The sequence below is a fragment of the Agelaius tricolor genome, unplaced genomic scaffold, assembly GCF_023055355.1.
Source record: "Agelaius tricolor isolate 1412-34295 unplaced genomic scaffold, bAgeTri1.0.p SCAF_2, whole genome shotgun sequence".
Taxonomy (NCBI): Eukaryota; Metazoa; Chordata; class Aves; order Passeriformes; family Icteridae; genus Agelaius; species Agelaius tricolor.
The window spans coordinates 974,034-1,118,212 of record NW_027269262.1 but is presented as its reverse complement, the minus strand read 5'-3'; the positions used below and the strand labels follow the sequence as shown (position 1 = coordinate 1,118,212).

General features: G+C 38.8%; 1 protein-coding gene across 1 annotated transcript; it reads left to right on the top strand.

Moving 5' to 3' along the window:
• Positions 1 to 32,470: 32,470 nt before the first annotated feature.
• TPPP (tubulin polymerization promoting protein) lies at positions 32,471 to 100,265 on the top strand. The gene is made up of 4 exons (XM_071450171.1): positions 32,471 to 32,620; positions 47,774 to 48,025; positions 79,516 to 79,669; positions 91,527 to 100,265. Exons 2-4 carry the CDS (start codon positions 47,778 to 47,780, stop codon positions 91,719 to 91,721), a joined length of 597 nt encoding a protein of 198 aa, XP_071306272.1. The 5' UTR covers positions 32,471 to 32,620; positions 47,774 to 47,777; the 3' UTR covers positions 91,722 to 100,265.
• The last annotated feature ends 43,914 nt before the right edge of the window (positions 100,266 to 144,179 follow it).

The window sequence follows — 144,179 nt, the reverse complement described above, 5'->3', positions numbered from 1 at the left end:
AAAACTTTGTCTTTTCCCTGGTCCTCCTAGTCCTGCAAGTGGGAAGAGGCTTTGTATTTCTATCTAGCAAGTGTTCACATTTACCCTGCTAAGCAGAGCCCAGTGCCTTGTGAAGACACATGGACTAGCACAAACTCCGCTGCATTTGTGCTCCAGGAGGTCACAGTCATCCTACCCCAGTTCTCAACAGTGTGGTTAAGTCACAGTGGTGTGAAATATATCAACTAGGCATATGTTGGGTTGTACCTCCTTCACTCACTCAGCATTTTTCCTGCACTATACAATATTTGTTCTGTCTCATTTTCTCAAACATATATGGAAGTATTTTTGAAGAAATAATAATAATAATAATAATAATAATAATAATAATAATAATAATAATAATAATAATAATAACACTCCTCAAGCCATGCAAATCTTCAAGTATAATCTTTTTACTTGCCTTTCAATCCTGCCTTTAGCACGGTTGCAGAAGAAATGTGACTTTTGAACTTCTAAGGTTAGGTTAGCTGAGTGTTGAATGCATGTAAAGTAACAAAACTAAAACTGACCGCCTGTAACTTCATGTATACATTTGGTTTATATAGAGGAAACTGGAAAATCATCTGTATTCTACACTGATTATATGCATGGTATTTGATCTAAAAATTTCTGCTTACAGGACTCATTCTTTAAAATATGAATCTGATTAAAATATCTGTTATATATCTTATGCAAATTTTTTTGGAAGAGCCATATTTGTCTTTTTTCCCACTCCACTGAAGGATGCTAATCTAATACAGAAAAAATATAATATTCTGTGAAATGTCCACAGGCAAGATTTTTACAAACAGTAAAACAGTTGAAATGCTATCTTTTGTATTCTGTACCTTGTTAGATCTTTTTTCTGTAACAACATGGTGGACAAAATCTTGATCACAGTGAAGATGATTTGACTTAAGTGCAGGCAAAATTTGCTGCAGATATCTAGAATGTTCTATCTATTGCCAAACTATGAACAGTATGAGGAAGCTGCTCAGAAGAATTTGAAAATATCTACGAGAAAGATAAAGATGCTGTATTAGGAACCTCTGATATGGAAAACAGGGCAGGATATGCCTTGGTCTTCTCTTCAGAAGAGTCTGAGTCATTTTTCTTGTGAACAACCAGATGGTGTTTCTCTCTCGCTGCCCATCCTCCATCTAAGCCCAGCAGCAGTTGCCTAAAGTAAGAAAAATCTCTAGGTTGGCCATTATTTAAAGGATTGGTATTTGAAAAAGAGTACTCTCAAACAAAGAGTAAAACCAGAAAGCAATTCATGCTGTTATAAAAAAAAATGTAGGAAGGAGGGAGAGAGAAAAGAGTAAGTATTTGGTAAAATAACAGTAAACAGTCACCCTTTTCTGCCATGTTGTGCAAAGGCAGAACTGAAGTTATTTTATTGGAATTTGCATTTCGACACCTGGAAGGGAAATGATAACTCCTCAAATTTGTTTGAGATCATGTGAATTTGTATATTTCCTTGGCCATGTTTGGACCTCTGCCCTTCGAGTGTGTGCTTTTTGCTGCATATATACATTTAGCCAAGCTGAGTGGGGACGACTAAGGGTAGAGAAAGCTGGTTCCAGGTCACCTGTTTATTTGTCAGTTTGGTCAATCCAGGTAAATAACCCCAAAGTTAAACATCCACACCCTTAATTGGGAATATGTACAGTTGCATTTTTAAATCTCTGAACAAAAAACACTGCACTCAGTTTATCAGGGAGAAAGAAGTTCTACCTTTTGAAAGTAGTGGCAGATCTTACAAACAATACTTTCCCATTCATTATATACTAAATGAAGCTCTAACAAAGGTTCTTTTGTGCTTTGAGAAAAATCCGTTTGAAGATTTTAATATTTTTGAAGGTTTTGGGGTTGTTCTTTTCCATTTTCTTGTTCTTTTACTGCTGCATCAGAGCCAGAGTTCTGAGTGTTTTGTTCTCATCTCCTGGTCATTAAGCTACAATGTGAGACCTGTCCCACTGAGCTCACACAATACAGGTCAAACTGCTTCTGATGTAAGACATACAGCAAACTTGTAACACCATTTCTGATGGATGAAATTACTGATTAACTTTGGGAGAACTAGCATTTCATTTTTACCTTTAAAACAAAGTCAAAATCCTCTGGGTGATGACAAAGAATGAATGACAGTTTATGTATGCACAACCTTTCTTTAGCAGTAACGTGGAGTTTCTATTTCAAATTATTTGTATCTCTAGGTCCTCTGTTTTAAGGTGCTTCTTTTGTCTTAGGGCTTGGCCAATGTTAATAAAATATAAATATTTATACTGGCCTTTGGATTGTTAACTGACTCAAGCAATAGCTTAGCAACTGAGATAACAGAGGAGGTTATCTCTAGCATTTTGTTCTTACCACACTATTTTGCTGCCAGAAGTGCTATGAAAGGCTTCAGAAAAAATCGTTTCATGGCCAATGGTGCACAGGGATTACAACACTTTTAAAGTTGACTACTAAACAAACTGGCTTGCAGTGACTTGTAGTGCTGTGCAGTAGTATTCCTGTTGTGATTCAGGATAACTTGATTTAAGAATGAAACAAACTGATGAAGCTATAACACTGTGGGTGTGATGAGCACAGAAAGGCTTGTTGATGTTTGCACTAAACCATAAAGCTGCAGACATAATTTTCTTGCAAACTGAGTTAGTGGATCTTCAAGCTTTAAATGAAACCCTGCAATGTACGTGTGTGCGTGCCAGTATATATGTCAGTATAGGTGTGTGGACTTCAGGCAAAGAATAATGCAAATGATTCTCCATTTTAAAGTGCTTCTTTTGCTGCTCTTCTTTGTGTTTTGTGTATTGGAGGGGGTTGTATGTTTTTGTTTCGTTCATTTTTTTGGGGCTTGGGCTTTTTTGGGTTTTTGTTTGTTTGGTTTTTTTTAAGAAATTAGATATGTCTATAATTTCATAGAATTCTAGAATACTAGAAAGGCTTGGCTTGGAAAAGACTTTAAAAATAATCTCATTCCAAACCCCCTGCCATGGGCAGAGACACCTCCCACTAGACCAGGTTGCTCAGAGCTCCATCTAACCTGGCCTTGAACACTTGCTAGGGATGGGGCATCCACATCTTCTCTGAGCAACCTGTTCCAATGCCTCACCACCCCCACAGTAAAGAATCTAATCCTACTCGCTTTCACTTTGAAGCCATTCCCCCTTTCCCATCAGTCCCTGGCCTTGTAAGAAGTCTCTCTCCACCTTTCTTGCAGGCTCCCTTTAGGTACCAGAAAGCCCCAGTGAGGTGTCCCTGTAGCCTTCTTCAGGCTGGACAATCCGAACTCTCTCAGCCTTTCCTCATAGGAGGGGTGCTCCATCCCTCTGGTCATCTTAGTGGCCTCCTCTGGATTCACCCCAACAGCTCCATGTCCTTCCCATGCTGAGGAAGGGAAAATGGTATCTTATGTATTCTGGATGTAGTGCACGAGATGGAGTCTCATGAGAGAGGAGTAAAGGTGTATTCCATTAATGCTTTTTTAATTGATAGAAAAATATAGCCATACTTTCTTTTTTATGGATTACAGATAAATCAGAGAAACACATTCTGTTTTCTAATTAAAAGCTCACAAGTTTGGGGTTTTTTTTGACCCTTATGCCTAGGAGGTAGGTATTAGTATCTCAGTAAACTTGGGTTGTGTTTTGTAGAGTATTAGCTGTGAATCCTCTTTAAAAATTAAACACCACCTGCACTTATTTAAAATTGTTTTGCACTGTTACACAATCAAGCAATATCTAGTGCACTAAAAAACCCTACAACTTCTAGCAGTTGTGAAAAAATAAATTACTGTGTTTAGCTGGAGATTCATTTCATTTACAGTATCCAGTTCTGAAGGATAATTTGCGACACCTCTTTTTTTCTGAATGATATGATGGGTTTAGTTTGCTGCTAAAGATTTCCTAGGATAATTCTCAGAGGAAGACAGCACAACAATGTGCTTGCAGAATAGTAAGTAAGCAAATTACAAGCAAGGTAGAGTTTGATTAATACTACTCTAGAATGAAAGCTTTTTTCTTTATTCCTCTCTAGAAGTGGGTTGGCACTTCTGTAGTCAGACTGTAGCATGATTAAGTTGACTGCTCTATCCATTTATAAAGTGAAGGAAAGGAAGGGAATAGTAATAACACGAGCCTCCTAGTGTTGGACCTTTTTACACCTCATAATACTTAATTATTGTCTGTTTACTTCAGGTACTTCTGGATGCCCAGCTGCTTTGGTCTTTGCAAATTGCCAAGCAGCCTCAGTTACTGCCCTTGGTTGTTACTATTGGTACTCTGAATATCTGAAAATAAACAAGAACTATTCCAGTTTCTGAACTAGATTTCAGTTTATCCTTTGCAGCTCCAATTTAGGAACTCTATCAGTGTTCTGGTAAATATAACAGGTTTTTTCCTCATGTTGCCATATTTAATGTTTTCTGGCCCTGCAAATTTTATCATTTAGTGTCTCTTATTCTTATGTCTATTTGCTCCTTCTGTTGTTTGGCACATGTGGAATGTGTTATGGAGATTATTTACAAAAAGGGATCTGTTAATTGGACTCTGGTGATGGTTGTTTTGATTGATTGACCAATTAGGTCAAAGCTGGGTCATGACTCTGATGAGGGTCACAGGTTTCTCTTCAGTATGATATAGTTTAGTATAGAATAGTATGCAATGTAATATAGTACAGCTTAATGAAGCAATTGTTCAGCCTTCTGAATCATGAACTCAGAGCATGTTATTTCCTTGGCTGGGGGCACCCCGCATCGGTATTCTACCTGCAGACTAGAGTAGAGCCCCTAAAATCATCACGAAAAAATCAAGAAAGGCTGTTGTGTCCTTCAAAGGCATTTACTCACTTTTGGGCTGTGACATGTCATAAATTAATTGCCTGTACAAATAGTGTATTTATTACTATACTGGGACCGCTCCTCACTCAAAAAATAATACTACTATGGTGCTTTCTATGCAAAAATATTTTACACCTAGAAATGCAATCTTGTAGCCTGAAGCAGAAAGCTGAGGGAAATCAATGTGCCATTAGGGGTGTTGTATGAAATCAGGCTGAAATGAAATGTTTCTTGAAAATTTCTTATGTTTAAAGATCGAGCCAGTTCCAAATAAAAGATCATTGTCAGCTGTACCAAAATTTCAGAAATGTCATTGCTTGCTTTACCGGTTTCTCTCCAAGTTCTCAGGTTGTTCACTCAGTAATATTTATATGTAAGGTTGCTGAATTTTATTAAAAATGTCTTATGAGATGAAACTGAAGTTCTTCAGCTCTGAGTTTTATTAAGCTGAGAACAAGCCTGCACTACAAGTGAATTTTTGGCTTTCGATTAAAATTGCCAGCAAGATCCTGAAGGGCTAGAACCATGCACAGGGCTGTAGTCAGTGGCACAAAGTCCAGCTGGAGGCATGCTGTCAGTGGTGCACCCCAGGGATCAATATTGGGTCCAGTCCTGCTTAGTATCTCCATTAAAGGTCTGGATGCTGGGACAGAGAGAAGCTCAGCAGTGTTGCAGATGATACATATCTCTGAGGAGTGGATTATGTACCAGACAGATGTGCTGCAAATCAGATGGATCCTGGCAGGCAGGAGAACTGGGCAGAGAGGAACCTCATGAGGTTCACCAAGGGGAAATGCAAAATTCTGCAAACTGGGAAGGAATGACCCCATGCACCAGTACCGTGCTGGAAGCCCACTGGATGAAAAACAGCTCTGCAGAGAGGGACACTGGCATCCTTGGTCTACAAGTTGCCCATAAACCAGCCATCATCCTCACGTCTAAATCAGCCATCTGTGTTCTGGACTGCACAAAACATCTTTGTCAGTACTGGGGAAACATATCTGGAATGCCATGTCCAGTTCTGGTCTCCCCATGTACAAGTGAGATGTGGACTTCCAGGAGCAATCCTAGCACAGGCTGACAAGGATGGTGAGGGGATAGGAACACCTCTCATATAAGAAGAGGTTGGAAGAGATGGGACTCTTTGGTCTGGAGAAGTCTCATCAATGTGTGCAAATATCTGACAGGAGGCAGATAAGAAGAGGGACCCCGATTCTTCCCACCCTACTGGCAGGACAAGAGAAAATGGGCACAAATTAAAATGTGTTTTATCACTTGCTTGGGTTTTATACTTCCTGTTGGGTTGAACCATGTACCCACTTCCCTAGTGCTGGTCTGGCTGCCACAGAATGCTTTTCTCTCCACTAGTCATCTCAAGGCATATAACCCAGTGACCCACTCATGTGTCCACAGAAAGAATATCTTTTAGTGCCCTTTGTGCTGAGATAAGCCTTTTTTTTTTTTTTTTCAATAATTGGCAATCATTATTTATATACTCCCTGAGATAATTATTCTTTTGGTCATCTCCTCTGATCCTTCTTCTGTTGCCAGAGGGTTTGAGTCAGTTAAAGTGGTTGAAGGTCAGAGAAGCTAAACAGCAAGGAAGAATAGTTGGTCACTGAGTAAAATGTCAGGGCTTGAAGACAGATAAAATAATTTTCATTAATATTCAAGTTAAGTAAAATGCTTAAACCTGCAGATAGATATGTATATTGAAAGCTGCAGCTGCAGACTGTCATATATTGCTCACCTTTCCTGTGTCATTTTGCTACTTTACTACCAGATTTCTTTTGCCATATTCTGAGTAATTTACTCTCCTCAGTAGTTTATTTTAAATTTTTATCCTAATTTATTAACTTCTAAGATGTCTTAATGAACTCTGTATTTTTATGGTCTTGAATAGTCCAAATTGGGAAAAGTATTTTATTTGAAAATATGCAAAATATGTATTTTAGACACAGGATATGGAGATGTTTGAAACTAACTAAGCACTGCTAATATTTTCCCCAAATGGATAGATTCACTGGCTGACTATTGGATCACATAAGTTGATATCAATTTCCATTTTAGAGCAAACAGAATCAAATTAATTTAATTTGTTCAATTCCTGATCTATCAACATGAAGAAAGAAGTTTCAGTTTAGACAGTGCTTATTTTTTAAGGAAGTCGGGTGGTAGTGAGGTGTAGGTTGTGGCAAGAGAGTAAGAAGAAGATATAAATTGAATTATTTAACATGAAGTTTAGATATGTCCCACATACTTGTATGAAAACTCAGCAGAAAGCAAGACTTCTTTTTTATATTTCTAAAACAAATCAGAACTAAAATGAACTTTTTGTAGTAAAGTGTTCAGTTGAGGACATGAAGAAAACAAACCATGAAACCGTAAAGGTATGATTTTTTAACTATAAGAACTTGTTTTCCAAGTTTAACTTATTAATATTAAATTATCTTTTTTAACCTAATTGTTATGACCTTTCACCATGTTTCGAGGATTTCATGTCATCAGTTCAAGATTATTTTGTCATTAAGTAATAATTTTAAAAATCCCTTGTCATTTTGCATTTCCTTCTAGAAATCAGTTTTAGAGCTCCTGACTGCTGATACGTCCTAATTTTGTTGATTTTGAGATACAGGAGCATTGGAGGCTCTTTAAGGCTTCCTTGCTGAACTGCTACCTAAATCTGGGGCTGGTATGACAAATTTTCAGGAAAATCTTCAGCTGCAGTATGGCAAAACACTAAAACTCAACACTCAAACTTGGTAGGAAATGTCAAGATGTAAGCTAAGAATTCTATATAAATGTGTGGCTAAAACAGCATATACATGTGTATTTTAAAATATAATTTTAAAATTAAAAAATATATATAAGAAAATATATTAACAAAATATTATTTTTAAACTTATTAGTGTTTCATTGATCTTCATTAATTAGAAGAAGGAGAATTTTTGAAATTTCAAACTGAAAAGGAATGGGGTTTAGGGCATTTTTATTTAATTTTTTATAGGAAGAGGAAAAAGCAAGATCTTAGATTAACTGTAAATTGACATTGGTATGTTATTTGATGCAAACAAAAAATATTTACTTTTCAGTTAGATAACATCAAGGTTTGATGTTGATATTTAAATAGAAACGTTAATTTAAAGCAAAGTTCCAGTTGTATGAATTGATCTGGTACTCTCTTTTCCATTAAATAGAATGAATGAAATTTCACTCTTAAAAGTAAATATACTCCTTTACATGTCTTTCAATTTTCTGTTTTCCAAAGATTTAACTTCGTTAAAACCTGAAGGCAAAGATAGGGAAAATATTGCTTTTCTTGATAGGGATGGTAGAATTTTTTTGTAAGTTGTGACTTTTAATTTCCAGAGTCTAGCACTCTGTTTTTGTAAATACAGTTTACAGTGGGCTTGAGGAAGAAATTAACTATTTTCAACACTTGACAAAATTATGAAGCTCAGCTTTTTTTTGCTCTCAACTATGTGCTACAGGAAAACTTTACACGGCATAGAGAAATAACAAATCTGTATTTTCTTCCCTTAAACTGATGCAGCATTTTGAAATGAAACTAGTAGGAAACGTGCATGATCTCATTATAACTTCATGATCATTCCACAAAACAATAACACAATGAATATTTTTAATAAGACCAGAAACCTTAATTGCTTTAAGGTTTTATTTCTGTTGCTATAGTGATTCTGAGAAAACTCTAATGCAACAACTGAATCAACTTCCTGCCATGGAAGCAATCCAAAAATCAGAACAAAAGCCTTCTACAGACTGGACATGATGTCCTGGATTGTTATCATTCAGCAAGCATGTCTTAGTAAACTAGCAGCCTTGCCTAGTTCTAGTCCTAGAATGCTGCAGCTTCTTGTCTAGGGGAGAGAGACCAGGTAAATGTACTCTGGAGGGAAAGTGTCCAGATCTTGCATTGAAACTTATATTTACAACAGATTTGGTGGGCAACTGGTTTTGACAAAAGGGCAATACACTCTTCTTCAACAGTTTAATCTTAAAGAAAAATGCAGTGAACCTCTTTTCTTGTAATGAACATTACTGACCTTATTTCCATTCTTTCTCTCTTCTGGTCTTTGGGGATATGTCCTTTGGCTGCTGCTGAGAGAACAGCTGAGATGAGTGGCACAGGAATACAACATGGCAAGGAAAGGGTAAGGAAAAAGCAAGTTGTTGCCAGCTGTCCTAGTATCCTTGTTCCCCAAGCAGCAGCAGGAAAACTGAGCCAAGCGTCCCAGGTCTTAGCCACATGTTTGCCCCATATTGCACCATCTCCTTTTGCTGTTTATGGGAGCAATTTAGATCCATTCTGCTCATCCTTACAACAGCTGCCTTCAATCTTGCCTGGGACATTGAGAAATCTCCAGCCAGTTTGGAGGCAATTTAACGAGGACACAGCAATAGAATTGAAATAATGGATAGGCAGTTTTTACGTTACTGGTTCTCTGGTAAACTGAGAATTATTTAATTTTTATGAGAGACATACCCATACTTCGGTGAAAAGAACAGATTTGCTTTTCAAAAGGTTAGGTGTTGTCTGAAAAATAATTTCTAGAGGTTTACAGCTACAAAGGAAAACTGCAGACAAAATGTCTAGTCATTTTCTGTGCTAAAAAAAACAGGTTTGAAGCTGTCAAACTGTACTCATATCTTCAATTAAATACCCTCGGTAAAGGGTAAGAGAAACATGGAAAATCACCTGGGTATTAACAGAAGTGTTTAAAAGGTGTTGAATCCATCTTCAGAGAACTTGAAGCTAAACATATCAGTCACAAAATTAAGTGACATAAGTCTGCTGGGGCTTTTTGCTCCTGTACCTACACTACCAAGATGGTTTGACACAGGCATAAATATTCTTCTTGGCTGCCTTGATGCTGAACACTGGCCTTGTGGGTGGCAATACTTAGAAAGATGCTTGTCCCAGTAACTGCAGTGCAGGAGGAAGAGGGAAAAATGTGAAAGCATTCTTGCATCCTGGCAAAAGAGAATGGGCACAAAATTCAGAAAGTGTGTTCAAAATTTAAATTAAGTTTCATATTATCCTTACTAGAAAAAAATAGTAGCAGCGCTGCAGGGGAAATAACGTGTATTTTGTGGTGTTACAGAAAAGATTTAGACAATCCTTGAGTTCAGTACAGCCTGGAAACACTTTTTTAGCCTATGCAAGAGATTTCAGTGGGCCTCTCAGCCTAAAGGAATCACTTCATTCCACAGAAAGTGAAAGACATTGATAAACTCTGGCAATCAACTTAACTAGCGGTATTTTCCAAAACACTGTTCTTAGATCTGTTGTGACTGTTTCATGACAAAGGTATTCCAACAAAACAAAATCTTTCTAATCTCAGATTATCCATTTTTGTTTGTTAGTTCTTTATTTTCCTCCTGGTTACTGGCAAGTGTTTGAAATTTCCTTTGTTAAATTGAAGGAATATTTCACAATTTTTTTTTTCAGAAAGAGAAATTGTATGTTTTATATCAATTTTTTCCTACCTTGCCTAGTCCAAGACATACCAAATTGAACAATTACTTTAAAATGAGAAGTAAACAACCACAAAGGTTTCCATGTAAAGAGTGGCAAAACACTGAGCTCTCTGCTTTCATGTCAGCATTTAAAAAAACATATTTTAAATCTGTGGAACTATAATAGGTTCTGCATATTCTTCCTACAAGGCACCAAGTGAACTTTCTTCTTTCCAGATCTTTGATTCAAGATTAAAATCTTATTGTGGGAAAAAGTCTTCATTCTGGAGACCCACATAAAGTTTTGTAAATGTCCTTTGAATCTAGACCATGTTATTTTAACTTTGAAGCTGCAGTAAGTGCTTGCATAGGTATTTTGTTGTAGTGCAAACAGAATTCTAAGAGGAAAAGGTTCCTTTTGTAGTCTGCAATCTGGTTCAGTGTTGTTTTGTTCACCTATAAATTCCATGTGGCTTGTAGTGAGTGGGGCATTGTTCCCCCAGGAGAATACCAAAGTCTGTGTAAAGTGGCCAAACTTGTGTCTTGTCACCTGGGTTGCTGCAAAAGATAAGAACTGTCTTGTCTGTCTCAAATTTTGCCTGAAGGGTGTTGAGATACACTGTGGGTGTGCTCATGCACACTCACCTAAACTGAGTGTATTTTGGCCCACGCTGAAATGAAAGTGAACTTTGATGATTGATATTCCTAATAAGTAAGTAATTTGAGCAGGTACAAATGCACTTTAAAATTAGTGCACTTCATTAATTAAGAAGTTGAATAGTAAAAAGGCTGGCTAGGGAGCAACTGGTCCACTTACCTGAGCCTTGATTTGGGCTGCTACAGCCTGTTTTGCTGTAGATCAGGAACCACATGCTTTGCTGGTTTTCAGTTCACAGTCTTGAGTATAAATTAAGAGTTAATCAGAGTAAGTGTAAACTACTTTAGAAGAGTGTTTGTCAAAGCACTGAGACTTGCAATTACAAAATTATTATGGAGCCATCAGGCACCTTTGAGAGTATCCTGTAATTCAGTCTGCCTTTTTCCTGCTACTTGTTATACTCCACATATGTATGGTGATGGAACCAAGGGGAGCAATTTTCTATGTTATGAGGATACATACTGGGTTTCTCTGCTTGACTTTAAGTACCAGAACAGCCATTTTAGCCTCTCCTGAGTCTCATTAAAACCTCATGTTAAACAGAGAGGGTGATCATGTAGCCATACAAACTTTGTTGCCTTAATAAGTGACACTCTTTCCATGATGAAAAATTGGTGGGACCAGAAGTAGACATTTCTGTTTGCTTTTTCTTAACGAGGGACCCATGTGTGCTCTGTTCCAGTATCTATAACTTGGGAAGTAACTGCTGTGGGAATGAAAGAACAGATTTGCACATCTTTCTCTCACATTAAAGGTTGCTGTCTGCAGCCAGACCACCACCAAATGGATAGCAGAGTTTGCTGTGTTAAATATGCCTAAAATATGGGGAGTTGTTAGTGGTCAGTGTGTGAGGAGTACATTTAGTGCTCATGTAAGAAGTACAGCTCCGAGTGCAGCTGCAGCTGGAGCTGCAGGTTGGGCTCTGGGTGTGGGAGCCCAAGCCCCAGGCAAGAGGCCATGACCTGCCCAGGGACCTATGGCCCAGCCAGGGCACTGGACACTCAGAGACACTTCAGGAGCTGATGACTCCAGACTTCCCATGCTTAGACTGTGAGGGTGTAAAAGCCCAGGGGTTCCTTCTTTCAGGGTCCCTCCCTGGAGGCACTCAGCTTGAGCTGTTATTTTGTTATTGCTCCAAGACTTAATTATTTTAAGGATCTGGACATCAGAGACTCTGATAAGGGAAACCTAGGTTGAGCCCATAAGGAATCCTGATCTGACTGGGAGTATGGGAGGTGTAACTGCAAAGGGGCCTTGGTCCTAGCTTTGGTGATGTCAGAGTGGCTCCTGGATGGTCAGACAGGGAAGTCTCTTTAACAATTGTCCTCCTTTGACCATCCAACTGTTGCCTGAAACTATCTTATAGCATCAAAAGTTTTAGTGGGTTCTGCAACACTTTACCTGTCATCAGTCACATTTGCCACATACATGGGCAAGAACTGCTGTCTGAGTGGAATGGGGTGGAGCAAGTGGATATTTCAGTGAGAAAGATCTGGAGGTATCAAACTAAGAGTAACGTAGTAACAGGTTACTTTGCAGGGTCTTTACGTTTAATTCCTTGATGTTCTACTGCCTTTCCAAAACTGGTAAGATCAGCAAGTCCTAATTAACTCCGGTTTAATGCTATTTTGAGGAACAAACAGTGCGGAAGTCACTTGCACATTTTGTGCTAGTGAACTGCACAGAATTTGTCAGCAGGTTACACACTGCTTTGAGTATTCTCAGTTCAAGCCACTTTGATTGGATAAGGGTCTGGAGTTTAATTAATTTTGTCACAATTTTGATGTCTTTTTATATATTTACACTGTTACTATATGATTAAGATCATGTAACAGCCATAGTAATGTAAGCAAAAACTGTATTTTCTGTGTTGCCCTGTTTTTTGTAGCCTTTGTATCTGCTTTGACAGGGCTTTCTGCCAAGCTCTAAGTGGTTGGAACATTCACTGAACTGAAAACTGCTGTCAATGTTTGTTTAAATATGTAAGTATTTGTTGTAAACATCTGTGATGATTGGTTAACTGTAGCACTTCATGCAGGATCTGCTAAGATTAAGGACACATTTTACACTGGAAAGAACTTCTTAAAAAAATTAACAACAACAACAGAACAACCATGTAACTTCATTTTCTAATGTCTTTCTAATGTTTTTTCCTTTAATTGCTTTCATAGAAATTACTAATGTGTTTGATTTCAACATCTAAAATGAAATTTTATTTGATAATTTTTTTCATGCATTCTTTTATTTTTATTCCTCCCCCCCCCCCCCCCCCCCCCCAACCCTTCTGTACTGTGTGAGTGAGATCTGTTAGTGCAAAGTGTGGATTTCTGGCAGTATCTCAAATAAATACATCATGGAATCATATGTTTGTTGTTCAACTGATAGCACTCATATTTTCTATGACCCAATAAATAAATGAATACCTTTAATACCTTTAGAGAATTTTGGTGAAAAATTCTGGTTTTATAGGCTATTTTTTAGTTGTAGCTGGTTCACAGACTTCTTGTCATAGTATTCTCATGCTTCAGAAATATTGCCTGAAAACTAGATAGAAGCAGAACAGCTTGTAAAGAAACATGGAAGTACTGAAGTGTAGATTTTATCATTCCAGAATGAGTTTAAACCACAGCTACCAGCAACCAGCTGAATTAAGGTGTGTTCAGCAGTTTGAAGCTATGTGTCATATAGATGTCAAAACATCTTTGTGTGGCAACTGTTAGAGGTTGTTTTTTCTTTATAAGGAAAGGCACCTGGCAAGCGCAGTACTGAACAATTTAATTGAAAAAGCCCTTAAAGAAGATAGATAAATCTGAAAATGAATATGTGTTCTTTTCGGTTGTGACATTTATTAATACTTGTTTTAATAGAGACTCGTGAAGTTTTTCTTATGAATAGTTATCATAGCCTTCAGATGTAACCCGTAATCAGAGCAGTAATGAGGAGCCCGGACATCTTTCTTAGCATTGTTCTTAAAAGTAGCCTTTGCCCTGTTCCCTCTAGGACCATATGTAATTTTAATGTGCATAGAAGGAAGAATTATTTATCAAGAGCATGAAGTAAAATTTGCAAGCCAACAAATTTTTCACAAATTTTTCAAGGGAGACCTGAAAACAAACAAATAATTGCTTTCAGTTTTGTTGGATTTTTTAATGAACTGTTTATTGGTGCATTGTATTGTGACCTATTTAGCTCGTAGTATGTTTCTACATAGCTGCCCTTTACTGGTTCAGTAGAAATGCTAATTTTCTCTTGTGTATGCACATATTGGCTCTCATTAAATGCTGCTGGGGATATTATTCTTCCAAGAGACCATTTTGACAGTCTTTTCAACTGAGTGGTTGGGGTTTTCTACTGAGCAGTGTCTGGAACTGGACTGCTGCGGAATATATGCAAAGATAATGTCAATTTCTCTATAATAATTAATAAAGAGTCCAGCTTAGCATCTGCTCCTGCTTTGTGTGTTCCTGATACAAATAAATGAAGAATTCTTTAAAAGGCCTTGTAAAAGCACTAGCCTCTCTTCTGCATCAGTCCCTGATGGCTTACCCTTCACTTACTCAATTGTTTGGGTTATGTTTACTGGTCATTATTGACCTCTTTGTTAACATAGCTACTGTTGACCTCACTCCCTATCCAAGAGAGATAAGGCCTTGTGTTCTGTTGCATCGTTACAGGGCAGCTGTCCAAGTGCAAATTGTTCATCTATATTTTAAATATTTGTCTTCTGGGCTTTGTAATGAGACTTGTTTACATGGGGGAGGGGAGGAGAAAAATCCTTCTAAATGAACGCAGTAGTCTTGATATAAAACCCCACAATAATTCAGTGAAATAGCAAGGAAAATGTGTTTTCCAGCTGCTGTTTGTAGATCCCTGTTGCTAGGGTGCTTGATATCACAGAGTATAACCCTGTCCCATAGTTACGCTCTGCCTATCTTTGCTTTCCTTGACAACAAGGTTAAAGACTTTACCCTCAGTACTTATCTGATTAGAACCAGCTCAGAAAATTAATGCTCAGAGAAAAAAATCTTATGAAGCTCATGTAATCATCAGGATGCTGGATTTCATTAATGAACTGCTAAACCCATTAATGACTCATTGGAGAGGTAGACATGAAAACCTGCCTTGCTTGCATTGATTTTATTGACTTTAATTAGGGGAAACATGTCCTTCGGTGTGATAACTTGCTGCTGTAAGACCAATGTCTTTACAGAAAAGGGAAGCTTTTGCTCTTTAGCACAAGGCTGGTTGCTGTGTCTTGCATTAAAAGCATGGGCCATTTAACCATGTAGTCACTGGGCACCTGAATGATACATCTCATTGCCCTTATCTATGCTACTACGTTGTAGAAAACTGCTCCTTCTCAGTTCACTCAAACATCTCCTTGGTACTGATTAACCAGTGTCAAAATATTTAATAGGAACTGCAGAAAGTAGGAAAGCAAGAGTTTTTCCTGCAAAAATCCCGATGCTTTTTGCTCTAAACAAATAAAACAACAAAAAGGAAGAAAGTAACACACTAACACCTGTGTCCAGAAGAAAAGAAAGCAGAGGCTGGAGAAAATATCACAAGTTTATTCACAAGTTACCAAAATACTCCTTTGGGCTTCTAGTTTTCTCTACTTGGCAATTATGTCCCATTGTCTTCAATGGTAAACCTTGTTTACAATTCATGAGCTGAATCAATCCTTCCCTGACCTCATTAGTGCAGCTGTTGGCTGTATTCTAAGCTATGTGGCTGCCTAGTTGCATCTGACATGTTATTCTTTCTTTTTCTACCACCAGTCAGGACCAGAACAGCTCAAAGGGCTTTAAACTCCTGAAGAAATCCCACTGCTGTTAGTCTGGCCTGTAAATCCCCTGCTTGTTATAATCACTCAGTGCAGTGACATGCACAGTACTTGAAACTTTGAAGCAACAAGACTGGGGCTATTATAAAGCTGAGAAATACACATGCAATCAGCCTTTTTAAGATGGGATTTTTTGATTAAAAATGCTTTAATGAGTCTCTCAAGTTTTCATTGCATTGATGCCTTGCCATAAAAAATTTTCATCAACAAATTACCTTTCTTTGAAAGATATTGTCTTAAAAGGAGATTTTCAAAAACATCCAATTACCTTGCTATGGCTCCTCTGTTCTGGGAGCACACTGGCCACAAATTAATTATTTGTGACAAGACAATCTCCGGGTTATTCTTGTGTTTTTACATGAGTAGTAAATGTTCTAGAAATGGCTGTTAAGAATGTTTTATTTATTATGCCTCTTTGGCTGTACTTTCTCTTTTTTCTGCTTATGTCCAAGCATGGGGGCAGGAATGAAAAACTAAGATGCAGCTGTCATCTGCTGGTCACCTTCCAAGAAGCGACTCTCTTCACTTCAGTTAGGGTGGTTTATCACCTGCATACAATCACTTTAAAGGATAGATAATATCAGACTGTTATTAAGTTTGTAGTTGTGTATCCGCCATACTGGGCGCATTTTGGTTAGAGGGCACATTGATCCTTTTGATTTTCCATTTGTTTGGGCAACTAAAACCTATTTGAAGGGATGAATAACAGGCTACAGTCATAGTGTGACCTACATATGAATGACCAAACAGCATGGTCCAAATTGCAGTGGGGACTTGAAAGAAAAACACCTTTAATGGATAAGTACAGGGTCCAACTTCCACCACTATCAGTGACTTATCAATCTCCTGTTTTAGATAAACATAAAATGCCTGTAAATGAGCTTCACACATTCTCTTAGCTGTATGTATACAATATAAAGGTAAATTTAAAATTTAAGTGACCAGCAGTCGTGGGCTTTGAAAAAATATTCCTCTGAAAAAGTAGAGTTGGAAGAACAACCATCAAAAAGTAAGCAGTTCTGCAAGAAGGTTACTGAAGTTTTAAGTTCCTATAATTGCCTTAAAATCCTTTAATGCTTTAAAATGGTCCAGTTGCTTAAAACCAATCCTGTGTCAAATCATATGGTAACATAGGAGTTAAATTACCAAATTAAATTCCAAAAGAGTTCCTGTTTGGACAGATGTGGCTAAAAATAGCCAACATTACCAGTTCTTAGTCTTATCGGAATTGTTTGTCAAACTAAACAAGCAAGCTTGTTCTGATATTTTTCCTCACATCCAGCACAAAAATGATAAAGCAGGATCTGTGTAATTAATCTTGGAACAAGTTCACAGCTCTGAAAAAGCAAGACATCTTTCTTCAAATGATGTCTAAAACTTTAGCTATCCATATTTTAAAGGGGAAGAAATGGGTCCCATCACACACCAATATTTATCCAACTAAACAAGGTGAGAATTTGTACCAGATTGAAAAGTTAACATACCACATTATTTTTGCTAATTTCTTATGGTGAAAATCCAGCAATCCTGAAAATGGTAATTTACTTTCTTTTCTCCTGCCCTCCACACCTACTGACTTTTTTTGTCCCAAGATTTTCCAGACAAATTCAAGGGCATCCCTCTAGGATTAGTTGGAAAGACTTCCATAAGAACATTCTTATAATAATGTCCACTGATAAAGGGTTGTTCTACAAAGAACTGTATAAATCATGTACAAGAGTCTAAAGCCCTCAAGTGGGTTTAACTGAAGAGATATTGTTGTGGTAAAGCACATTCTATTTTTTTTTCCATGTGACATACTTCTTCACTTTCCAGCTCCACTTTTTACTTAAAACTTTTGTTCATATTACCTTCGACAAAATTATTATGATTTGGGTGCCACTGTGTGTTCTTTGTTCCTAGAAATGACAGAAAAACTTTGTTGAGCTCTGTCAAACCCCCTTCAAGTCAATGTGTGAGAGAAAAATCCTGATTTCTCTTTGCAGTCAGTGTTGTCTTTGTGGGTTTAATGGGTGTTTTTTAATGAGTTCTGTGGGGAAGTAATAAGCATGGGTTTGTATGTTTATTTTATTACTGAACATTAGTATGCTGAGGGCGTGATGAAGCAGATGATATTCTCTGCTTTGTTGCCTTTGGGAAGGACTCAGACTGTCACAGACTGGCAGCCAGTTTGTTGGAACAGCAGCTTTAGAGAATGACATAATGTGCTTTCAAATCACTTCTGAGTTGGGCCAAAGGAAAAAAAAACCTGAAGGATTGACCACAAATACAGGATTTGCCTGCTGTCAGGTTGCTGAGGGTCTCTGACCTACATATAAGTGGGACTGTGGCTTTTTCTTTCCAGTAATACAAAAACATCTAAAGAGGGGATTCCATTTCCAGTTTAAAGTGCACTTTGGCACTAGTTCTAGAACAGGCTCCATAACCCTGTCTGTTCTCACCTAAAACTTCATTTTACTCTATTTTTAAGCTTTGTATTGTGAATATTTTTAGTGTGAGAGAGCAACTGAGAAACTCTACTAGAAATTACATAATTCCTCTGCAAATAATGCAGCAACTATTAACAATATGTCTGTAAATTAATTTCTTGTGACTTTTAAAGAGAAACAGTTGTGGAAATCAAGCTCCTGTGGGAAATGCTGAGGTGGTGCTTCGTATTTCTCAGATTATTCTGTAAAACAGCTTTCAACTTCATTGCTAAGATTTTACTATATCATAGGTTTTTATTAGCATAATTATGCTAAATAATTAGCATAATTAGCTAAATAGCTAAGTATACCAGGAGTTGAACTCCATGACCCTTGTGTGTCCCTTTCAACTCAGCATATTCTCTGATATAGTTTCCTAGAAGAAAGTAGCACAGATTTTTCTAACAGCAGATAATATGGCACTGGGAGGAAGTGTTTTCAAGAATAGAGCTTTTAGCCATTCTGTGTTCTCACATGAAGCTAAAATGATCTTCTAAAAGTGCTAATTTCCATGCCATTTTTCATTCTCATTCAGGCCAGGATTTCTGATACTCTATTGCCTTGGTGTGCTGATTGCAGCTTTGCTTTCCCTCCAAAATTCAGTTTAGAGCTTTGATACTCCTTTGTACCCTATTGTATTCCCATTTGATCCAAAGGAATGAACTGTTTGGAGGTGATGCGGAAGCTGACCAGTATATTAGGAATGAAATTCAGCATAAATTAAATGAGAGAATGAATTTGGGATTGCATCCCAGGCAGAATCCATCCTCTTGTAAATGCAGCTTTCCCTTGTTGCTATCAAGGGGTTTTTATGAATTTAAAAGAGAAGTAAATTTGAAATTTCTTGAGGTATTTATATTTCTTGTTCAAGCAGATCTGTGTAGAAATGGTGGCTGGTATCATTCAATAACTGCCTGGGATTTCCAATGTATTCCTGTTCACTAGAATGGCCAGGCACGCTTCTGGCCAGCAGAGAATGGTGTAGCAGTTATTGCTGTATTTTGGTCCATGACTTGAAACTTGTTTGTTTTTTTCTAATTGTGACACTCCCTCATGTATAGCACAGTTAGATCTATTGTCTTTTCCTATCTCCATGGCTGGAGGTATGTGCTACTTTTTCATTATATCCAGTTATGTCTCAATTGGCAAATTTCAATGGGGGACCAGTTAATGTGATATATAATGTAAGAAAACTCTGTGTGCAACCATACAGAATGGGATGGTGATTTTTATTTTAAAGCTCATCTCACTTAGATCACTCACTTATATTTCACACATTCTGTGTGAAAGAAGAACCAAGCTGTGTATATTCAAGTGGTGTGGCCAGGGTTACTTCTGGCAACATATCCTGGTTTCTGCTGAGATATAGTTAATTCTTTTCCTAGTAGCTGGTACAGTGCTGTGTTTTGAATTCAGTGGGAGACTGATGTTGATAACACACTGATGGCTCAGTCACTGCTCAGCAGTGCTTACCCTGAACCAAGGACTTTTCAGGTTCCTGTGCTCTGCCAGTGAGGAGCTACACAAGGACCTGGGAGGGAGCATGGCCAGGACAGCTGACCCAAACTGGGCAAAGGGATATTCCAAACCACAGAATGTCATGTGCAGTATTTAAACTGGGGGAGTTGGCTGGGAGGGGCTGATCACAGCTGGGAGATGGGCTGGGCATCAGTCAGTGGGTGGAGAGGAATGGTACCATGCATCACTTGTTTCTCTTGTTTCTTCTCTCTCTTTTGGTTATCTCACTTTTCATTATTATTATTAATTACTATTACATTTAAATTTATTTTGATTATTAAACTGTTCTTACCCCATGGGTTTCATCAGTTTTTGATTCTCCTCCCCATCATGGTGTGGGGGTGAGGGGAAGGGGAGTGAGTGATTGGCTGCTTGGTGCTCAGTTGCCAGCTGGGATTAAACCACAACATAGCAGAAAAAGGGGCACTGCTTACTAAGTCCTCAGCACACATTTTGTGTGGTCCTGGATTATTCATTATCAGTAATTATATCCTGGTTCTCCTGAACATACTTTTTGTTCACAGTGATTGTTATCATTCATTTTTTTCATCATGTCTTACCTCTGAGTGTTATTAGCATTACAATTTTATTAATTATCCTTTTGCCTCCTTTTCTAACAATAGTCTGTTCTTTGTTTGCCTAATTAGATATCTTGATAAGCTGCATGCTTATGTGCTGAGGCTGTGATGACCTGCTGTTCTGCACTAAGGTCTGAAGTGTGGATGAGGTTAGAAAGAAGGTGCAGGGCACCTTCTTCAGCTCAGTATGAAAGACCTGACAACAAATGAAATAAATAGCTTAATAAATAAAGCAGCTTAATAAAACAGCTGCTTTAAGAAGACAGGATAAATAAGATAGAATAAAACCAGAAATATAAGTAGGGAGTAAACCTTTTGTCCCTTCAGATGCTGAGAAGAACACATGCACACAGTGTCAGGTGGACCCTGGGCAGACATAGCCACAGCATGCTGTGCAGATACTGTCTGTGGACAGAAGTTCCTCCTCTTTGTTCCTTCAAGGTAGTTCATAATGTTCTTACAAGTAAACAACTCTACTCCTGAAGGTTATTGAGCTGAGAACTTCTGGCTGCACTGTTGGACATGGGCAAAGGTGTACAGGTGGAGCAGGAGCTGTCTGCAGGCTCCTCTGCTGCAGCCAGCTGCTGAAGTGACCCTGCAGGGATGGGGACACAAACACATAGAACAGCACAGCCTGGGGGCCACACTGGTGTCACAGTACAGCACAGCACAGCTCAGCACAGCCTGAAGGCCGTGCTTGGGTGAGCAGCACAGCACAGTGCAGCTCTGTGTCTGCTCATGCAAGCTAAGATGTGGATCACCAGGTCCTCTATCTAAAGAAAGTGGCTTCCCAGGCAGGATAAATACACCCACTGATCTAGGTGTTACCAGCACTCATTGTTTGTTTTTTCTTCTCTGTGTTCAGTTATGTATTTGCATTCATACTTGATTCATACCAGTCCCAATATTTCTGTTTCTCTTCATTGCTACTTTTGTATGTTGCTCCTGGAAGCATAGTGGAAAATTCTGTCTCTTTCTCTCAGTGCTTTCTTCCCCTCTTTGACTCAAACAAGGTAAGAGAAGGGTTTTACTTTAAAAAACTTCTTGCTATCAGAGGAAGCACAAGACTGGGTTATCAGACTGATGGCCATCAAACACAGTGCTCTGATTTATTTTGTAAAGTACTATTCTGGACATGAACTGACAGAGGTGTTCTGAGACAGTCATTACATAACCTGAGATTTTTTTTAGTTGCTTCTGGCTGTAGTTCAATATATGAAGAATGGCAGGGCAAAATTTAGTGGCTTTATTGAAGACTTATCTTGCTGGGGAAAAAAGGTAGACCATGTTGCATACTGTAAACCTTTGCCAAATAATTTTCACAGAGATTTCTCTCTATCATGCATGATGCTTTTTTTTTACCTTTGTATGTAATTTTGGTTTTTTTGCTTAGCACTTTTCTGTTTTACCCAACCGGTAGACCAATATTGCTTTGAAAAAACATTTTCCATCTATACTTAATAAAACAAATCAATATTATTTTAAGCCAATTATTTATGAATCATTAGCTGTAACAATTCACAAAACCAGAGCTTTGGAAACTGAGCTATAGAGCTCTGTTGAGATGGTAGCTGCTAAATCACAGCTTTGAGTACATTATAGTTAACTGCCTTAGGGACTTTGATATCCTTAAAAACCTGAAGAAGCTGCCCTTTTAATTCCAGTTATTTTCACATCTCTTTGCCATATGAGAGAAATTAATTATTCTGGCTCGTATTAGAAGTTCTTCTACTGTAACAGAAGAGTGTAGGACCATTGAATGAATTTCCAATGTTGAAAGGCTTTTTGTTTGATAATTTAGTACTAATGGATGGGTTTCTGTTGATGTTTGTGGGGTTTTTCCCTAATGGTATATTAGGCACTTTCGTTCTGCATCATTGTATTGTAATCAAAGAACTAGTTACTGTTCTTCTACTAAATAGGATATACATCCAATATAAAAGTACAAAGCTGACAAAATACATCATGTTTGCTCTGAGTAACTCAACTGACATGATTTTAGTGATCATTGAACCATGAGCATTTAAATGTGATCTGAGACTATTCTAGGAGAAGCCTGATCCCCAGTGTAGTTTTGTTTTTTGTCTGACATGACTTGTATGGCTGCTCCATGTGCACACACACAAAACACAAACAAAACCACAGCAGCCTCCCCCCACCACCAAAAAAAAGCAAGGACTATACCACAGCATTTGAGGCTTTGAATGTCCTATAGCAATGCATGCCTGATTTAACCCCATTTTAATGCCCGAGTTCTTTTCCTCCTTATACTAACTTGTTCTTGTTCACTGCAAGAGTTTTACATTCCTAAAGCAGAAGTAGCAGAGTGTATTTTCCTATCTCAGGTATTCTCATTCATAGCCTGACACAAAATCATCTACCTGTAGCAGTACTTTGACACATCAGAGTATAAAATTTGCTGTTTGACATGTGGACAAATACTCTACTCAGACATCCTGTTACAGTGATGATAGAAGTGGAAGAAGTCTAATCTAAACACCTGAATACAAGAATAACTTGATGAGCTTCAGCAAAGTTTACAGAGCACGTGCCTGTGTCTTTTAGTGTGGAAAGAACAGCCTCCAAATCTACTGATTATTAGAATACATTGTATTAATCATAATTATTGACCAGAAGATACTCTGATTTTACTCTAATTGACTGTTTACTTCATATTTTCTAGTTCCTTGGTGTTTATTTGCAATAGATGAAGATCTAAATTAAGAGAGGGATGCAGCTATTCAGACACTTCTGGCAAATAAGCACCAAGTGGCCAAATATGAAGTTAGACCTAAATCAAAAACAGCTCAGAATTTGAGAACCGTTTTTGCATTTGACCCTTTGCCTCATGTTGAACCACAGTCTTAAGCAGTACTGAAAAGATTATGTTTTGATGTGTTTTGGTTTGGTTTCATTTATTCGGGCTTTAATCTGAGTTTTCTGATTTCTTTTAAGTAACAGTAACTAACAAGTAAGGGAATTGCAAATCAAATTCTACCTCCTTTTATGTTAATGATAAAGGTCTTAAATTTAATGAGGCTAGAACTTCACTTGTTGATTTTAGGTTGAACTTCAATAAATCCATCTATGGTGCCAGTACATTTTCACACTGATCAGATGAGCTCTGACAAAGATCTGTTTGTCTTAACACCAGTAGAAAAAAAAGTATCACAAGTAAGTTTGTTGGATAGGCTCATGTTATTTTCTCTAGACAAGAAATAAGATTACATGTGGTAGCTGCTTGGATAACAATTACTTAGTTTTAACACAAATCTACATCTCTTATCAATTCATTTTCTAATCAATGAACACTTGGTAACGGTTGTCTGTTAAAAAATGTCACAGTAAAAGAATTCTAACTTTCACACAAACAAAATACTTGTGAAATCTAGTGCCATCAGTCAGCAGGATTTGATATGAACAAATAGTGACTTTGAGCAATGCTTCATATATTTTGTTATTTGTTGACACAAAGCAATTAAAGCTAAACTCAACAAAAAAATAGCGTCTCAGATTCCAGCAGCTAACTGCTGCAAGTAGCTCTTCAGAAAGCTTCTGCTCTGTGGTAAGTCTTGCAAAAGTTTTCCTCTTTCATTTTGACTTTCCCAGCTCCTCCTGAAGCATTTGAAAATGTAGGTCATGTAAGGCAAAGCAGTGCTGAAAAAGCCTTGCACTACAGAAACAGCATGGCATGGCCATTTCCATATAAATTCCATCAAGCTTTTTTACCATCTTAACTGCAATGCTGAATCTTAGGTATTAGGCTTTACTGAAGTTTACCCTCTCAGCAGTTCCACTTCCTGGCCATTTCCCCTCCTGTCAAAAAGAGAAGTGTGATTTATATGCCTTCCTAAGAGTATTTTAGGGCTTTGAAAAGAGTATACAATGTTAAAGATAGAGTGAAAAGGGGACTATACATGATAAATTGAATAAACCACCAAAAAGGGACAACAAAATGTTTTTCAATGATTAACTGAGGAAGAAAGAAATCAGAATTACTAAGGCTTCAGCAAGTACTTCAGTCTTTGCCATTGTATGAAATTATATGGAATATAGATATTTAGAAATGGCTCAGTGGTATTGGCTTTTGAATGTGTTGTCTTTAACTACAAAGTCAGTGGCTTTAACTACAGTGTCACTTCATGTAGAGTTGATATTCAGTGGATGAAGGACCTGTCTTGTCATTACAACCTCTAACCCTTACATCCCTGAATGCTTCCCTAATAAGATTTTTTTTCCTTTAAGTAATGACTTTGTGCTACAATATTCTATGTTGCTCAGATTCCTTACTGTAAAATGGACTATCTCCAATTTATGTGAGCAAAACAGGTGCAGAGGGAAACTGAGAATGTTGATAGCTTCTTAATGGAAAGCTTGTACAAAATGCACTACTGGAATTCATGCTTCTTAAATCATGATCCAAAGCATTGGATGTACTGCAAAGTTTATCCTTTCCTACAACTGCTCTTCATTGTCCTACTTTCTGTTAATTTTTAACTTTTTGGAAGGGCATTGGGGAAGTAAATATAAGAGAAGTTGGAACAGCATTCCATCTGAGAGAAAGATCATGTGATGGATGAGTTCTCCCAAAAGGGGTTTATGTGCAACAGAGAAGACTAAGTGAGAAAGGGTGTTTCTTTCAGAAAGCTTCTTTCAGAAAGCTCTGATTACAACTTAACTTTTCATTACAATTTTTGATGGAAGGCTTGGCAATGAAAATATTATCATGGTCAGTCATTTGTAGGACTATGCTCTGTACTGTTAGAGTGATCAAGTTACTTGATTAATACATGTACACATCTCCTGCAGTCTAGCTTCCATATCTGCATGATTTTATCAATAATTTATATTTCAGTAAAAGTGATGAGCAGTCCTGACTCCTTAAATATAATCAGATTAGCTTCTATACAAAGTTACAGGACTGCATATAGCAAAATACAGAATGTCCTAAATCAAACTTTCTGTGTATGAGAATGGCTCTTTATGCTTGGCTACAAATTTGAACTTCTAACACACTCTTCATGCAATTAAATATTCTTTGAAATGTCATATATTTAGAAATACACTTGCACTGCTGGTGAGTATCTGGCAGGCAGCTAGTTTTGCCCTCCTGTAAAGTGGCTATGACAATACACGTAGTTGTACATAAATTGACTATGTGTAACATAGTATGACATATTGACAATATGTATGTTGCACTTAGATATACAAATGGCATTATTTATGACTATTGGTATAACTTGGAAAGCTGTACATAATACTCACAAGATGAGTAGGCTTGATGGATTTTCAGTTTCTGTAACTATTCCAAGAAGTGGAAAAAAGGAAACAAGGAGAAATCTGAACAACATCTATTTTTCTCAATGAACTGACTACTAGGCATTTCAGAATTATTCCATAATTTTGATGGAAGTTTCAACCAAATTACTGGTCTTTGATTCACACAGATTTTTGATTAAAACTTATCATACTTGAAATTTACAAGTGAACTAAAGTGATCTTTAATAATAATTATGTGATCTTGGTGATACATTTCCCTACCCAGGCCTGATGGCTCAAGAAATCCTTTATTTACTCTTTACCAGTTCTGGCTCAAGACAGGATGTGTCTTCTGATTCACTGAGTAACATAAGATTTATGTAATCTAACATTTTGTCACCATTACATCACATGTCTCTCAATCTGGGAACTAATGTTGCCCACAAAGTTTTCCAGCTCTGGTGGAACTGGCTTAATGTATAGCAAAGAAGCTGTCTAAGCAGGAAAGAATTCTGTGTCTTGTGGAGAACCAGGCAAGGAAAGAAGAAATAGCAAAAAAAAATTAAAATAATAAAACCTTTGAACAGAATTCATATGAGGCTAGACACAGAAGTAACAGAAATGGGCAGTAAGTATAGAAGCTTGAAAAGAAGCTGTGTCAAATGCAGGAAAGAGATCTACATCCCTCCCAGAAGACTTTGTCTTGAAACGGAAGAAGTGGCATGGTAGTTGATGGAGAGAATGAAGTAGGGAAATATGTACAGTTTTATTTTTAATAGATTTGTGTTCTTCTTGCAGTGTTAATTAAAATCAGTAATATTCTTGAATTCAACATGAAATCTGGTTGTGCTTTATTGTGTAGCTCTGGAAAGGGAAAAGGTAGAGCAAGTTTTCTACTCTCTGTAGAAAGATGTCTGTTGCCACCAGACCAGAGGCAAGAAAGTTCATCATTAAACAGTAGCTTGTAGGAATTTTGTACTCTGAAAGTCCCAGAGGGACCCAGATTATAGGCAGTGCCTGTCCTCTGTTCCATTCCTGGGTTCTAAGGATATCTACTCCTGCTGCAGTAGCTTGGGAGTATTTAACGAAAGTATGTCAGAGACAATGACATTTGATCAGTCATTTAGTCTGTTTGGAAGAGCAAAAGAGAATTTAAATGCTAGGTCACACTGAAAAATCATCAGGTCTGGTCTCATGGGACCGCACACAATTGGCTTGTGCTGAGAAGAAAAGATGGTATCCTTCATCCTCAGCAACAGCCTACAAACACAGCTGTACTGTGTACTAGCCTCCTGGGGAAATGCAGCTAATCTTAGGATAAGACAGTGAGATCTCCAGGTTGTGGTCAAGGGTCTTTTCTCTTGTGAGAGAATAGACTTCCTGAGGAGACTGAGATATTTAAGGGTTGGACTATTCTCCAGATTTCCTGCAAGGCCCTGTTCTGTGGCAGAGCACTACTGTCTCATCAGTGTACAACTGAATAGATTCTTCTCTGAGAAAAATCACTCTTTGTGCAAGGATGAGAGAGGGCTTCTGGGAACTCTAAGGAATTATTTGTAACAGTGCAATTGTATTACATAATGTAAGTGTACTGAGTGCTGTGGGAATCCACAACGTACATGGTGGCGTTCACATTATTTCATTTTCTGAAAAATGTCCAAGGCACACACATAGGACCCAATGACAGCATTATCATGATAAAAATTAAAATGAATGCAGTCAAAGAAGAAGCACCAAATTTGCTTTAAAATATGGAAGAAGTTAATTTCCATACAGGATTAAGATGAACCCAAAGTTACCTTACTTTATTAAGATAGTATGAAAATATGTTTGGTTGACCTTGGCTAGCCTGCAAGGCACTCACCAATCCCTCTATCACTTCCCTGCCTCAACAGGAGATGTGACAGAAGGCTTGTGGTTCAAGATAAGGGTAAGGATATGACTCAGTAATAACTGTCTTGGGCCAAACAGACTCAGTGCGGGTAAATTAATTTAATTTATTGCAAATCAAAAGTAGGACAATATGAAATAAAAACAAAATCTTAAAACACATTCCTCCCACTGGTCCTTACTTCAGCTTCACTCTTGACTTCTTTACTTCCTCCTCCTGAACAGTGGATGGAGAATAGGGGTTCAGGTCAGTTATTAATGCTTTCTCTCTTCCTCCTCATGCTCTTCCCCCAGCATAGGGTGCCTCCCATGGGAGACAGTCTTTCACAAAATTATACAACACAGATCCTTCCCGTGGGCTGCAGTTGTTCATTAACTGCTCCAGTGTGGGTCTTTTCCACAGGGTGCAGTCCTTCAGGAACAGACTGCTGCAGTGTGGGTTCCCAGATGGAGTCACAGGTCCTGCCAGAAAACCTGCTTCATCATGAGCTCCTCTTCATGGGGTCACAGGTGCTGTCAGAGGCCATCTCAAGGATGGGCTTTTTCTTCTTTGGTTCACAGGTTCCTTCAGGGAGCATCCACCTGCTTGGACATAGGATCCTCCACAGGCTGCACGGTGAATGTCTGCTCCGTAGGCTGCAGGGGCACAGCTGCCTTACCAGGGGCTGCACCACAGGCTGCAAGAGAATCTCTCCTCCAGTGCCTGGAGCACCTCCTCCTCTTCCTTCTTCCCCTCCAGACCTTAGGGTCTGAAGAGTTGTCTGTACCATTCTCTCACCCATTGGCTGCTGTTCTGCAACACTTTTTCCCCCTTGTTAAATACACTGTCACTGTGTGCTGCCACCAGTAGCTCAGCTTTGGCCAGCAGCGGGTCCGTCAGTGCCAGCTGGAGCTGACTCCTTCTGGCACAGGGGCAGCTTCTGGTATCTTCTCACAGAAGCCACCCCTGCAGCCTGCTTGCTACCAAAACCTTGGCATGTAACCCAAATATGGATAATCCAAAAATGGGCTTTTATGATTTTATACTTGAATTTTCTAAAACATAGTTTGGGAGGTGTAAAAGACAAGCATCTTGAATAACAAAGACCAGTTGAAAGAATGAAACAAAGGCTCCAACATTTTGTCTCATCTCTATCCTGGCCACTCGAGAGAGAGCTACTTGGTAGACTGTGAACTGAAGGGTGGAAAGGAGGACAGTGTGGATTAGGTTGGCATCACATATATGCCCTGAGGTATCACTGATTTATTTCTGTGACTCATTTGTCTTTGCCAAAACTTCATGATGCCACATTTTCAATAGCATTTCAATTGCCGCATATATAGTATGACTACAGGACCAGGAACTAAATTACTAAATTCCATTAAATTAAATTGCTAAATTAAATCTCTAAAATCTTCTCCATCTGAGAATATAGGGTCTTCAAAGTGTGACCAGAATTAAGTGTTGGTAGGTTATTTGATAAAAAGCTCATGTCCACACTTGGCGCAGAAGAACAATATCAAAGAGAGGAACCTTCATCTTTATGGGGAGCTCAGAAAAAAGATTCCTTGTCCCAATCTCAGGAGTGTCACAAAAGAGAACTGATGGTCATCATCCAGGTCTGAAACACACCAGATGAGTCTGGATAGGCCTTCCAGTCAAACTTAGGGGTTGAAGTCAGGGATACAATTGATGGCATTTGAGTTTTGCCTTTTTTTATTTTACATGTTGTCTGTATTCTTCACACATATATTTGTAACTATGCCACCTATTGTATTAGTACCTAACTTTCCCAGTGATTTTCCATGGCTTTTCCCTAAGCAGAAAGACAAAACAACTTCCAGAGCTCCAAGCCCTGAGGGGTACAAGGATCCATGCTATCTTGGTTCTTCCTGGGAACCAAGGGTCAGAACCACTCTTCCAGATATATTTCATGGACAAAGTACAATTAGTGCTGAAGGGGGGCTCCAGAGAAGGGGCTTGGCCTGAAGGGGGGGGGGGGGGGGGGAATTGCATCACCACTTGTCCTCCTAATTGGTGTTTTTTATCCATTATACTAACCTATAAAAATGTACTTACCCCTGGGAGAGGGTGGGTGGGCTTTTGTGGACATCTTTCCATAGATGCCTCTGAAGGCCTTCAAATAAATTTCCCCTTTTATAATACCTCCTTACTAAAATTATCTCGAGTTTCATTTCCAGGTTGGGCAAAAGGCAACACTATCTAGAGGGTATAACACACACTGTGGATGCAAAGGAATAGAATAGAATAGAATAGAATAGAATAGAATAGAATAGAATAGAAGTTCATCAAGTCCAACTGCCTGATTGTGACAGGGCTGATTCAAAGTTAAAGCTGTTTTTAGGGACATTTTCCAAATGCCTCACACACTGACAGCACAGGGCATCAGTAACCTCCACAGAAGACCTGTTCCAGGGAATGATCATCCTCTTGGTAAAGAAATGTTTCCAAGTATCAAGTCTGAACCTCCCCTGACTCCTAAGATTCAGGGAATCTTAGGATTACACAAGATATCTTTTGGCTGGTGTAGGGGACAAAACTAAAGACAGGAAGGGAGGGCTTATCTTGGCTTGGAGAAAATGGGTCATAGAGGGCTAGGAGGACAAAAGCAGTTGCCCATGTGTAAACAGGTTGCTGGGCAGTATGCTTGTCTGGCCATGACCCTCACCCAATGATCACCCGTTGTTCTGCATTCTTCCTAAATTCCATTTCTAGCTATTATCCTAAATAAGTGGACTCTGTTCTGTGTGGATGTGATTGTATGGATGTCTAAGAGTCAGCAACTGAAATCAGACAAGGGATTATAGGGCTTGCAAATCAGCAGAGTCATCAACTGAAGAGACTGGAGCGAGTAAAAACAAGCACCAATAACTCCACTGCAGATAAGGGATTATATGTGTCTGGTGCAAGCAATTGGACCAAGTGAGAGTGCAAATATCGAGCCAAACTAGGTGGAGAAGAGATTAAGAGGCTTGGGAAGGAAGTATGTCTCTAGAAGTGAGGCAATTGGAGAAGGTAACTTCCAAAGGGACCAAGAAGTCCAGGCCAACTGATAGAGAGGATGTAAAATCTGTAGGTCAGCTGAGAGACTGCATGTGTCTCTGTGTGTGTGTGTACATGTGTGGGAAGTAGCTGGGGACAACAGTGATCCAGGCTGGAAGGAGGGCCTGTCTAAGGAACTGGGTGGTATTTGCTCAGGAGAGATCAGCAGTGTGCATGTTTATGTGCTGCTGCATGCAAGGAAATCTGTACAGCAGCTGGAGTGGGACTGTGGGGTGTGGAGAATAGTGTGTCCAGATGCCAGTAACTGGGTGACCTGGGATCCACAGCCAGTTACTGGGTGGATGGCATGTCTAAGCCCAGCTACTGAGAGAACTGTGGTGCATGTGAGTGAGGAGGGCTGCACCAGCCCTTGGAGAGGTGCTCATTTGTGAAGGTACAGCAGCTGATCAGAGATCAGATGTCCAGCTTTCAGCAGATCATGGTGTGTGTCTGTGGGTGACGAGTGAAGAGCAACTACAGTGGGACTGCAAGTCTTAGGAGCTCGTATGTCCAGGGTACAACAGTGGGGCACATGGTGGATCCAGGGGTAGACTGAGTATCTAAGGTCAGCTACTGGAGGAATCCACATTATACATAGCATATATTTCCTGATAATACACTTTCATCCTGATTAGCCACAGGGCAGCAAGATGAGGCCATTGATGCTGTTCGTGCTTGTGTGAGTGCTGAGTGTTTCTGGCTGTATTGATCTGTGTAGCTGTCCATGGGTGTATGCACGCAGAAATGAGTTTGTATGTCTGTGCCTACCAAGAATGCGTTTAGTTTCACTACTGAATACCAATACAGGCTAGGGGATGAAGGGATTTTGAGCAGCCCTGGGGAGAAGGACTTGGAGGTTGATTTGCAGACATTGATTTTGCTCTTATGAGAGAACATAATTTCATTTGCCCTACACTACCACAAAACCTTCACTCATACTACAGCCAAACTCAACCCTAACATGAAGGGTCCTTTCAAGTCAATTTATGACATTCTCGGTCATTTCAATAATTGCCTTGAGTTACTGAAATCAGAGTTTATAAGCTAATTTTACAATAGTTTGTAAACTATTCTGTATCCTGAGGCAAGCATAGGTATATAACCAATCAAAAAATTAGCCATCGATATCTCCTGCATTTGAAAAATTGAGAATCCATTGCACATTAGCATTTTGCTGTCCTCCCTCAGAACTGTGGGTAGATTGTTTTAACTTCATTCCAGCACAGCAGAAATCAAGTTAAAATCCACCAAGGATGCTCTGCAGGGTCATTGGACTCTGGTTATAAATTCACAGATGAGGGTGCATAACGGCTGACTAGATTCCTGCTGACTCCTTGGACGGTGTCTGTGCTCCAGGGTTTCGGATGGGGTTGCTCTAGAGTAGGTTTGTGGCTGCGCCTCTCCGCTGTGAGGCCTCGGGCTGCTCCCAGGCGAGAGGCAAGCTGAGGGAAGGTGAGGCTTTTACTGAACGCCCGCTGCACCACACAGCCCAGTCTTTCACACGGTGTTCATTTACATCGACGATCCCAGCTCCAAGCACAGCCGAGCGGCCACCCAGAACCAAACCTGCCAGGGCGCGGCAGAACACAGAGGACATTGGCACCTCTGGGTGCATCAGCAGCGGGAGGCACAGGATGCGCGAACAGGGCGAGGCTCCGCCCGACGCAGCGCACCTGCCAGCGCGTTTCGGGGGACGGGGCAAACGGGGATAGCAGGAATAACGGGGAAAACGGAGCGGGCGGGAGCGCGGCCGCGCCAGCGGGCCATGTAAGGCAGCGCCGGCCGCGCAGTCCCTCAGCCGCCCCGCGAGGCCGGGCGCGGCCCCGGCCGGCCGGCGCGCGCCGCCTATGGGCGCTCGCGGCGGGCGGGCGGTGCCGCGCGCCCGCCAATGCCCGCGCGGGGGGGGCGGTGCTGCTGCAACGGCCGCGCCGGCTGCGGACACCCGCGGCTGCCGCCAAGCGCGCCGCACGGAGCCCGGCCAGCGCCGCCAGACCTGCAGCCCTCCGCAGCCGGCGGTGAGTGTGCGGGTGCCTCTCCTGGGCTGGCCGAGCACCGCTCCGCCGGGGGTGGGGGGGTGGGGTGCGTGTCGTGTGCCGTGCCCACTCCCTCTTTCCCATCGCGTCGCTAATCGATCGCAGCTCGGCTGCTGATAGCGCGAGGGAGGGGGCGGTGGAGGCACTGCCGGGGGTCTGGCGGCTCCGGTGCCTCCCTCCCGGTGCCAGCCCCCACCGGAGGGGCTCCCGAGCCCAACCCGGCGCGGCCGCCGCCGTCGTTATGTAACGCCCGCGGGGGGCTGCGGGCGGCGGCGCCGCGTCCCTCCTTGGGATTCACCTCCGTGCTGTCCCCGCGATTGTTCTGCGCTCCCCTCCAGGAACCGGGGACCAGGAGCTGGCGGGGAGCAGGGCTTGGCGAGGAAGTGCGCGCCTTTCCCTGCCATGGGGATGGGCTCCGCCAGCCGCATCCCCCGATCGCCATCGAGGAGGTACGCGCGGCCGCAGCCAGCATGGAACCCGGGCGGCTTCCCGGCTCCCGGCGGCAGCAGGTCCGTGGCTGGGCGATGCTGGAGGCTGGCTGCGGGCAGCCGGCGAGCCCCGCGCTGCGCCCGGGGGCGGCTCCAGGAGAAGCCGGGAAGGAGCCACCTTGCGCGCACACGCCAAATGCTCCGCAGTCAACAACAAAGCTTCGACCGACGGCGATGCTGCTGCTGCTTCATGAGCTCGTTTAGAAGCACCGGCCCCCTTTTATGGAGACCGATGCGGAGAGACTATTTGCCGTTTCTTTTCTTTCTTTATTTTTTTTTTTCCTTGAAATCCCCAAGTGGTAGCTGGAGGGGCTTCGTCTTCAAGAGTCGCTGCTGTATAGCGTCCTCCACAAAACCAGCATCAGGTGTGGGAGACCATTTAGCGCCTGCGGGGTAATGCCCGTAGGTATACAGCCATGTACTCAGGGGTGGAAAACGAGGACGAGACAAAATCCTGTGTTTTTATCTGTAAATTCGGCTAGCTTGTTTGAAAATAAATACAGCCTCTCATCTGCCAGATCACATTCGGTTGCAAATATTTCTCCAGTCCTGGGTAAAAGCTCTTGTACATTGGTGAAATTATTCCAAGGGGAAGTTGGATGTATGCTACAAGGTGCTGAATGCACATGTGAATAGCATCTTAAACACTGACAGCTTCGAATCATGTAGGAGATGCTGCTGACAACCCGTTTCCCTGTTAATGTTTTGCCGGCTCTACACAGGGCAGGTTTGGGAGGGGACGATTTTTTTTTTGGTTTTACAGAGGGTTGCATAACCCCTCATGTTTATTGAAGAAAAGAAAGAGGAGGAGCAAACCAAAGCTCCAGCTTGAAATGAAACACATGATGTGAGACTGTCTTTTACTGAGCCGTCCTGCTGTTTTCTCTGCTAGCATCATTAAATAGTATCCTTTAGGTAGGTTGGAAAGGGTTAGCATGACAGTAAAACATTAAGGTATGGATTTTTTTCCCCTCTAGTTTTTTAGGGTTAGCATGACAGTAAAACATTAAGGTATGGATTTTTTTCCCCTCTAGTTTTTTAGGGTTAGCATGATAGTAAAACATTAAGGTATGGGTTTTTTTCCCCTATACACTTTCATAGTCTTAGGCTTAAAATAGCATCACTGTTTATCGAACCTATACAACATTTTTTTAAAATAGCAATGGCCATTTTTTTAATCCTTTAGTGATGAGCCACTTCTTTATGTTTTTAGAGACCCCTATCCCAATTTGACCTTTCATCTCCCCAGTCCAAAGTAAAATGGTATTTTGAATGCCTTTGTACATTTCTGGGTCACAGTTATATGCTTTTAAATAGTGCATCATTTGTAACTGCTGAAGTGTATGTCCAGTATTAAATTATAGTACAGTGTAATGCTTAGACAGCATGCCATGCAAGGATCAAATTGCAGATAAAGTTCACATAGGAATCTCCTGCAATGCTTGCACTTGACCCTTGTAAATCTAAGAAAAGATATTTATAAATGGAAATATACATCCAGCAAGTAGTTCTTTCTGTGTCATATTTAATCTGTGGCTTGACTGTGGTGATAAAACATGCAGCTGTGATTGTAGTGGTTTTAATATTTGGCATTTTTATATTAACTTGGTATTTGGTAGTGGGATTGGTCTTTTTGGTAGAGCTATTTTTGCTTCTTGTATCTTGAGCTTAATTTGAAAAAATAAAACAAGGGTCTTTCAAGGAGTGAGGCAGTCAGTTATGTCAATTTATGTTAAGGTAAGTATTCTCATTATAGATAAAAGCAATTAATTGTACTCAATATATCTCATAGCACTTCAGAGAATAAGCCATGCGATGTTTAACCTTGATAACTTGCTTTCAGGTGATAAGCTAAAATACAAAATAAAATCAGATGTTTTTCTTGCTTTACACACTTTAATTATGTAAGTCTCCAGTGTGAGGATGTGACCATACTCACAAGCAGCTATCTCTCTCTATGTTTACATATTACTGTATATATTTCATATATTACAAGAACAGTCATTCTGTGGCATAGTCAGTCATTCAATGGTGTAATGTCCTTTTTTATTTGCACATGCGTAGTGATTGTAGGCTTGGATAAATGGAATGGATTCTCTTCAGCAAGCAGCAAAGTTTGTTTTTGTCTCCGCCCTGAAACCCATTTTTATGCTGTGCCTAACTGAAATTAAATGCAGGTATATAATTTCCACCTACTGTTTCTCTGCTGCACTGGCATGACTACTGTGGGCATAAGTACTTCTAGAAGTCTCTGCCAGTTAGTTGAAAGGAAATATTTTGCTTACTGTTTGTATTGCCATAGTGTGTGGAAGCTGTGGTCGGGGACCTTTACTAATGTGTTATGTCCAGTATAATGGAACAATAACTTGGGTATGGCCCCCTAAATATTCTGATCTAAAATAAAGAACATTTTCTTTCTAAAGAAAATAAAGAACTGTGAGTGGTGCAAAAGAGAAATCAAGCTGATGTTAAGAAGGATACATTGATATGTGTGTGCCTTATTCAGCTGTGTACTTTCTCATTCTCATGTAAGAGCAATGGGAATTGTAGAACTTAATGTAAGACTGCCACTGTTCTCTGAGGGTTATCCTTGGGACATGAGAATGGCTTGGGTTTGGGGGATTTTGAAATGCATCTAACTTGACTAAATGCTGAAAACTAAGGTAAACAATCTACATCAACCTAATATGAAACATTTTCTCTTCAGACCATCTAATTTTTACAGTTTTTTTTAAATCTATGGTAATATTTTAAAGTTTTGAAGTGGAGTTTTCATTTCAAATTCCAGTTGTACAGGAAAACAAATGTTTTTCCTGATTTCCCATTGTTTTCCCTTTTCCTGAGTGTTTTCTGTAAGCTGTTCTAGCTCTTTCTTCATCTCATCCCCCTCATGTGCCTAACCCCCCTCAGAAATACATAATAATAACTATACCTTCAGCCAGCTAAAAGACATTTCTGAGTGAATGCATCACTTTGCCCACCCCAAATTGCCCATACATGGAAGTATTGCAAGAATTTCCCATTCCATTGTAGGCTGTTTTTTGGGATACTTTGGAATAGTGATGAAAAGATCTGTACAGTGAAAGGATGTTACTGGTAAAATACCCTTATAAAAATATGGTCTTTAAGTACCCAGGGACTGTACATGTGTTACAGGACAAGTATGCATATCCTGCTCAGGTTTCAGGACACTCTTCCTGAGTGGGTGTTTATCTCAAGTGCTGACAGAGCAGAACAGACTGATTCTGTGCTACTCAGTTTTCTTGGCTCACAGTGGTATGTCCATCAAAACAGTTGGGAAGTTTTTCTTTGTTGTTAGTTGTTATATGTGGTGGGTGGGCAATTCACTTTGCTGCTGCTGCTAAGAGGGATTCTTAACTCTGTCAGGACTCTGAGGCAGCTGTGGAGAAGCTTAGGCTCTTACCCTTGCTAGTTGTCTTAAGGTTCCCTCTTTCTTTTCCTCCTGAAACTTCTCCTGCCTCATAGTGTCCTGCATTTGTGGTATGAGTTTACCTTGTCCTGGATGAAAACCCAAAAGGTGGCAACCAAGAGTTTACAGCTCAAAGGTTCAATGCATTATACAGCTTATGAAATGATAAAAATGAATCTGCAGTGTTACTGTTTAAAATAATCAAGTTAATTTTTGCTCAGTTTGGCTAATCTCAGGAATATGCATCTGTGTCAGTGTTCATATATTGGGAGCATTTGACAAAATGAGCACAAAGAAACTTGAAATTAAAAAAATCAACGAGATAACAGTTTTTGCTTGAGTCTCTGAGGGTTGCAGTCCTAGTTCAAATTCTTAAATGGATCAATGCTAAGAAAATTCTTGCAGTAGTAGTGAAAATGCTAAGATGTCTTGCTCACAATTTTTTTTCCATTGTTGATGACACTGTTTAATTTACAAACCTGTTTTGGGCTGTCTCTTCTGATTTGAGTATTGGAAGGAGTAGTACCCAAATATTTCATCTTAGAAGCATGTATAGATGTGAAAGAACTTACTGATTTAGCAAAGTATTTCCCTTCTTATTTTGGACCAGGCTGTGGGTGGTTGCAAAAAATCTGTACTTAATGGTTAGTTTATTTTTGTGGATTCAGACAAAAGTGAAGTAGCAGATTTTAAGAACATAAGGGATCTTTAGACAGTCTAACTTGATTCATGTATTGGTTATATTGAGTTAGTTATCCAAGAGCAATAACCTAGATTTGGTAAAAGTCTGTCTTTCAGAGATACGTGACTAAATAGATCTTCTGTATTAAAGGCAGTCTAATGTGTGGACATGAGGATCTGAAGTATTTGCAGCTGTTCTTGGGAGTTACCTTCAGTCCCTGATGTGGTTGATTGTCTCTTCATAAAGAAGTCATATTTCTAATTTGCACTGACGTAGCCTGAATTTTCAACTGTTGAGTTTTTTGATATCTTTGGTAGTAAAGAGCCATTTAGTAGGTGATTGAGTTTCTCTGCAGGGGTATTTGGATCTCTCAAGAATTCCACCAATGTAATTTGTAAAGTATCTTATGGTAAAACATCGTCTCATGATTTTGCATCTCTTGTATCATCTTCCTTTCTTTGATCAGAGGTGCTTTGTGACTACTAAATCTTACAGTGCTTTCCAGTCTTTGTTAGCTCAGTTTTTCTTAGATTTAATTCTGTCCCTGTCAATAGTTGATTCTCTAGATACTTTTACTTATGGGTGCTACTCTAAGTCCCCCATCTTAATGGAGTTTGAAGTGATCTTTCTGTACAATCTTTGATCCACTTTCATGGAGTGGATCTTCATTACTCATGGCTTTTCCAGAAATATTTTGTATGGGTTCTGTGGAAGTTCCAAGTAAAGTCTGGTCTGGGTGGGTGTGGTGGGAGGATACAATGTACAGTGTATGAAGAAGTGAGGCGAAGCAAGCTCTACAATTGTAGTGGAACCTGTATTCAGCTAATCCTAAAGTGATGACAGGCCTAGCATGTTATTTGGAGCTGTAAATTAATTGTATGACTACTGTGGAAAGCAGCTGTTGTCTTCCACTCTTTCCAGATCTGTGATTTGAAGTCTTTTTTTGATACATGCAAAATATGAAAAAATACCTCATCTAAACACTTGAGTCTCCTCTTTTGTTGTTCTTTAATTGGTGTCATTCAGTTTCTCCTGTGAAGGCAGTTCTAGACACTGGCTTGTATCCTTGCTTGTGTATGAAACTACAGAATGTTTGTGTCCAGATTAGTCATCTACCAGTGACAGCAGCCTGGCAGAGCTTAGGATGAGTACTTAGAAAGTTAAACTCTCAAATGGAGTAGTGGCATAATGAAAAAAAAGCATAATAAGAGTTTACCAGTACATGTCTATGTTGTGGATGCCTTATTTATGCTTTTACCTTCATAGTTAAAACCTTGTGTAAGTGACATGGTGGTTTTACAGGATATTGTGGAGCTAGTTAAGAGTTAGCTAGATAGAGAATTTTTGTCTACTTTTAAGTGTTGTCAGGTGAACATGTTTTTTGAAAGAAATAAGTTGCAATGGATCTGTTACTGATAAAGGTTTGTGTGTCTGTGTACAAATGCTTAGTTTATATAAAGAGGTGATATTTATGAAGTGGTCCTTTGAAATGAAGGAGTGTAATTTACTAAGAACTAAACTTAGTTTTGTATCTCAAGCAACATTGTAGAAGTAAGTAGCTGAATAGCAATAGTTTTTAGAAATACAACAGTAACAATAATTTATCAGCAGTCAAAATAACCTCTGTGCTCGAAAATATGTTTCTAAGTTAGATCCTTCAATGGCATATGTGATGGCATATGTTCACAGTCTGAAATACTGTTTTGCTGAGGAGAAACATTGGACAGGTTAAGTAGGTACCTTTTCTGTTACTCTGTGTGTGTCCTGCTGAAGGTCTAAATGTATCTGTATGATCTGGCCAGCCTTGCCCTTGTCCATAGTGCTAAATTCACATATATTGTTAAGAGAGCTTGAGGTTCAGCCATGCAGTTCCTCATAAAGCCTGCAAAAGGATTTAATTTTCTTTTGGTAAAGATGGGTTTAACTTTAGATAGAGTTGTTAGCTTTGCTTGTTTTGCAGTGGTCTCTGCTCATTTGCCTTCTATGTTGTATGCTAGGGAAAATGGGTGGCTGTCATTCACTTCAGCATCACATGTAGAGAAATATAACCAGAGCAGATCTCTGAAGAGAAATGCTTTAACTCTGGCTCCTGCAGGTAGCTGTGAAGGAAGCTTAAGGGAAGCTTTAAGAGCGGTTAAAGCATTGCTTTTTATTAGGAGGATGTTGCATTTCTCCTTCTGCTTGTCCTTCCCTAAGCCTGAATGTTTATGCAAAAATGTGGGAAAAAGATTCCATCTGCTGTGCATTGTCTCTGCTGTTTTTATTTGGCATAAATAATTACAGAGAGAAAATAAATGAGAATTCGCTTTCATTGCAATTTTGTTAAGTTTTTATAACAAGGGGAAGATGGATCAAGTACTAAAATAAGCCAGATACAGTCAGACAAATTCAAATGCCTTGCACAGTTTCATAATTCATTATGCACTCAATTAACTCATAAAAATAACACCTCCTGTGCTCGTTGAAAAGTTGCTTTCTTGTTTACTTGGATTGGCTAGAAGGTCTTAAGAAATTCTGGATGACAACTACTTGTGGTGCATTGGATGAGTTTTTCCAACAGTGCAGTAACAGATTCCGATGGAAATTGTGCCCTAAGCACCTGCATGCTTGCCAAAACTTGGTGGGCAGGAAAAATGAGCAGGAGAATGGAAGGTAAAACCAGGTAACACTGAACATATGAAACTAGTTGCCTGGGGTGTATGGTAGAAAGGATTAAGAAATGAGGGAGGTATCAGGGCTAAGACTGAGACCTTGAAGAGATAGTGCATTTTAGGTTGTAGGAGCCTGAGGAATTTACAGTGCAGACTTTGGTTGCTAGCTAGGTGATGGCCTTGATGCTCAGTGTAAACATAACTTTGTGTTGTCGTGTTGCGGGTATTACACCTGAGAAATAAGGCTAGCCTGGGCAAAGGTGGGTGTTACAGGAAAAAGGAGATGCTGGCAGTACCATTATTGCATTGCAGCTGGGCCATTGTGCTGTCGGATTCTGAAAATTCATCAGTCTTAGCAGTCAGAGGTCTGCTTGACTCTTGAATGATTTCTGCTGTTTAAAAGTGTGAATTGGAAGTTTTCCTTAATTTGCGCTGGACTTTTGACCTCATTTTAGCAAATTCTTGGTTGATAAATATTGTAAAGCATGAACAGTTTTAAAATACACTGCCTTTTCCATTAGCATGAATGCATCTGAGGCTGTAATAATGTTGTAATATTCTAGTCTGTTGCTCTGTCTTCGACAGTTACACTCATATTTGTTTCCATGGCAGTTGATGTTGTGAGATGACTTCATTAAAACTGTTTTTTAACACTGTTTAAAACTTCCTGCAAATGAAAGCTATTAGAGGTAAGCTAGACAAAGCAGATGAAAAAGTACATGGTAAAGCACCAAAAAAAATAGGAATTTTGTATCCTGCTGATATGTGTATCAGTCTTGAACTGAGCCAAGGGAAATATAGGTTGGATATTAGGAAAAAGTTTTTCATGGAAAGAGTGATAAAGTACTGGAACAGTCTGCCCAGGGAGGTGGTGGAGTCACCATCCCTGGATGTGTTTAAGAAAAGACTGGATGTGGCACATGGTGCCATGGTTTAGTTGAGGTGTTAGGGCATGGGTTGGACTTGATGATCTTGAAGGTCTCTTCCAACCTAGTCATTCTGTGACATGTATGTGTGTGTATATTTTTTTTTTTTAATTTTTTTTAGTAAACAATTTTTTTGATGTGAACTTCCTAAAAGGGTTTAATAGATTTGCAGCTAGTAAGAATGTATTTTTATTTCCTTTATCAAGTCAGAGAATGTTGGCTCTTAGAGTAGTCATTGCACTCATGTATCTGCTTTATGTGACCTTAATAATTAAAGTAGTGTAGAATATGGGTCCCGGGGTCCTCATGATGTTCTGAATACTGCAGAACAGAACAGACATGTTTCTTCATCCCTCTCCTTTCGTTTCTCTATCCATGCCATGGCAGTGATGATAATTTGCATTAAAAATACTAAGCTTTCTGCTGAGCAAATAAGCCATGAATTAGTTGTCAGGGATGGGGCAGTGAAGGTGCTGTGGTGAATTCTGACCTGTTAGGACATATGCATATTCAGAGTTGCATAAGCTTCTGAAATTGTTGGAAAAAATACTCTGGGACTTAGTAAGTCTTCCTTACTAAGAGGCAGATTACTTGTAAGAGCAATTCCCACAAATTTAAATGAAAGCTATACCATAATTCCTGCAGTTTCTTGACATTTGGAGAGGGTGGGAAAGAGTGTAAATTAATATAAGTCCTTCAGTAGAGTTGGCAGTTGGTTAGTACTGAGGCTTTGGGTATTCACACAGCTCTAGAAATTGACAACTGAAATTCACAGAAACATTCACTTCACATCTTTTATGGAAGAATCCAGGTTAATAAGTGACTTTATCTAGTGGAGGTCTTTCAGCTGTCTGTCTGCAGATGAATATATATTCTAGTCTCTGGCTAAAAAGAAGTTTGATGATATTAGAAAACTTTTTCTAATTGCTTAGGCACATGCTGAGAACACAGATCTGCACTTTCAGTCTATATAGCACAAGACAGTGGCTGGCATCAGTTAACATGGGTTAGTTTGATCCCTGGCTTAATCTCCATATAATGTGCTGTATTATTTACCTATTGCAGAGTGAGGGAAGGGACAAGAACTGGTTTTTTGTGTTACTAAAGGACACAGACTATAGCAGTTCATAACGCAGTACCTAACTGTCTAAGTATTCTGTGGGTTTCTGAAACTCCATTTTTTTGGAGGATGGTTGTTCTTTCGCAAACCTCCAAAACTCTAGCATCTGCTTGTACCTCTTTCTTATCTGGCTGCTTTTGGTGACGTGGACCTGCTTGGTTGGAGCATGCAGTATTTGGAGAGGATTGTATTGGTGGCTACTCCCACCTTCTTTCTGCTGACTCTGGAACTTGTTATTGTCTAATTTTATACATACTAGACCTTTTGGATGGTGATGAAAGGCATTTCTTTGGTTAGCTGTAGTTGTTGTAGTCAGCATCTACACAGCTCATGCTTTTGAACAGTGGTTTAATTTTGTTTTACTGTATTTTATATTTGGTATTCAAGAGTAATCACTTTCTTTCATCTTTAACTTATCGTCTTACTGTGGCCCTGCCCCAACTTACTCATAATCTTTACTTCTAGCAGAATCTACCAAGCACCTTTTGATTCCTTTGTCCAGGGGAAAAGAATAAGGAAGACTCAGAACAGCATTTGATCTTGAATTTTTGTCAAATAGATTATTCTTTATTTCTGTTTGAGAGATCGTTTCTTTAACATGACATGATCTCCTTCCTTATCTCTAATCACTAAAAAAAATTAAAGGAGCTGGCCCCATTCAAAGTCTAATTTAATATCCTGTGTTGTGCAGTTCTTTACCTTCTAATTATGTTAACCAACACTTCACACTGTGTTGTTTGTAGAGTTAAGAAAGAAAAGTTTCAATTGAGACTAGATAATTTTTTCATCAATCCAGGTAGCTTTTTTTTTATATATTTCATGCTATTACATAGGATTTTAACAAGTAAACTGTAATTGTGATTTGACAAGGAGTGTCCATAACAATATTTGGCAACCACTGCAGAGCCCTGGTTTTAATCTCCCCTTGACTTTCTGCTTTAGATGGTGAGGATTTAATTGAAATGAGTTTGTTCTGCATACCAGATTTCACCATTCAAAACTAAAGCCTTTTCTGTCTGTTATGCCTGATCCAGAACTACGCAAAAAACCCCAATACAAAGTTCATTTATTAATGAGTGAGAGAAGTTAGTATGGAACGATCTTTCTGAAGGCTAAATATGTTCGTGAGCATTTTTCCTATAGCAAGTTTATAAAGTTTAAATATATTAGCTACTGAAAGTAAGTAAAAAATTCTTTCAGTTGCTACACAGAATCACAGAATTTCTAGGTTGGAAGAGACCTTTAAGATCATCGAGTCCAACCCATGTTCTAACACCTCAACTAGATCATGGCGCCAAGTGCCACATCCAGTCTTTTTTTAAACACATCGAGGGATGGTGACTCCACCACCTCCCTGGGTAGATGATTCCAGTATTTGACCACTCTTTCTGTGAAAAACCTCCTCCTTAATTCTAGCCTGTATCTCCCTTGGCGCAGCTTGAGAATGTGTCCTCTTGTTCTATCTGTTGTTGCCCTGAGAAAGAGACCGACCCCCAGCTCACCACAGTCACCCTTCAGGAAGCTGAAGAGAGTGATAAGGTCACCTCTGAGTCTCCTTTTCTCCAGGCTGAACAACCCCAGCTCCCTTAGTCGTTCTTCATACGGCTTGTGTTCCAAGCCCCTCACCAGTCTCGTTGCTCTCCTTTGGACATGCTCAAGCATCTCAACGTCCCTCCTTAACTGAGGGGCCCAGAACTGGACGCAATACTCAAGGTGTGACCTCACCAGTGCCGAGTACAGGGGAAGAATTACCTCCCTGCTCCTGCTGGCCGCACTATTCCTGATACTAGCCAGGATGCCATTGGCCTTCTTGGCCACCAGGGCACACTGCTGGCTCATGTTCAGCTGACTGTCAACAACACGCCCAGGTCCCTTTCCTCCTGAGCACTGTCCAGCCACACCATCCCCAGCCTATAACGTTGCAGGGGGTTATTGTGGCCAAAGTGCAGGACTCGGCACTTGGACTTATTCAACTTCATCCCATTAGATTCTGCCCATCCATCCAACTGTTCCAAGTCCCTCTGCAAAGCCCTCCGTCCCTCTAACAGATCGACACACACTCCCAGCTTAGTGTCATCTGCAAATTTGCTAATGAAAGACTCTAAACCCTCATCCATGTCATCAATAAAAATATTAAATAGAACTGGCCCCAGCACATACCCCTGAGGGACACCACTGGTGACTGGCCGCCGGCTGGATGCAGCACCATTCACCACCACTCTCTGGGCCTGGCCATACAGCCAGTTCCTAACCCAACAAAGAGTGCTCCTGTCCAAGCCATGGGCTGCCAGCTTGTGTAGGAGTATGCTCTGGGAGACAGTGTCAAAGGCCTTGCTGAAATCCAAATAAACAACATCTACAGCCTTCCCTGTATCCACTAGGCGGGTTACCTGGTCATAAAAGGTGACCAGGTTGGTCAAACATGACCTACCCCTCCTAAACCCATGCTGACTGGGTCTGATACCTTGGCCATCCTGTAAGTTCTGTGTGATGGCACTTAATATAAACTGTTCCATTATCTTGCCAGGTACTGAGGTCAGGCTGACTGGTCTATAATTACCAGGATCTTCCTTTGCACCCTTTTTGTGAATGGGTATCACGTTGGCCAGCTTTCAGTCATCCGGAACCTCACCAGTGAGCCAGGACTGATGGTAAATGATGGAGAGTGGCTTTGCAAGCTCATCTGCCAGCTCTCTCTTTACCCTGGGGTGGATCCCGTCTGGTCCCATAGATTTATGAACATCCAAGCATTTCAGTAGTTCTTTGACTGCCTCCTCTTGGATAATGGGGGGACCGTTCTGCTCCCTGACACCATCAACCATTCCAGGCGAGCAGGTGTCTTGAAGGCAAGTCATCTTCCCACTAAAAACTGAAGCAAAGTAGGCATTAAGCACTTCTGCCTTCTCCTCATCTGCAGATGCTGAGTTCCCTCCCTTGTCCAATAAAGAACAAAGGCTGGTCTTACCCTTCCTTCTAGCATTAAGGTATTTGTAAAAACATTTTTTATTATCCTTTACAGAAGTCACCATTCTAAGTTCAAAATGAGCTTTGGCCTCCCTAATTTTTTTTTCTGCATGCTCAAGCAGCCTTCTTGTATACTCCCTTAGAGACCTGACCCTCCTTCCAACGCTGATACATCCTCTTTTTATTCCTAAGTACCTCCAAAACCTCCTTGCCCAGCCAGGCTGGACGTTTACCCCATTGACTGATCTTTTGGCACACAGGGACAGTTTGTTCCTGCTATCATATTAAGGACTGTATAAGATAGTAAAGCATGATTCTGCTGTGCTGTGCTGTACAAAGTTGATTCATGGTTATACACAACAAAGCATAATTGGCCAGCAAGGCACTGACACTGGCTAAGGAAAGATTTTGTTCAGGAGATACTTAAAAATGTAGGCATGTGGTTATATTTTCCAATGTCAGATGAGACAGAGTGATGCAGATGTTTTCTTGTTTATAGCTTGTCAACTGTGCTATTATTGTATCTCTTAAAGATACTCACTATGAGTATAGCTTCTTAAGAGAATTGCTAAGAGCAAGCAGGAGCTATCCCTGAAAATTTCCTGGAAAGTTTATTTGCCACAAGATAAAATTACAAACTGTTGCAAACCATACATACCTTACCATTGCAAATTTCCACCTTTTCATGTCCTGTTTCTTGCATACAAAAGTAACTTTGGTTTTTAATATCCTACACAGACGTGGTTTTTGCTGATCTGTACTCTCTTTCTCTAGCCAGTTAGTATTAGCTTGGAAAATTTCTGGCTCTGTATTTCAGCTCCAGTTGATTTAAAATGCTACAAGCTTGGAAGAGACTTCTGCTTTTGGAAGTCAAGCTTCCTTGAATATAGAGGTACATCATAGATCTTCATGATCTGATTTTTAATGAAATACTCTGTTGTATGCATTATGTCAATAGTTTTTGGGTTTTTTTTAATATTTTACTACTGTTTTGGTGGCAAAAGAATATAGCCTGATGAAGCAGAAGATTTGATCTAGACACATTTTGGTAAAAGTATGTGTGTCTTAATGTGTGTAGTAGCTTTCAATTTACTGTGCATGTTTTTTGTTTTAGTGTTTCAGTGTTGGGATGCTTTCAGATAAGGTTTTTGAGGTAAAATTCCTCTTTGGACAGTAGGCACAATGCAAAGGAAGTAGAAATGGGAATTGGTTACTTTTTAAACGTTTTTATGAACTTGACATTTTCAAACTCTTTTTCCCCCTCTGTTCTTCACTTTTTATTTCATAGGTGCACATACAATTCTCAGGCTACAGTTAGTAAATTTTTGTCATAATAATTTTAATTTAGCATTTTGGTTTGTTGGCCAAAACTTGTGCTGTCTGTGTAAACAAAACAGAAGGATCCCCCGGCTTAAGATATAGCAAGGGATTTAAGCATTTAGGTGTTTTCAAAAAAGGCAGTAGTGCTTTGGCCATGCTATGTTTGCTCAAGTGTGAAGGACAGAGGTCCTTTTAGTATGTTTTTAATTAAAAGATTCTTTCTAATCAAAAGCTTCAACAATAACTGCTGCATAGCAAGTAGCTATGGTTACAGTGTGCAGGGAAGGGTATGTCATCATTGTTTGAGTGTCAGAGTTTAAACAATATAGGAAGAGATAGAATTTTAGAACCCTTTCCCTTGCTGAGGCATTTGTACTGATGTACAGTATATAAACCAAAAGGACTTCCTATCTGATAAAAAATAAAACCTTAACTAGAAGTACCTACCCATCTCTGTATTTGTTAATCACATCTCACATACAGCTGCGGCTTTAGAAGAAAGGCTGGGTAAGTATGATGGGCTTTCCAGCCCTTATCTAGCATTTGCCAGATTTCTGATACTTTAACCATCTCTTTATGGGTTAAAAATTTGTAGCAGTGCCACCAACGTGATGGTGGTGACAGTCTGTGTGCAGCTTGTTGGGGCAGGCAGGCAGTGTGCCCTGTGCCTAGCTTCTTAGTCCCTAGTTTAGTGCCTCTTACTTCTGCCATGCCAAGAGTACATGGGCAGAAGATGTTTCTGGCGCTTCCGGGTGTGGTTTTTTTGTGAAGACACCTAAAAATAGTATTCTATTGCACAGTTTAAGGTTTCATGTAAAAAACAAACCTATACTATATGTACTTGGAGTAGTCTTAAAGTTCTTGTCTGAAGTAATGACATCCCTTCTCAGTATGCCTCCATCATGGATGTGTTCATTCCAAATGAATTCCACAGCTACAGTTCTTTGGGCATAGACTTGAGAAATAAATGGTCTGGATAACAGGAGAGACTTGTCTTGTACTTGTTAGCCCTTACATAATGTAACATAAGGGTTCTAAAATTAATATTTTTGTTGCATTTCAAAAATACGTAATTTTTCAGTAAAAAATAAAATTAAAAGTTGAAGTCCAGAAAATAAAGGGATGTCTATTTTTCCTTCAGAAATAGGAGTACAAGTAATGCCTACAGTGTAAAGGGCATACTTCTATTCAAATCAACAGAGTGACTGTGATGATTGTCATTTAAGAAAAAAAAAAAAAAGGAACAAATATTAAGTGTTCTTTTGGTGGCTGATGTAATGATGGTGCAACTGGTTTTGTGCCCCTAGTTTCTTTCTGTACCTTTCTTTTTTTTTAATGTACTAGAATTTTTTTTCCCAGATGGGCAGAGAGTTTTACAATTCTCTGTTTAGACTGATGTTTGATGGTGGAGGGGAGTGAGTTCTTTCTAACTTTATAGACCATCTATTCTTCATATGGACTTCATATGTTGTGACATGAACTCTAGTGTGTAGATTGACAGAAAGTAATCTAGTGCAAATTAATACATTAAGTTTACCCTCCTTTTCCTTGTAGCACAATGGCTGAAAAATCAGCAAAACCAGCAAAACGGTTATCCTCAGACTCAAACTCTCATGAGGGAGCTGCAGCAGGAGAAATAAGTGCTCTGGAAGAGGCCTTTAGAAAATTTGCTGTCCATGGTGATACAAGAGCCACAGGAAAAGAAATGCATGGGAAGAACTGGTCAAAGCTATGTAAGGACTGCAATATCATAGATGGGAAGAATGTGACAACCACAGATGTTGACATCGTCTTCAGTAAAATCAAGTAAGTTCATTTCAGCCATAATTTCATTATCTTCTCTCTCCCCACTCTCCCCCCCATGTTAGTTAGAAACCATCTAAATTTACCTTCTGTTACTTCTGATGTTGTGAGATACTGTTTGACAAAATCAATCTCTTTCTTGTTCCTTTAAAAAATTTTCTTGTTTTGTCTGAAGATACAGCTTTCAGCTTCTGACCTACTATATTAAATTGACTTCAATTTCACAGCTGTTGCATTATTCAAAGACCATGATGTGATCAGAATAAATGTAGGCTATTCCAATAAACTGGTCTGCAGTAAGTGCTGTCACTATTTCTTGAAAGATATCTGAATGAAATCAGGATGTCAGGATGATCTTTCCAAAGCTTGGCCTCAGAAGACGGAGGCTAAGGTGGGATATGTACTAAAAGTCAGTATTCTAACAGCAGTCATGATGTCCAGCACAACACCAGCTCAAGTATAGGGCCATGCCAGACTTAGGGTGACCCTTGGCTATGATGAATTAGGATTGTCTTGTCATCTGATCTTATTTTTGTGACTGGAGCTTTAGTGAAACTTTCTCCCCAGTTGAAAATCTAGGCAGGCTTAGTCAGAAACTTGTCAAACCTAAGAGAAGATATTAAAGGAAATATGTTAACAAGGGATTAATCTGTTATGGCATGTTCTGTATGAAGTCCCAAATAATTCTTTTGCTTTTGCTTTATGTATAGAATTGAATTATTTTTACCTTTCATATTCCCCTGGCATCTGATATGATAATCTTGTCTTTTCTGCTTTTTATTACCACACTGTTTAAATTGTCTCACACATCATTGTGTTGAGGGATATACTTTTTAAATAGGTCTCTTAATTGTACTTGTAGCCTGTAGGAACACTTATTTGGCTTGTGCACTCAAATGTTGTGGTGTAATGCTGGGAAAACATGCAAACTGCATTGCTTACAAGGTAGCTGGAAAATCTTGCTACAAGCACTGACCATTTAGACTGCATCAAACTGGAGAAAGGCAGAGAAGAAAAGACCTTTAATCTTGAAAGTTGTCCGTTGTGGTGGTTTGACAGGAAATATGTTTTCTGGGACGCTGTGGTCAGGCCAATGGAAGTTCAGATTTTAATATTGGCACCTAATGTGGCCATTGGGACATTGGATCCGCCTCTGAGAACACGGGGCTAAAAGCAGGGCTTGCGGCCTGGGAGGTTCTCTTGGGTTTCCAGCGGGAAAGAGTTCGGGTCTCTCCCCCGGCCCAGCTGCTGGCTGGGCGGGGGGAAGGGGAAAAGCCATGTGGCCGGGAGAGGTATGCCTGAGCCCGGGGGTGGAAGGGTGGAAGAGAGAGAGAAACCAGGAGCCATCAGGCGCCTCCCCCCGGGAGACAGAGAGAGAGAGAGAGAGCTGGTGCCTGAGACTGTTACCTTGAAACTTGATAAAATATGTGCCTGTGCCAGCAGCACGGCTGTGAATGAGAGAAGGGGGGGTGGGGGTGCAGCCAGCTGCTTGTAGGAGCTCTTAACCCCTTTTCGGACAATGAAAACTTTACAGAACATTAACCTTTCCTAGAAGAGAGATAGAGTGGAAGATGAAGGAAATGGGCAAGTGTGAGAGAGCTTTGGGCAAGTGAGACGTTGGAAGAATAGAGAAGAATCTTAGTGGGAAGAGATGATGGAGTAGCTTTTGCTGGACTCTTTTTGTATAGCCATGGACAGAACCATGTTCCTTGTGATACAGGGACTGCATTCTAGGGGGAGGCAATGCCTCAGAACCAAGAGGGTTCGGTGTGGGTACCCCTTGGCCCCAGGGGGTGAAAAATATGGGGGGGGGGCAGGTGTCCCAAAGTTGAGACTGTGCCTTTTTGGAGTGGGAAGAAGCATCCTTAAAAGTCGACCCTAGAAGCAGCTCTGGTCGGTGTTCAGTGGTGAGAGCGCTGGACATGAAAGGAAGAGGTCACCATTGGCACAAGAAGGACTCCTTCTCCTCTTGATGAACTGAGGATTGAGTATTCTGAAGGGTGGTGCCGGACTGAGAGTCGATGATTTGGGGGATGTATTGTATTAGGAATTTGGTGGGGATGGAGGAGGAGATGTATTTGTGAAGTTTTCATTTTCCTTGTGTGTTACTTTTTTTTCCCTTTCCCTTGTAGTTTAGTTAATAAATTTTTTTTTCCCTAAGTGGGAGCCGGTTTTGCTTATTCCTGGTCACATCTCACAGCAGAAAGCAGGGAGAGAGTATTCTCATGGAGGCACTGGCATTGTGCCAGTGTCAAACCATGACATTTGTGTAACATATATAGTTAGAATAACCTTATTTATTTGATTGATTTCTTTTTTGTTCCTTTTCTCCTTGGGGTTCTTACCTAGATAAATGTAAACACTACATATGCACACTCCCACCCTCTTGTCCTTGTATCAATCCCTACTTGAATGGAGTTAGGTATACCATCAGAGAGCTGGCTTATTTGAAATGGATGTTTAGGTTGTAGGGTTTTGTTTCTTTTTTGATCTATGATATTTTCAATTTTTTTTTTTACTTTCATCAGCTTAGAATTTTGTTGTATTATTTCCTGTAGATAAATATAATCTTATTGCTGCTTTCTCATATCAGTTTCTGGGCTCTTTAGTGACAGGATAACCCCGTGATATGGCATAAACAGATGTGCAGCATTAGCAGATATAAAGAAGTAACAGGTTTGGTGACTGGGGCAGAAGGAATCCCGTCGTGTTGCGCAGGAGTGAGTTGTAAGATGGCAGGTACCTGAGCCTCCTGGGAAATGTTAGCAAATCCCCTTGCTGCTGTTGAACGCTCCCACCTCAGCTTGAAGGTTTTTGTCTTTGTCTCTTGAGGGGGAGGGTTAGCTCAGCAGTTTCTCAGACCTTGCTCCTGTGACCGCTGTTAAGTGTTGTCATTTCTCTTGGAAGAGGCATACCATCTTTTCCTCTATCCAGTTGTCCTGGTTTAACTTCAGCCAGTGGCCAAGCCCCATGCAGCTGCTTGCTTACTCCCCCAACAGCAGCACTGGGGAGACTATTTAGAGTAAAAGCTGGAAAACTCATAGATGAGATAAAGACAGTTTATAGGAAAAGCAAAAGAAAACAAGAAATTAATTCAGTGCTTCCCTTGGGCAGCCAGATGTTCTGCCATGCCCAGGAGACCAGGGCCCCATCACATGTAACACGTTAGGAATACAAACACCATCACTCCAAATGTCCCTTCTCTTCCTCCTTCCACTATATTTACTGACCATGTTGTTGTGGGGTCTGGACTATCCCCCTGGTCAGTTGGGGTCATTTCATCTGTCCTGGCTGTGTCTTCTCCCAAGCACCCCCCCATTCATTGCCAGCATGGCAGTATGGAAAGCAGAAAAGGCCTTGGCTCTGTGCAAGTCCTGCTCAGCAATAACAAAAATATCACTAAATTATCAACCCTGTGCTCAGCACAAATCCAAAATACCGCCACTGTGAAGAAAATGAACTCTACCCTAGCCAAAACCAGCACTCCAGTATTTAATAGCTTAGTAGATAACTGCATCAAATGCAAAAGTATCTTAGTTTTAATTGTTTAATGTTTTGTTCATTACTCAACCTGTACATGTACTTATAACATATATTTTATATATTCTTCTCTTTTTAAGTGATTTTATTTTTAAATTATATTGCTTAAGTCGCATATGGGAGCTGAGATTTGCTCTCCTTATTAGAAAGGTCTGTATTTTTTGAATGTATGCTTTCAGTAGGTATACTTCCACATTTTCTTAACTGTTGGGGTTTTGTGGGTTTTTTTACATTTTTATTCTTGAGTGCATGTGTCAGCAATTCTTTTTAGTCTAGATCACATTTATTTCACATATAATATTTTAAGTTTTACAAAGGGAAGATCTAATGGTTGTAGGAACTCAAGTGTCAGTAATATGCTTTAACTTAGGAGGGTTAAGCATAAGCTGGGTATACAGGATTTCTTGAGCATGTTCAGACAACTATTTTTCCTTGCTTTCTCTTTTACTTCACATTTAACCCTAAGCTCAAGGATATGATAGATTTGGTAATGCTTCAAAGCAGGCATACTCACATAATAAACTCACATTCATTTTTATTTTACAAGCAGCTTTTTCCCAGCAGAGCTTTATGGTTTTTTGATAAACCAAAATTTTCCCCGTCTGTGTTAAATGTAAAACCTTAACCACTATAGAATAATCTCCAACTCCCTCCAAAAGTGCAAAGTGCAGCTTCCATGCTTCAATAAGAATTCTCCTTATGGTTACCAGAAGGCTTTGTGCATCACTCTTGGTTTTGGACTCTTAAGCTAAAGTGTGTCTCAAAAGATTAGCCTCAGCCTGGGATTGTTATGATCAGTCAAAGTGATGGTTCAGTGGGATGGGGCTGGTGGATTTTAGCAGTTGTAGGGAACACAACAAACATTTAAAAAACATGTTTGCCATACCCAACTACGGTTGCCATCTGCATTGTGTTAGACCTTCCAAATGTATTTTTTGCTGGTTCTGTTACTGGGAAGCCACTGTACCTGTACCTAGCAGGGTTGTTTTCTAGCAAGCTACACTTAGACTTTATGACAATGGCCATGTTGTTCAGACACTAGAAAATAATTAATCAAATAGAAATGTTCTTTGGATTTATGAGTTACTATGTATAAAGCCCACATTTGTTGTCTTGATAAATTTCCCAGGCTTTATTTATTATTCTAGTAGATACTGGCAAAATAGGTAGGAAATACCTATTCTAGGATCCTACCTATGATAGGATAAAGTAACAAGGAAAATTAATAAGAGAGATGTTTACCTAAGAGCTACTGAAAGATAATGTTTTATTCATCAATTGGCAACTTGCTCTGCTCCAGGAGAGATTTTACCTCTGAAATTATTGAACATTTTTGTGGACTTAACACACCTTCTCCACCTCTGTCAAACCAAGTGAACAAAACTTCTGAGAGTTTTAAATGGTCTGTAATACTTCTTGAAAGCTGGGACCTATGTGTCTGTCTTTCAGAGATTAGTTCATTTGAAGTTAAGTTTACTGTTGTTATAAAGGTTGAAGAAATTCATTGAACCTTTGTTACAAATAAGAAAATAAGTATAGAATGCATGAGAATGTCAGGTCAGACTGAAATGTAGTTTGTTTATCTTGCATAGAAGGTCTATGAAGGCCTTCATGTGAGCACAACATTTATATGTATTTGAGGATAAGAAGAAGGAATAGTCTAAAGCAAAGAATCCACAGTAGTAGACATGAAAGAATTATTGATAGAATTGCATTCTTTGGTAAGAAAATATGTAAATCAGGTGATCTCTCCCCTGCTCCCCCCAAATATTTTTGTGTAGCAGTAATTTGTAGGGTCCCACAAGTCCTTCCAACTTGGTGGATTGTAATACAAATTTATGTTTGTTAAAATTTTTAGCTCAGAAAATTCAAGAAATGAAAAAGAATTTTGCAATGGAATTAGTTGAAAGGAAAAGCTGAAGCCTGCCTATGAGAATAGCCATATGTATGAATATTTATTATTTGCTTCCTTAGAGAGCAGAGTTAAAACACCTATGTTTATGCCAAATATTTGGATTGCATCAATGCAGTTGGAATAGTCTGCAGTTTCTGTAATGAATAGAAGAGTAAACTTTTCTTATTTTTTTAGGTTATAAAGCATACAATAAAGCTATCTCTTATAATATCATTAACTTTCCATTAATCCTATACTTGGAAGAGTAAAAGGCATTGTGAAGAGTGAATGACAAAAGTTCTACCATATCTTATGGGATGAAATCTGTTAAAAAATGCACCAAAGCCAACAGAAGTTTACATAACTGTAAATGTAATTATGAATTATGCAGTGAGCTTTCTTTTTGTAGTTTCATGGTCAACACTTGAGATGTTGTACTCCTTTCTTCAAAGCTAGCCTAAAGTTACTTGCTTAAAGTTATGTAAAAGTCCCTTCTGCTAATTGGTACCAGGAAAACATTTTCTCTGTAAATGGCAAAGGAAGCAACCTCTTCTCAGAAAAAATGGCTTATGGGATTATTAAAAAAAAAGCCTGAAAATACTTTCTAGGAAGTGATTTTTTTAACTGGTCCGTAAATTCACTGCCATACTTGAAGACAAAGAATAAGTCACAGTCATATTCTGTGGGAAAGGTAGTTTTCGTAAATTACTGCAGCTGAAGTGTTTGTGATAGGACCAAAACTAGTACTCCCGACTTATTTTGTTATGATAATATATTCAATTTCCTGTAGCTCAGGTTTCTGCTAAAATGTAGGACTTTAGTATAAATATCTTAGTAATTTTTAGATCATTCAAAGCATTAATTTTTCACATACTATGTGAACCTTATTTAGACATCTTTCTTTTATATTTTTTTTAGTGAAAAGCAATAATGCAATCAGGGCCCACTGAATTTAGAGACATACAATATGCAGGCATGCAATAGTCTTTGAATGAAGATGTTTTTCATGGCAGTGGGAATTCCATGGGCATCTTTTCAGTCACTGAAACACTTGCCTGCTTTCTTGGAAAATTTCTTCATTAAATGTTTCTTTTCTGGTACTCTTCTGGAGTTCCAAAAGTTTGTGGGCTCTGTGTCTTGTATTTTGCTTGCAGAGTGCAAGTATGGATTTAGTGAATCTTGTTGCCTTGGAGAAAGCAAGGTCGTTGGTGACAGAGGAGAAGGGCACTGAAGAGTTCTGTGTTTGGTATGAAAAGCAACATGTGGCTGCATTCTTCTTATTCCAGCAAGATGGTGAGACACAACAGTCTAAGAACTTCAGGATTTTTGTATTAAGGAAAGCAGAATACCCAAGAATAATAGATGATACTGAGCTCTTACCAGCATTCCAGCATGTTGCCTTAGGAACTTAAATTTCTTTGTTTATTGAGGGTCAACAACTGCTCTGGGAAACTTGATATGTTAGCTATGCTGTACACGTAGTACACTTGTTGTATGTAGTTAACATGGTCATAGTAATAGCCCCTATATAAATATCTCTGCTCTTATTTTAGAAGTGTTACCGCTCAGCACTGCAAGAATATGCTTTAAGCACTGCCATAAAACTGCTAATTCTATGACATTATTAGATAGAAAAATAAAAATATTTCTGTTTACACCAGCATGTTACTATGGTTGCAGGCAGGCTTGGGTGACATCAGCCGTTGGAACCATTGTGAGCATTTATTTAGGTAGCCATCTCCATGGAAACATTTGTTTGTTTTGATGTTACTATGTGTTAAATTTTAAACAAATTTTTGTGATTCTATACTGGATTGTTATTGAAGATTAATTAAGCTACAGAAGCTTTGTAAATATACCTTACTCCTGCCCTCTAAAATATTCTTGGTAAAAGATCAAGTGGAAGCATAATTGTCTTCTGAAATTCCATTAGTAGCTCCTGATGTTGCTTTGACATGTTTTCTTGTTGCTGAGGAAGCCACGTATTCTAAAGCCCAGAAAACTCTCCTCCATCTTTTTGAGAAAAGGTTTTGTTCCCATGGAGAATCTTCGCAACACACTTTATTGTGCCCTGACTTTTGAGTAGACCCACCCGTGCACTGTCCTCACTGTCTTGCACACTTGGCTGTTTAGCCTAATTCCCACAGCCTGGATCAGTCAGGTCTCTGCAGGAGCACTTCGACCTGAGAACAGCTGGGCCTTAATGCAGCAATAGTTCACTGTGGCTGCAAGACTTGGGTAATGGGTAGTGTTTGCTCTGAAAAGCTGGCAAGAAAACTCTTGGCAAGAATGAGTATTTGTCCCCATTTTTCAGCTGTAATATAATTGTTGTCTTTTCTTTGTATTGAATAAGTATGATGCTTCTTGCTTGCTTTTTGTATTTGAAAAGACTAGTACTTTGACACCTGAGCTCATTCAAAACAAATATCTGTCCATGAGGTTTCTCTGAAGTAAATAGTCTTTAATGGAGATTTTTACTGAAGTCTCTCTTAAATTTTTCAAGTATTTAAATAGGTATGAAGTGGTCTTTATATATAAATGAAGTACCTAGATATTGCAAGCTATGTTTTACATCCCTGTTGGAGACATTCTTTTGATAGTGACATAGAAAAGGATTTTTGTAATCCTACTTCGTGCATGAAGTAGGCATAACAGCTAACTTTGGTACTTCAGCATGCCTGCATCAGGAAATAAGTTTTAAGTTTATAGAACAATATGTAGAGCAAAATCTTATCTGGTAAGTCTCAGGCAAGTTGTGAAGCTGTGCATTTTTAGGTAGAAATGTAGCTAAGTATCAACAGAAAGTGTTCTTTTTTGCCACATCTATATTTTAATTGAAATTAAGAGCCTATTGCCTTTTTTGCCTAAAAAGCCAAATGTAATGTTGCCATTTGCACTTTATCCTTCAAAAGCTTTTTATTTAAAAAAAACAAAGCAGGTTTTCTTCTTCTGCCAAGAGGCATAAATTCTAAAAGTAAAACAGTGATAGCATATGAGAAGGAAGATGGTTTTAAATTCACTTGCTGTAACACAGGCTTGCTTTATGCATGTATAATGGGTAAATTTTATACCTGTAATGATGTTTGCTGATTAGGATTTTAAAAACACCATTTTGCAGGACATCACATGAAAACCTATAGATAAGATGGTGAGTGACTCATTTCCCAGCTGATACGGAATGCTGCATGATGTCATACACAGTACTATATATAGCAGCTTGCTTGGTATTTGCCACACTTTTGGCCTATTCCACATGTGGGCTATTCCACATGTGTGCTACACAAACTTTTACTGGCATAGAGTAGAAGTCAGTTGTTGTTTTAGTTTTTGGGTTTTTTTGCAGGTCAGCCTATTGCACCATAATTTAAAACTACATGCTTTTCACTTATAAAAGCAGCTATGTGAAATCTGCCTTAATTTTACTGACTAAATAAACTAAGTAACAGGCAAGTATTTTCCAGATGGTTAAATATCAGTTTTGATTTCCTGGATTGAAGTAGCAGATGATTAAGATGCAGAGGACAAGGCAGCCTTGTCTGCAGCAACAAGATGATTGTAAAGTTTAAGATCCTGAGAGGATGATCAAGATTAACAACAGAATTACAAAGCTGAACTTCAGAAGGGCAGATCTTGGCCTCTGTATTTTCTCTCTGGAAGCTGCCCTGGAGAGATGTCCAGGACAGCTGGTTGGTCTTCAAGGCAGCTTCATCAGAGCACAAGAACGTTTCATTCCCCTGTGCAGGAAGTCAGGAAGCATGGCAACGGGCTAGCAAGAGTAAGCACTGAGCTTCTGACTAGGCTGGACCATGAGAAGGAGGTATGCAAGAGATGGAAGCAGGGACAGGCTTTCTGGGAGGAATAAAGCCCATGCATGAAGAAACAGAGTGAGCAAAGTTGAAGTTCAGGCCAATCAGCATAACCTCAGTCCCTGGGGAGGTTATGAAGTAAATCCTTTTGGAAGTCCTTTTTTAAAACACAAAGGACAAGAACATGATTTGGAGCAACCAGCATGGATTTGCCAAGAACCAGTTATGCCTGATTGATTTCATTGCTTTCTCTGATGAAATGACTGACTCTATAGGTAAAGGGGTGTAGTTAGTATACATTGATTAAGGCACGAACTTGGCTCCAGTCACATTGTCACAAAATTGGTGAGGCATGGGCTGGAGAGTGGGCCGTGCAATCTAGAGGGCAGCTCTAGAGGTGGTGATGGTGTCAGTGTTGTAGTTTAATAACCCCAGCTGGAAAATAAGCCCCATGTAGCCACTCTGTTTCTTCTACCAGTGGGATGGGGAAGAGAATCAGAAGGATAAGAGTGAGGAAACTCGTGGGTTGAGTAAAAATAGTTCAATAAGAAAAGCAAAAATTGCTCACACAAGCAAAGCAAACTAAGGAAGTCATTTACCCCATTCCATGGGTAGGCAGGTGTTCAGCCATCCCCAAAAAAGTATAAGAATAATGACTTTTAAAAAGTATAAAAGAATAATGACTTTTAAAATATGATCACTCTGAATATCCCCCACTTCCTCCTTCCCAACATTTGTATGCTGAGCATGGTGTCATATGATATGGAATATACCATGGGTCAGTTGGGGTCAGCTGTCCTGACTGTATCCCTTCCCAGCTCCTTGCATACCCCCAGCCTTCTCGCTGAAGGAGCAGCAGGAAAAGCAGAAAAGGCCCTGAAGCTGTTTCAGTGCTGCTCAGCAATAACAAAAACATCTCTATGTTATCAAGACTGTTTTTAGCACAAATCCAACATACCACTTCATACTAGTCACTGTGAAGAAAATTAACTCTATTCCAGCCAAAACCAGCACAGATGAGAAGTTTCTGAAGGTGAGGTGACAGCAGTCCTTGCAGTGAGTGTGAGTTGTGGCAGCAAGGAAGGGTAGCTACATCCTGGGCTGCATGAATCAGTGTGTGGTCAGCAGGTCTGGGGAGGTGATCCTTCCATGCTGCTTGGACTTGTAAGACTGTATTGGGAGTGTTGTGCCCAGTCTGGGGCTCCCCTGTGTAGGAAATAGATTGACACAGTGGAAAAGGCCTGGTGCAGGGCCACCAAGATGGTCAGGGGGCTGGTTGTGGTACATAGTGACATGTGGAATAAATATAAGTTTCTTTGTGCTCCAGTATAGGCAGTAGAAATTAACTTCTTGTTATGAAGTTAGAGTAATAGAAATTTTATAGGGAAAAAAATGTGTGTGTATGGATGCTATTTACTCCTAAAAGTAGACGTGAGCTAGAAATCCTTCATCTCAGAAAGAGGATTAATATACTATATATGTTACAATTAGATATATTTAATCTACCTATGTGTGTAAAACTACTTACACAATTTAGATGTAGTCTGCTTGGATTCTGATGTTTGTGAATAGAGGTGTGCTCCATCTGATGTGGTGTTTATCATTCTTCAACCTTTTTGTTTTTTGTTTGTCTTTCCTTTAAAAAACAACAGTGGCTTGACTTGAATAGCCTAATTGATGTATTCTTTCCATTTTCAAGATGTTTAGGAGGACTTTTTTGCAACTGAATTGGAGCAAGTCTCTAAAAGACTGGAAATGAAATCCTCACCAGGATTTGTTAAAATGATGCTACTTTCCGGCATTATTGAAGTGGAGTTGCTTATCATTTACTTTTCTATGGGTGTGTGTCCGTGCATGTGCTAAAGCAAAGGAACGTGAATGAAATCCAAATTTTATTTGAAGCTTGATCTCTGTTTCTGACTTTCTGCAGACTTCTAATGCATGTGCATGTATTCCCATGAATTTAAAAACAAAGTAAATACAGTTTTGGTGTGGAGTTCTGGTACAATGCCCCCCACACCCCCAAAAAGGGCAGACTTCCTCTTTGAAATTATTTTTCCATGTTGCAGTCATTTTTTGTTTCCTATTTTTACAAAGGTTGTGGATATTACCAGCAGACTGATAATTTTCAAAACCTTGCTGAGACTATGAATGTTGGTGCTGATTCTGCAGGCTCCCAGAACATTTTAGTTGCATGAAGAAATCTCCATGGCAACTTTTTCTAGGAGGATGTGCTGTTAGATAGTGAAGTTTTATGGTTGAAGGAGCAGATGTTGGAAAGCATTCAGTTTCAGCGAGGAAGGCTGACTGCAGCTGACAGTGTGGCCAGGAGTACTGTGGCTAAGGTTTTGCACCCTTGTGGTGAGGAGTAAGAGGAGCAGCTCACCTCCTGTCTGTCACCAGTGTTTTTGGCAGTGCAGACAACTCCCAGCACTGATTGCTGAAGAGACTCAGTCAGTCCCTCAGGCAGGCAGGGACTGTTTCTGTACTATCTGGACATTTGTAATTCAGGAAGGAAAACCAAGCAGAAAACCCAACTGCAGGGTTTTGCATCATTAAGTTTCTGCCTAAGCTGTGGAGCCGCTTTAAGTGAAGCCTGAATCTTTGTCAGCGATGGCAAGCGGTGGAAAATACCTTGAGGCAAACTTGTTTGAGGGGAACCAAGAGTTCATTGTGGAAGCCAAGGCACTCGGTGTTTGTTTGGAAGGTGTGATATTCCTGAAGTCCAGTAGGTTTTCTCAGTGCTTTTCCTTCCCAGGAAGTGGTTGTGGAGAGCCTTTTGGGAATGGTGCCATGCTGTGTGCAGAGCTGCCCAGCACAGAGTTGCCGCAAGCTTGCCAGGGGCTGTGGTGCTGCAGGAGTAAGCCCTGTGCAGCTGCAGGAGTGTGGGCTGCACTGCCCTGCTCGTGGGGCCCTTTGCACTGTGCTGGGTGCAAAGCTTTTGTGACATTTGCTTGGGTTTTGAACTGTGAGCTTTGAGGAAGGGATGGTAATGTGTGCTGACAGAAAATGAGGAAGGTTACCTTGGCAGCCCTGATTTGTCTTTCCTCTTCTTTGCCTCAGCTTTGTTCTGGAGGGAAAAGAGTTGAAAGTGTGGGAAATCTTCCAGTCTCACACTGTTACCTTATTTTCATGATTGTGGCTTCACTATGTGATGTGGCATCACATCATGTGATGCTTCTAGCCTTTTGACACAAGAGTTAATTTTATGGCATCTTTTGAGGCCATAAAATTCATAGTTTTCCTGCTGCAAACAAGCCAAGCCAGTGCAGCTGCAGAACTTTCAGTTCATATATTTTTCTTTGGCAAACTGCTATATACTTCTGTTACCTTATTCTCATTATTTTGTCACTACAAGGCTCAGAACAGTTAAAAGTTTTCTACAGTGCTCTTCTTCTAGACAGAAACATAGAAGACTCTGAGGAAAAGGATGAGCCACCACCATCATCTGGTGAGCAGGAGCCAGCACATCTGTTTGTCCAAGCTGATACAGGAGAGCATTGTACCACTTAGTGCCATTTGTGATCATGGGCATAAACAGCTGCAGAACACTGCTGATCTTTGGCACCAGGCTGTGACTCTCATGACACATGACAGCACTTGCTTCATTGCCCAGATGTCTTGGATCTTTATTATATGCTCTTCAGTTGCAAATATTGTTTAAAAATTAAAATAAGCTAACAAATAGTTATTGTACTATCAGTATGATGTTTTTAATGGTATGTAAAAGATTAAACTGATAGCTTTTATTTCATTATAATTTTGTACAGAGAAGTTGTTTTTCTTGCAGTTAACAACAGATAATACAGTGATACTGTAACACAATAATAGTTCATTGCAGGACAACTGAAAAATTTGTATGAGAAAACAAAATGGGTCTGTGCCTGTTGTCTGGAATCTATCTCAGCTATACAGAATCTCCAGATATCCTCATTACAATTCCCAGTGCAATACCAATTCACCCTGGATTTAGCTGCTTTTTGATTTTCGAGGGGTTTGTTACTCTCTCTGGGGTGGTGTTTGTTAAACTTCTGAATGGAACCAACAGTGCTGAGACTGGAGGGTCTATTTGACACAGACCAGTGTGAGAGTAATACAAGAAGCTACTGACGAGAGGATCATAGAGTAGAGGGTGAGCAGTTCTTACTCATCATCATATGCAGTCTGTATTTCACAAAAAGGTATAAGGTGTTTGCTTCTGCTAGAACAAGCCTCTGTGGTACGTGCAGCTTAAAAAGTGAGGACTGCAGTATTTACCATCAGCTCTCCCATCACTTTCTGTGCTCAGCAGCTACTGCTGCTGCACACTTAAGATAGTTTGTGTTACTAGGGGAACACAAGGAGTCCTATTTTGATACTCCTTTATGGGCTATCTTCCTGTGTTGCAATTTGAAACAGGTAGTAAGTAACTTTTCTTCCAAATTTAGGCTGTTTACATTTTCTGCCTGTCATGGATGCTGTATGGAAATAGATGCCTGGGGCATTTGTAATCCAAGTGGAGATCAGCATGTGTCAAACTGTTTGCATTTGGCATGGTGCCAACAGAAGGTTTTGTAGGTTTCTAAGTAGTATGTATTGATTAATGTTTTCAGCTCTACAAGAGGGTTTCTAGGGAGGATGTTTTATTTGATTTTTTTGGCACCTTTTTAATTTTCAGCAAAAAATTTAACTGGTGAGCTGGTATTCTTCAAAGAACCTATAAATAGGAAAAATAAGAAAAACTGAGTAATTTGGCATTTCTAGGTTCTGTCTTTTTTTAGTCTAAAGAGCTTTGTAGGTTTAAAGCTAGGTTTCAAGTCTAACAGAACAATATAAGAAGGTACAGAAAGGTAGTAAAAGAAAATATGTATCTCATACAGTAGCCACTCTATTAGGTGATTGTCCTGTGTATATCCAGAAATAAAGAATTTTAATTCTAGATCTCAGATGAAGATGGTGGTTAACTGTCCGAGATTTCAGTTCAGGACATTTTTAATGCTAATTATTAGAGATAATGGAGTGGTGTGAATGCAAATCTAAAATTAATGACTATAATATGATTAAATAATTTTTGTTCCCAGCAAGTCCTGGTACTAGTTTAAAAAGAACAGTGAAGAATATTCAGTTTAGTAGATCCTTTAGAGAGCTCCAGTGCATTTGCCATGTGTTTCAGCAATTTATCCTTTATTAAAAAAACATAAATAGCATGATTTTTTTCCAAGACCTTGTAGTAAAATCAAATAGAAATTATTTCCTTACTTTTATAGAAAAGGTAAGGAGCTGTTCTGTGCTCTTTCAGGTAGGTTTCTGTGGGATCTCAGCACATCGTTCCCGATGTCCAGAGATGCCAGGAGAACCCTTGGGGGTCTCGAAAACCCTGGAATGTTGCCAAGAGTGTTTGGTGGCTTGATTTTGATCCATCCACAGAAGTAACAAGAGTCTGAGGACAAGAGAATCACTTTAGAGTACAAGGTGTAAAAGAGACACATTTAGAGGGTGAGATATAGACTTTAAGGTTTTTGGTACAGGGGGGTTATGGAGACAAGATGGAGGGACCAGGGCGTGTCTTGTCCTTCTTCTTTCTTCTTCTTGTCCTCCATCTCCTGTGATGATGTTGGCACTTAGAGATTGGTTTATGGTGAAGGTGCACTTGCTAACATGGGCGAAAAGCATTGGGAAATAAAGGTAAATATTGTATACGTAGGTTTTAGTATAAAAAGACATGACCGCCCCGTGGGTGGTCAGAGAGTGCCTGTGACTGCTTGCAGATCAGACCTCTGTTGGGCAGACAGAAAAATTTTGTAGATAAGAAATAATAAACAACCTGAAGACCGAAAAACTGAAGAGTCCAGACTCGTCCTTTGCATCGCGTGCCACCCAAAGAACCACTCTACCCGTGTCGGGGCAGAGACAGACAGCCGGACCCGACAGGTTTCTTTTCTTTCATCATTTCACCTCAGCTGAGAGTAATGGGAGAGCTTTACATTATGCTGAAGTGGACATCGTAGCTGGGAAATCTGTTGAACTAAAATACACAGAACTAGCTTGATACTTTTTTTTTCAAGACAACAGACTGTTGCCTATTGGGACTCCACTAACCAGATGGAGAAAGCTATAGAGAGGGTACTAGGCAGTTAAATATGCTGCTTAGTTTTCCTGCTTCCATACCAAATAGGATGAACTTAGTGTGCTGATTTAACATTCTAGTTTTGAGTCTGACTTGCAAATCCATCTGACTGCAGCTTCAGTCAACATTGGCCATTCTGAATAATTTTGATAATTCCTTTCCTGATGTAGTTTTGTGTTCTTTGCCCAACAATACACTATCTCATGCATGCTTAGAAGATTGTTCCTTTTATTTCCCTTTTAGATGCTACACTGTGTCACCCAGTCATTGGCTTCCTTGTCTTTGAGTACTAATTTGTGAAAGCCATAGTCCAGGTGGACAGTGAAGTGGTGGTAACCTGAGATAAACAGAAGAGGTATATAAGAGCAATCAGACTTAAGGACTACCCATGGAGAGCTGGACTTCTTTAATGTTAGGGGCATTGACTTGATATTATTTGACATGACATTTGGTATTTTTGGAAGTTTTTTGACTCCACTTGTCAAAGCTTTGAGATAAAAAAGATGACAAGACATATTTTCTGGAGACAGTTACCCAAATAACTTAGGCCAAATGTTGATTAGATTTCTATATGTGCTTGCCCCAGGTGTGATCTCTTAATCTTGGAAGAAGTAATTTGCTGAAGAGCACAGCCTCTGCAACATACATAGTAATTTTTAAAGAGCTTGCAGTATTGACTAACCTCTCAACAGCATTGTAAATTGTCATATGCTGCTGTTTTTAGAAAATTAAGCATACAGAGTGTACCTGGTTTGCATGTATGCAGAAGATTTCTGGCCAGAATTTCTGCTTTTCATCCTTATTGAGCTCCATTTGAAAATCTGGAGGTTTTTTTGAGCTTTGAAGTGTGAGAGTATTTGGCTTCTAATGCCTCTAAAGGGGTGGACACTATAAGTGCTGCAGGTTAGAAAGACATGAAGACTTAGTAGTTTTTGTAGCTGTGGTCTCAGAGCTTTGTTTGTGTAGGTATACGGTACTCTGTAGGTATAGGATAAGATGCTCAGGAGTGCATAAAACTTTCTTTGATTGTCAAACTGTCAAACTTTAGTAATTGAAGAAGAGCATCTTCCTGAAACATTTGCTGTTGAATTCCTGCTGGTTTTGCTGTCCTTACTGTGAGACATTAAATAACCATAAATGCATCCATCAAGAACTTAAGCTGGTTTAAATTGACTAATTGAATAAATATTCCTAGTGTAGAGGTTTTGTAGTAAAAAAAACCAACATGTAAACCTGCAAAGGTGTTTGTCATTTGTGTATTTTGGGAGGTTTCAGAGTAGACCTGCACAGGCTGGTACATGCAACAGAAAACACAGAGCTGAACTGTATATATATACATTGTGTTAATCTATTGGTTTTGTACCATCCTATTTTCTTGCAAGAGCCAGTTTGCTTTGTGCTTTATAGGTTGTGAGGATATACTTGACTTGCTTACGAACAGTATCTACCCTATTGGCAGTGCTGATGGAGGGTGACACCCCTATATGTTGAGTTAGATCCCATGGAAATTCATCAGTGGCCTTCAATCGGAAGATTTTGTACCACAAATAAGTTAGTATATTCCTGGAAAGTAAGACAGTTTTCTGACATGCTGTCCTGGGTTGACTATATGATGCTTTTATCCCCAGTCGTCTCGTTCTGTTATGCTGAATAATAAGTTTTGCACCTTTAAGACTTGTTGCAGAGAGTGAAGGGGGAAGAGAAGAAGTGCACAGTTTTTTTCAGACACTGCTCTCACTTCTCCACATTCCTGCTCCTGGACTGTGTTGTCTGCAGGTGGACAGACAGGAGGACAGACCTCTTTTTTTGTCTTAGGTTAGTTTAGCTAGCTGAGGCAAAGAAGTTCCCTGGACTGTGGTTCTTTCCCTTTTCTTTGGACCTCTTGAAACCTGCTCTGGACTGAACACCCAGAGGAGCACCGGCAGCTGCATCTGTGGCCCACTGGGCCGGGTCTGGGCCGCGACATTTCCAGCACTGGAGGGACTGATCAGAGACTGAGTGAGCTGAGCCGCAACCCGGGGATGGAGTTTTCTCAATTTGTCATCTCTTTTGGAGCAGCAAGGGGTTTTATTGTGTAATGTTGTTTAGGTTTTATTGTTTAATAAACAGGTTTTTTCCACTTTTCTCCAAGGAGGTATTTTCTCCTGGACCAGGAGCCGCTTTGGGGATTCTCTCCCAAATTTGCTCTAAACCAGGACACATGCATTGGGATAAGAGCACAGAAGTCTAATACTAATTGCATCATTAACTGTGCACTATTTAGAAAACTTGTCCTTCTATACAAAACATTGTGGGAATAGATACATTGAATATTCTTGCACCAGCATGTCAGTGGGTGACAGTTTGGAGCAATACTTTGAGGCTTCTGCTGGTGAAATCATAGGCTTTGAAGAAACAGTTTTCAGAATTGAGATAGTAATCCGAGAAAAATGAACATGAAGCTTCATTTTCTGAATGTAAGTAACTGAGAGCTGCTGGAGATTGCTAGTGTAAGAATGTACTAATTTGTGTTTGTAGATGAACGTATCCTTTTGTACAAAGCAAAAATAAAGAGGGCAGCAAATCTTACCCAGCACTGGCTCAATACCTTTGTTCCATAGGTATTGGTCTAAATAAGTCACAGATTTCCAAAAGAGTGTATGCTTGCTCTTTTATAGTCTCCTCTCTGCTTTCACAATTCATTCCAGCATCTTGGAGTCTTCCCAATTGTTCCTTATCATTTGGGTTTGTGATGAAGATGTCTGCAACTAGGTAGGTAAACCTCCATTTATTGTAAACTTTTGCATGTTTTGAATAGGGAAGTGTGACATAAATGAGAGAATGTCTGTATTGGTATCAACTGTCATAATTTTCTGCCTTTCTTTTGGATTGGTTTCAGATGCACATGAGTCAGCACTGTAAAGACTGATATACAGATCTTTAATCCAGGGGAAGTGATAGATCCCCATAGAGAATTGGGTCACTCTCTGTTTATAGCTTTCACAAAGTGCCAAGACATTATTGGCATGGACTGTTCTGCAGATTCTGTGGCACAACTGAGAGTTCCATTTGAAAAATGTGTTCCCCGCTCTGGACACAGAGAGAGAGGATTAGTCTCTCTCACCCAACGATTCAAAGTGGCTTCTTTTTAAAGCTGGAGGTAGCTTTATTGTAACTACTTGTTTGGCAGGCTTTCTCTTTCTCTAGAGTTGGGGTTTTTTTGTGAGGAGATGAATAAAACTCTGTGCTTTGTCTATGTTCAATTATTTTGGTCTCTAAGCTCACAGGCATGCCCTAATTACTTGTGAGGTATGCTGGGGCTTCGTACAGTTGTTCTTGGTTATGATTAGTAGGGGATCTTCATTCAGATTGAGGGTTGCATTGTCAATTGCAACAACCTTGTGCTGAGATGAAAAGTGCCTAGAGATTGCTCTTGAGGTATATGAAGTAAGTGGTCAGATGCATTAGCTATTTTTTCCCTAAGCTGTGCAAAGGTAGGTACCCATCTCCACAAGTTATGATAAGGATAAAGGCATAGCAGAAGTGATGAAGGCATGGCAGAAGAACTTATTAAAGAATATTCTCTGCACTGGCAATAGCAGATGTATGGATTTGGCTTTTGGATCTGTAGTGGAAACGAGGTGCTCTCATGTATAAGTGTTACAGGGGTTTTGCTGTTCTATAATTTAGCCTTAACATTTCCCATCTGCACGTTTTAAAAATAGTGTTGTTCTCTTCAAGTGGATACCTCTTCAAATGCTCTCCTACTCTCATTTGTAAACTGTTTGAGAGACTGTTTTGGCCACAGTCTACCTATTCTTCTGTCTTATTTCTTGTTTTGTAAAATGAGAATGCTGCCAATGCAGACAGTTGCATCTCTAATTGCTGCTTTCATAAGACGTGAAGATAAGGAGGACATGGGGAGCAGAACATCATTGTGGATGTTGTTGTTTTAACATAGAGTGAAATCTCCTTTGCAAGAAACAGACATAGAATGGGAAATTCTCCAAGGTTGGAGGAGGATTGTATATTTAGAAGTTTGCTGTCACCATCCAATTTTCCCTTTCATATGGAAGGCAATCTTCCAGCTGTGAGAAATATGCAGTTTCTTAATTATTTCTATTATACTTCTTGTTTTCTTTGAAAGAGAAAATGTTTGGTTTCTGCTCTGTGCATAACTGCAGTCTGGATTCTCCTTTCTTAAATGTCGTGATTTGGTCCTTGGCTGTTGGTTATGGCAAATATTTTTGTGGCTTTCTTTGCATGTGACCTATGGATATGGACTAACACTGTAGTTTGTCTCTCTTTTTTCACTTGGTGTGTCATTCTTGATTTCACACCTTTCTATCTCCAACCATGGTCAATGACTCTTACACACTGAGATCGTGCTGGCGTCAGTTAACACCAGCTGTCTATTTTTAATACTGCCACCTTCTCATATTGCCAGCAAAAAATGTTAGCAGATATACATACATCTGTGTTTTCTCTCTGTCATCAGGATCACTGAAACAACCTCTCCCACAAGCACATACTTTTTTACTTAGAGAGCTCCCTATCATTGAGCTATCACTAGATTCAGAAATTGCTTTTGTGGTTAGATGTGATTTGACATGGAAAACTATCCATCTCCATGAAATCCTTTGAAAAACTGGAATGATGCTGTTGTAAAACCATCTGACAATGATATTTTCTTAGTGAGACAATCTGATAAAACTCTTGGTTTTAAATTCTGTGTAATTAAACTCTAAAGGAAAATTCTACCTTGGATTAGAGGACTGCTGCTCTGGCTTCCATAGTTCCATTTTAGTCAGCAATGAGTTGCTTACTGCTGAGCTTGTCTGCTGAGCTGGCTGCAGCTCCCAAATACATGAAGCTGTGTTGCTTTGTTTAAATTATGTTTCAGAAATAACAGTGCAAAACTTTTTTTGAAAAATATGTACCATATTTCTATGTATAATATTAAATGGTATTGTACCTTTCTCACAAAAAACTCACTGAAAACCAGTCTGCAACTGGAAATATTTACTTGGAGGGTAGGGAGAAATCTCCTGGAGCTGGTTACCTCAGCTATCAGACAGCGCTTTCTGAATTTCTTGGCCAAGAAATTCAAGTAAACTTGCTGTATCCTGGTGTAGTGTGGTGATTAACAAACAGCTGCCATGCCTGAACAGTGGAGTGAATATGCTCTATATGAATTCAAGGTTGTGTTACTCATCCCTTTTCCTTCATTTTTCTTGTCATCAGCCAGGGACTTCTTTTCTTTATATTGACCAGTGTAATTTCTGAATTAGGATGGGAGTTTTGTTTGAGGCCTCACTGAAACAGTGATCCAGACACCTTTCTCCAAAGGAACAAGCAATAAAATGTTCAAGTTGTACTTGTGGTTTTACTTGAGCTTCATAGTAATTTAAAAACATGTCCCCACAAAACTCCCCCTTTGCCTTGCCACCATTTTGCATTGTACTTTGTGTGTTGCTCTGATCTGGATTGGATCCATGTAGGAAAAATGGCTAAAAAATTTGGTAGTTATTAAATTCCTGCCTGGGAATTAAAAATCCCTCATTAATATTAGACATTGTAAGGATACACAGCTAGAGTTTTTGCTGAGACATCACAGTGTCTTGAGGAGGAAAATAAGAAAGAAATTCCAGGAAAGTCAGTAGCACATAAAATTAGGGGGTTTGTTTTAATTTAATTTTAAGGAAAAACTGAGAGGAGAAAAAATTTTGAGTAATGTGTTGTGAGATAAAAGCTTGGATGCTCACTGTTGTCCCATAATAAAGAATTAGATTCAGTTATTATTCTGTCCCTTGTGCAATGGTTTACTTTCAAAGTCCAGTTCAGTTCTCAATGAAAGCATAATTTAAGCTCTAATATCTTGAGACGTAAGGAGTTAAGATCTTACTATGTCCAGTCCTATTTAATAATGCCATTGTTCTTTGTCCCCTTGAGTCTGAATTTTCTCTAAATCAAGTAAGATGTCATACCAGATAACCATTCAATATCTAGTTCTTAGATATGAAGCTTTTCTGTTCTGGGTCTCATTATTAAAAACAGCACTGTCTTATGTAACTCTGTTTTCTATTGTAAAAATTCCACTTTTTATTCCCTTGTCAAATGTCATGTCCTGTTCTTGGTTAACTGGTCTCATCAGAAAAGGTAATGTCTTTCCTGTATGTCAACTCAATCAAAACACTGATACTGTATGTAGAGAGAAAGCAATAAGGAAGGCTACTGGTTACCAAAAGCCTGGGGGTGCTAATATGAAAATTCATTAGGTTGTGTCTCTTTTCCTATCTCTGAGTGCCACGTATTTATTTAAATTCAGGTTAGTAATATAAATGAAGTCCCGAAAAATAGCTAGTAATCTTAAAGCTGACCTTGAGAATATTTTTTAGTCATACTTATGAACAATTTTGTATAGTTTCTAACTGCTTGGGATAAAATGCATTCACTTCTGCTTAGAAGATGTTTGGCCATGCAGCGTTGACCTTACTCGTGGTCACGGTTTGTTGCAATGTTCTAGAACAGTGTTTCTGTTGGATGTCATTTCTTTATACTTTGATTTGTCTCATTTTTAATCAAATGTTTTCACATGAGGTGTGATATCAAGAGAGAAAATCAAAATAAACTGAAATGCTGGTTTGTTTGTTTGTGTGTTTTTGTTCTGGGATGTGAATGAGACGTGTCAGCTCACGTGGGATTGCTGGTGAGCTGTAGAAGGATGCCTTGTCTGTGTATCCTACTTTTCTTTCCCTGGGTTATCAGGCAGTGTGTTCATGTGCACTGCTTTAGCTGGTGGAGAAAGTACAGGTGATGTTGGTTCTTTGTCCTGTTGTCTCAGTTGTAAAGCCTTTGCCCTAAGCCCCTGCACTTCAACAGCAAGAAAGAGCTTTTGGGACTGCAGTGGTTGTATCAGCTTTTTCAGCCCTCTCAAGATAAAATGGGAAGCATTATTATATGAAAAATCTTCTTACCGCTAGTTTGTGTGGCAAGCTCAGCCTGGGGAAGACAGATAGATGAAGTGATTAGCTATTAAGAATGCTTAGTAAATCTTCAACTATTCTTAACTGCTTTAATTTATTTATTTGAAGCTTACTTAATGAGCACTATGACCTATAAATCCTCTTGGATTTTTGCATTTTGGATGTGCTTAGCCCTGTCTCTGGCAGCTGGGCACAGTATTGGGTTGTTACACTGTGGTTAGTGTCTGCTCCCTTCCCCTGTGGTCTATATGTATGCCTAGCCTTGTGCATATCCTTAAGATGACAAGAACCAAAGAAAATGGCAAACAAATTGAGCCTGCTAGAGAAGAAACAAGCATATATGCCAGAAGCCTGATTTTGAGGCATTGTCTTTCTGCTTCAGCACTAGTTTGTACCCTACCATTTGTATCTAAGACCTGTCTGCAGCCTCTTTTTTGAATTGCTTCTAATTTCTCTACTTTGGCCAATATGCCTGCTAGTTTCACTCACCCCTGCCATGTCCTTTAATGTCTTAACTTCCACCCAAATTGTGCTGTCAAATCCTTCATACACCCAAGGGATGGATTTCTGTGTTACTGAACATTATCTGCAAGTTGTATGTCATTTATTGAATTCTTTCACAGGAGTAGACAGCATTCTAAGGAGTGATAAAATTATCTTCTATCTTGTTGTGTGTGTAATTTGGGCAGAGTCCACAGGATTGGCAACCAGAAGATGGATATCTCTCTTCTATAACAAGGAAAAGCTGAAGTACTCCCAGACTACTTTGTAGCACATGTTTCTATCTTTTCCCAAACTCTGGTCCATGCCTCTCATGCCAAATACACTTGCAAACTCTTTTAATGTAAGTTGGGGCATATGCTTTCTTCAGGCTTCACAGAGTTTTCCTAATACTTCTTATCAGTAGCTAACCATTACATAATCTTCGTTATTAAATGTTCAAATGTAACATTATTTTTGTTCTCTTAAACTGAAGAAAACCTCAAACAAATGTGAAATATTGGATTCTGCTAGACTGTTTAGCTAATTTAATCTATTCCTCTAAGCTGTATTTAGCTATCAGACCTACTGTCTCTTTGGACTTTCTCTTTTCCTCGTCCTCTGTAAATCCCATTAAATCTCTTTAACCCCTTTAACTCATTCTGGGATTTGCTTTCTTTTGGAAGCTTTTACTTAGTAATGTTTTTGCCAAGTCATATTCGTTCTCCAGTCCCCCTTTGTTCCCTTCCCAATACTATTTTATCTGATAGGCTTATAGCTGTTGGATTTCTCTTTTTTTGATTTTCAGATTTTATTTTAAAGGAAACAAATTTTCACCGTGAGTGAAGCACATAGGAAGCACACATGGTAGGAAAAAAAGTCAAGAAGAGAGACATGTTAACTCAAGGATCAGAAAACAGAGTTTTCATAAGAGAGGCCTAAAATATTTAAGTTGCAATGAAGTCCAATCAACTGCTGGTTTAGTGAGCTGTTGATGTCCTCTTGCTTCGGATTTTCATTGCTTTCTACTTTTCTTGCTTAGCAAACTCTGCTTTACCCTTGCTTATTAGTGAGACAAAAAGCAACAGGAGGGAAAACTGATCATTCCAGATTCAGTTCCTGAGTAAATGATCTGAGGTGTTCTGCCCTTGTGGCCCACTCCCAGAGAGGTTTCTGTAAGTGAAGACTATTTGCAGTGATATAGTGAGAGAATTTTGTACTGCATTTTGCATTGCGCTTGTCTTGTTTTTCTGTCCTAGAAAACTGATAATGGAATTCATTTGTCATCATGGGGTATATGAAGCCATCTAGTCCAGCTGCTGTACTGTGACTTGGCCAACATGCCATCTGTCTTAGAAAAAGTAATTGTAAAGGTCATCTGGATGTCTTCATTGTCAGTTGCACTCTTCCCGCCAAAAGAATCCACTCGTAGTAAATAGCCATGCATTCAAAAGTGCCTGTGTTCCAGAAGTGACCACTACTTTAGCTGAAGATCTCTGTTGTAGCTTCTAACTAGGATCACTTTTTTGAAAATATTGTCAATGCCTCTTTCCTCACAATTTGCCAAATTACTCCTGCTTGCATCAACATATGGATGTCTAATTTCAGTATTCCAGTTTTACCCATTAATTGGGCAGAAGTCTGATGCAAAGTGATATTTGAAGTTTTGTTACCTTAATTTTGGGTTTTTTAACCATATCTCTTTAGAGTTGTTAGTAATTGCAGGGCAAATACCCTGATAGTATTAAAGTAGCTTTCTTTGCTTGCTCATCTATCCTCAGCTCTATTTTTAAAATTTATACACAAGCCTGTGCTTTGGGTTAATTGCACATTGTTCAGTTTTATCCAAGAAAATCTTCTCTTTAAATTTTTTTAGGGTTTCTTTTGCACTATATATCTAAGAAGTTTTTTGTTCTGTTCTTGACTGATATATAGTGAAAACGAGACCTTCACAGGATATCTTTAATACTCCATTAGATTGCAAGGTTCTACCAGCCTGGTTAGCTGCCTAGGGACCTACCTTTAGTTTGGGACTTCTTGGCTATGAATTGTTGTGCTGATAGCCTGCAGAAATTCTGAGCTGTGTAAGAGAGGAGAAAGGGAAAATTGTAAACTACAAAAAAAAAAAAAAAAAGAAAAAAGAAAAAAAAGAAAGAAATTAACCACCAGCTCTGCAGCATAATCTGCTTCTTGGTTACACAACCTTGGACTTTGTGGTGATAGCATTACAGTAGACATTCTTGGAAAAAAAATACATCTGTTAGATGAGTGTTGTGTTTTGCAGAGACGGGTAAATCCTATTTTGCTTCAAGGAATTTGAATTTGTATGTGATACTACCTTATGTTTGTCGAGGCGTGCAGTACAAATAACACTAGCAATTGTTACCGATATACATTTTGTTTATAGACCACATCATGAAGACTTGGTGTTTTTACAAGTAGCATGGAAGAGAAAGTGTCTCTTCTACTAAACAAAGAGGGGCTGTAACAGCAATAATAATAAAGTTGCTGCTGTAAAGTGGAAAGTAAGAAAAATCTTTGTATGAAAATCAGTAAGTTTCAGCTGTAGTGACTTTTTGGTGTGGCATGTTAAGATAAAAGACAAACAGATAAAGTATGAAGTAAGGGCTGAATGTCGTTAGGAAATATGCCTTTAGTTAGTCCTTAGGGAAGAACACCTGACTAATAGTCTTGTTCTCAGTGATGATGCCTTTATGTGATTAATTTGAATGATTTTCAGTGTTTACTTCTGATAATTAAGAAGTGCTTCAGTATTAGTTAGCAGTTGCCTATGTAGATGTGGGAGCAATAGTGGCAAATCAGAAATAGCCTGATCAGGCTTATTGTGCCAGTAAGTCACAAACTGTCACAAATAAGCTGTTCATGCATTCTCTTGCCACCTTGGTCCTTCATTCTGTTTTCTGAATGAATGAGACTGCCTTAGGAATAAATATAGGAAGTACCCGAAGTCCTGTTCTAATTTACAAGAAGAGATGCTGTTAAGTTTTACTTGACTGCTCAGTTGATCAGACACCCAAGTCCCTAGTGAATTTAGAATTACAAACAAAACTCCTTCTGTTAGAGTTTATGCAAAAGCATTTGTTGGGTTCCCACTTCTAGTTATAGTGTTTTTAGACCGTTGTCAGACCTGCTATACTCCTTAGACCGTAGATGACAATTTCCACAGCAGAACAGTCCTGGTTATTGTATCCTGCCATAATCCTGTCTGACATACTAACAAAAATAGAAGCTTCTCTCTGTAATTCTACATTTTCTTTCTTATCTTCAGTGTAAGAAAATAGAAAAGTATCCTATTGTGATGGGCATTTGGGATGTCTTTTGGTAGATTGGAGATTACAGCAGGATCTATTAAGTTGTGGACTTTGTTTTATTAACATTGAGCTGTTTTAGTGCTCTGGAGATAAAGATCTCTAATACCAGTCAAGGATTTTGTGTATCAGGTATATGGAGTGTAATTGTGTAGCTTTTCAGCTGAAATTGTGGACAACTGTTAATCCAAATAGTATTCAACTCCATGGTATCAATTTGCAGCAGTACACTTTCACATTTAAGAATTCAGGGCACTGTTAGTAGTAATATCTGCAAATGGAAGCTGCATTGCTTGCTGTTCCAATCTACTTTGGGCCAATGATTGATACTTTGCACTTTATTTACTGTGCTGGTGTCCAGACACAGAACTGATGCTTTTATATAGGTGAACTTGGGCTCCCAAGAGCAAACTGAGGATTTCAAACTTCAGTTCATAATCTCCTATTACGGAGTAGCCACATGTGGAGACACTTATCAAGGAAGGGGAAGTGGTGGGAAGCTTCCTAAAATTCTTCTGAGTATGTTCATTCTGTTCCCAAATGTAGGCATAGATACAGGAGGCTGTCATTATTGTTCCATGAACACGGTTTCCGCCACTGAAGGATGATGCATTACAGTAATTCTGTTTGTTGTAAGAAGCAGAGCTTAAAATAGAATGGTATGTAAGAATGTATCCTTTCTAAACATAAAGGTTTCTTTGTGTCATAATGAAGTATAAGGCTTTAAAACTTTTTATTATTCATGTCCCTCATATATTTTGTTCTTTTCATTGAAGTGGCCAACTTTATGACACCTAGTTTTGTAAAAACCTTTTTTCCCTCCTACCTTCCCTTGCTTGTTGCTATTTTCCATTTTGTCTTATTTTCTCATCAGTTTTAATTTTCATTCTGATGCCTTGATTTAGAAAAAATTTTTTTCAACATGCAGTTTTTAATCTTTCTATGCTAACTCTCTGGAATGCTAAATCTAAGAGATGAGTCTTAAGAGCTGAGTGATCACCCTTGGCATACTTAATGGTAGACAAGTTGTTTGAACTTGTAACACTTGGAAAATGAAAGTGAATATATTTGTTTTGTTATTCCCATGGAAATGAGATATTTATAATGAGCTTCTAAAAACAAGTTACAAATATACACAAAGAAGCTGATTCTTTGTAGCAGTTGCTTAATAAAAAGGAATTAGTTTATTTGGGGGGTTATGGGTTGGGTTTTTTTTCTTAATTTCATGAAGTCTGAAAATCTGGTACAAGGAAGGGATTTCCTGAATGTGAACAAGACATAAAAATGGTGAAAATAAACTGGGGGTATGACAGCCTGTGTTCATAGTATTATAATTTTTCATAAATTACTTTGAGTTGGAGGGAGCCTTTTACATGTCATCTAAGTAAACACCACCACCTCGCCCTTCTCCCAGTGAGCAGGAGCATATTGCATGAGACCAGGTTGCTCATAGTCCCATCCAACCTGACCAGGGATGGGCCATCTATCATTTCTCTGGACAGCCTCTTGCAGTGTTTCACCACCCTCCTAAAAATGTCTTCCTTATGTCTAGTCTGAATCTACCCTATTTTAGTTTGCAGCCATTACCTTGTCCTATCACAACAGCTCTGCAAAAAAGCCTGCCCCCATCCTTCCTTGTAAGCCCCCTAAAAGCTGCAGTAGGGTCTCCGGGAGCCATGTCTCCACCAGATTGAAGAACCCCAACTCTCCCAAACTTGTCTTTATGGCAGGGCTCTTTCTTCTCTCTGATCAACTCTGTGGTCCTCCTCTGGACTTGCTCCAACAGGGGCCCCAGAGCTGGATGCAGTGCTCCAAGTGGCCTCTCAGCACAGCAGAGTAGAATCCTCTCCCACACCCTTCTCTCATGCTGCTTTTGGTGCAGCCTCGGATACAGGTGTTGGCTTTCTGGGCTGGGAGTGCATGTTGCTGGCTCATGTCCAATTTTCCATCCAATAGTGCTCGCAAGTCATTATCCCTAGGGTAGTTTTGTGGATCTGGATTGGAGAGAGTGTGTAAATCAAGGTTTGTTGAAAGACTTTTCCTCTGTCATTTCTACCTACTCAGTCAGTGGTCTCCTGTGCATTCAACCCATGTCTGTACAGACAGAGGAGAGGGGAGCATGCTGTTCTAGTTAGTAATCATGATGACAGCAACTGCTCAGAGCTCTTCAAGACCTCTCTCTAGAGAGAGGAGGTGTATAGGATTGCTGCTTGATAATTTAGATGCTGGTAAATGGCATACATGTACCATACCTCACATACCAAAAGTGCAAGAACGTGTCGTGTTCCTAGGGTTTTCCACAAGACTTGGCATATGTTGCAGCTGTAGAGTTTTGGAATTAATTATGATGCTTTACAAGTGGATTTGATAATCTTGTAATACATGGCGGAGCAAGAGGGGATATTTTTGGAGTGTAGAAAAAGATAACAAATTTCAAAATTAAAGCTGTTTTATTTAGGAAACTTGGGATATAGTTGCAGAAATTCCTTCACTCCCAATCCTATTTTAAACATGGCTCCAATTAATGTTGCTGTCTGGTAAAGAATATCAGCTATGATGCACATTTGTTTCTCTTTCGGGGTTCAGCTGCAATAATAGTACATTGGTCATATATGTGTCCAATTTGTGATTTTACCTTAAGCTGAAGAGGAAAAATCCACTCATTTCCTTGCCCCTTGTAAGTGACAGGGAAGAGATGAAATGCAATCGTAGGTAGACCTGTGGACCTGTGTCTTATACCAAATGTTCTTTGTTCATCTTGGCAGCCATATTTATGTATTTTTCCTTTTAATTCATACAAAAAAGTTATGCTCTTCTATTTAATAAGTGTGCAAGCAGAAATTCTCCATGTGTTAATAAAACCCTGAGATCAGTTCATTTGTTTAGAGCGTGGCACTAATAGGTCATGGGTTAGATCAGTTAAGGGTTGAACTTGATCATCCTTGTGGGTCCCTTCCAGCTCAGAAGATTCTGTGAAAAATAAACAAGTCAACATGAATTTTTCCTGGTTTTGCTGAAAGTGATCATTCTCTTTCCCACTGCAATGATCCTGACTGATGATCAAAGATAAACCTATGTGCTACAGAAAACTGCCTTTGGCAAGGCCTGAATGCTAGGCTTGGCTAGCCTAGCAATGAGTCTGTAGAGAATTTAGGGTCTTAGGGTGTTGTTATGCTGGAGCATAACAACAGTGCAGTGATTGCAGCGATTGACAGTGCTTTCTTTTTCTAAATGAGAGGCAAAACAAAATGAAGTCTTGACCTCTTTGTGCTACTTAAAAGTTCTTGGATGTGTTTCATCAAAAGAGGGATGTTAATCCTATTAATGAGAATCCTGGAGAAATTCCAGGTAGTTAATTGCAGTTTATTCCACTTGTCTTTCTGATTAATGAAATGCTGGATTATATTCTTTATTTCTACTGTCATGATGTTCTTTTACCAGCTAACTCTGAGATACTCCAGCACATGCTCTACCTACAGACAAGTAGTTGCAAACAGCAATGTTTGGTCAAGAAATACATAAAGTTTATTTTGTGGCTGCATTGAAAATAAAGAATGCTAGTAATGAACAATTATGTAAAGGGTTCCCTTAGTGCTGAATTTTTTTGTGAATAACCAATTTCTCTTTGTTTTAAAAGCCTGGTATAAAATTTCATTTTTGTTTAGTTAATTGAAGCAGGAGTCACTTTCTAAGTGTTGGTTGGTAAACCAGAAATGGCATTTCCCCTTTTCATTAGTGGAGGCATCCCCCAGCCGAGAGGAATTTGACCATTGAAGGTATTTAAAAGAAGATCAAAGATAAATCCATGACGTATAGCTGAATTGCTCTTCACAATGGTCTTTTTGACACTTGAATTAAAATTAGATCTCTGTGTACTGCTTTTCTAGCCCAAGATTTCTGTTGCTGGTGCACACTTTCTCTATCCTAGCATCTATTGTTTATTCCTATATAAACAGCTGTCCCTGTTGAAAGGACTGGTCTGGGTTATGTGGTGGTGCTTGGTTATTTTTTTCCCCTGATTTGCTTGAAATGTTCTCTAAATTGGCATAAAAATAAATGCTCAAGTAGCAAACAAAACTTGTGTAGTAGCATGTTTCCCAGCAACATGGACTCTCAAATGTTATTTTAACTTTGAGAGTTTTGTAATCTAAACATGTTCTGCTTTTTAAGATGGTACTGTTTAAGATTATATCAGCATAAGTATCAAAACATCTTTTTGAAAATGGTTCTATTTGATCTGCTAAACTTTAGTTCAAAATATATGGCTACATTTTAGGGTGTAAATTCTTATTCTAAAGATCAGAGAATCTGTAGTTTACTAATAGAGGAAAAGATGTGGTTTGTCTCTTCTGTAATTCATAACAACTAAAAATAGTTGGTTTTTCTTTAATGTGAGTAAACTCACTGATGCTGTTGCTTTGTACCTGAATTTTAAAATGAGGAACACTAAAACTAGGTTAATATTAGGGAATTGAGTGGAACTGTGCTTACTCTGTAACGTTATCTCTTGCCTAAACTGAATATTTTAAAATGCTAGAAAACAGACATGCATTAACCTTCTTTGGTTAAACATATCACTATAGTGAATGCTTTGTAAGAGTTCTATCAACTGAAACCTTTGGTGTGATGGACCAAAAAAGATCTGCAGGAATGACAGTATAAACTGGTGTTTGTAAAGTGTGAATTTCCCATTATCAGAATTTGCACCACACACTTTTACAGCAAAATCTATGAGCTTACCAGGCTACTATATTGTGTTTTCTGCATACCTTTAAATGTTTTTTGAAGATGATGGTCTACAAAAGAAAACAGGTATTGAATTTAAATGTATCATTTAAAAACTTGTCAGTATTCAATTGAAAAGGAATTTCAAGTTTTTAAATACATTTCAGTGGTTTGCTTTGCACAATAGCAGAATAATTCTTAATTTATTTATGAATACATGAATAGTGACTTATAAATAATATGATAACAAGTTATTCAAAGAGGAATAAAAAGTAGTAAATAAAAAGACTCGCCTAAGATGCTTCAGATCTTGTCTTATAAATGCAGGCATTATAAGTGATCAACCAAATGAGACTGTATTTAATTTGTGAGCTGCAGGCATTTTGACGGTAGACCCAGTCACTTTATTTCATCTTTATTTCTGAACATTCATCAAGGGAAGTCTGTGAAGTGCTATCCTGCTGATGTATATATAAAGTGATATTCCTGGAATATGTTTTATTTGACACCAAAAATGGGGTGCATGGGCTTTCCTGTTCTGTTACAGTTTTCTGTTGTTCACTGTGGTAAACTGAAACCATTCTGCTATTCTCGAAATGCTTTTTGTGCTCTCTTGTAATTTCTTTCAATTGCTGTGTGTTTCAACAGGGGAAAGTCTGTAAGAACTATTACTTTTGAGCAGTTTAAGGAAGCTCTTCAAGAACTCTCCAAGAAGCGATTTAAAGGCAAAAGTGATGAGGAAGCACTTCAAGAAATGTATAAACTAATTGAAGGAAAAGGCCCAGGTTTAACTGGAGTAACGGTATGTTACTGCTCTCATGGACAGATTGTTTCTACCTGTCCTTTGTTCTATTGCAGTGTTGTTATGTTTACCACTTCCCTCCACAATCCACAAATCCAATTTCTCTGTGAGCCTGAAGGCAGCAATTGCAAAGCAGAATTGGAGCAAACAGTGTGCGACAACTGAGTATTGTGCTACTGTGTGTTCCTATGTGGTACTGTCATTGCTTCTTCTAGGAATTGTACTATTACATAGTAGCACGTCAAGAATATCCTGAGCTTGTGTATGCTTAGAACAATGAAATGTTGTTGAAGAGTGGTATATCCAAATCAAAAGGAGTATAATGACATTAGAGCCTCAATAAAAAGTTTTAAGATGTTTTGTGAAATACCAAAAAATGAAGGCATCTTAAAATACATTTAATTACACCATGTGAATCCCAGAACACTGAAAATCTGGGAATAATTATCATGTGGTCTGGTCTTTGTTTCTTGTTTGTTCCAAGTCTGTCAGAGCTATAATGTTCTGTCTTTTTAATTTTAAAATACTGGTGTTGAGCTTTGTATGTGAAAAGGGAGCTATAAAGCATACTGTACATTAGCTTGGTTGTCCTTTTAGATGCCCAGGCTAGGCAAACTTTTATCCAGTATTTTAGGAGATACTGGAGAGTGTACCATCAGGTTGAATAGTTCTGTCAGTTTAGTTCATCTGCTTAAAATTTGTGATCCTCCTGAATTTTGCCTGAATTTGCCTAAAGCTGTGAATGAAAATGTAATCTTTTCAGAAACTGGTTCTCTATAAATGATTAGTGTAAACATCAAGTGGAAATAATTCTTTTGAGTTCTAAAATAAGTTAGCTTTTTGCAAGTTTTTATTTTATTGCTCTTCTACTCTCATTTAAAACAAGTGGTAATTTCGATACAGACTTAAAACTTGAACCTTCCTTTTTGTTCTTCACTTGCCTTGATAGATTTGAATAACTTCTTCATCTGTTCAGGGATTCTTCTCTCAAATTGTGTACATCCTTCTACACCTCACTCCTGATTCCATTTTGAGTATTTTAGGAGGCAGACATTGAAATGAGCAGTGTCTGCTACTAAAGGAATAGTCTCTTTCTTTGTGGGGTGCATGGATGAGAGAGCTTTGCAGATGCAAAGTAGTATCATATAGGCTCAGCAGAGGTATATAAGTGAGCAGGAGGGGAAGAAAGAGTGGAGGGGAATATGAGCCAGAGATGTGAGGCTTGACTGTTCAATATGTGCCCTTCTGGGGAGAGTTGAGAAGTTAAGAAAAAGGGATCACAATATCTTGTTCTGCTAGCTGGAAAAGTAAGGGGTAGGAGGCAGAGCTTAAAAAGGGGGGAGATTGCAGACTGGGAGTGTGTGCATGTGTGTATGTAAAACCAAATTTCATGTTTCTTTTCTCATGCTAATTTAGTTCCTGGATGGTAAAAAAGACCCACAAACTTGGCAATTAAAGACATTAAAATAAATAAATGAATACAAGGCCACTCTCCTCCTGCAGCCCAGGAGCATAGATATGAATTCTCTATACAAGCTTTTAATGCTTAGTTTACTTTGGGAAGTCAATATTGTGGAAATTTCAAATTGTGCTGCTTTCTGTACGGTTAGATAAAGTTGCATTAAGCTTTTCTTAAAAGTTCTAAGGTAAGTCAGTCATGCCTTGTAGTGTGTGCCCTGCTCTGTAAAACTCTGCTATAGGTCATGTAGATTTGGTTCAGGTCTCAGACAGAAAACTTTTTGTGACTACTGACACGTTACTCTAAACATATTAGGGAAGGAGTTGAAAGTATGATTAAGTAAAGCTTGTGGATAAGAATACTTCAGCAGCACGTGGGGAACTTTGTGTCTTGGCTCCTTCTCATGTTCTGCACTGGGTGTTCTGGGGAGGTAGGTGGCAGGGGCAGTATGTGTGGACTAAATGGCAGCCTGTGGAAAGAACTCCTTCAGCAGGACAGTTGGAAAGTTTACCTTCACATCAGACAATGAGGATTTTAGTGCATGTTGGGATAGAAGTGATAGAAGATCTTTTATCTTCTTCTGTTTATTTTTTTCTTCTCCTTCAGAATGTCATAGAATTACAAAAATCCCTGCTTGTTGTTGATGTGGTTGAGAAGGCTCAACAGCCAGACATTGAAACCAAGTGAATTTTAGGCTACTTTCTAATCTAAGAACAGAACATATATTATTGATTTTGTCACAGAGGAAGAAAAACACAGGAAAGTGATACAGGTTAATGAAGTCAGTGGCTTTATTAGCTCACTTGGTGGGAATCTCTCAATAGAATATACGGTGCAGGTCATGTAACTTTGGCGGCTTGTAAACAGACATGTAAATGAAGTCTAGGGCCTTTTAATTGTCCTCATTCCTACACAAAGGTTACAAAGAGCAAAACTGAGGTTCTTTCTTTTCCTGTACCAAGAGCTGTATGCCATAACCATTCTGAATGCATTTTTGCACCTCCTGGGAAACAGATCCTTACTTTGGTTATTGTTTGCTGTTAAAATAAAACCAGTTGAACTGCAGTGTATATTGATCAGGGTCCTTGACATAGAAATGCAGAACAATTTCAAGTGCAAGGAATCTGGGACGATCTCGTTCAAACCTTTTGTTCACAAGAGGGTAACTTAAAGCCAGATCAGGTTGCTCAGGGTGCAGTCCAGTGAGATTCATGGTGAGAGGAGTATGGGTGGCAGGGCAGTACAGCAGCAACAGCACTTTAAAAGCTGGATGATGGGTGCTCAGGGGGATGTTGATGGGGGCAAGATCATATTATCACCAAAACATTAGGTGATAATGGGCAAGAGCAAGGAAACCAGAGTGCATCCCACAGAGTGTGGTAAATGAGACAAAACAGTTGTTGCAGCAGAAGTGCAAAGAGGCCTAGGAGTTCCACTTAAGACTATGTGGATCTGCTTGAAGACTGTACAGTGGTAGTCTGAAAAAGCTGCAGGAGATACTGTCCAGCACATGGACTTCCATTAAGATGTAGAAGTCTGCAGAACTGAGAGTCCTTGGCTCTCTTAGGAAGAAGTCCTATATCCACCTTGAATGCTTCAGAGAGCTTCTGTGTCTTCCTGGAGGTCAGGGCAGTGGTGGCCACTCTTGTGGGAGATGTGCTGTAGTCATGGTCCTGAGATTCCATGGTGGGAGAAGATGAAGGGGAGACTGACATGGTATTTGTGGAAAACCCAAGCTACACAAGGTGCGGAAGCAGTGACAGCTGAAGACCAAGTGGACAGAGACCATTGAAATAGAAAAGGCTGAAAGGTTGTGGCTTCTGGCAACAAAAGATCACAGATCTGCTCAACCTGCAGTTGTTCAATTTCAGAATACATATAGTATCCTAAGCACTGGTGAGGATCAACAAGGCCCATCAGAGTCAGCTGAACCTGAATTTAGTGTTCACACAAAAAGGGGAGAATGAATGATAATGTTGAGCAGCACTATCTCACACTGTGGGGACAGACAGGTTCTTTTAAGAATCCTTGCTTGAACGAATCCTTAGCTGGCCACAGATTTGTAGTTATATTAGGCCTTAGCATGAGCTGTGTGTTAGTGAAAATCTGGAAAGGAGTTGAGTGAACAGTCACAGAAGATTTTGCCATCCCAAATATCTCATGTGCTATTACACTTCCCTGTTCCATAACGGGTGACACTATACTCTGGCAATAGTGCTGTACCATGAGTCAGGAGTAATGGGTACTAGTCACAGAAAATTACTGGAGATTCTTCTTGTGGATGATCAAGGCATGTATCTTCTGATCTCACCTGATGTCTCAGGAGTTTTATTGCTTGGTAGGTGCCACGATCTGGGATTGTTGCAGATGCACAGCCAAGATTTGTCCAACCTCCTCACATGGACCTCTTCTTCCTCTTTCTCTTCCTTGTGGGTACCCAGAGTACTGCTCTGGAGGTAACCTGCTGCATATAAAGAGGAACTACAGAGGTTTAGGGATGAGGGTGATAGGTAAGGAGCTGAGATCTTGCCTTGCCAGTTCTGGGAGGAGGAAAGATTGGGTAGAAGTGCACTGTATGGCTTCTCTTGAAGATGGGGCTTTGGCTTCTAGGACTAGAGAAATGAGGGCTACTCAGCAGGGATGGAATAAATCTAACAAAGTAGAACAAGAGTATCTTTACAAACTAAGCCAACTGATCTGCTGAGGAGACTGTTAGACTGGGTATGGAAGGTTGCCATGACCTGAAGATGAAAGATCATAAGGGGCAGAGCAGATATGTTTGGGAGACAAGCCTGACAAGGGAGGTTTTTATCCTTCTATAAATGCAGCAGGACATGGGGTGTGTCTCTAACGCCTGCTCACAAAAGCATATAGTATGGGGAAAGCAGGGCAAATTACTTGCAGAGATGTGATTCACTGGGATTGTGCAGATGTGTTAACAAAACTCTTCTAAGTGGAGTGCTGCACAGGATGAATAGAGGCTCTTCAGAAAATGCATTTAAAAAATGAGGAAGAGGGATGGTAGTGTATGTAAAGGCTTATGTTGACAGCATCTAGCTTTGGACCAAGTCTCATTAAAGACTGGTTGTAACATTAAATTGAAGAAGGATTCAACAACACCCTCACTGGAAAAAAAAAAAAGGCTTTATAATATATTTCCCTTTCTGTTTTGTCTTCACCACCAACAAGAATGAAAAACTCCTCAGAGAAGTGTTGGCACACTGTTTTTGAGGGAGATCATGTAAATCAGGCTGGTAGATCCCTGAGCTGAGATCATGCAGTGACTTGGACTGTTGAAGTGCTGGAGAACTGGAGTTAAGGGGCTAATCTTAGAGAGGAGGAAAGGAAGGGGTCTCTTATAGCTGCCAAATAACACCTGCCAGCTGGACTTTACATGGTCTTCTCTTGATGGAGCTAGACCTGGGTAAGGCACATTTATGTGAATGCTTATGCTATAAGGGGTGTCACATATAAGGAACCTTTTTGATGTCTTTTCTCTATCTCTGGCTGGACTCCTAGTAAGTGAGAAGGTTTAGGTATGTATATAGAATTAGGACTTGCAGTGCTATATCATCTGAGTGGCATTACTGGGAACCATTCCATTGAAAGTTCTCACCAGGATTTGTTAAAATGATGCTACTTTCCGGCATTATTGAAGTGGAGTTGCTTATCATTTACTTTTCTATGGGTGTGTGTCCGTGCATGTGCTAAAGCAAAGGAACGTGAATGAAATCCAAATTTTATTTGAAGCTTGATCTCTGTTTCTGACTTTCTGCAGACTTCTAATGCATGTGCATGTATTCCCATGAATTTAAAAACAAAGTAAATACAGTTTTGGTGTGGAGTTCTGGTACAATGCCCCCCACACCCCCAAAAAGGGCAGACTTCCTCTTTGAAATTATTTTTCCATGTTGCAGTCATTTTTTGTTTCCTATTTTTACAAAGGTTGTGGATATTACCAGCAGACTGATAATTTTCAAAACCTTGCTGAGACTATGAATGTTGGTGCTGATTCTGCAGGCTCCCAGAACATTTTAGTTGCATGAAGAAATCTCCATGGCAACTTTTTCTAGGAGGATGTGCTGTTAGATAGTGAAGTTTTATGGTTGAAGGAGCAGATGTTGGAAAGCATTCAGTTTCAGCGAGGAAGGCTGACTGCAGCTGACAGTGTGGCCAGGAGTACTGTGGCTAAGGTTTTGCACCCTTGTGGTGAGGAGTAAGAGGAGCAGCTCACCTCCTGTCTGTCACCAGTGTTTTTGGCAGTGCAGACAACTCCCAGCACTGATTGCTGAAGAGACTCAGTCAGTCCCTCAGGCAGGCAGGGACTGTTTCTGTACTATCTGGACATTTGTAATTCAGGAAGGAAAACCAAGCAGAAAACCCAACTGCAGGGTTTTGCATCATTAAGTTTCTGCCTAAGCTGTGGAGCCGCTTTAAGTGAAGCCTGAATCTTTGTCAGCGATGGCAAGCGGTGGAAAATACCTTGAGGCAAACTTGTTTGAGGGGAACCAAGAGTTCATTGTGGAAGCCAGGGCACTCGGTGTTTGTTTGGAAGGTGTGATATTCCTGAAGTCCAGTAGGTTTTCTCAGTGCTTTTCCTTCCCAGGAAGTGGTTGTGGAGAGCCTTTTGGGAATGGTGCCATGCTGTGTGCAGAGCTGCCCAGCACAGAGTTGCCGCAAGCTTGCCAGGGGCTGTGGTGCTGCAGGAGTAAGCCCTGTGCAGCTGCAGGAGTGTGGGCTGCACTGCCCTGCTCGTGGGGCCCTTTGCACTGTGCTGGGTGCAAAGCTTTTGTGACATTTGCTTGGGTTTTGAACTGTGAGCTTTGAGGAAGGGATGGTAATGTGTGCTGACAGAAAATGAGGAAGGTTACCTTGGCAGCCCTGATTTGTCTTTCCTCTTCTTTGCCTCAGCTTTGTTCTGGAGGGAAAAGAGTTGAAAGTGTGGGAAATCTTCCAGTCTCACACTGTTACCTTATTTTCATGATTGTGGCTTCACTATGTGATGTGGCATCACATCATGTGATGCTTCTAGCCTTTTGACACAAGAGTTAATTTTATGGCATCTTTTGAGGCCATAAAATTCATAGTTTTCCTGCTGCAAACAAGCCAAGCCAGTGCAGCTGCAGAACTTTCAGTTCATATATTTTTCTTTGGCAAACTATTATATACTTCTACTTCTACTAGATTAGAGAACATTAATGTTGTTGACTTCTGTGCTCTCATTTCCTTTTTACAGTAGTTCATTTCTGTTTCCTAAGGGCTGATAATGCATTTCTGGAACTAATTCAAATTCTTGTATATAATTAAATGGATTGTGTTGCTTGCTCTGTAAACTGGCCCTTGATTCATTAGTTATCTTGAGGTAGCAGGCAAAATCTGTGTAAGTTTGCAGAGTTGTCTTTCTCAAGAGAGGGAGAGGGAGAAATGTGGCATTTGTTAAGGTTTTCAGAGTTTAAAGACAGCAGCTTTCACTTCCTGTCTTTGGTATGAGGGCTACTTCAGACAGAAGTTGCCCTACTGGTAATAGGGAATTTGGTTGAGCTGTTGGATTGTTTTGATTTTTTTACTTACCTGCAGTGTGGTCAGACCCTGGAACAAGTTGCCCATGGAGGCTGCCCATGCTTTGCAGGTGTTCAGGACTTGACTGGAGAAGTTTCTATGTAAGCCTGTTGGAGCCTTGCTGTGAGCAGGACCCTATGCTAGATAAAGACTCATACGCAAAGGTTCTTTCCAACCTAAATTGTTCTGTGACTTAGTCATTTTAAGTTTTGATAATCCTCAGGAACAGAGAATCCCCCCCTCTTTCCAGGCTTGACCAACCACAGGGGTGAAAAATTCTCATGTGTCTAGTTGGAATTTCATATCTTCCAAATCATGTCCATTATTGTTTACTTCCAAACTGTCTCTGTTTCTAATATAACCACTCTGTTGAGGACAGGAATACGATTTGTCTCTCCCTTTTTAATTCTGAGTCTTTATAAACACATTCCCATCATCTTTTCCATGTATGTCACATGCTCTAAGCCTCTTGCTATCTTAGCAGCACTTCTTTGTAGACACTAACACAAAGTGAGGAAAAATACTGAATTTCTAAGAAAAAAAATGCACAAAAAATTAATAAACTCAATTTGGAGCACTAAATGATTATGTTTGATTCTGTTGTGCTAAGTAAAACTTTCTTCTTAGACAAAGTTTTTTAAAATAAATTGAAGTTCATGGGCACTTTCTGTGATATGCAAACTTTGTGGTTGACTGTATGTGCAAATATGAGATGGAAAATGAAGGCTTCTATGGTCTCAGAGAAAAAAAAAAAGAGGAGGTTGGCCCCAAGGAATTTATTTCCTTCACCATAATGTAACTAGAGAGATTATATAACTTACTCTAGATAGTAAATAGTTCAAGCAGAATTGCTATATGACAAGGCAGAATCATTTGTATGTGATTCATTGTGAAAAAGAAGGGAGGGTAGAGTAGTAACGTGCTGTTGTGGAAATTGTTCTCCTCCAGCCCTTTGTGCTCTTCACTATGTTTCTTCCTACATTTTTCTTTACTTAAGAAGGATGATCAGCTTTCTCCCTCCACCCCCCACTTTTTTTATTTGCCTCCCCATACCATTGTGCAATAATGAGCAGATGGGTTGTAGAGAATGAGCTCATGGTCACCCTTTCAATTGGTTTTGCCTTTTGCTTAGTACCCAGTTTAATCTGAAAGTTGGTTTTTTTCAGAAACAGAAAAAAAAAAAAATTATAAGAACAGTTGCTTGCACATTCAGTTTATAAAGGCTGTTCACTAAAAATAAGTCATCAGCTTATAGAGGAATCTTTATGGATAAACTTTTCATGTTAAGACACTGAAAGTAATGGTACAGCTAGTCCTAGAAATCATATCCAGGCACATGAATTAGAGGAAAGTCATCAGGAGTAATCAGCATGGTTGATCACCAAGGGAGAGTTGTGCTTGACTGACCTGTAGACTTCTACTATTAAATGACTGCCCAAGTAGACCGGGCAAGAAGGGAGTAATACAGTGTCTATCCAGGCTTCAGTAAGGCCTTTAATGTCATCTCTTACAAGAGTCTCACAGCCCCCAAGTTGGTGCTGTAGTGGCTGGATGGGCAGACACTGAAGTGGATTGAAAACAGGCTGAATGGTTAGGCCCCGAAGGTATTGATGAACAGTGTGAAGTCTAGTTGGAGGTTGGAAAACAGTGGTATGCCCCAGGGATCCATACTGAGTCGAGTCCTGTTCAGCATCTTCATTAATCATCTTCATGATAGCGTGTGGTACACTTTCAGTGAGTTTGTGATGACACAGAGGTGGGAGGAGTGGCTCCAGATGGGATGGTTGCCATCCAGAGGGACCTCACAGGCTGGAGATCTGGGCTGGCAGGAACTTCAGCAAGCTCAGCAAGCAATGCAAAGTCCTGCAACTGGTGAGGAAGAGCCCCATTCACCAGTATGTGCAGGGGGCCATGCAGATGAAAGGGAAATCGGTTGAAATGGACCTGGGAATGTTCATGGACACCAAGCTGAACATGAACCGGTGAGCTGGTATCTCAGCTGCACTAGAAGTATTGCCAAGCAAACAGGGTGTTCCTTCCCCTCTGCTCAGCACTGGTGAAATCTCATCTGAAGTCCTGCATTCAGTTCTAGGCTCCCTGGAGAAGACTGATAATCTACTGAAGAGAGTCCAGAAAAGGACCATAAAGATGATGGAGGGACTGGAGCATATCTCCTATAATGAAAGGCTGAGGGAGCTGGGACTGTGTAACCTGGAGAAGAGAAGGCTCAAGGGTGAATCCCATATCAATGCATATAAATACCTGAAGGGAGGGTGCAAAGATGATGGTGCGAGGCTTTTTTTCAGTAGTGCTCAGTCACAGGACTTTTCTATGATTCTGTGATATATAGTACCACTAGCTGCTTCTGGTTGAGGAGCCCAGGTTGGGTGTGAAGTTGTTGTGTATTCTACTCTGTATTTACAAAGACTTTTTTGAATGAAAGCATCTTAGCACAACCTTAAAAATGTTCACCTCACCTTAAAAAGAAATGAGTATTTTCTTTTTAATGTATGCATGTTCATCATAACAATGATGGAAAAGAAGGGACAGGAGAAATGCGGTGTTCTGCATAGCCTTGTAGTGGCATCTCATCTCTGATCTTTTATATAGATACATCAGTTCAGGGAGTGAGAGCATAATGTGCAAGGAATTAACATTGCTTGGATTTTGTATTGTTGGAAACAAGGTGAGCCTCTCATTTTATAAGAATTTTGCCAACAGCAAATCAACAGTATTTCAATTGTAATAATCTGCCATATGTAGGAAGGGGCACATCAGTGACTTGATGTACAACTTAGGAAAAGGCTGTATTTCTTACTCAGTAAAAAGCAATTCAGAGAAAGAATGTTTGCTACTGCCTTTAATGTTCATTTCACATATTATGACTCCTGTGATGCAGGAAGCATTCTGATCCATCTTGGGCTGAAAGATCACATTATGTGGGATCACTGTTGCTCTTGCTCTGGATTTGTGCTGTTCCTTGTGCTGCAGTTTTAGGTTTTGCTTAATTGCTTTTTGGGACAAAAATATTATATTTTTTAACCTGCCAAGCTGTTGCCCATCCTCAGTTTTCTTTGTTGGTTTGAAATGTGTCTACATATTAATAAGAAAAGGAAGGGCTTGTGTGGCATGCTGTTGTCTTGTTGTAAAGATACACATTATGAGGCATGTGTGTCAAGGTCTTATCAGAATGCAGGTGTCTTGATATAAACACCACTTTTCTCAAGTTTACCACTGGGAATAGTTTTCTGGGAACATCCTTCATTATTGACATCAGCCATTCTATTAATCCTCGTTTTACTGTTTCTTCTTGCATATTAATATGTGTGCATTTCCATCCAGTCACACAAGTTTTAGTATGTATGTTACTAAATATGTTGCTGTACAAAAATTCTCATATGTTTTTATTGTAGTTTGTGTATTGAGGAAAACTTCATACATTTCATGCTGCACCTTTGAAACAGAGGAGCAGAAGCTGTAGTCTTTCTTTTTCAGATAGTGATTAAGTTTACCATTACAAATTCTCAGAATAGCAGTCTGTCCTGAGAATGAATTAGGTAAAGGAAAGGGCAGTCAACTGGAGTTTCTGAGACTTCTCTGTGGATGTGATGGTAGAGAGTGTATGCACGTGTAGACAAAACTGATATTCTGTAAAGTATTGTTTTTTAAATACAAAGAAAGCAAATATGATTTAAGTTTAATTAACTCCATATTGAATATATTGCTCTTGTCTTTCATTTGGAGTTTTCCTTGTTAAAAGGTGCTACCAGGTCAATGTGAACAAGTAAACAGTATATATTAGACCAATACTTCTTCCTAAGCATTGTCTTGATACCTATTTTTTCAGTATAGGAAAATAAACACCTCTGCAAATAGTACACTTAAGACTGCAAGAGAGAAATCCGTGAAGGTCATTTAGCAATGCTGTTTTGAGCAAAGACTGCTCCAGTGGTCATTTTCTTTCAGATAGTGACAGGTGGCACACATTAAAAAATGCCCATATTTTAGCACTCTTTGTTAAAAGACAAAAAGTCTTGTGTGTTTTTTCTTCACATGATTTTAAATAAATAAATAAAATTAAAATATAATTTAATTAATTAATATAAATAAATAAAATTATATATAAATTTAAGGATCAAAGAGGCTGCTCCTAGTCCAGGCACAGAGGTTATCATGCTTCTATATTGTTATGTACAGTAATTTTTTTTCTGTTTCTGTAGTCAAATATTTTTTGTCTCGATGACAACAAAACTGATTTTTGAGCCTGATATGACTCAGTGGAAGAAAAGTCTTTGCTCAGTGCCATTTCATAGACTGCTAATTTTCTAATATTAGAAATTACTTTCAGTCCTTCCAGTTTGTTATTTCTCTCATGAAACCTAGAGTTTAGAATGAAATTGTCTTTTCAAGCAGTGAATTCTAGTTGTATTGGAATACCTTTTCTATATTTGTGGAGCCATGCTTTTATACTTTCATGTTGACATAATGGATTTTGAGCATGGTTCAAAATGTGAAATCAAGATGAAACTTGTTCGTATCGTTGGTGCTTAGAACTTGATTATTAATCAAAAGTATCTTATACTGAAAGTCTCTTCTTATGTCAAAAAAGTTTTGACATAATTTTTGCTATTTCCTTTTCTGTTATATTATTATTGTCATTGTATGTAATGGCAAGAAACAAACATCTTTTGTATCCTATTGCTGGGAAGGAGTAGGTATTTGCCTAGTCTTTGTCATTAGAAAGATTTAAATCTTGGTGGCATGTAAAAATACCTGCATTAAGAATAGCTGATTTCTGATGTGTCTTTTTTGTTTTGTTTCTTTTTTTTCTTCCAATAGAAAACCGTTGCATCTCCAACTGTTTCACGCCTTACAGATACTTCAAAATTCACGGGTTCTCACAAAGAGAGGTTTGATGCCAGTGGGAAAGGAAAAGGCAGAGCTGGCCGAGAAGATCTGGTGGATAACTCAGGATATGTATCTGGTTATAAGCATGCAGGCACATACGATCATAAAGTACAAGGAAACAAGTAAGGCTGAGGGTTTACAACACAGAGGGGAATAGAGTATATATTTGTAAGGATGATGTTATGAATCCCACATGTTTCAGTTATTGTGAATGTTGAGACTATGTTGTCAAGAAGTTGTCTTCAGGAACTGGAACTGATTTAACATCTGCTGAGCTACTTGCAGCACAATGCCACTTCATTACATTCCTCATGCATATATTTGCAAAAATAAATTAATATGTAGGTATAAAAAATACATTATTTTGTTGAGCTTTAGGAAAAAAACCCAAATCAACAAACAACAAAGCCAAAGTCAAGAGCAGTTATACCACACTTTGTCAATTCAAGCAAAATAACTCAAACATTCCTTGGTGTTCAGTTGCCCTGATGATGTCAGAGAACCTCTTGAAAAGAGGATCTTTCATACCAGTCTTTCTGAAGAATATCCCATTACTTATGCAGTTTCATTTGTCTATTATTTTAGGGGTTTTTTTTAATGTCTTATATGGGATCTAGCACTTTTCTTAAATAAACTATGGGGAAGTAAGTGGTAGTAATATACTAGGTTCTAGCCTGTGATTGTCATATACCACTCATTGAAAAACTGAAAAAAAAAGCTATTTCTAAGACAATATAGGCTCTAAAGTATTTTATGTCAGCAGAAAGAGCTGGAAAATACCAGCCCTTACTTTCCTCCTGTCTATACTTTGTGCTTGTTCTTGTGTCTACTGTAGCATGGTTCTGACTGGCTGGATTTGGATGGAGCTATTGTACTAACCTGAGAGGTGAGGAACATGACATTACTAAGAAAGTATAGTTAAGGATTTTCACAGTCTGTTTTCAAGTTTGCACTGCCTCACATTGGAAGAGAAAGGGGCATTAAGCTAATAATACTTTAAAATATTGTTTATGACTTAGCACTGCCAATCAGATTCCTATTAAATGAATGTTGTTTTGCACATATGTTGGCACATAGTCCCTTTAAGCTCTAACATATGTAAGGAAAGCTTATGGCCTCTTGGAGTAAGGACATTTACAATTAATATCTATGTAATCAGGTGCAATTTTCCCACAAAAAAAAGCCCCAAATCATTATAACTGGGCTACATTTTATGGTTGATTCGTTTGAATCCAAGGGATTTGATTCTCTGTTCACTTTTGCTACCAGACTTGGGGGCAATAGTATTGCTGGGAATGGCTTTCCAATGTTACCAGGAGAGCCAGTCCCACAGGGTTAAGGTACAGGCAGCTGAGTGTGACCTAGCTGGGGTCCACAATGCTGAAAGAAATTAATTGGAATAAAAATAACTTTTTTTAATATTGGTTGAAAATGAGAGAAAAGGCCATTCCATTTTTCTGCAAGAGCTCAACAAGTACATTGATGTATTACTCTGTTTCTCTAAAGTTATGAAAGATAGGATGTTCAAAATTCAAAACCAGCTCTTTGCAGTTCTGCCTTGCTTTCTTTCAAAAAGAGCTTGTGCCCTGATTTTCATGTTCAGCTCTTAATAAAGGTTAATAGATGTATTGCTCTCCCTCCACCCGTACCAGCATCCCACTGAGAGTACATAAACGTGGGTGAGCAGTATGTGCTGTCATGTGCCATGCAGGTGAACAGTCTGTATTTGGCCAATGTATGGAAAGAGAGCTCTGGTTTTCAGCCCTTAAACTGTTCATGTTTTATTCTGCTGACATTGTGTGGTAGCCTGTCCTATAATTTTGTCCTCAGTGACCCTTTGAGCCCATACATCAGCCTAAAACCAAAACAATAGCAAACAAAAGGCAAGGACTTCCTTGTGGACTTGGAAATCCTTTTGTTTGTTTATAATTCATTTTGATGTTTGTTTTTAAGCGGGAGAGAAGTTTGCCAAAACACAGCACATGCTCCTGAAGATTTAAATTGCTTTTCCCACAGATGGTTACCTGTGAAAAGTTTAGGTGTATGTAAAGATGCTCAGGATGCAAAGTGTTCAGCTTTGTGAACCCTTTCCAAGAATTACCCAGTGTTCTGGAAGAGTGAAAGGTTATCCACTACTGTATGGCACTGGGGACCTGTCATACTCCAAAGCAGAAAATAGGATACTTGATACCAATAGTGGCTAAGTTATTCTGGCATGGTAGTAAACTATCTAAATGTAAAGAGCCTTCTTTGTCACTGGTGCCTGTGCACCTGAAGATGGCTCCAGGGTAGTCCTGGTTCTTCTAATGAATAAAAAGGCTGAGCCTACAACCCTTGATGAATTCTTCAGCTGAGTTATATGCAAAATCAGTGTCCCTGTTTTTCCTTTTGATTTTAAGACTTGACTAATAACTCATGGTAACTGAAAAGTTCTAGACCCAGCCTCACTAAAGGGTGACGTCCAGCCTACTGCAGAGTCCAAGAGCACAATGTTGACCTGGGTGTTTGTTCCTAGCTATTGTCTGGCACATTGGGTGACACTTTGCTTTTAGGTACACAAAAGACAGGCTTTCTCAGGTGCCCAAATACAGAGTCTGTAATGCCAGAATGTTTCCATACAGGAGAAGTGATTGGTTAGGAAGATTTTAAGATATAATTAGGTTTTAAACTGTTGGTTCAAAGTGAGAGAGAGATAGCACACGAAGGCATGCAAGGGAATTGAGAGTGCAAACGGATCCAAGCTGACACTGTCCAGAAATTGAGCTGTAAGAGGCTGATGGAACAAGCAGAGGTTCTGCCAGAGTTTACTTTGCATTGCTTGTGCAGTATAAAATCCCTGCCATAAACCAAAAGCACTTTATTTGTTCCTGATGCAAAATTTGAAATTCTTTCAATGCCATAGTAAGCTTGGGATCAGAACCTGGGAAGATGGTTCAGATAGCAGTATTTTATTTTGAGGAACACGCTTCTTTTTTCTACTTTGTTTCTACAGTATGATAGTTTTAAACCTCAAAGTGTTACATGAAAAGAAGTCATTCGGATGTAACAGTTACAAAGGAGAGTTGTTACTTGGAAGATAGTACAGGTTTTTCTCTTTTACTATGCTTGGTGTGAAAGATAATAGCTATGAATAAAAGCATCTTATGCAGCTGTGTATTAGGGGTTCACCACCTACTTAAGGTCTTACTATTCCACTAATATTGATAGGAAATTAAAAGCCTAAATACTTGCTTGATTATTAGCTTTTAAGTTCCAGGCCTGCTTGGGAATGAGGAAAGTACATTTTCTTATTCATCTGCTATTCCCTCAATTCGCAGGACAGTAAGTACAGCTTATACCTCAATAATGACAGGAAAGGATAGCTGAGGAGGTGCTCCATTTTCAGTCCTTACAGTGTTGTTGAGCATATTCTCTTCTGATGCACCATGCTGCAGACTGTAACTAAACATCGTGTCTGAAATAAGGACATGGGAACCTAATAAGATTTACTGTCCTCTCTCTTTTGGGGGCATCTCAATTGATTCCATCTAAATTTCCAGCTTGATTTTCAGCATCTTCCACTATGTAGCACTGTCTTATGTGACATCTTCTATAAAACCCTATTGTTCCTAGTTATATTTGTTTTCATTACTACAGTAGATGCTACCAAAAGAAATATGATCAGAAAGTCAGATAGCTCTTAGAAATAACTGCCTTAAAGAATAGACTCAAATTTCATTTAAATACTGTGGCAGTACACAATCCTTACCTGTGTGTCTACTGAAGCTTAACCTGACCATCAAAACCTGAGAAGACTGAGGGCAAGAAACTAAAATCCTTACTGAGGCAAATGAATAGTCATTACAAATAAGTTTCTAAAAATAATGTTGTTTTTAAGTAAAATATGCAGCAGTCAAAAGGGATTTTCTTATTAGGGCTTGCTTACTAATTCTGTTTAGTCACTCCATGAGCTTTAGTTCAGAGTTTCGCTGGGAGTTTTGCAACTATGGAAGTATCAAAACCAAAAATGATTGTCCTGCTCTTTGTGGTTGTCAAAGCTATCACAATAGCATTACTGAGAAGCAGACATTAAAAAACACACATAATTTCATGGGTCTTATATGAACAGTTGTAATTAATTGTAGTCAAATATTTGGAATCCCAAGGGAAATGTTGAATATTAGACTATAGACAAAATTTAGTCCCTATTTTTTAAAACTATAATACTTCTTACCTCCTTTTTATTTAGGGAAGGGAAAGGGATATTTGAAAACTACATACATGTCACAGCTTGTGTTTTTCATCAGCATAGAGATAGTCTTTCAAAGATATTTTGAATTGAAGTATGTATTTTACTGACCTTTCCTAAACTAAAAATTCTGACAATTAAATTTAAAAGTCTGACAATTTTTTAGCATTTTACAAAGCTTTGTTCACAAAGTACCATTTCAGTCATCCTTTTTTTGCCCTCTATTGGCTCAATTAATATTTTTATAGTAGCTAGAATTAGGCAGAACAAAAAGGCAAATGACTACTATGGGTTTGACTTACAAGTGATAGACATCCCAGCCATCTGTAACCATCTGTAGAGAAAATCCTCATGTATATTCCTCCAAAACCAAAACTTTAAAGTTGTAATTGATAGGTTTTTTCCTTAAGACTTTTCATAGTTATGAAATAAATTTTAATTCTTTGTGCCTGCATGTATGATAGTCAAAACATAACCCTGCCTTCAGGAATGCATGTATTCTGGGGGCATGTGCCTGTCATCTGTGACTAAGAATTCTCTGTTTGCACTGGCCAAGAGCAAACCTTTTACCTTCATGATAGAGCAAATGTTATGTTGCACTGGTACGTGCCCTCTTAACTGACTGTCAGCCTTGCGTGTGTGCCAAAATAACTACACTTTTGTGTATGTTGTTTGTAGTGTGAATATTATGTTCTTGGCTTGTCACTTCGTTGGTATTAAGTAATGTAATGCACAAGACTTGTGTAGGTTTGTGTGTGTACACATGCTCTTTGGATACAGCTTAAGTAATTAAACTGTGTAAATGTTGATGAAAAACTAAAATCTTATTAGGTCCAAGCTCTAGTCCTGCAGTCAATGCTGTTCAGCTTGACTGGTTGGGGGTGTTGTTATTCTCCCTTCATACCATAAAGGTGAAGATCTAAGGAGGCTCTTATGGTTTTACCTGTCCACCCTGTTCTGAGAGAAATCACTCTTCAGCAATTCTAACATAGACTTAGTGTGACAAGTGGAGTTTCTCCATGGTGAGGAAGTAGGAGAGAGAGAAAGAGTGAAATCAAGCTTTCCTCAGAGTGCTTTTAAGAAACCATTTAAAACTATGCTCTGCATTTGCCCTAGCTTTGTGAAGCAAGGTGACACTGTGTAAACACAGAGTTGTTCATCATCTGTCAGTAAGTATAAAGCTGTGGTACAGTGAGATGGGAACAGGAAACAGGAGTGTCATACATTGCCTATGGACTCAAGTCTTGCTTAAACCTTTATACAATTAAATACCAGAAGCATAATGGCAGCTCTTAAACTTGGGTGAAATTCCTAAAGTCTGGAGTACCTCCAATTAATGCATGTGTACCTCCTGTATTTGAAGGGTTTGCCCATAAAATATCATTTAACAATCAGCTCCTCATTTTGTGCAACCCCAAAGTGCCCATTTGGCTTACTTAATATTACAGTCAGGATTGTTCTTTTAAAGTCTTCAGAATCCTAGAAGTTCTAAGAAACCTGTAGTTGCTTTCATGCTGGCACATTAAACTCAAAACCAATGCTTTGGATGATGTCCCAGCTAAGAATAATGCTTCTAGAAGTAAAAGAATATTGCAGATAGAACCTCCATGTCTTAATTGTCCAAGTAATTTATTCTTGCAGGGAAAAATATCTGTTAATATATTTGGAGGTTTTTTTCATGTTTTTCAGTAAATTAGACTTGGTATATTGCTTTAAAAACCCTATGGAGAAGGTGGATTTCAGAACAAGTTTAAGATACAACTCTTGACTTTGTTGTCAGAAAACACCTGAATTGGCTTATTTCATTCAAACTACTTGATCATCCACTCAAGGTAGACTTTGGCAAGAATAAGCCTGATCATAAACAAAAGGGGGGGAAATCCAGCCTCTTGGCTGAGCATTCTTGACACATTTGCAGTTCTGGTAGTCTGAAACAATTTTTTTAAAAAGAAGTTATCTTTTCTGTTCATGCACATGCGCACTGTCACTATCTGGGAACATGGATATACATGAGGGCAAAACTACAGAAGAACTACAGAAGAGACTTCTTCTTTCTCTTTAAATCTTGCATTTAGAAATGGGCATTGAAATGCCCAACTGACTAACCTGATTTGGAAAAATGATAAGCTACTATCATATTCCATTGCAGCTAAATAGCCAATGAATTAATTTTCAAATACAGATATACAGCATCTCTTTTTTGTGAGTTACTGTAAAGCTTATGGCACTGTACAAAGTGAGTTTTGATGTAAACATTTGCAAAGACCTCAAAGATAATGCTCATAATTTGTCCTTACCTCCAGTTATCTTTATGCAAGGTTTTTCTAAAACTTTGCACATTTTTCAGGAAAAATCAGAAATATGAGTAAAGCTATACTCAACTAAATTAAAAATGTGGCCCTAAAGATACACTCAGTTCATCCATTTTGATCTTTGCATTTTGATCAGGAGCTACATTATAGATGAACAACAAAATAAGAAAAAATTATGGCAGTCTGAATCCCCACAGTGGTAAATTATTTCAAGTTCCAGTTTACATCAGATGAGTTTCTGTATGCTTCCATTTGCTCAAATGCTATTTTTAAACAAAGTAATTAAATAATGTGAAATAATGCAGCCTGGACTCTGTTAAATAGGGTTATATTAATGCAACTGAAATGTTGTGTATGTCTGTAATATTCAAGCTAAATATGTGCTAGATCTTTACAAAGGCTTTGTGTAAAGTCAGTTAACCTACAGACTGATGTCCTGTATAAAATCATGTTGGCAAGCTACTTTTGTTAGCACTGTAGTATATGAAAAGGTAAGATCATAGGCAAAACCAAGTTATAGGGTGCAAAAAAGTGTGTTTATTTTCAATCTTTGTGCTGGGTTCAGAATATATCAGCTTTGGCAAATTCTTGCAGCAGGGAAATTTTTTTGTACAATGCTTATAATACAAAGTAATTTGTCTTTACATTCTGTAAAGCAGAGAAATGGTCAATGTTAGATAAGTGTATTGAGGTTTATTCTTAGCCAGGTGTGATGTTTCAGAGATTTAAATATTAGAGGAGAAATATATATTTATACAGAAGTATAATTTTTGAATGAGAGTGATTTTGTTCAGTCATAAACCATTTATTTATCCACATTATGCTTTATTCCTTTGCTAGCATGTTTATCAGTCCATGCTGTTCCAATATCCATTTCTAATTTGATTTAGATGTTTTGATTCATCATTTGCACAAATCTGAACATGCATGCTGTCAGGACCTGATCATAAAGGGTGAAGGCAAAACTGTTTTGTCTTTGATTATCTAGAGCACTAATTAAAATTTAATCGTTAAGCAGTTGGGATATGGAGATAGGTCTTGACATAGTCTTCCTTGGAGCACTGTACACTATGATAAAAACCTTCAGTGAAGCTTACTAGTTTTTGTTCTTATTTTCATTTGTCTTTCATCAAGCAGTAAGCTGCTGTGTGCTAATAATTACCTGCAATATTTATAATTGCAGGCATTGCAAACATTAACATGCAGCTGTACTAGCCTACTGTGTTCACTGTGAAATTTTCAACACGGTAAAAAAATTTACATGATCATTTAACCTTACAAGTTTACTTTTTCTCACTAATTTAACACTGACTCTTCTTTTCATTATTGCAAATGAACAACTTGAGCATAGCATTTCTAAATCTTAACTATAGTAGAAAAACTATATGACCTAAGCAAAGATTTTTAACCACTTGATGAAGGGGGCCAGGCACCATCCAGTGCAAAGCACACTGGGCAAAATCTTATCCCCACTGCAGCCAGTTCCAAAATTCTAGCTGGTGTTAGCAAAAATAGAAACACCATTACCAAGGGGTTAATATGCTTAGTAACCATGACAAGAGGTTATGGGGGAGCACAACAGTGATTCTCTTATTTCCATGTCTTTGTTTCTGTTAATTTAAAACTACTACTCTTCAATCTTTAAAATAAGTAAAAGAAACTTGAAGGGGGGATCATATACTACTAGTTTGTACTAGGTTTTTTCAAGAAAAGGAAACAAATTTATATATATATATATATATATATATATGCAATATATTTTTACACTGTTTATTAATGCTAGAAAGTATTAAATGTATCACTATCTGTGTGAATGTTAAAGTAATGACAATGTTACAGATGTTTTAAACCTTTTGAAGTTGTCTTGTTAAATTCTAAACCCACATTAACAATGGAAAAGCTACTTTGTCTGTAACATTATTGTTGATGTTTTAGGGGAAAAGTTCAAGTGCAGCAGTTGTTTTGATTAGCACTGTAAAAGCTTGGCTTGACAAGTTATAGTGAAATCCATATTTTAAACACCATTTCGTTAAAGCATAGCTTCTCATGAAGTATGTTACTGCTGTTGACTGACTGTATAAAATTGTATTTTTAGTTGGTAAAGTGATCAATAAATGTGTTACTACATCAGTTCTGGCATTTTTTGAGTAAATGATATTTGCTGATAAACTTTGTAAGCAACAGTTATTTTACAGTTGAGATGTTAACTTAGTTGCTGCTGAATTTATAAATTACATGAAAATACTCTCTGAACATTCAGCTGTCTGGTTCTGAGCAGAATTGATTTCTTCTTTTCCATTTATTTTCCTAGTTTGAATAATGACTAAAGCTGACCATTAATATTTTGAGGATTCTTGTATGATGCTTGAATAGCCATCATAATGGTAATCCACCAAATGAGATCTGTCATCGATGAAGCCATTTGTTTTTAACTAGCTACCTTACATTGATCCTCAGTGCAAAAGCCTGAGTTACTTCTCTCAGCTTCTTTAAGTGGTATTGAAAATATTTTACTTCTAAGGAAAGAAAGTAATTCGCTACATAGAACATTGTTTCAATGATGTTACATCCAAAATCAAATATGGACCTTCTGTTTGTAAATAACAACATCACTCAGCTTTCCAGTAGCAAATACCATGATTTTATTCAAGAAGCAGAAGGATGAAGTATTTAACTCAAAACATTGTAATAGAATAATTAATAATGTGACAAAACAAAAAGTCAGAGTGATGCTCTAGAAATACAGCAGTGTCAATTGTTAATTGACATAATGAGCAGTCAGTTGCTAATCCATTGGTTAGCAACTGCAAGGAGACATAACTAAATAGCTTACAGCTCCCCTGTTTCTTCACCAGTTGTTCCCAAACTGGAAATGGTATTCCTTGTTCTCACACACTAGACAACCTTCTTTAGAACTGCCTTTTAAGTGAAATCTAATACAGCTGTGTCCTGAGATAGCTTTTCTTCCTGCACAGAGACCATGGACTGTGCCTCCTATACTCCTTTTAACTCTTAGCATGTATGGGTACTGAAGCTGTAAAAAACATAGTGAAGCAGAACCTAAAGGAAAAATCAAATTCTTTACTATTCAAAAAGCCTTTAAGATAGGGGAAGATAGTACTCTTCTGCCCTATGAGAATATAAGACACTAAGATCTGTATTTTCAAATGAGGTTTCCTTCTTTGGATTCCTCTAAGAAGGAAACTAAGATCTGTATTTTCAAAAGAGGATTCCTTCTTCCTTCAAAAAAGGATTTTTTATTATTTTCCTATAGGGCCTCTAGAAATGTCCACTCACCCCTGCAGACCACTTTCACATCATGACTTTAAAATGAAAATAACCCCCCTCTGCCAGGATGTGTTCTCTTTACTCCAGGAATACAATTATTTGGGCTAGTTTTCAGTCTGTGTAGCTACTCTTGCCGTAACTATGCACTCCTGCTCTCGTGTCCATATGTCACATGCAGGCTGATCTTTCCTGGCTCTGTCAAGCTGTTCTACCACAGCCGGACTACACAGACAGAGGTGTGGAGGCAAAGGCTACCTCTGCCAAATCTGAGTCTTCAGGGGACTTAAGCTGGTCTTCTAATTAGCTTTTTTTTTTCATTTCCTTAGCTTTCTATTTAACTCACTGCACCAATTCATTATTAATGTAAAATAACCCAAGCATATTGGTCACATACTTATTGATAAGTATTCATTAGGTCCCAAGGTCACATACTTATTGATAAGTATTCATTAAATCCCCTCTCAGTCATCTCTTCTCCACAACAATAGTGAACATGTATGGAAGGAACCAAAGGCAGGGATGTAGGTGGTCTGGGGAGGAACAAGCACAGGAAAACAGAGGGATAAGGGACTAGTCCCTTGTCCATGCAGTTATTTGGTGATGTCCTGGATCTCCTAAGTGCCAGCTGCCCTGTCTTATTAAATTAAATATCTAACTATTTTCTTGGGTGAGGGGATTCTCTGTTGTGCTTATGGAGGTCTAATTGTTACCAGCTGGAGTCATACCATGGGTCATAATAGCCAGTGTTACCTATTGTGCCGGCAACTGGATTGGAATCTGTAGGTGTCAGGAACCCATATGCCTGTGGTGCTAGCAGCTGGGCCAAGTGAGGGCATGTCTAGCACCATTTGGCTGCCAGCAGATACTGAGCTGAACCTAGACAGCAAGCAGGGGCTTTAGCTCAGTTACCAAAGCATTCTGGCTGGGCCAGATACATGTGTGTCTCTGAGACAGCTGGACGCACATACCAGAGAGACCAGGCAGTTCATAACAACTACTGGGGAGGCTACAAGGCCTGATGGCATGTGTCTCTACACACATAGAATTTGTGGGATAGTTACTCAGCTGGCTGCACATCTAATCCCAGTTATTCAAGGGATCCAGTGTGTGCTTTAGGTGGGAAGGGAATGATGACATGGGACTGTACCAGCAGATGAAGTGTAGCTGTGATCTTTGTAGACTTGCATGTCCAGATTCCAGCAGCAGGGGAAAATAGTGATCTAGGCACTAATCATTGGATAGGCTGGCTGGAGGGAATCTCATTAAATATACATGTGTTTCCTGACCAGCCCTTCATCCTGGTCAGCCATAGACAGGTTATTGGAACTGATTTTGGTTTTTTGGTGGTGCTGGCTTTGTTTAAGTGTGGAGAATTTCTGTCTATCAACATTACCATCATGAAACAACTTTGCCTTATTTGCAATGGTACTAACATCTGTTGTTGCCTGTATTGTTACAAAGATGTTGATTTGTTGTGTTTCATAACTGATAATAGCTCCCATTAAATTGCTCAAGTTGAGTCTCAAGGCATGTGCATGTCTGCTAATTCTTGATAGAAATTAAAGTTCTTTACATTAAAACAATTCAAGCAACCAATTTTGTTCATTACCCCATCTAAATTAAATTTTTTTTTAGTATTTTCTTTCAGTAGTATTTTGGTAGGTTTATTCTATTTTAGTACTACTAATTTGAACTTTTGCCTCAAAGCAAACACTTTAAAGGAACATTTCTTAGTAGTTTCTTAATAGAAAAAATTCTTGTAGTCATACACTGACATTTATTCAGTGAGAGTAGGTTTTGTATGTTGATGTCACTGGACCAGATGGAGTATAAAATATGAAAAGTAAATACAGTTTTTTTTAATATAAGATTAAAATTTCTTATATCTCTATATGTAAAACATATCTAGATATCTAGATATATCTACACATATTGAAATTGATATAAAATGTTTCCCATTATTTGAAACTCCATCTCTGTTCTTAGGTACTGTCAGCAGTATGAGGTGATGTTGTATGTTAATTTTGGGATCCTGCTTTAGCTATTTGCCATGACACAGAAATCCTGAAGGATGTAATCTTTTACTTAAGTAAATCTTGTCTACCTTAAAACACATCACAGTGTCTTGTCCTCCATGCCTCCTCATTCTCATCATCCTCATAAACAGCGCTTGACAATGGTGTTCATCTTGAGCTGTGTCTCATTCTGCTCTGCAGTTTCTTGTCTGTTTGCTCTGTGATGTCCCACTGTATGGGGAAGGAAGCACCCAAGATTGGTAAATGCTTGTGGTCAAAAAGAATGACAGAAGTCAGAGGGCCCACAAAGTTTTATTAGTAAATTACACTCATGGCATGGAAATTGATATGTTAGTCCCTGACCTACTCTGTAAGCCAGCGGTGGGTTTTGGGTGAAGGGGTAGGGTCAGAGGGAAGAGAAAAAGGAAAAGATGAATTAAAGAGGGGAAGAGAACAAGAGAGATCATCTCTTTGGCCAATGGGATTTGCAGAGTCCTGAGGGTGTGTGCCTGGGCTTGATGTGAATACCTTTTTACAGAACAGTTTTGCCTGCCCTGAGGACTGGTTTCTTGTTTCTATGCAAATTAATCATCATTGGCAGACTGTTCTTTCAGACCTATCTGGACATAGTTTGGAGGGTCACAGAGGTTCTGGGTGGTCTCATATCCTCCTGCTGGATTTGCTCTTGGTTGACAGTTCATGCCTATTTCTTCACTGATGCTGTCTTTTGTTTGTTGTACCTCCAGGGAGTAGAACAAAAATGTTTTTCCCTGCTCTACCTCCACATGGTCCTGTTCTCCAAGCAAATCTTGTTCTTGGTACAATACACATTAGCCCCTTATTGTCTGGGCTTCTACATACTCCTGGGCCCTAGCTTGGTCTCATTTAAACATTACCTGAGATAAGTTTGGACCAAGTGGTGTTTCTGATTCTTTCTAGAAGTAATATGAGATTGTATTAAAAATTTCATTTTAACCAAAATTTTTACTTCTTTGCAGAAGTAGACCATATAACAACTCTTGTTTTAATTACTGAATAAGTCGCTGTTTTCCTCAGATATTTTACACCAACCAGAATGCCATTAATTATTATTGACGCCATTTGTTAAAGTAAGAACACTTTATGATGTTGCTAAATTCAACTGGATGTTAAACAGAAGACATAAATTAAGCCTTATCTGTGATAAGTTAAGAAATATTTTTTCACCCAAGTAATGGGGTTGTGAGTTTACTTTTTGGAAACAAGTAAAACCTGTATTTCATGGACCTGTGAAAGGAAAAGTCTTTGGCAGGATGTTAAAAAGAATCCAGTAGGTGGTGCACAAAGCATAGGAGAGACAGGCAGTGTTCTGGAGACCTAACTGCCACCTAGAAACTGTTTTCAATTAAAAAAAGAAGTCATCACAAAGAATCAATAGTAACCCCAAAATCAAAGTTTAAAACCTTTGATAAAAAGCCTCAGTTGGAAATCCAGGATACAAGCAAATTTAACTTTGCCAATGAAAGTCTTCTATGCAGATTCTATGCAGACTCAATGACTACATCTGGAAGAAAACCAAACCTTACTGCTAAAAAGACAAAACCTTTTGTCCTAAAGCCTGCACAACGTGATATTGCTAGAGTAGAGCAGGGTGAGTGTGAACTACCAAATACCTAATGCATGACATTGAGCTGAACCCTAAAGGTCACATCCATTTCTCCTATCACACAGGAGGAAGGAAAAGGCTTGTGGATCTTCTGTCATTTCCACTGCAGGGTATGTGTCCTTTATGTCCCATACTACCTTGAGATACTCTTCTGCACAGCCCATGTGCATGTCTTCCTCCACAACAGCACCTCCAGTTATTAAATTCCTTTATGTTTACCTGAGCCATTACCTCCCTGTGCCATGGAAGCGCTCTCACACACACTGCTTGCTAAGCAAGAGGCAATTTTTGGCCAGCATGCACAAAACTTAGCCAGCCACTCACCACAGGTATACACAAATGACTAAATGACTAAAGACTGCAGCCTTTTTATCTTCAGTAAAGACACTATCAGAAATTTCTGTGCCTGTTCTTGTGTTGGTCATCTCTGTGTTGCAACTTCCATTTTATAAATTGGAGACATCAATCATCATTTTTTCTGACTTGCAGTCTGTGTCATTTTTCACTACAGTTCTGCATGTGACTCCACTAATCCATATTACAACTTCAGAAAAGGATTTAATGAAAGACAATTATGTATTTGATAATTTTCCAACACCATCTTCAGAGAAGAAATCAAATTTAAAATACTACACTATATAACTTACTTGTATCGTAGTTAAAATCATAAAATAACTCAGGCTGTAAGGGACCTCTCCATGTCCTCAATTGTCCAACTTATGCTTAAATGAGCTCTCTAACTTCAATGTCAACAAAGCTGCTGCACAGTGTTCTGTTGAGTCATATTTCAAAGTCATCTCTAGGTGCTTGACCAGTGGAAAAAATCCTTTTTTTTATGTCCAGCTGGAATTGTCTTTGTTGCCATAGAAGTGTTAGCTGCCTCTTGTCATTTTAGTGTGTGTGTTGGTGAAAATCTGGTTTCATCTTTCCATATGCCCCCACGTGAAAGACAATAATTAGATTCCCCTCCTCCTCACTTTTCCCTAATTCTTCTCTGGAGTAAACAAAACCATATCTCTCAGCCTGTTCCTAGTGTATGTTCTAGCCTATACCATCTTCTCTGGACTCTTATGTTTTATGACCTCTCTTTTTCATGGGGAGCCCCAAAGTGGAATACAGTACTGCCTCGTAAGTGTTGAGTAGAAGGAAATAATTTCTTCTCTCAATCTGCTCTCGTTAATAAAGCCCAACTTGCACTGCAGTCATGTTCAGCTCATTACCCAGGAAAAGCCCAAATTTTCTGCAGAGCTGGTACATAACCTGTCAGATCCTGCACCTGCTGCAGGGGTTTATTCTACCCAAGGTACCACTTTGCATTTGTCTTTGCTGAACTCAATTATGTCTGCCAACTTCTCAAGCTTGGTTAAGTTCCTTACTAACAGTAAGCCATGTCCAGTTTGTTCTTTGCTATACATTTCTAAACACGAAACTCCTTTCAATTTAGAAATTATCTTGTTGCTTTGGGGTTGGAATAGGAAAAGTAATGTAAGTTTACCCAGAATACATTTATTTGGAATAACTTGCTCTATTGACTCACCTTTTTAAAGATATCTGTAGAATCACATGATCATATAAAAAAACCAGTTATAACTGAAGGTGATGGCCCTGAATATAAGTTGATGAGTCCATTTTAGACACCTAAGTTTGAGCATGCTGAGGAATGTAATTTTAGTAAATGACAGTAGTTCTTTCTTGTTCCACAATTTTCTGGCTGCATGTCCAGAAAAACAAGTTCCTAAGGTGAGCAAGAATAGAGATACTGGAGTTTATGGATTCTTCACATGAGCAAGTTCTAAATACAACAGATGCTGGAGAGACGTTTCAGCTGAATAAAAACTAGACAACACAAGTTCTTGTTAGAAGGTTTATATTGCTTAACTTTCTATGTGCTACCCATAGCTTTACAGAAAGGAAAGTGATAAAAGTATTTCAGACAGTGACAGGTCTGGTAAAAATGATGTAGAGCCATTATTTTATTTACAAGTAAATAATTGTGAGAGCTTTTAAAATGTAAGACTAAAAGCCTGATGAGTTAGCCATCTACACAAATAAAATCAGATGACTAAAATAAGCCTGCTAATTTAGACCAGTTAATGGCAGCATGGTTTGCTGAGAACGGCTCAGAAAGCTGCAATCTGCTAGGTAAGAAGGAGACAACAGAGCAGTGCTGATCTGGAAAACACTGGGCAAGCTAAAAATTATATTGCACCTGTATTTATGTGAGCATACATATAAAAAAAGATAAAGTTATTTTAAAAATCCACAGAAATACATTAAAAACAAAATACTAAAATTATTCTAATTTTAATTACTATATTCTAATACTGTATCTTGGCATAACAGTGATAGTACCAAAGCTAACATTCAAAACATAAAATAAATTTGTTTTTTATTGACAAAGTGGTGCTTAAAGGCACAATATGCAGTTACATAAACACAAAGAATCAAAAGAATGGAAATTTAAATGCAACCAAAGAACACTCAAACCAGGTATTTCAAAACAAAAGACCCATTCTGAATACATCAGAAATCCTTTCTCCTCTATGCTAACTAGAGCTATTCAGTTCCCAAAATGCTTGCAAACCCATTCCAGGTTTCCAAACAAGCTAGCAGGAACATAGGATGCTAGTGTTGAAAATAAATGTCTTAACGAGCCCACCAATGATGTATGAATGTCAAGAGACTAATTGATGACAGAGGATGCCAGCTGAAAAGGTGCCTCCAAAAGTGAATTAATGCACAAGAAACTGACAAGATTTGTTAGAGATGTCTCTGCTATACCTGTGCTGCTGAGCATGCTGCAAGACAGCTATTTTTAAATGAGACATGTGATGTACCAGAAACATTCCAGCCACTGAAGCATGAAGCTGTATGTAACCAGTTCACCGCACTGCAAGGCTGCAGAACTGTATGTGTAATTATCTTTCCAAAATATTTAGGCAAAATTCAAATGCTGAGTGAAGTCTTGTAGGTTTTGTAAGTATTTCACTACAGGTTTTTCCTGAACTCACCTAACTGTACTATTCACTTTTGAATGAAGCTCAAATTTCTGTGACAGCATTGCAATATCACTGTTTCAATTAATGGATTTGTACCTTCAATTGTTTAATTCTGTTGCTCAGGAAAACCTAATTTTAATGCATTATCTGTACTAAACTGCACCAAAGATGTATTTCACTCAATTATCACTCACTGGAAAATCATCTACAAAAGGAAATTATAAAATTAGGACTTGTACAAGTGTTCAAGTCAGGAAGTTTGAGCAATGCCCCAAAATCTTTAAGATTTGATTGATAAACTGTCTTTTAATTCAGCAATGTCATGAATCAATACTGAGGTGGGTAATATATGTTAATGAAAAATAAGTGCAGTCAAGATAACATTTTAGGACATGAAATTGATGCTGACATAGTAACTGTACACAAAACCTTGACAAATCATGTACATCTAGCTATTTTTCAGAGGAAAGAAGATTTTAAATTTTTTAAACTCACGTCATGAAAAGGTTACTTTGTGATGGCCATTTTGAAATAATTCATTATGTTACATAAGTTGCTGAAATTCATCTCCCATTGACAGCACATGTTAGAGCTCTAAAGGAAGCATTAAGAACAAACTTGCTGACTTTATATTAATGATACTTTTAGAATATCTAGGAATACAAAGAAAGCATGACAAATTTAGACCAGCAACATGCAACAGCAAGGCATGTAGAAAATTTAGGTTGGTATTGAACAATAAGAATTTTTGGCAATAGGCTTTGTGGCCAAAATTGATGACTAATGTCAGTAGCATTGGTACTTCATGTACAACTAGGAAAGCTTCTGAATACTGTTTGAATATGATGACTGTCCTTTAACTTAGTCTTACACATGAAATGATGCGATTTCATTCATACAAAGGTAAGCATGCAAACTGTCTGCTTTGAAGTTTGGTAACAGGGAAGATTGAATAACAAAGTTTACTTGCAAAAAATAGTACAGAAATAACTGTACAAAAGTCACAGAAAACACAAGAAGGTTTCACAGTTGATTTGGTTTCCACTCCAAATATACCTCTTGCTATATTGTTTAGTCAGTTAATAGTGTTAGTTATACTAGTAACTATTAATAGAAGTAGCTATCTTCACTGTGGCCTTTAATATCAGTGATAAAGCAATAAACTACAATATGGATGACAGATGGAAGTTTACAAAGTAATAATATGGCAATTTGTTTTGCAGCTCTAAAGACAATTAAAAACAGTCCAGCTTCCCAGGGGAAACAGAATCTAGTTTTCTTCCCTGATGCTACTGTGAGCACAAGATCAGACAACATTTCCAAGGAAAAAGAAATAAAGCTGTCACCTCAAAAACATTTGTGTATACCATCAATTTGTGAGATCTGTGTATTCCTGTGAATAACTGTGAATTAATCAAGTCATGTCCTCATAGGATATAATATATAAAATAATATAAAATATTATTTTATATTATTTTTATTATATTATATATAATATAATATATAATATATAATGTTATATTATTATGTTATATATTATTATTTATATTATTATATTTTATAATAATATAAAAGCTTAAGTGTAAAATATAGTACTGTTTTGTATTTCCTGAGTTTTACTTCGATGCCTACTTCAAAACAACTGTAGTCTGAACTAATTTTATATTTCCAGAGTAGAGTCTGGAGTAATAGAAATTTGGTATTTTACAGAAGCCAGAGTAGCCCAAAGCAAGAGCCTTTTAATTTAGATGAGCATAAAGTTAGAAGAGAAACAACACTGAATTAAAAATTCTGTTCTCCTTTAATATTGACATTCATCAACCTGAGAGTGTGACATGCCAAGAAGACCTGATCTAAAAGCTCACATACCCTGAAAGAGAGGGAGATGACAATCCTTTCCCCCTGTTTTTTCATTCTCTTTTTCATGCTTCCAATCAGAGGTTGCCAGTACACATATTTTTTACCTTGCACAAACTCCTGTGTTCTCTGGATTCCTCTGTGAGCTCATGTCACATGTCAACTTGCCAGAAAACAAGTGGATCAGGAAAAAGAAGATTCTCTTCTCTACTAGATTAATGAACTGAACTGACTTGAAGAATTGTCTGATGAGTGCCAGAGGGACAGCAAAGGAATATGCAGGACTATGTGTCCAGAAGCCATGGATCAGGGAATGAGGTAGGATCTCTGCCATGACAAGGAGGATACAGGAATAAAAGCTATTCTTTGCTGCATCAGCAAGGCATTCATTTCACTCATTTTTTTCATTAAAATATTCTCATTGTTACAAACTTGGAAAAAAGAATGGTTTTATTTTTGTATTACCACTGCAAAAAGCTATAAAAAGTAGAAGTAAAACTAGCAAGTTTCATTTTAATTACAAAAAAATAAAAATCTTAGTGTAATGCATGACAACCAGGTTTTAAAGCAGCATGTGAAACCTAAGTGCTATTTCTCCTTTCCCACTTCAATTGTTCAAGTTCTCACACCATTTTTTACATTATATCTCTTGAATATGTCAGGTGTTTTATCACTACAGTTAACTGGAAAGCTGGTCTAGCTGAAAGATAACCAACTGGCATATTTTTGGTTTTCAAATGTATATATAAATTCTTTTAGATTTATTTCAGCCTTCAGCCATACAAACGTCTTAGTGTTTGTGACAGGAAGCAGCAGATACATTTGTTTTGTCAGCTTCAGTTAACATACAGACTTAATTGCTATCCCACCTGAGTCAGAAAAACTTCAAAAGTAGTAATATAGTGATGCCTTTTTTTCAATAAAAAGACTTAAGTAGCTAAAATAACCCTAGAACAGAAACTGGTGTCTTTTCCTTGGTCCTAAAACTTAAAGAGTCAGACACCAGACACGGTTAAAGGGTAAAGAGATTTACTTCAGTATTTCAAAAGGATCTTTATGGTGCATCACTTTGCCAAGGTGGAATGTGTCAAAATGCACACCCCCATAAAACATTCATACAATTTTACAGATGTTGCAAATTAGCATATTTAATAAAGATGCCTCAATGAGAGGCTTGAATGAATAGCATTGATATCTCCCCATCCCGAAGAATTCCCCCTGGAGGGGCCTAATCCTAATTTACAGGATGTATTTTACTGCTTGGTTTTTCAAGACAGCATAGGGCCTTCCAGCCTCCAACTGCGAGGCCTCTGGGATGTTTGGTCTAACAGAATACCAGGATTATGCTAAGTTTTCAGACTTAAAGAATTACAAGTATGCATGCTAAGAGTGCTGAAGATACAAAAAAGATATATAAAATATTTATTTTTAAAAAAGCAAAAAATCATCATGGCATCAAAACAACTATTCAGGATCTCTATGTGAAGCACCTGGGATTCCCATGATGCTACCAAGAATTCTGTGATTTGCTGTGTTTGACTTCCTGTGAAATCAGAGTAAAATCCTGTTTGCTATTAAAGAGAAGATCCTTCAAGTGTTGTCAGCTCAACATGCAGAGGCAATATGTTGTTCTGCATGCTCACCCACTGGTGCAATATAATCTTTGTGAAAGGAAAAAAGTTTGAAATACTTATCCAAGCTCTAAGTCTACTTCACTCAGACTACTGACAAAGGTTGGTTTGTTTCAGGTGCTCATTTTGAAATACACTAAATCCATGCATGCATTCCAAAGTGCCTTTTGAATAGCTACAGGAAAATAAGTTTTAGATGCTGATGGATCAAGTGCAGCAGTACAGTTACCACCTCAGCGTGAAACCTACCCACTTCTTAGGATACATGTCTCAGGAATCACCACCTTATTTACAGTGATAGGTTGTAACTGAATTAGGCACTGAAAGTGCCTCATTTCAAAAACGTTACTATAGCAATGTTGCTCTGCTCAGCTAACACTGTTCTAACCTTGTCTTCCATAGGCTTTCAAGACTTGGTGTGTATTAGTTAAATCTTTCCTAATTCTAGCTGTTAAGCAAACTCCAACCAACCAACCAACCAACCAACCAACCAACCAACCAACATCCTTACTTCCAAACTAACCAATGCATTATGAGAGAGATCTATCAGAGAATTATCAGAGAATTTCAAAAAGGAGTAATTTTCTCCTGTGAGAAAGGAGCAAGGATGGTGCATCACCAACTTCAGAGCAAAAGGGCAGGCCAAGTGGGGCCATGACTGGGAACATCCATAACCTCAGCAGTTTAGTACTTACATACTAACCCAATTAAGTACTACACATTTTAGTACTTAATTGGGTTAATACAAAATGCATGATGAAGCTATTCTGCAGTATATCAAGAATTTGGTATTCAACAAAAATAGGAAACTTTAATTTCTTGTCACTGTTTGAGGGGCTTTTTTGGTGGTTTCTTAAGTGGCAGAACTAGTAATACTATGTGGTAACCATGGCAAAAGGATGCTAGTAAAAACTATTACATCTTTCAAATGCCACTTAATATGAAACCAGCCCTTGCTAAATTCTCTGCATATCTATTCTCCAGGACAAAATAACCTCTATGCTTCCAGCTTTTCCTTGAAAACAAGTATTTATAGTAGGTGCATATTATACAAATTAAATCACTCTTATATACAGGGAAAACACACAACAGGTACACAAATCTGAGTTTGATCTTCCTTAGGAAAGAAGCTATGGAACAATAAAAACTCAGTTTCTAAATATATTAGGGGTTTGCCCACAAAGAACATTTTAGATGTGTCATATGAGTTATATTTTTTTTTTTAATGTAGAGGTAATTTATAAGAGAGAAAGTTGATTGTGCATTCCCTGGGTTTTGTGGTGGTCTTGGGCCTATCTCTGCTGAACTCGGTATTTCTGTAGGAACAGCTGTAAAGCAAATTAAGACAGTGCAGGAAGCATCCAGAGTAAAATCTAGCCAGGACACAAGAAGCAAAGAATGTATTTCTAAACTGGGAACTCCTACTCTCAGTCTGTGTATCAGGCATTACCTTTATCCCTCCCCTGATTTAACTCCACATGTAGCATTTTCTTTTCTGAAGAATTTATAAGCCTTAATGAGCTTAGTTTCCGTATCTGAGAATGCTGTTTCCAAGTACCCTGGGATATTAGAGCATTACATAATTTTTGAAAACTTTCAGTTTTCAAGCATTGAATTATGAAAAACACTTAGTATTTCACATTACTCAAAGTTCAAGAAATAATTCAAAATTTACTGAAGCATGTCAGTGGCACCTCTAAATTAAGTTAGCTTTTAAAGTCAGCTGCATCCTGGGCTACATCAAAAGTGGTGTGGCCAGCAGGTAAAGGGAGGTGATGCTTTGTTCTAGCGAGATCCCACCTGGAGTGCTGCTCTGGAGTCCCCAGCACTGAAAAGACATGGACCTGTTGGAGTGATTCCAGAGAGAGACTACAAAAATTATTAGAGAGGTGGAACCTCTCTCCTCTGAAGAAAGACAGAGAATTGAGGTTGTTCAGCTGGAGAAGAAAAGGCTCCAGGGAAAGTTTTTTGTAGCCTTTCTGTACTTAAAGCGAGCTTATAAGAAAAATGGGGACAGACTTTTTACCAGGGCATTCTGTGATAGGAAATGGGGACACAGTTTTAAACTACAAGAGGGTAGATTCAGACTACATATAAGCAAGACATTTTTTATGATGAGGGTGGTGTAACACTGGAATACGTTTCCCAGAAAGATGGCAGGTGTCCCACCCCTGTGAACATTTAAGGCCATGTTTGGGCAGGGCTCTGGTCAAGCTGAAGATGTCCCCGGTCCTTGCAGGGTATTGGAGTAGATGAGTATTAAAGGTCATCTTTTAAAGGCCCACCCATCACCCTTCTGTGGTTCTATGATCTACTAACAGAGGTAAAGGTAAGGTCAGCTCAGCCAAACAAATAACAGCTGCTGCCACTACCTGCAAAGAGATGAAAGGAGTTTGGGAACCAATGGAAATTCCTATACAGGAATTCCAAGCCTTCTGGCATATTTAAAGCAGAAAGGTAAGGCAACCTGAGGGGTTTTTACCCGAAGCCTACAGTTGGACACTTTTCAATCCTGCTCCTCCCATATCAACCTTCCCTCCAGGTATGTTCTCCTGCTTCTTTATTCTGCATTGACTCTGGTAGTAATTTCATAAATTTTCATGGAATAAGAGAGAATTAAACCAGAATTATGCAAGAACTTTTTGCTGGATTACCAAATTAATTGTAATACTGCATGAGATAATAAGCACCAGAGATGGTGCAAAGTAGACAGATACAGCACTAGAAATGAGGAAAAGAAAAGAGCAATGAGGAAAGACAACAAAAACAAAACACCCCCATATATCAACTACCTTTTAATTTACCATATTAAGAAATCAAATTTAAGAGCATGTTTCTCTCTTCTAGTACTTTTATGTGATATATGTGTATCTGACTAAGAATTTACATATTCTGATTTTGTATAGATTTATATCCCTTAAGCACACAAAACAAACTACCACCTAAAATGCAAGGTGACAAGGGACTTAAATAAATCAGCAAACTATAACTATTCTGGCATGTTATAAATGATCAAATTGGTGGCCAAATTTATGAAAAATTTGACAAAGATTTATTGGATCGATAACAAAAAATAGAATTTCGAAAAAAACACCACAACCAAGACAGTGTCTGCCCCGGGTGCAAGCGCTGGGTGAACTAGGGTCCACTGACAAAGTGACAGTGTGCCCCCAGGAGTTCACTCCGAGTGCTTCCAGCGGCTAGCTTATATACAGTTTATTCTGACTGAGGCAGGGATGACCACATGTTTCCTTGTGTCTCTTCGCACATAAATTTGGATCCATACATGTGCAGGAATAGACAAAGACTCCGGAGACCCAGACAAATGTCTGAGTATCCAGGCAGTAGCTGCATTCACATGTAGTAGGGTGATACCAGTTCCTGAGTACCGCAGATGTAATCATACCCAGGTGCAGGTCTTGTGAGCTCCTTGAGACATTCCATTAATCATGGTCCAGGAAGGTCTAGATGCTATCTCCCAAGTGCAGGTGCCAGAGGAAATCCTCTATGATGGCCCAAAGCTGCCCCACTCATACGGTAACAGACCAGATATTATCTTAATGCTGTCCAGGAACTGGTTACAATGAAAATAGAACTCTGCTCCCAGCCAGAGTGATCAAAGGCATAACTTTAGATCTTAACAATATTTTATACATACATATATCTACCTCTACAGCATGAATTATCTCTACCATATATTACATGGCATATGGTGTACACAGCAGCTAAAAATCAGTGTGTTCTTGTGGTGTGGTTGGGTTTTTTCCTGCTGACTCTTCATCAACAAAACACTATCTGTATTTTCTTCTGTTTGGAACACGTTTTGCTTGCTGCATTTGTAGGCAAAACACAGAACAGTGCTTACGATTAAATATTCAGAGAGGACAGTTATCTGTGGTGCCAAAACCCCAAACCTGGGTTTAATGGTCTGCTGACATGAACCACTGCGGTGTCATTTCATCAATGCATGAATTGTTGGTCAGGGGAATGTGACACCAGTTAAATTCTCCCTTATTGCAGTAACTGCGGTCGCTCCGGTTTGCAGCGAGCGGGAGCCGAGGGAGCGCTGGGGTGGCGGGGTGGCACGTACCCGTCTCTGCCTCCGTCCGCTGCCAGGGGCTGCGTGCGGGCACGCCGCATCGGCCGCTCGCTCCTTCCCGCTTCCCCTCCGCCCCTCCCGGCCATTCCCTCCGGAGCCGCCGTCCGCCCTGCGGCCCTGCGCGCACCCGACCCCGCGCCCGCCCGGCCCCGCGCGGGCAGCGGCGCCGCAGGGCTGGGCGGGCTCCGTGCGGGCCGGGGAAGCGTGTGGGCTCGGGATGGGCGAGAATGGGCCGGAAGCGTGGCCCTGGTTCCGGGCGGGAAACGTGAGCGGCCTGGTCTGCGCCCTTGGAGGCTGTCGGGCCTGGGACGGCGCTTCCAGCCCCAGCAGCAAACTGGGCCGGCGCCCGTTGGTGCGGCATCCCTGCGCTTGTCCTCCCTTCGGCACACGTGCGTGCTGCGCTGCTACGCCTTGTAAACTGTTCACTTGAAATGTTTGGTTTATTGGTGATGAGAAGGTAATTACATTCTGGTGTAAAGTTGCATTATGACAGAAAATAAAATATGTTTTAACTTGATGGCCTTCCTGAGTTTTTTAACTGCTGTGAGGACATTTTGAGCTGTAATATGTGTATGGTCTGTGAATGCAGCCGATCAGTTTTTTACAAAGTTTCAGTTTAAAACAGCAAACTTACACCCAGTGTTTGTGAAGAAGTCCATAATGTCCTCTAAACTGTAGCACGTTGCATTACTATCTTCAGCCTTGAAAGCGTCTTGTCTTTTTACCTGCCCATACTGCCAGCCTTTTAAAAAAATGATATAAAGACAAACTCTCTTGAGCACTGATTGTCTAAAAGGTTTTATCTCTGTTGATCCTCCCAAAATACTTACATCATGTTGATTATGAATCTGATATATTTTCTTTAGTATAAATAGGGAGTCTTTCTGTTGGATTAATGATAAAGAACAGATAAAAAGCCTGACTAATGGTGAATTTCTTAAATAGAAGAGAAACTAAATCTCCTCACAAGATATGATCTTCTCACATTATCTTTGGCCTTAAGAACTGCTAAGTGTAAAATCTGTAGAGGTACTGTGAATTGGGATGGGGGGCCAGAATGTATGTAGTTATGTTAATGTGCAGATGCACTTCTATAACTTGAAGTGAGGATTATATAGTGTATGTTTGGCTGTTTATGGTTTTTAAGGGATGTTAGGAAGAAGGAAGAAAACAGACTCAGAAGAGAAAAGTAGCTGCAACATGAATATCCATCATGGTGTTAAACATCTGACTTGTGTGCTTTTTTTCCTCTTAATTCCTATACATTAAATAGCACTTTTATTTGAATTATACTCATGTCACTCGAAATACCTGTCTAGCAAATCCAAACCCACAGAATCATTGGATATCTTGATTTGGAAGGAACCCACAAGGATCATCAAGTCCAGCCCCCAACTCCACACAAAGCAGCCTCAAAGCTGATCAGCATGTCAGAGCGCTGCCCAAACACTTGCTGAGCACTGACAGCTTGGGGCCACCTCCCTGGGGAGCCTGTGCCAGTGCTTGGCCACTCTCGCAGTGACAATCACTTTACTAATACCCAACTTGAACTTACTAATACCTTCCCCTGACACAGCTTTATGCCATTTCCTCGCATCCTGTTTCTTAGCGTTCTTTCTGCTAAGAGAAAGGAGTAGATGTTTTTAAAAGATTTTTTCCTTAATTTCATTTTTCATAGTAAACATAATTGTTCCCTATAATATAAGACTTTTTGTAGCTCAAACATCTTACCTTTTTTTTTTTATCTACTTTAGGCTACCTGCCATTCTTTATGTTAGCTGTTTAAGGCCTAATTTTGTCACCATTATATTATATGGCTGACTATGCTTGTAGGCTTTTCTCAGTTCTTGTTCAGTTTTTGGAAATTGGATAGTATTTTATTGCTAACAGAATATACTCATCAATCTATTAAAGCCATTATTAGTTACTTTGAGATTAGTGTGCAAGACAAAAGCTCAAAGGTGAAACTTGAAAAACAGAAGGGTCAAATAAATATAACTGCCTTTCAAATAACTTCTAAAAGTAGAGTCAGTTTTTTTTTTTTTTTTCATGTTATCATCTTCAAAGCAACCAATCTGAGACTTTTTGCTAGTAAGTCTAGGAAGGATTTCTTTCTCTTTTCTTAAGGTCAAGGAAAACTTTCCGACTAACTAAGTCAGACAGGAGGCTTTTGGCATAGATCTGTCAAAATTTTGTCCAGATTTTAGTCTAATGCTATTCTCAATTCAAGTTCTCTAAGTTTTAAGTGAATTAAAAAGAGACAGTGTATTTACTATGTACATTGCCCATTCACCCTAAATTTAGGTGTATTTTTCCCCCCGTTTTATTCTAACCATACAAATTTTGCCAAGAATGAGAGGAAAAGATTCTATAAAGTAATGGCTATAAGTGAATATACCAAGTATACTGGGTATGGTAGTCAGCAGCATTTTCCTCTACAGGTCTTTTGATTTTCAGCAATACTTGACCATGTAATGTAGCCCATCTGATTTTTCATCAGTAGAAATGCTAATCCAATAATTTTTTTTCATGTTCAATGTTTCCATGGTTCATCATAGTAATGGATATGAAAACTAAGAAATTTGCAGATCATAAATATTTTTTAAATTAATATTGTTTAGACATAAAGAGAACAGTAACTTATCTCTACCACTACAGAATGTTGCAATACAAGTTTGTTAAAACAAAAGCTACTCTCACAAGTTTAAAATAGTAGAGTTAGTTCCCAGAGTACCTTCAACTGGACATTAACCAGAGGGAAATGAAATGTTACTTTCCCAAAATCTTTTTGACATCCAAATCCTTTACATCCCTATTAAAAACAAACCCTTCTCCATATAAAGCTGCTAAGAAGTCCCTGCAATAAAACAGTCAAAAGAGGATTTTGAGTAACTGTTGTTGAAAGTTGCTGATAGGAAAAACAAGATTCACAAGAAAAGAAAGTGGTTTTATGCAGAGTTCTCTTTTTTTCCCAGACTGACTCAGAAAAAGAAGTCTCCTGCATATGTATAGAAATTGCATTCTGCTCATACACTGAAGGGTTAATGTGTCTAATCCATGTTCTGTTCAGTGGGATTTTTTTTCATTAATCCCCATTGTAGAAATAATGCAGATTTTAAAAGTAATTAATGCTTGTTGTTCTGAGAAGGAAGCACAGGAGAAAGTCTTTTGATGTTCTGCCAGTGTTCAAAAGTTTATCTTTAAATATAGTTTTAATATGATAATGTCTAGGATTGTTTATATTATCTTTAGTAGGATTTCTTCAACAAATACATAGGAGAACTCGTTGTGTTAAAACAGACATTGTAATGTCTTTCCACTCATTGGGAAGATTTTTTTTTCATAGTGGAAATGTGTTTTTGCAAGCATACACAGTTCTAAACCAAGTGCTAAATGCTAGATTTTTCAGAGCAGTATAGACAGTTTGTCTATAACAGTCAGAAATTTTTTATTGCAGGCAACATATTATCTACTTCTAAGAAATTAGGGCAAGAAAAGGAACAGATTCATTATACTGCCAAAGAAGAGACTCAAACGGAGTACTAAGTACCAGAATTTTCACCCTCTGAACATCTCATTCTAATGTCAGTTACCTTAGCCCCAAAATAACTGGCTGTTGGTTGTGCTCATGTTCCCTCTGCTCAGGACAGCTGCTGTTCATGAAGTGCTGATTTCCTATGTGCTTAAATTTTTGTTCAGCCATCAAGAATGATGCATAGCCATTAGAAATAATGTTCGTTTGCAGGCCTCATGCAAGTGTATGCAAGGAAATTTCCAAAGGCACTGCTGGAATGTGGGACCCAATGGACAATATTTTTTTCTTGATGATTGATTTCTTACCTGCTTTTTTGCCTTTGAAAAATGTGCCTCAAAGAATTTCTTCCTGTGGAAGGCCTACAGGAAAACAATTTCTATATGGAGTTATAGTAAACCTAGAAAATACACTGTATTCAAGATAAAAGACTACATTTTTCTCTTAAGAGTCTAATTTAGGGGGGAAATTAGGAAGATCCTAACTCCAGATTTATTGCCCAGATGAAAAAGAGACAATTGGAAGATAATGGGAAAGGTTAAAAACGTCTACAAAATGTTTTTGAAAAAACAAATCTGTGGATTGAAAATATTAGCGTTAAAACAGCTACAAATGTGTTACCTCAGTTTCAAACTCATTGAAACATTTTTGATCAAACATCTCATGTTCCAGGAAACAATTACCAATATAGGTTGGAAAAAGAAAGGAAGATTAAAGGCATCTAAAACTATCTGACACTACAAAATCATAAAATCATGCTACAAAGTGTAACAGCTTTGAAGATTGTGTAAGTAAATGGAATTCACTCTTGTGTCTGTTTCTGAGCTTTGCTATACTGAACTAGGAGCCAGTTCTTGCTTTATGTGAGGCTGTTTCTTGGATGTCATGGAAGGGATCTCTTGAGGCCATGTGCCCAACCCCCATCCCCCCTGGTTCAAGGCATGGTTGGCTAAAGCAAGTTCCTTAATACCTTGTCTGGTCATTTCTGAACGTCTCCATGAATGGAAACTCCATAGCCTCTCTGTGCAACCTTATCCAGTGTTTGACATCACCATAGCAATGAGGGGTTTTTTCTTGTGTTTAAATGGTCTTTCCTGAATTTCAGTTTATGCCCATTGCGTGTTGTCCTTCCAATGAATACCACTGAGAAGAGTCTGGTTTATATACAGTGGGATTCTCACTCACCAGTTTTGCAGATGACACCAAGCTGGGTGCTGCAGCTGATGCTGGAGGGAAGGGATCTCATCCAGAGGTACCCTGACAGGCTTGAGCAGTGCATCTCTGTGACCCTCATGAAGTTCAACATGGCCAAGTCCTACAACTTGGTGTGGGCATTCCCCAATATCAACACAGACTGGAGAATGAAGGGATTGAGAGCAGGCCTGTGAAGAAGGATTTGAGGATAGATACTGGTAGATGAAAAATAGGATGTGACCCAGCAATGTGCACTTGCAGGCCAGAAAGCGAACCATGTCTTTGTCTGCATCAAAAGCAGCATGGCCAGCAGGTTGAGGGGGTGGTTCTGCCCCTCTGCTCTGGTCTCATAAGACCCCACTTGAGTACTGCACCCACTTCTGCAGTCCTCAATACAAGAAAGACATGGATCTGTGGTAGCAGGTCCAGAAGAGGGTATGAAAATTACCAGAGGGATGAGGAAACATCTCTCCTGTGAAAAAAAAAAAAAAAAAAAACCTGAAAGAAGTTGTTCAGTCTGGAGAAGAAAAAGTTCCAGGGAAACCTTTCAATATATAAAGGGGGTAATAAGAAAGATAGAGAAAGACAAGACTTTGCGTTAGCAGATGTGGTAGAAGAGACCCTTCCATTGGCAGAGTGGTATTGGATTTCTGAATGTTCTATTCAACCCAAATCATTCTATGGTTCTATGATTCTGTGATGCTATACAGGCAGCCAGTAACAGGATAAGGGGCAATGGCTTTAGGCTAAAAGATGACAGGTTTAGACTAAATGTTAGGAAGAAATTATTTACTCAAAGGGTGGTAAAGCACTAGAGTAGGTTGCTCACAGAAGTTGTGAATGCCCCATTGCTGGAAGTGTTGGAGGCCAGATTGGGTGGGAGCCTGCGAAACCTGATCTCGTGGGTGGTATCCCTGCCCAAGGCAGTGGGCTTGGAACCAGGCGATCTTTAAGGACCCAGCCAACCCAAACCATTCTGTGAGTCTATACACCATTCAGATATACATAAACACTTGATAAGATCTCCCTTGAGCCTTCTCTGCTAAACTAAATCCCAGCTCTCTTTGTCTTTCCTCATTTAAGGATCAATGTATTTCCTTGACTCAACTGATACAAGCCTTCATTTCAATAAGGGATATTTTTGCAAGTCAACGATACAATGCAAAAATAATTTAGAGACTTGAGAAATAATTTTAGAATTCTAAAATCTTCTTCCAGTTGCAAAGCCAAGTGTATAGCTTACTTTGTTGCATTGGGTGTCTAGAAAGAAAGAAATCTGGACTGTTGGGGACTAATTCTCAGTTCAGATCTATAGTCTCCACTGTGGTAAAGAATTGGTTAAAAATCAAAGTGGGGTGGTTTTTTCCTTTCTTTTTCTATTTTTTTTTAAATTTCTGTAAGTTTAGTATGCCTAATTCATCTAAAAATCTCCTTAAAATCTGAATTTCATGACTGAAATCATACAGGAAATTAGAATTCACCAATTTTCATTAATTCTGACTTCAGTTCTAGTATGTACACATATATTTTATATGAATATGTATCTGTAGATGAATGTAAATATAATTCAATAAAATCCTTATATATTTTCATTGTTATTTTCTCTTTTGAGTTCTTTGGCAATTTCAGTTGCCTGCCAGAGATAATACTTTACTTTGATAACCACTAATGAAATTCTATATACTTTGGTGAATATGAAAATTTATTACATTTCTTCAAGGACTGAATACATTTTCAAGAGTGAAGTGTAAAAAACCAGAAAGGAGTGGTATAACCAGAGTATTTTAACAAGATAAAATCCAAAGGAGCTGGTTATTCAAATCAGCAGCATACCACAGGTTTTACTCCCTTTTTGAAGTAATTTGACAGAAGCTGTAGGCTAATTAAGGCTATTTATAAGAAACTAAAGCAGGTCATAAGACATTTTGTGCCATATTGCTTCAAGACAGAATGGGAAGGGAAAATATTTCTTACTGAAATTGTGAAATAGGTGGTTAGAAACAAATTTCTCCCTAGAATCAGTCATGCAAAAAATGCTTAGATCATGTGGTCCTTGTGGCAAGGATTTTCTGTTGTAAATGTAGGAATCTGGACTTGATGAACACTATTCTTATCTTGAAAAATTGTAACATTTGAAAAGTAAAGTCACATCAATTAATTTCTTAAATCGCAGTAATAACGTTTTACAGGTGTCCTGTGTTGTGCCACAATCAAGAAATCCAAAGTAGGTTCAAATAAATGTTTGTCATTTCTGTTTCTTTATGCAAGTTTCACCATTCTGCTCTGCAGAACTGCTGCACCTATCATCTAGCAAGCACAGCTACAGTGATTTGTGAGTAGTGACAGTCTCATCTTCCATGTGAGAGAGGTGTTTTTCTGATGTCTGCTCAAGCCCTATGCTCCAATCCAAGCCAACAGGACACCATGTTTAGCTCAGTGTTGACATCATTACCAGGAGTGTTAATATGCTCTGCCTATCAGCACTGCCTTAACTGAAGCTGTGCAGCATTAAATCTGTAATCTGAACCCTGAATGGCGTGCTGAGTTCAGTGTCTTTTGTTTGCAAATGAAATAATTGCATACCACTGCATTTAAACTTACTGTGTTTCTGGTGTTTTTTGGGATAATGAAAAAAGATCGGGCATGATTGGATCTTTGTGAGGAAATCTGTAAATGCTGTAGCTAGCAGTGGTGGTTACTCAGCAGATGCTGCTTTTTGTTCCAGTTGGTTATCAGTCAGTGCCATGCCAGGACACTTGGTTGTTTTGGTTTTTTTTCCTCAAGCAAAACCAAAGTCCTGGTTAAAAACCTGATCAGAGAATGGAAAGTGTTTCTTGAAAAATAATAATAATTTTTTAAAAAATTAAAAATCAGATCCTTATGTGTAAGACTGACAACTGGAAAATTTCCACTTATAGCTAGAAAGAAACCAATTTATGAATGTCACGCAACTAGTAAATTAATAACTTGATTTCCTTGGGAATACTGTAACATGAGATCCTTAAGATCCTGCAGCATTTCAATGTATAAATTTAGATTCTGAGTGTCACAAGTCAAGTGGAAGCACAGGGATGATAGGCAACAGAGTAGCAGTCAGCACAGCTACGTGGGACAGAGCATGGGCATGAAAGCAATTACAAATACTTGGTATTTTAGAAGCAAACTTTAACAACAGTTCTGAAATTGAACTAAGCTAAAATTCTTTAACTTATACTTTCATACCTGTAATGTGTCTGGATCTAAGCTAACAGTCCCTGATAATATTCTTGTAGCAGTTTTCATTTGCAATAACTTGAGAATTTATTTCCAGAAAGGATATTGTCCAGATCCCTTGCGGGCAGTATAATATAATTTTTGTATTTTAACAATACTTCCAGTAGATGGCAGTAGCCGCTTATTGGCCGAATGAACACCATCATAGTGCACTATATGAACATACAGCAGTAAAACCCAAATATGTTCCTATGCAGGTACTTAACACACAACTGATCTGTAATTGTGTCTGTTACAAGTGTGTCACCTCTTTGCTGTATCTGAGCATGAAATCTTTCCTGAATATTTTCCTTTTGAGTCTGTTGGTTTGCTTAGAAATGTGTGATAGTATAAAACTAATAAAGCTGTTACAGGGCTACGAAGGTTTAGGGACCAAAAAATCTCAAATTGTGTTTGGTTCTGAGGTGATTGGATTATGCCTACATTTGAAAACTGTTGTGGGCTACTCTGAGTTAATTTTACAATGTCTTACATTCAGATTAAAATGCTTTACTGTAAATTATCTGACATAAATTGTGCTTTTATGATTAGAATTTTGCTCAAATAATATTATGTGCCAAAATAATATTGTGCCAAAATCAGTATGGACGATTCTGCATTGCAAAACATGTCATGTTGCAAGACTGTCAAAACCCTACCATTGTTTTTCTATTTTGTTTTGCTGCTTCTAGGCTTTCTGTCCATCCATGTTGCCTTTTCTGACGTGGAGACATGTTATAGAAATTGTTTTTTGTGCTAGTTTAAACACTGATCAAAAGACTTTTATGTGGTTGTGCTGAATTCATAAGGAGTTCACAAACCAAAGCTCTTGCTTGGTGCTTCATCGGCCATATATGATATTGGATGGAGTCAAGTTCTGAGAAGCTTGGAGAGAACTTGCATTATTTTAATTGATCTGCAGTTGTATAAACAGTCACCATTATACTGATGAAGGAATACATGGGATTAAATCTGGATTTGCCAAATATCTCAGAAGTAGATTTTGGATAAGAATTGCAGTGATCTAGTATTTTTATGGAAAGTTTGATGATACCTTGGTAATTGGGCATCAGCAGTCTCAGTAACACAAACATGAGAATGTCAAACACACTGACTCAGAAACCCCTAAAGAGATATGGGGAACAGAAGACCCTGGAAAACACTGAAGAATCAACCTGAATCACAAACAGAGGACAAAATGAATGCAAAGGGTCAAATTCAGTAAATAGAAATTAATACAGTGATATTCAGCTTCAGTGTAGGAGGGTAGGGAGGTTTAAATAAGTTATGGCACTAACACATTTTCCAGCCTTTTTTTGTTTCATGGATTAAGTGTCTTGCCTACAACCTTGCCTTCATCCTGGCTTCTGTTCAGCTGTACTGTACACGACCTATTGGCACTTCCCCATTTCTCTAAGTACACATTAGAAGAAAGAGTGTCCCACTCTGTCCCAGTTCATGGTGCTTCATCTCTTCCTTTCTGCCGAGTTCACTCTGAATCTCTGAAAAGAGTGTTCTTCAGGTGATAGTTTTAAAGACAGTCTTATAGAGAAGGGTGAGTGATATCTTTGAGAGGATCAAAGAGCACATGTAACTCTCAGCTTTCCACTGATACACTGTCAATATATTATATCTTTACAATATTCACAGAAGCCTCTGGCTTGTCAGTGGTCATTAATTTCTGTGGCTTGGCAGGGCTACCAGTTTTCAGTGTGAAGCTTCATATCACACCTGGGGAGTGGCTATGCATGTGAAGAAGGTAACTTTTTCTCCTTTTTCCTTATAACTCTAATGCCATGGAAAAGAAAGGGTGGGGAGCGGGAGGGGGTAATGAATGATGATACAAAGGCCAGCAACTTCTTCACATACATACCGAAGTAGTCACTTAAATCTACATAGTGCTATGAAAGCCTTCGACAAGATTTTTATGAGATGAGTTATTTTTTTGGTATTGCTATCTGATGAATACAAGACTTGATGACTGTTTTGGATCATTGATCCTCCTTTTATTTCATCATCATAACATATTCAAAGACTCTGAAATAACATGGAAATGTCAACCTTGTAACAAAGTCTGTATTACAAACTTGCATGAATGTGCAGAAAAAAGAACATTAAATGTGATAACATTTATCAAATCTGATTAAATTATAATAAACAGTATACTGAGCCAAGAAGACATGTAGCATTTCTAAGACGTGTCTTCTATGAAAAAATGTATACTGAAGAGCTGAAATTAGTATCAGTATGTGAGTATAATACATTCCTCAGTTTTTTGATTTTGTCTCATTTTACTGAGTTCTCCTTTCTGACTTACCAAGCTTGCTTTTCTTCTACTCCTTTTGCAAGGTTCTTTCTTACTTGCTCTCCTGAGCTTCTGCAAAACACATCCAGCAGCAATCAAAGGCAACATGGGGTGTTTTTTCACTTCTGGAATCTTGGTCTTTCAGTCTTGCGGATGTGGCATTGTATTACTGCCTGGTCTTTCCTATATATCTCATCACTGTAGGTGAATTTTCCAAATGCCAACCAAATGCTAGTATACCACAGAGGAATATTTTTGTCTGTTTATGAACATTGGGGTATAGACTTAAAAAAAAACTTCAAACATTTTGACAAACAATAGACTTATTTGATTTAGAGAATGCCAGCTCTGTAAAATGATTTAGTTTTGACTGAGCCTGAAGCTACCGCTTTCTTTTGCAGGTCATCCTGATTCACAAGTTACTCTCTACTTTGTATATTTTGGCAACAACTACCTGTGTTCATCATAATTTGCTCCTGACTGCCTTTCTTCACTATGACAAAGAAATAGGGTAATAGAACCAAGTGGGCAATAAGACCAATAGAAGGGAAACTTTGCTAATGACAGAGGAGCTTCAAGGTTAAATGTATTTGTCCCACTGGGCAGTGGGAGTGTGCATAACAAGCTTTGTACAAACCAAGTCAGACAACAAAAAATTAGTTAGGTCCAGCACAATGGTCACAGACATATCACATGGTGTCCTGCCCCATCTGCTGTGGGAAGCATGACAGAGACAAGGTGGGTCACTGGTGAGCAGCATCCTGTAATGGGTCATTCTCATGTGGACACTGCAATTGTAAAGGCAAAGTGTGGCTTTGGACCAGTTGACTCCTGAACAGTGACCAGCTGTCCCACTCTCATAATTATATTCCACATCCCCAGCAAATATGGATTTGTTTGCTCCTACTATTTCAGGCACAGTGCTGAAGATTTGCTTCTCTGAGTGGAGAGATAGAGAGGAGGTAGAAAAATTGTGCTGGCCTTGCCTTGAACTCTGCTTGCACCTGCTCAAAACAGGCCTGTAGAAAGCAAAAGTTCTCCTAGGCAAAACCTGGCAAGCTGCCCAAGATGTCAAAATTATTTGCTGTGACCCTGCTCCATTACAACTCCATCAATTCTAGGTCCTGTGCAACTTGCCAGTCTGGATGAATATTTCAGCATCAATGACATATTTCTAGTGAACACTGTATCTTTGAAGTTGTTGTTGGACTAAAAATATGACAGGTCATTGGCTTCTAGGCTAGTCCTTTCACACACATTCTACATAGTTGGCTGTCTGACCTTCCTGACACTGGTAATGTCAAGTTCCTGAAACACAAAGAGAACTTAAGCTTTGGCAGACACCAAGAAGTTATCCACTGCCCCAACAGACAGACCTTTCCCACCCTAGGTAAGTATTTGTCTCATGCACATACAAGTCTTGATTTCCTGGAAGGAATATTTAGAATACATGAAAACTTTATTGGAATGCACTGTTGTTCTGGAGATGGTACATTTCTCTAGGTGTATAAATCCATGCTTTATTATGTGTAAATCACTTAGCTTTGAGATAAGCAAGTAGGTTACTACTTCCAAGCAGGAGTAGTTGGCTTCTAATGGTCAGCTAGCTTCTGTTGCTATTTAAAGCCTCTAAAATCTGTTTACAGAGCTGTTTGTATGAAGCCTCCCTATCCTTTTCATTCATACTTTTTATCCTGATCCTAACTGTGCTTGTTTTACTGTGAGCTTTACACTCACTGTGGAATATGTGAACAAACATACTGTTCCAGGGAAGACAGAATTTCTTATTTTCCAAAAATTGGCTGTGAAATATGTAATGTAAAGTAATTCGTGCTTAGGGGGAAAAATGTATAAAAATAAAATTGTAAAATAAATTAAACATCCAATAAGCCTCTGATCATGGACAACCTGGAGACAGATCAACTCCTGGTGGCAGCAGGAGAAGAATGCTTCGTTAACTAATAAAAGAACATGGCTGGCGTGGAGATGGGCTTACCCGGGAACCATCAGGGAACACCCAAGGATGATCAGCACTTGATAGATACCATCAATCAAGACAACCAAAGTCCTCCAAAAAACATACATCTGAATACCCAACTTTCCCTGACATGATCAGTGCCTGCCACTACTCAGGAAACAGCAATTGTCCAGCCCTGCACAGTGAAAGAAAACTTCATACATATGCAGAGTTACAAAAGAAATAGGGGCACCTCTGCCTCAGGCATAAAAAACTATAAAAAATAGTCTTGCTGGAAACGGCATTCTTGAACAGAGGGAGATCCGGTGCGATAGAGGTCAGATCCAGGTTCACCCAGTGCCGATCCCGGGCTCGACAGTGTCTCTTTGACTGTGGTTTTTGAGGACTGTATTTTGGTTGCTGTTATAAATGATCAATCGAAAACCAAATTATCAAAAATGTGAAAAGATTTATTAATCTTTTTCCGTGACCAAAATACGATCCTCAAAACCACCACAGCCAAAGAGACAGCGTCAAGCCCGGGATCAGTGCTGGGTGAACCTGGATCCAACCCCTATCATATCAGACCCTCCCCCATTCACAAGAGTTGCTTCTAGCGGGGATGTTTTATACAGTTTATTATGCTCGAGGCAAAGGAGTCCAGGTTTCTTTTGTAACTCCGCAATTTATAGTTGGTTCTTTCACTGTGCAGAGCTGGACAATCGCCGTTTCCTGGTTGATAGCCAGCATTGATCAAATCCCAGGAAGTCGCATATTCACATGTATCTTTCTGGCCGACTTCGGCTACCTTGATCGATGTTATTAACAGGGCAATGATCGCTCTTAGGTGTCTTCCGATGACTCGGGATACCAGTGATCATCGTGCTGGGTGCGTCTATCTATAAGCTAAATGCCGATCATTATCCTGCCGCCTTCAGGATTTCAGAGTTTGAATAGATGTCTGCCTCTTTGGCTGCTTGTGGTCAAGACTCATTTGGATTTCACAATCTTTATAAAATACATTCTTTTATAGCATGAATTATTTCTAACATATATTACAGTCATGAAAATAAATCTTTCACATTTATTAATTTGGCTTTCTCATTGATCATTTTTAACTGCAGTGTGATAAACATTACTTAGTTTGAATCAAAACTAAAAATTCTGCCTTAGTGCTGGAATGGTATGAGTGCAAAAATGCCATAGAAGTGTTTCATTATAGTAATTTGAAAGATTCATTCTGGTCCTTTTTCTTTGCCCTCAAAAAAAAAATCATTTTATGGCAGCTCTGAGTAGTTTTATGCTATAAAAAGATGGTTTATTCCTAAATGTCACAAGTCAAGCAGACAAGGCAGAAGGACGGCTTGGGTGAACAAATATCTTCTCTTGAAAATAAGATGGAAAAGGAAGGTTATGTCCAGTGGAAGCAAGGCCAGGTGACTTGGGAAGAATACAGGGATGTTATATTCCAGCGCAGGGAGAAAATTTATGCAGCCAAGGCTCAGTTAGAGATGAAGCTGTAATGATGTTAGAGATGAACTGTGGAGGGGCAATAAAAAGAGGGTTTTTCAAATATATTAAAGGCAAAAGACAGTTAAGGATGGTCATCTCACAAACTGGGACAAACAGAAGTGTTTAATGCATTCTTTGCCTCTGTCTTCAACATGGGCCAGGAGTTGGACTCAATCACCCTGATGGTTCCCTTCCAATTCATCATATTCTGGGATTCTATGATTCGAAGTTTTTCTGTCATTCTGTGTATCCACCTAGCCCCAAGGTGTGGAAACATAATGAACAGCTGTATCAGCAAAAAACACTTTACACTTTAGTGGTTTTCAGTTTTTCTGTAATATATTTTAAGATGAGTAAAGGGCATGAACGTACCAGAATTCTATGGGGCATAACTAGCAAATAATTGTGATCTGTGAGTGATTGTGAGGCAGACAAGTGTCCTGTGATGAATCCAGATATAATCTGCTGCTCTCTGCTAGAACATGTCTCAGTAGATGGAAGTATTGAACACTATGGATGTGTTAATTGTGCTATTTGCTGTCGCATAGTTCTTTAAAAACCTATTCAGATACATTGGGACCAGTGTGAAGAGTAATTAAGATTGTATTGTTCCTCTTTCATTGTCATGAACTCTGGAGGTTCTTGAGGTTGGCCCAGGAAACTGGATAATTCCTAAGGCAGAGCAGCTGCTTTGTTCCTACAGTCCTTGCAAATGGATCTGGAGCCTTATCTAATTCCGTTTTTTCTTGACCACAGAGAATTCACTTGGGATAGTTCAGAAATTAGCATTGTCTTTCAGGACTGTGCCCTTCAGTTTGAATGCAGATTCAGCAGGTGTTAAACAAGTGAAAACAGCTCAGCTGAGAGCAGTTGCAGACTTAAGAAAAAAATAGGTGGGGAAAAGAGGAGTATTTCCCTCAGTTAAAAAATATGTTTCACCAATCAGTTAATATAACTGTGAGGGCATGGTATTTTGTCAGCAAATAAACTACTGAGACAAGTTTCAGGCAAATGCTGACTCCTGAAAAAATAGATTTGTGAGATATGTAGACATGTCATTAACTTGAATCCTTTCAGGAGTTAAGGAAAATTCTTGCTTTTGTTTTTTTCCCCAGTAGAGCAAAAGGTTATTTTATTTAAAAAGGAAAAAAAAAGTTGATTTGATGTTCAACTCAACTAGTTAAGTAATTCACTTAATTTGTTAAATCCAAAAGCAGCCAAGGACTTCTGCTTGAGCTATAAATTAGGGCTTTTCTTTAATTATGAGACTCATGTTCACAAAGCTGCAACACTGATAGGAATACATTAGGGTTTAAAGACAGTCTCTCTCCATCTCTATGTGGAGGTGAAATGCATGATTTTTAGTTTTGTTTAACAAAAGATCTTTGTTTAGCAAAATATTTTTTAGCAAGATCATAATTACAGAAATGCTGAACAAACCTGGTATCAGAGTTTTTCATGAGACCTTGAGATTTTGACTGTTATTTTTCCATCTTTCGATAAGAGGCAAAGTCTTATGAGCATTTCATAGTGTCAGACGTCTGGTTTTGAATCAGAACTTCTTGATTTGGTACTCTGAGCAAAAGAGATCCAGCAGTCCAGACATCTCTCCTAGTAGAAACTTGGGATCTTAATGGAAACATTCCACCCACAATGAGATTTGATGAATCATGGTGCTGGAAATTTAATGGTCATCTGCAGCCAGAAGGCATAAGATTTGAGAAAGGGGGAACTGATAAGCCATCTTTGCTAAATAAGGTTCTTCCCTACTATGCTGTCATCTTATAAAATAATGTATTTGAGGAAGTTCTCATTCCCGTTTACTAAAAGGCCTTCTAAAGTACACAATTCAGTTAAATTTAATATGTATTTAGCTAGCTTGAAAAATTATGCATTTTTAAACTTCCACATGAACTGCATTTAATCGTTGCCAAGTCTGCACAGACCAGCTTCTGCTGATCTGAGGGTTTCATTGCAAGCTGTATGAATTGTTACAGGGTATTCTCTTGAGACCACAGTGTATGTTAGTTAAAATATCAACATGCTAGTACCAGAAATATAATTTACTAATGTCTAGTAAGACAATTGACAGCACATTCAGTGATTCAGACAGTAAAACCAAGATTGTAAAACCTGCTCCAGAGTTTAATACTTTCAAAAAGAAAATACATAAATATTAGAAACAGGAAACTGCTGTTGTGCAAACACTATTATAATCTCTGCAACAATTAAGAGGTAGGAAGCACTTAGGGTTTTACTCACATATCCACATAGAGACACAGGCACATCCCCTTGTATAAGAGTCTAAAGGTCCTAAGAATTCTTCCATTTTTGGCTCAATTTGTTTCAGATGCAAGCTTTGAATACCCCACCTAACTTGCGGGAAATCCTTTCTCTGTGTTTACAGATGGGGTTTTTTGTATTTACATCATCAGCAAACCGAGAACAATGGTGGCTTTTTTGTAAATTGTTTTATCTCTTGGAATTGTTAGAGGTCCCACAGCTCTGCTAGTCTTAGACAGTTTAGCTTTTCCCCATTGTGTGTACTGTGACAGAGCACCTCTGCTTCCATACTTAACGTCTGACTTCAAAGGATTCATCCACATCTGAAAGCTGGCTGAAGCACTGCATTTTTATAGAAAAAGTAAAAAACAATATCCTGTTCTAGACAGAGTTTTTCAGCTGATATAACTTTACCAGAATACCTTGGCTTGCTCTCCTAAGGTGCATAGTAATGGCAGAGGGATGCAGTTTCACTTGCATTTGGTGACAGGGATTCCTGACATTTGGTCACATGTCCTGCATTAAGTTAAATCACAGGGTTATGCTTCTGCATTGCTTAAGACCACAGACACATCCTGAATGCAGCTATCCCTCCTTAGGACCTGTAGTTTCATAAGGAATGACTGGGACAGGGAGCAGGGCTTGTCTGCTCTCAGTTTTTGAGGTAGCCAGTGAATTTAGGTAGTCTTTATGTCATTGTATCTTGATTTGCAAATGATAGTGACTTAGATCTCTTTCCACAATGTATTAACAAATTCCATATAAGATATGATAAGATATTGTTCAGTTTCTCTTTTTGTAAAACCTCAGGGTCTTAGTATGTTCATCATGGCAATCACAGACATTTTTTATCCCAGGGACTTTACGTTAAATGAAATATAGGCATAGGCAGAGACAGAAACAAATCACTCAAACACTTATTATTTATTGATCACATATTAAAACTTTTATTTTTAATTGGATTGTAATGTGAATTTGGCTAAAACATGATGTGATGTGTACAGATGGTGAATGGGAAAATGCTTGTGTTCAGAAGAGCTTGTCATTTATAAAAGAACATTTATAAGCCATGGCATACATATAGACTTGCAAGAAATAATTTGTTCAAGTTTAAAAATCATTTATTGTTCAAACTTAAATTTTATTTTTATTGCCAGTGCTAAAACCTAGATCGTGAAACAGAACTTCAAATTCTTGTTCATTCATGTGTTGGTAAGCAGTATTGTGCAATTAATCTAGGGAAATGGAAAGTGATCTTAAAACTTTCTAAACTATTAGTCACTCATGTACTCTCTAGTAAAGTAAAAAAAATAGCTGGCTAGCAAATGTGTAAAGATAACCCATGTCATTTACTTGCAGTTCAGTTTAGTTATGAGAGAAAATAATCATTTTGGGAGATGGTATTTAAAATATATTGAACATAATATACATTATTTCTCCTGCATAAAACAATAACTTTTTTAAAGCTGTTGCTATGTCTTTGCTTGTGTGCTTGAACTTTTTAAACCTGAGCTATGTCTTTGCTTGTGTGTTAGTGCCTGGCAAACTTTTTTTTTTTGTTGATGTATTTCCTTTTAGACATGGTATTATGGGGGTTTGAGTATGTCTTGACTGGTTTTGAATCTGATCTCTTATTTCTAACATGTTATTTTTCCTTTTATGTAGCATCTCCTAAGTGTGCTTGATAGATCCAAAATCTGGGTCTAGTGTGGTTTTCCTGGTGTTTCTGTTGTCTTTTCAATTCTTCATCATAAAGTTTGCAACAATGCTAAACAGTAGTGAAGAGATGTAAACCTGTATTAACTTGGTGATTTCCCATGGAAATGTATTGTTATTAGGTGGTTAAAACACTACAAGTCACTTTACACATCTGAATATGATGATATTGATGGACTGAATTCCATAGACCCGAAAGTCCATGCTATAGGACTTCACAGGACAATGCCTTCTGAAAAAAATCCCAAAATAGGTGTTTGGGTTAGCTGCCTATTCCTTGAATGTTCTTAGTGTGAATTCCTGCTAATAAACAGCATGTTTAATATGCAGTAAAACCAACAACAGTATCTCTGTTTTCAGCTTGTCATGAGTTTTGTATCCTGTACATTATTCTTTTGTGCAACAAGGACTATCAAGATTTCTCTCCAGTTGAACACAGTGAAATATCCTTTGCTAGACATTCTATCAAAGCTACCAAGTTTTTTTTTTCAATGAGTAGTGGGTCCCTTTTTTCAGATTTTACTCAACAGTTCTGTCAGCTTTAATGGTAGGGGGGCTGCTTTAAAATCACCTTTCTCCTTTTGCTTCTCTGTTTATCAGTTTCATGATTATAGTCTGTTGTTGCAGTCTGCAGTGGTGGTGGGCACAACCTTCCCTGAGAGTGTCTTGTGCCAGCAGGTAGGAGCCATGAGAGCACCAGCACACACACACACCCACAGAGGCAGCAACTCAACAGTGAAGACACAGGAGGGGGCAGGCATGGAGTTCCAACAAGAGTTTATTAGGGTCCACTGCTGAAGGGGTCCAGGGGCCAAAGAGAGGGAACAAAGCCTCCTCTACCCTATCCAGGGTATAAATACAGGAAAAGAGGGGGTGGAGAAGAGCATCAGGGATCCAGTGGTCTGAGGGCTCAGGAGCAGTGCACAGGGAAGGGACTAATAGGGAAAGCCAGGGTGGATGGGCAGGGTTACACACCAATGGGATTACACAGAGTGGAGAACTTACTAGAACATGAGCATATTAGGGTAAAAGGCATACAGAAAGCCAACGGGCCAATGGAGAGAACAGAACTGAGACAAATTAACATAGTGCTGCAGAGCACCATGGAGGAAGGTTCTTTTCTCACCCTGAGCTGTGAGGAATGCCCAGAACTTAAGGTGATCTCTTCAGGGGATTGCTGTTGCTCTCTCCCCAGTAGGCTTTCAGGCCTCCATGGTTTATATCGCTCATATTTCCACTGGACTGATGGTTCATGTATTTTACCAGAACAAGTAATGTGCTGAGCTAGTGGACTATGAGAACTCCTTTGAAATGCTGTGCCCATCCACTTATCTGCTTTATCTCAACTATGAGTAAGTTAATGCTGCCTGAATAATTGATTATTACCAGTAAATACATGCAACATGACTTCTCTCATGTCTAATGAGTCCCTGACTCCCTTAGGACTCTTTTAAGTGCTTGGGTTGTACTGCTTCAAACAGCAAGCTGAGATCAACTTGCAACATGGTGCTTTCCAGGGTGTACTTAATAAATGGCTTGTTACGTGGGCAATAGGCTCCCCCAGATAACAGTGCTGTGCAATGGAACCTTATTTGGATGGTAAAGCAGACCCTTCTGTCCAAAACCTGAAACTTTGGGTATGTCTCCATCACAGAGGGCAGCTTTACACATGAAGCTAGAGCTAGTTCTGAGTAAGCTGGTGTGTCTACAGAGGGCAGCTCAGTGTCATACAAAAATATGCGCCTTGACTGACATCGGCTCAGACTCCACTCTCTCTCCATGCTTTGCAGTTAGAATAATTGCACAACAACAGAGCTTTACACTGAGGTAGCCATAATGCTGACCCCTTGGCCAACTAGTTTTCAGTTAGAATAAATATCTTGGAAAGTCTGTACCCTGTGCTGCAGAGAGGTATTCTATACTGCAATGCTTATTTATAGTGTCATCTTGTTTTTTTGAGCATATATATCAGAAGGATATGGGATAAAAGTGTAAACCTTCCATAACTAATCCAAATCTGCTTGTAATTTCAGACTTCAAATATTTCCTGGAATGCATCTCTTAAGGAACATGCTTATTCGTGTCAGTGCTGGTAAATAAGTAATTCTTCTTCTTCCCTAGGAACAGTATGGACTCAGCTATCACAATTCTGGAAGGGCAGAGCCTACCTTAATTTTATTAAGGTTGCAACCTGCTATCTCCTCACTGCTCAGCACAGGTCTGTTCTCTGCTCTTTGCCCTGAAAATAGTACAGTAGTTGTGCTACACTCTGACATATATAGCACTTAAAAGATATAAAAGGTTGACCTTGACCTCAAGCCCTTAGAGAGGATTGAGTTTTAAGAAGTCATCTGTGGGAAGGTAAAAGAAGAGTTTTAGCCCATTATCTTCTTTTTGAAAATTTGTTATCAATATTTCAGGAGACACACTCACTAAATACCTTATTAACTGTTGTATTTTATGTGCATTTCTTTAATAAGCCAAGGGAGCTGATGGGTGCTTTGTGTAACTCTGCTTCTCTATGTTGAATATTAATTTCAGTTTGTCCCATTAACAATAAAAGCTCTTTCCCTCTGCTTTACCCCACCTAAGCTCTTTATAATCAGCACAAATGACTACAAGTTTTTTTCCCATTTTTAAAGAAAAAATTACCAACACAGTATTGGATTACATGAAGTGTATTCCAAAATAAACTGGCAGGGGTCAACTTGAATGCTGTTGGCAGTTGTTGTAAAGAAAGTTAAACAAATTCTATCCAAATCTAGACAAGATTTTTTAATGCAAAAACTATGTAGCCATGATGTGTGATAGTAAAATCAGCAACAACACAGTGCTTTGCTCCAGTAATACCTTTGCCCACAACAAGAAGTTCAGTAATAGTATATTTTCATGGAGATTGTGTGTGTTTATGTGTGTGTCTAGATTGGCATCACCTTGCAGCTGATATCTCTGTCTCTGTGCTCTCAATTGTGTAGTTGCCTCTTCCCAGCTTTTGGCACTACTTGTTTGATCACATGCTAATATGACTCAATTAACTAACTGAGCAAAAATATGTGTGTTTAGCTTGAATAATTTCACAGTGTAAGCAGACAAGTGCCAGCATTAACTGAAGATGAAAACAGTGTGTGATTAGACAAGGAAAATGGAGGAAAAAGGAAGTGAGATCTCTCAAGTGCTGAAAAAAATATTAATTTGGCTCCCTGTAATAAAACCCCATATTTAGCTATACAAGTAGAGGGCAAGTACAATAATGATTCTGCAGAGACAAGAGAGCATGCTCTAATGCACATTTCTTATTTCTTTAACTTGCATGCTTGAGAATTTATAAAACAAATTTGCAGAATGGCACAATCAGTATTAAGAACAGGCCAGTTTGAGCAGTTTTTCTTCTGGAGGAAAGTTACACAAAACTGTTCAGTTATTGAACAGTTAAAATGGTTTCTAAAGAGTAAATACAGTTTTCTAGGAAAAAGGAAGACTGTACGCTGGAGTTCCATTTCTAAAAATGATCTCCAGAACTTTTGGGTTTTTTTCACAAATCATTTTTATGTCTGAAGTAGAGAAATATGTAGACCTTTCTTTGAGTAACCCAACCACTGACAGCAAAAAAATGATCAGAAAAATGTGTCTAAATAGAGTGTGACTGTTCACTCAAATCTTGCTCAAATTTTGGCTGTCACACAGCCAAAATTAGACTTCATGCTAAGACCATGCTGGGAGCTGTGCCATTAGCTCAGAATGAGGGCAACACGTAGGCAGGGTATGATTAAGCAGAAATGGATAAAGGTAATTGTGCAGCCACTATCACCCACAGCTTATGATCTCATGCAGAATCCTTGCATTAGCCGTTTTCTGGAAGTTTCCTCAGAATCCAGTAAAAATGCATGGAAATAGACCAGATTTCCAAACTGGAAGGTATAAATACATCAGCTTACCCCTCAAAAGTTTGAGGTGGATCCAGCAGCAACTGGGCTTTCAGTTTTCATGCTTTTTGTTGGAATGTAGGGAGTGTCTGCATCATGGAGAAGGAGGAAGTCTGAGCATTCTCACCATCAGCTAGGTAACTACTTTGTTCACAGGTGCATGAGTTACAAGTTATGATTTATAGAACATCTGAGTTACAAACTTCATTAATTAAATAATGAGTTAGTGAATTCCTGTGTTGGACTATTCTATACAAATCAGATTGAGTTCTTGTTGGTCATGTTTATTAGTTTTCTTTCATGATGACCTTATACGATAAGGTTTGTTTTAGAGTATGTTTTCCCCTTACATGTGAGACATTTGGACAGTGACAGATGATCTAAGTAGAACTCTGGGACATTTGACCTTACTTCAGAAAAATTACTAGCAAGTGAGGAAGAGCAGGCAGATATTACAGAGGGATGTAAATTTATTTTGAAATGTGCTGGACAGATCTGTTTGAGTCTGACCAACTCCCACTGTGTTCTGGTGTGATCTTGTATCCTGTAGGGCAGATAGCCAGGTAAGAAAATAAGGAACACAGTCATTTCCATTGGTGGAATTACAAGTCAAATTCCAATACTTGTAGGTAAATCCCTTTAGGGACAGAATGTCTGGGTATTCAGAAATAAAAGTTTAGCAAAGAATTTTTTTAAGTCATCTTATCTTTAAAATATGAAGATGCACCTCATCCTAATCTGATTTCACTTTCTGTGTGAGCCCAGATTCTCAGTATCTTAGATCAGAAAAAGATCTCTTGCCAGCAAGACTTTACTTCCTTTATCACCACTTTAATTTGCCATCCCACTGCTTCTCAAGCTTAGTCCTTCATGGAGACATCCAGCTTCCCTGCAGTGTGACAATTGTCAGCAATAAAACATGTTAATTGTTGCAGACAACATAATGCATGCATTCAGTATAAAATACAAAATAATATTTATAATTATATTCAATCTTTTCTCCCTCTGGCCTAACCTCTTCTACTCCAAGCCATTTTTCATAGTTTAAGTGTAGCTGTAGGTGCTTCCCCAGAGCACTATATTCTGTCAATTCAGCACACACTGTGTTGAATTTTACTTCTTCTTCTTATCCAAACTCATGTAAAAAAAAGAAACCCAAGTAGTAGAGTGATTACAGCCTAACAATATGTTTTGCCTTTTACAACTCTATAAGAGAGCAGCTTTAAAGCAGAACACTAATGGTTGGAGATTGACATCTGCTCATCACAATATGGCAAGTGTATAAAGAAAATTCTGTCTTACTGGAATTTGAACAGGGATACAATGATCTACCTAATGGAAGAATCTTGGTTTCAAGGTTACCAGTCCATGGTGTGCTATCAGATCAGGCAAAGTTTAATCTACTACTTCCTGTCATGCACCAAGTCTGGTATGGGGAAAGAATTTAGGTTCTTGGAGAAAGACAAATAAATGGAAGAATATTCCACTCATCCAACTGTACTTTGGGTCTCTAGATTTATACCTGAAGTGAATTATAAACCAAAATAAAGACTATTTTGTACTTTTTTTCTGGTCACTGATATGAGCACAATAAAACTAGTGCTAGTGAGTCTAGATGAGGGCCATGAAAATGATCAGAGGGCTGGAGCAGCTCTCCTAAAAAGACAGGCTGAGAGAAGTGGGGTTGTTCAGCCCCGAGGAGAGAAAAGTCCAGAGCAAGCTTTGATCAGCCTTTCATTATGTGAAGGGCGCTAGAAGAAAGTTGGAGAGGGACTTTTTCCCTCTCCCTCCCTTTTTAGAAAGAATTCTTTCCTATGAGGATGGTGAGGCACTGGCATATGTTGCCCAGGGAAGCTGTGGTTGCCTCATCTCTGGCAGTGTTCAAGGTCAGGTTCCATGGGGCTCTGAACAACCTGGTCTAGTGAAAGGTGTCCCTGCCTGTGGCAGAGGGTTGGAATAAGGTGGTCTTTAAGGTCCCTTCCAACCCAAACTGTTCTATGATTCTATATTGCAATATTGAATTACAATAGTAATGTATTGTATACATTTTACATTCAGAAAGAGGTCAGTGTTTTACTTGAGACATTAAGAAGTTTCAGAACTGGATCAATTAAAGGTGCATTTCTTAAGAATGGTTCTACTCCAGCAATGCCCAGACTCGTAAGTTCTCCCATTTCAGCTAAGTTGGTAAGCTCTTGAAAATAAATAAAAGGTGTCCTTCCGTGATTCTTGTTAATGGAGGTCAGCAGTCTACAGAAATATTTTTTTAAAAAACAAGATCCTAAATTACCAAATTATAAAGCCTGTTCTCACCTATTGGTTACAAATCCCTTTCATAACTATTATACATGTATATAACTTTCCATACCTATTGCATTACCATAATTGTACTGGTTATCCAGTTGCCATGAAGTCTGTATGACAGGTAAAACAGCAATTTCCATCAGTCTGAAGTATATTTTGTTCTGGTACAAACATGAACATATATATGACTAAATGAAGCTAGGTTTATTCATAGCAATTCTATTCCTTTTAGAAGGAAATTAAATTGTAATATCAGACCATATATTTTTCCATTGTTGTATTGTTAGGTTAGAACTTTAACACATCCTGCCATATCGCACTTGAGATTTCATGCCCCCTCTGCATTATTTAGCTCATCAGCTATTTTCAAGTTTCAAAGGACAAGAACAAGATAAGGAAGAGAATGAAAGGGATCAATAGAAAGAACAAGGAAGGCCTAAAACCTTCTGTATAATTGTGAGTGAACCGAGTGCATCTTGAAGGGAGGCACACCTAGGTAAGACAAGAGCAGTATACCAAAATTTCAGAGACTACTTGGGCTTTAAAAGACTCATAGAATAATTTGGGTTGGAAGTGACCTTGAGAATAATCTAGTTCCATCTACCTGCTATGAACAGGGACACCTTCCACTAACCAGGTTGCCTTGAACACTTACAGGGATAAGGTATTTGCAATTTCTCTGGACAATCTATTCCAGTTCTTTACTACCCTTCACAGCAAATAATTTCTTCCTAATATCCAATCCAAATCTATGTTTCTTCAGCTCAAAGACATCACCTCATATCCTACCATTATCCCCTTGTAAAAAGTCCCTTTCCAGATTTCTTGTAGGCCCCAGTTAGGCACTGGAAGACTACCACAAGCTCTCTCCAAAGCCTTCTCTTCTACAGGCTGAACAGCTCAAATTTTCTCAGGCTTTTCTCCTTGGAGAGGTGTTCTGTCCCTGTGATCATCTTCATGGCTCTCCTCTGGACCCACTCCAATAAATCCATGTCTTTTCTCTTCTAAGGACCCCAGAGCTGAAGGCAGTACTCCAAGTGGGTTAAAACAAGAGACTAGAAGCAATGATAGTTTTGAATCCCATTGTATTTGAGCCAAATTTTGCCCAGGAACACATTTGGCATGTATGTAAAGGAAGTGCAGTTCAGGAGAATGAGAAACTCTAAAACTAGTGGCAGGTGTTGAGTAGTAGAAACAAGTCAGAGAAACCAGTTCAATTCAGGTTAATAGAAAAAACTGAAGTACCTTCACTGTCTTTTGGTAAAATAGAAGCAAGGTTTTCTTCATGGAAGGAGAATTTTTATGAGTTGATGAGTTTCAAAGTGAACACCAAGCAAGGAGCCAACAAAACAAAAACTAAGGTAAATTTCTAGACGCTAAGGTATCTGGCCAAGTTTGGAAAAAACCTTAGTTAAATCAATACAATCAATACTTCTAGGATTTCAACTATTTCATGAGTGGAGTATGCAACCTTTTATAAGCTTTCTCTGTAATTTTTCAATAACTATTTCTTCCTAAGATATTGCAAACTATTTCTTGGACTATTTTTACACATAATAAAGTCCAACATATAAATTCTTTTGAGGTTATTTATATGAAGCAAATAAAAGGAGCAGAGCAAGTATGCTTTTCTTCTCTCCAAGCCTTATTTGATCACCCTTTTCCAGGGTATAAATACTGCCTTCTATTCCTTTGCCTACAGCTAGGTAAAATAAGAAATTACAAAGAACCAGTAAATTGAAATTATACAAAAAAGGTGAATAAGTACCATACAGAAATGCCAGGTCCTGTAGAAGACATCTAAATAAATTCAGGTGGAGATTCAGTTCTCTGGTGACTTATCTGGACTAGGCACTTGCAAATTGTGGAAGAAAGACTGTCTCACACACTTGCATTCCTTTTTGTGTGCAGGCAACCTTCCATGGCAACATTCACAACTTTCTCAGAGCATAGGGACAGACAGAAAACATGGAAGAGAAGCATGTTCTAAGCCTCACATCGCACATGCTGCAAGATGATGGGCAATGCTACTGATTGAGTAAATTATTACCCCCCTGCAGCAATGAGGAAATAAAGTATTTAAGTTTGGCCCCTGAGGTGTGGCTCTGGGACACATTACCTCCTGTGACTCCCACTGGAAGATTAAGCACCAACCTTTGCTTAGGGCTGTGTCCGAGGGTATCTTTTGGAAGCAAATCCAGGTTTTTATTTCTGCTCTCAGCTGTATGTTGTCAGCCAAGAAATGGACTGGCAGCCATGTATTCTGCTGTAAGGGTGCAAAGCAAAGCCTGACCAGTATTCAGATATTCCTGAATCAATTTTGCATCATTGTACTTGGTTGTAGGTGAAATGCTGTGGCTTCTGGAGCTCTAGTTTCGTAAAGATGCAGATGACTTTTTTTTTTTTTTTTTTTTTTTTTTTTTTTTTTTTTTTTTTTTTTTTTTTTTTTTTTTTTTGCTGCTTTGGCCTTCCCAGAGGTGGGCTGAGCTTTGAATATCAGAGGCAGAAAGCTGATGCAATATGATGGTGGTAACCTGAGCTGCAGAAAACTTTCCCTTTCTAAGACATATTCTCTGTGGTATTCATAAATAAAAGCATAAAGCATTCAACATTTGGCTGATGGGGTTTTGATTCTGCTCTGCTTCCTGTATGTATGTGGCTGTGGAGGCTAAATATAATTTAGTATCTTGACTTTTCCAATATTTTCTCAGATTTTAATTTGGCTGCTAATGTGGATGTTGTAGTATATCTTAGTGCCATTGTATAGTGTCATTAATTAATATATCACATGTGGGGAAAATCCTTCTAGGAGTTTTTGACTGATGGTATATGTGGCCAAATAAAGCTCAAAAATAACGTGAATGCATTCTTCCCATGCTATTTGTTACTGAGAGTATTCAGTAATAATTACTTCTTTGCCATAATTTTCTACAAGGTTTCTGTGGGGCATTTCTACATTATAGGAATTTTACTGTGTAAAAATATGTCTGCCTGAAACGAGGAAGCATGTATAGGCATCTGACGTGCTTCAGGATTCATTTTGTCCTATTTATTCTGTATTTCAAAGCTACTGTATAGTTTGGGGCAGGCATTAGGAAGTCCTACGTCTTAATATCTGCAGTGTCACTGGCAATTTGGATGTCCTAAGCTGATGGTCACTGAAAGCAGTGGAGTTAATACTTTGTATTTTTCAGTTTGTACATCTCTACCAGGGGTAGTCTTTAAGCTTTGGGGGACATTGTAAGTATTTTCTTGAGAAGTAGGCTGGACAGGATTTCACATAATGCCATGTCTTCTGATAGTATGCAATTAAGGAACTTACAGACTATAAATAGATATAATCAATATGAAAATTAGCATCCTAGAACTTCCTGAAATTTGTTATTCAGCCTCCACATGTTCAGTTAGTTTATTCAGAGATTCCCAGGTAGGAGCCAAAGGTCATAAAAGTGGCCCTTTGTTCCCCCTGGTTAATGATAGGCTATGGCCAATAGGACTCCCTGATTCATTGGCAACATTAATATTCCAGTGTCCTGAAATGCAGAAGATAATGATGTGGTAAACAACTCTGCACAGTGGTAGGTGATAATACACAGACAGAGACATGTCCCTAATGGGACTATCCATGAATTTACCATCAATGACAGCAGCTGGAGAGCAATTTCTTATTCTTTTGATGTCAGAATAATTATTTAACAAGTAAGTACCCCCATTTGGCCAATGCTCTTTATAGCAAGTCTGCCCACAAATATGAAAGGGTGAGAGTAAATGACAAATATATATATCTTGTGTACCAGTTTGTGCAGATTTGCTGAAATGCTGGCAGAAGCCCACATAAAAAGAAACTGTATATTGTCTGTTAACAATCCTGTCACAAGGAAGAATGCGAGTGTTTCTACAAAATGGGAGTAATTTTTAGAAGTGATTCACTCCACAAGAGCCTTAGTAACAGATAAATGTGGTTTAACAACAAAGACACTATGGTTTAATCTCCTTCTTTGGCAAGTTACTGACCAGTTACTAATGGGTACTGAAAGAACACATTGCATCTGCCGATCTTTATTCAAGGGTCTGGGTACTAGCTTTAAGAAATGCAGTAATGTGTTTTGTCTGGTTTATGTGTACTTCTCTTTCCTGTTGAAATAATGCACTGAAGTGTTTTCCTTCTGGGCACAGTATAAAGACAACCATAGATGTTCACAAGTAATTCCCACTTGTTTGTTAATGAGTGGTTCACAGGAGTAGGATACATGGGCACTAGAGATGAAATACAGCACAGGACCCAAATAAATAGACTCTGCTTGTTCTGGAGTACAGTTCTGTCTGCACCCAACATTGCTGGAAGCAGATGTGTTGAGCAGCACAGTGCAGGGATACAGTGAGAGTTCTGAGCAGCACTACCTCATCCAGTTTTTTCGGCCTTGGAAGCCAGAAAGTGACAGCAGCAGCCCTGGAGCAGCACAATGTGAAGGCTCCCTTCAGGAAGCTGATCCCAGTGAGATGCAGAAAACTGGCAGTTGTTTTCATATTCC

Coding starts and splice junctions, on each gene's coding strand:
- TPPP (XM_071450171.1), top strand. CDS start 47,778: ATGGCTGAAAAATCAGCAAAACCAGCAAAACGGTTATCCTCAGACTCA. Junction 48,026..79,515: donor ATCGTCTTCAGTAAAATCAA/GTAAGTTCATTT, acceptor GTGTTTCAACAG/GGGAAAGTCTGTAAGAACTA. Junction 79,670..91,526: donor CAGGTTTAACTGGAGTAACG/GTATGTTACTGC, acceptor TTCTTCCAATAG/AAAACCGTTGCATCTCCAAC.